The sequence below is a fragment of the Anser anser genome (assembly GCF_964211835.1).
Source record: "Anser anser genome assembly, chromosome: 1".
Lineage (NCBI taxonomy): Eukaryota > Metazoa > Chordata > Aves > Anseriformes > Anatidae > Anser > Anser anser.
In genome coordinates, this window is record NC_139720.1 from 136,931,264 (window position 1) to 137,075,442 (window position 144,179).

General features: G+C 37.4%; 2 protein-coding genes across 6 annotated transcripts; one reads left to right on the forward strand and one right to left on the reverse strand.

Moving 5' to 3' along the window:
* Window positions 1-30,270: 30,270 nt before the first annotated feature.
* On the reverse strand, window positions 30,271-47,900 carry LOC310903884 (uncharacterized protein; the record flags this gene model as incomplete). Of its 3 annotated transcripts, none has more annotated exons than XM_083847924.1 (3): window positions 30,271-33,241; window positions 40,147-40,309; window positions 47,487-47,900. In XM_083847924.1, 2 exons carry the CDS (start codon window positions 47,898-47,900, stop codon window positions 40,166-40,168), a joined length of 558 nt encoding a protein of 185 aa, XP_083704050.1. In that variant the 3' UTR covers window positions 30,271-33,241; window positions 40,147-40,165. The 3 variants fall into 3 exon arrangements, 1 of the variants encoding a protein (XP_083704050.1); XR_014587892.1 differs by lacking the exons at window positions 30,271-33,241; window positions 47,487-47,900 and adding exons at window positions 34,183-35,873; window positions 47,131-47,418; XR_014587893.1 differs by lacking the exons at window positions 30,271-33,241; window positions 47,487-47,900 and adding exons at window positions 34,183-35,873; window positions 46,688-47,418.
* On the forward strand, window positions 47,717-107,157 carry PRKX (protein kinase cAMP-dependent X-linked catalytic subunit). 3 transcript variants are annotated; one of them, XM_083847898.1, is made up of 9 exons: window positions 47,717-48,097; window positions 77,360-77,528; window positions 81,056-81,319; window positions 86,273-86,392; window positions 92,412-92,507; window positions 96,770-96,827; window positions 99,269-99,346; window positions 102,667-102,815; window positions 103,343-107,157. In XM_083847898.1, the coding sequence occupies exons 1-8, from the start codon at window positions 47,917-47,919 to the stop codon at window positions 102,790-102,792; spliced, it is 1,092 nt and encodes a 363-aa protein (XP_083704024.1). In that variant the 5' UTR covers window positions 47,717-47,916; the 3' UTR covers window positions 102,793-102,815; window positions 103,343-107,157. The 3 variants fall into 3 exon arrangements, with proteins under 3 accessions (XP_083704024.1, XP_083704023.1, XP_083704025.1); XM_083847897.1 differs by lacking the exon at window positions 47,717-48,097 and adding an exon at window positions 48,283-50,324; XM_083847899.1 differs by lacking the exon at window positions 47,717-48,097 and adding an exon at window positions 77,128-77,277.
* Window positions 107,158-144,179: the final 37,022 nt, after the last annotated feature.

Here is a 144,179-nt window from a genome sequence, read left to right on the forward strand (position 1 = left end):
AAAGTTAGTATTTTATGATATGCAGTATTATTGTAGCATGTACTCTAGTAATAATTTTTAACACAAATGGAATTAATCTCTTTTTTGCTTCATTACCAGATGATACCATGGTAATGAAGCAATGGTATAGGGCTAGTCTAAAACTAATTACAATGATACCTACCTGCATATAAAAATTCTGTATTTGTTTTGTGAACTGAAATATATTTCCTTTGTTTATAGATTTATAGTAGTATTTTATTATCACAAAAGAAATAATTATCATATAATCAAAAAGTGTTTCTGATTATCTGTTCCAATTTATTCCTCAAGAAAACTATTTCATTCCTTATCACCACTCTTATCTTTAACAACTCCTATGATTTAGTTGTGGCTTTAGTTTATCATGTAAGCAGGTGCCATGAGTCCAGTCCTTCGGTCTGCAAGAATTTATTTGCATTTTTATTTTGTTAAAAGACAATGAGAGCAATGAGTGAATTAGCAAATTTTTCTATCTTGTAGTTTAAAAGCTGCAATCCACTAATTTCTCCAGGTAGCCTGGCACACAAATTAATCAGGAGACTTTAACGATATAGTAAGTCAGTCATATAAGTCTGTATAAGTCATATCATACATCAGCTGTGTAAGTCATATACATAGCTTGTGACTCAACTTATCAACCTAGTCTATGAGTTTAACCAAGCTAGTAATACATCCTATTGATACATTGGTTGCATTATGCAAGGATATCTCTGAAAAGGAAAGTGGATGGTCTCTAAGCCTATGGGGGACTAGGAAAAATTAAGAACATTTATTAAATTTATTTATTTATTGCTGGTGGGTTTTTTTTTTTTTGTTTGTTTGTTTGTTTGTTTTCTATGCAGAAAATGATGTTTTCTTATTGCTCTCTCACCTTCATGTTCTCTCCTACTTGTGTGGTTAAGAAAATCATGGAAAGTCTGCCAGCAGCTGGAGCTGTAGGTTTGTGCAGTAGCTTACACAGTAAAAACCCAGATATTAAGGTTTTATTCCAGAATAACTTTTTCAAAACTATAGTCTTACGACTTTAAAAAGGAAATTAAGTGAAACATAATTAAGAGTAAATCTTAAAAGAATGACTTTAACAAGATTAGCTAACAATGATTTTCTCCTTGAATTTGCTTTGTTTGTAGACAGTGACTGTCTCTTCCATGGCAATATTTGTCCTAAGAGAATAGGGTTCTCAAAGGTTTATCAGGAGTGCTCCCTCTCTAGCGCAGGTGCTGACGTACATATGTTCTGAAGATAAAAGGGAAACACATTTACTGGCATCCAGAGACAACATCTGATTGTTTCAAGTTCCTCTTCTGAAAGAATGACCACCTCTTTGCTATTCTGAGAAACCACCTCTTACATAAGCAATATATGGGCTTCATCTTTTTGTGGTACTGTGCATGTCTTTAAAATGCTCAGTGCTCTCTAGTTCTGATGAAGTCAATGAGAACTGAAATGCACATTGCTCTCCAGTGTGATCAAAATCTTGCCAAAGGGAGGCCCAAATTGATGTTCAGAGTCATTATTAAGGATCAGACATGAATAATAGGCAAGTGCTTAAATTTAAGTAAGTGAATATTCGCACTCAAATCATGCTGAAATGAGTACAATTACTGACACTTATTTTTTTTAAGATTTATTTTCTTCTTTATCCTTTCATAGCTAAGTTCTTCTTCCTCTTCTCTGAGACCCAGAGAACAAGCTTTGAAAAAGTCCTTAGGAGGATTTCCAGACTGAGAACTCTCAGGAATGTTAGTCTCTGTTTCTAGCTGTATGCCTCCTGTAAACATTCTCATAAATAAAATCTTACTCACCTGATTAGAGTGTGTGTGTATGTTCAGGAATCTGACAAGCTACATTTCCCCTCCCCCCTTTTTTTTTTCCTTATTATCTTAAATCAAGTCTCCTACAATTATTCTATTCTATTTTTACCAGATTTTTTCAAGCTCTACTGCTTAATTCTGCTACAGACCATTAGGCTATTGTAATACTATTTTGATTTTCATGTAGCAATATAAATCAATAGCAAACTGGATATTTGACTCATGAGAGCATCTTAATTACTATCCTAGATTTTTTATTTACCATATATACAGATTATTTTTTACGTGGAGAAAAAATCTTTGTTTTGTCTCTAGGAGGATTCTATAGCTTTTCAGTTAATTTTCAATCTTAAAAAAGTTCAACTTCAAGCCCTTGGGGTGCTCTGATCCTGCACCACACAGAGCAGACTTTCCAAAATAAGCTTGCTAATGTCAGAACTTCTTGTTGCTAAGAGGAAAAGAGAGTGTAGCCTGCTAAAAGCATGCTGTTTCAACAAAACCATTTGAACTGGCAGCCAACCTGTCTAAGGACAATGGAAGTAGTTTTAAGTGATACGTACCAGATTGTTACAGCAGCCTGTTTTACTGGAGCAAGGAAAAAGTCCAAGGGTACTGAGGGTACTGAGGAAAATACCAGGTGGGGGAGGGAAAAGAACACATCCTTTACTTACAGAAATGGCAGAATTTAAATGTCTTCCATCAGTCACAAAACTAATGGAGGTGAGAATGACCTACCTCAGGCTAATAATGTACAGTACAGGAAAGTTCTTAAAAGAATTTCCAATTAAGCTTCTTTTTATTACCATCCTAACGAAAGACTCCACTACTGCATGGTACATTACTTTTAAGAATTGAACATTAATTTAGATTAGAGGCAGGTATTCACATCCTGACTAGGAGGAATGTGATGCAGTATTGGCCCTCGTACAATTCACAATCAGCAACTGATGACTTGGATGGGTCTCTGTACCGTGATCTTTTAATTCTCATCAATTACCAGCCTACTAAAAATCAAACACACTACAATCTTGCATTCTGACCTTCTTAAAGACACATATAAACATGCACATGCTCCTGAGAAGCTGAGGACAGACTAAAATACAGGACGATCCTCAGCTTTCACAGGTTATAAAATGACCCGTGTTATTGGTTGTATTAGTGAGAATTAAAAACTTGTCACTTTTCAGCAGGTTCAGAAGCTCTGCATATAAACTGTAGCTATCATGTGCTTAACAAATGGTAGTGGAATACAGCTTGTTAATCCATCCTTGATCATGGGAGAAAGCAGAACTGGCTCCCCAGAACAAAAACCTCCAGTGAGTTACAGCGTGAGGTATCTGTCTTAACAGCCAAAACACTACATAGGTATGTTTAATTCATTTATTGCCTATCCTATAGAAATCACTTACATTTCAGTGGGATTGCTTTGTTTTTCTCTGCAAAATTATTGTATCTTAAAAATATTGAATGTTCAAAAGGATGAGCAAAACTCGTTCTGATGGTCTGTATAGCGTACCTTTGCATCATTTTAACTTTTTGCATTTTAATTCCCTGTAAAATCACTGCAGTGTGAAATATCATGTTTTAAGGATGAATTTTCGCAGATTTTGTGGAAAAACATGTATCCAAAATTGTTCTGTTTTCAAACCCTAAAGTAAGAAGTTACTATTTGTGCTCAGAAGAGATGTTCCTGATTTTTGAAAATAGGTCTTGATTAAAAATCTTACACTTCAAAGATCTTTTTGTTGGCTTATGAGAGTTTTGAATCAAGTTGTTGATTAATGCCCCTGTCTCGAGAGTTGGAGAACACACAGCTGACCCTGGCTTCAGGGAAATTCTCTGAGTTCAGGGTAACTGTGCCTAGCTTATAAATATGATTGTATTCACTACTATGGAGAAAAGCCTTTTAAATAATGTATATTTGATCTAATTTTCCTGGGATTCAGTAGGAAGGCTTGGGAGTTCATGGTGGTCTTCCTTTTGACTGTAATAGAAATAGTACTTTCCGCTTCCTGGACTACATTTGTGTTCCTCCTCACTGTGTGGTTCTGCTGATTTTAACATTTGGCACCAAACTCTCCCTTGGTTTTCTGAATTATCATTAAGTTAATTAGCTGGCATTAACTCTCTGAGGTCCTGTGGTGGAAGACTCCATGTTAGCATGTACTGTTAATGTTATTATTTTGTCCTAGCAACTGGAAAATAATTAAATATGAGTTTCATTTGGCCATTATCTTTTAAGATCACTTGCAGAATATATCTGAATCAGACACTATATATATATGTTCCATAGATAAAATTTTCAGAGTTTATTTAAATTCCTCATATATAAGACCTTGAAGGTGAATTGAACACGTACTCAATCACAAGGCAAAGATTTAATGTCCCTCTAACTAGAAACATGACCAGCCCTGTTAAATTAACTGAAGGAGGAAAGGCTGTGCAATGGAGTGAGTATTAATCTGGGCCTCAGGAGCATGCCACTCACTTCCTTGTTTTTCTAGGTACCTCTTCTGTGACTTTGTATGAATCACATATACTCAGATCCTGAAAGTCATTACGTTATCTGTCATTAAAATTTCATTCATTCTCAGTCAGCTGCCTAACTAACAGAACTAAAAATAACCATATGAAAAGAACCAGGGACTTAAGATACCTCAAAATATTTCCTACTCCACTTAAACAGACCATCTATCTCTATTGCCAGATTCCACACCTGGGAAGGGGCAACCCTGGCTGTATGTACAGACTGGGGGACATGAGGCTGGAGAGCAGCCCTTTGGAAACGGGTCTGAGGGCTGATGGCAAGTTGAACGTGAGCCAGCAGTGTGCCCTAGCAGCCAGGAGGGCCAGCCGTCCCCGGGGTGCATCAGGCAGGCACTGCTAGCTGGTCAAGGTAAGGGATCGTCCTGCTCTGCGGCCTCACCTCAAGTACTGTGTGCAGTTCTGGGTGCCACAATATAAGGACATAAAACTATCAGAGAGTAACCAAAGGAGGACTATGAAGATGGTGAAGGGTCTAGAAGGCAAGATATATGAGGAGCAGGTGAGGCCATTTGGTTTGTTCAGCCCAGAGCAGAGGAGGCTGAGGGGAGACCTCATGGCAGCCTGCGGCTTCCTCAAGGAATAAGCTCTTCAGGGCAGTGGTCACAGCACCGGGCCTGCCAGAGTTCAAGAAGCATTTGGACAATGTTCTCAGACAGATGGTCTAATTTTTGGGTGGTCCTGTTTGAGTCAGGAGCTGGACTCGATGATCCTTGTGGGTCCCTTCCAACTTGTGATATTCTATGATTCTGTGATTCTCTTGGATTCCTTATAGATTTCTGCCTGGTATTACCACTTCTTTGACCTAATTTTATAAATATTTCATTAAGGAAAATTTTTGACTTCTCTCTGAAAATTATTCCAGTACCTGCTTTTCCTTAAAAGGATTTATTTTTATCAAAACTGAAAACCTTCCATGCCTCAGATCTTCACTTAGAAAACACGGTGACTTTTATTATTTAATGGAACTATTACAAAAATAAATATATTTTCATCTGAGTAATCAAGTTTAGTTTCTGAAAATAAAGCAGTACATATTTAAAAAATTTAATCAAATAACTAATAAATCTAAGCACAGCAATTTGGCAAATTTAAAAACAGTCTACACAAAATAGGCATCTGCAGCATTCAGATATAGGCAACTATATAGGTTTTTGAGTAAATCAAATTCTGTTGACAGCAGCAAATATATGTATATATTTTAACTATAACATTATATTTCTCCATAGTTACTCTAAGAAATGAAAAGGAGTAAATATACATTTATTTATTTCATTGTGTTATCTTCACCAAATGCTATTGGTGAAATTGAAAACTGAATGTCAAAATACTATGTGGAAAGTGTACATCCCAAAGGAATTACACTCTGCCTACTCATCAAAGCACACTGATGGTATTCCTTTCAAAATTGATCCCCATGTAAAAGTAAAACAGATTCTGCTGAGCATAAGGGTTCAAAAGAAGACTTAATGTTGTATTTCTACATTTTCTGAACTTTTTAGTTCAGAATTCATGTCTTCAATTTTATATCCTCAATTAAATATTTATATATATTGTAATGTTATTTTAAAGAGATTTTCTGATTTGCAATATGATTTTAAATGTTAACTTTATTTCTATTAAAATAGATATGAAAATTGGAATTCAATATTTTCAGATAATCAAAATTAAGTATTTAATTGGTCAATTACAATTTTCTGTTTGATTACTGGGTCATGAAAATGTTTAGAACTCCATTTTATTGTCTTGATGGAAACATTTTTCTCAGCCTTCAAAACTCAAATATGAGATTTCCTAATAATAGGTAAAGGTAACTACTTTTTTTTTTTTTCCACTTTTTTTACTTTTTTTTTTCTTTTTTTTTTAACTTTTTTTAACTTTTTTTTTTTTTCCCCAGGGAGTATTAGGTTGGATTTGTTGGGCACCTAGCATTCAAATGGCAATTTAATCTTAAACAATCTATTGCACAAATTTTTGAAAAATAATCTCTTTCTCTTCATCAACATTCCCTTTCCCACAACACATTTTAAAATTTGACAATTTTTTTCCTATGGGCAGGTTAACAACAAAGGCTTTTCTCTGATTCCAGTCTGGAAACCTTGTCAGAGTTTCATAGTAGAATAATGATTACTGATTTCTAAGACCTATAATTAAATGTGTTCTCTGGAGTCAATTTGTTCAGCTGTGACTGATTCATTTAAACGAGAAGAATCAGGACCCTTTTATCATTTTATGTTACAAAACATTGAATTGCACTGTGCCTTGGTTTCCAATCACCTCTGTAAGTACCATCTGTGCTCCTTATTTATGTTCACCTGCTTTCTAATTAACACCTTGCAAAACTGCACACCTGCAGCAGCTCTATTCTCACCTCACTGCACATTACCCATTAAGTCTCCTCAGCACAGCCTACACAAGAATAATTTTGTCACTACATCATTTTACCTCATCCTCTTCAAGGGAATACAGGCAAAAATCAACTGTTTATGTTATGTTTGGGGAGAAATAGCTATTCCCTTTCTTTCATATCTTTACACATTTCACATAAAGTAAAAATCTAGCACATCCAATGTCTGCATTGCATTGGCACTGTTGAGACCAAGGTGAGGAGTTGAAAACAGAAACAGAAAACCAGAGTTTTCCCTTTGATGTGGAGACTGGATCTCATTAATAAGTATGCCAATCCACAGCCAAATGTTTTCAAATGCGCTCACCAGTGAAGCATATACTTCTTCAATAGGTACATTTCTTGCAAAGTTAGACTATCCCATTTTTTTTTTGTTAGGAGTCTGTTGCACTGGTTGCACTTGATAGGGGTTGTTTCGTTTTTCTGTGTTGCATCACGTTCTGTGTAACTCGTGTATATGCAAACACAAACCACACCACACAAACCCAGTTGCTCATGAATAACTTAATTGTGAAGTTATTCAGCAAATCCTGGATACCGCAGGGACAAAAAGCACCACTTCATGGGACCCTGACTCTTGGTCAAATTTTAGAATGTAGCAAGAAATGTTTCCTTATGCACTCTCATACAGTAGAAGAATGATAATCCTCTGAGCCTCTTCTGTATGATCAATGCACTCTGACATAGCCTGTATTTTCCTCAGATTCTCAAACTGGTGTGCATGTGTACATTTGGAGTATATGTATACAAATAACGATATACAAGGAGTGATGATCTGGCCTAATAGTATTTAAATCATCATTGTACAATGGTGATTATTAATGATAAATTCCATGTACAATAGTTTTTTTAATGTTACAGCAACTTTATTTTTCCTGTCCACCTATTTGGCTCAAGTCTTATTTAAGTCCAAAAAAGATAATATTCTGTAATTTTTTAACCCCCTAGTGCCTTTTGGCCTGTTTCTATGTGACCAATTTTGCCTCTTTGTAGCAGGTGGAATAGGATGCTAAATGCTACCCAAGCAGAATTATGAATCACTCTCATTTTGCGGTCGTGTTGCAGAGTTATAAATGTCTTTACCAGAGCCAGTAAGCACCGCTCAGGCAATCACACAGTCTCTTAAACTCTGAAAGGATTGCAGACTTCACAAAACATAGAATTACAAAACACATTAAAGGAAAATAATAGCTGGAAATAAACTCTAATCCGCATTAATAAAACTGGTATGTTTACAAAAACAAGGAGTAGATGTGCGGTTATGACACTTTTGACATGAGCCATGTCCTCTGCTTATCTGGGTCTGTCTCTGCCTCCAATGTGGTAGATCACTCTTCTGTCAGCCAAGGACTGGCCTGACAGCTCTGTGCTGGTGACTTTCACATGCCTACTTCTGGCATACTTTGTTGACTGCAGTGCTGAGATGATTTTGGAGGATGTACAGCTAAGGATTTTAATATATATACGGGTAAAAACCTGAATGAGGGAGCATTAAGAGCTCTTTTCAGCTCTAGTACAAAATAAATAATAATAAAAAAAAACTATATAGGCAGATAGATGCAACACTTTTACTGCTTTATAGAAGTGATTATTGTTAAACTGATCTACTGAACCTTTTGTTTTCTGTTATTTTCAAGAAAAGGCTATGCAAGTGATTGAAGAAAACAGTCTTAATACATTGACTTCAACAGCAAAACAGAATTAGGACTAAGAACACATGCAAACAATTGAAGAACAAAAACATTTCAAGGAAATATCAGACAGTATTTGAGAACAGAATTTTCAACAATGAAAAATACTTCATAAAATTCAAAAAATATATTCAAGGATGGAAATACGCTCTACAATATAAATGCCATATAATTATACAGAAAAAAAAAAAAACAACACACAGACATTTGCAATGTAGAGATGTTGTTTCATGTATGCAGCTCAACAATAACCAAATGCTGGCTTCACAGTCTACCTTTTTTTTAATAATGCTCTATAGATTAGTTTAAAAGTATTTCTGCCAATGTATAGTTAATGTAAAGCTCAAGTTGGTCTTACAACACAAAAATGGCTAAGAAAATAATTTTAAATATATATATATATATTAAAAAAAAATGAAAATAAATATAGACTGGAAACATCTCATGAATCTGGAATTTACTTGTTGGAAAACCATTTCTCTGCCACGCCTTTGGAAGGGAAAAACCCCATCCCTTTTCCTGTCCTTATCTCTGTTCCAACTTGCCCAGCATATTTAGTTCCAATGATTGCACTATGTAGCAGACACATTCATGCCCAATAAACCTAGCCAAATGTTGAGATTATATCTTTATTTAAATTATGAGATAAAAATAGTATCACTTGCCTATTTTGGGTTATTTCCTGCTACCCCATAGTATTAAGGACTAGATATCAATCTCTGTAATAATGATTCAGTGAAACAAGCCATAACTCTAAAATCCAGCTGAGAAAACACACATCATAAAGTCACAGAATCAGAATTGTTGAGGTTGGAAGGGACCTCTGGAGGTCGCCTGGTCCAACCTCCTGCTCAGGCTGGCGCACATAGACCAGGTTGACCAGAAACACGTCCAGACAGCTTTTGAAGATCTTCAAACTCAACAGCCTCTCTGGGCAACCTGTTCCAGTGTTTCATCACCCACACAGTAAAGACACGTTTCCTGATGTTCAGACAGAACCTCCTGTGTTCCAGTTTGTGCCCATTGCCTCTTGTCCTGTCACTGGGCACCGCTGAAAAGAGCCTGGCTCCATTCCCTTGCACCTTCCCTTCAGGTGCAAACGTGGATACATGGATACATGCGTACATGCATACATGGCTAAGATGCCTCAAAAGTCCCAATTCAAATTCATACATCATAAAATTAGCTCAAACCTGTTTCAGCTTTGGGTCAAAGTCTGGATGGTTGTAATAGGCAGCAGACGATTACTGCAATATCTACTCATCAAGGTAAGTCTTGATACGGTTAAACATGCGGTTTTTATTTTTTATTTATTATTTACTATTTATTATTTATTATTTATTATTTATTATTTATTATTTATTTATTTATTTATTTATTTTAATTACAAGCCATCCTGAGAGTCTCGTGCTTGCTTTCTGAGTTTAGTCAGTAGAAAAGCTGGCTACTGGTCTAGACATGGGCCTGTCCTTGTGTGTGTTCTTACACTCCAGAGGGGGAACAAAGTAGCTTGACTATGTTTTAACCCACCCATGTAGTTAAGACTTCAAACTAGACACCTAATTAGTGGGAGGGAAGGAAGGAAGGAAGGAAGGAAGGAAGGAAGGAAGGAAGGAAGGAAGGAAGGAAGGAAGGAAGGAAGGAAGGAAGGAAGGAAGGAAGGAAGGAAGGAAGGAGGGAGGGAGGGAGGGAGGGAGGGAGGGAGGGAGGGAGGGAGGGAGGAAGGAAGGAAGGAAGGAAGGAAGGAAGGAAGGAAAAGAAAGAAAAGAAAAATAGACATTTCAGCACTCTAGAAAGGAAACTGCCTGAAGCTGCCTAGTAGGACACATTAAACCTTTTTGGGGATTCAAACCAGAATCATCACTTGGCCATCACCTCCAAATTAGCAGAGGTCCTGATTTGTAAAACAGAAGAAGGAAGATGTCATTTTGCCATGCATGTCACCATCCAGCTTTTATAATGCCCCAGTATTTAACATATTCAGTTGAGGTATGAGATTCTAGTCTTTTCTCAACAACACCTTCTTGTGGTAAAGTGTCTTGCTACCTTAGGATAGGATAGACTAGGAGGAACACACTTCACCTCTGCACTGTAGCCAGACCATTGTATAGCTGAGAGATAAATATAGAAACTATTCTACACAAATATATATCTTTCTTCTCAATTATTCAGTTATTATTCATAATAAAAATATATCAAGTTTTAAGTACATTAATCATGTTTAAATAACATTAAATCTACTAGTCGATCTGCCTCTGTTCTTTTGCCTCTAAATGCATTCTGAAATGTAGCACTACGCAGTCAGAGGAAAATTGCTTACCGTATGTCAACTAAATGAGTCCTATAAAAGATATAATTCAGAAAAAATATCTCTTACACACAAATACTGAAATGAATGTGCTTATTTTGCAGTACCAATGCAATTAAGTCCTGTCATTTTTGTATACAGCCTTGGGAATCACAGCATTAGTTAACATTAATCAGAAAAAAAGATAGAATAAATTCTAATCTGTATAAATTAAAATAATCTTTTCTCACCATTTCCAAAATAAAACTGTGGGAACACAAGTCATTTATAAGGCTTATATGCTTAGATATCCAAAGAATTTAGCATTTTTACTAGACATAGACTAATTAAACATAACGCCCCAGTGCTAGGCAAAGATCTATATTCTGAAAAATCATTCATGCCAGGGATATAAAATATTTTAGTATCACTACTGGGAGACCAACTCTTAATAAGCCATTTCTCCAAAGAATGCCGTTATTTATGAAATATGCATCAGATTCTGAAATATTTTTTTAATATTATTTTTCCCCATCATTCCAGTTGGTGTTGGAGGGATAGGAATTAGATCTTGCCAATTCTTGGAATTGACTGTGAAAACTTCAATGGAAGCAGTCACTATTCAATCTGCACAATATTTTGTAAGTTTATAAGTTGTGAATGGACTTCATGGACCTTTTTGCTTGAATTCTTACACCTTCAGAATTAAGAGTGTTGGAATATCAGTGCAATTTTAAATTTTTCAATCATCTCACCTGATTACCCAGGTATTCACACAAATAATAGAATTTTTCTGTCAAATACCCAGCAAACAGCTCTGCAGTACAGTAACACTTCTATCTATTAAGCAAGCTCATAACGTGAAGCTTCTTCCAAGTTTTCTCTGATATCTCTGAACAATTTGTGAAATAAAATATGTACAGAAACGGTGTTCTGTATAAAAATTGATAATTCTGATCTCTGAATGATCGCTTTCATATAATAGAGTATGCCCTACATGAGCTATGAATGACAAAAAAATTTAACAGACACTCTCCCTCATTGCCGCAAAGAAATGTCAATATGATTCCAGTTGGTCTCAAAGTATGGTAATATATCCAGACTTCTTTTAAAGAGAAATATGGTTATGGCTTTAATAACTTTTAAACCGGTGTTTTATAGTTTCCCCACGGAAAGTGTTGTAGAGTTTGCTTGATATTAGTTCTGCAGAGTCATGAACAGAGAAGGAAAAATCAACCTGTGAAAAAACAGGGATTATGAATATATTCCTATGAACTTTCTGCTGGTTGGTAGCCAAGCTGACCGTTACTGTTAGCAGAATATGGGAATAGTTCTCACTTGTCAACTACTCAAAATGGTGTATTTGCACTCTCTCTGTATAAATCTAGTTTTAAAACTGATAACTTGGCCAAAGTACAAGGAAATTTACTTCCATTAACTCAGAGTTTCACAAAGAAAAATAACTTACAAATGTCTACAACTAATGCTAAAATCTGCAAGATCATCTCCTAGCCTCCTAAAGGACTGTTGATGGGCAAATAAGTTATCCAAATATGAGAGATTCTTCTGTTTTACAATTTATCAGGCTGTCCCTTTAATTTCTCATGTTCTGCCATTGACAAAGTCTTAAGTTATTTGGATAAGAGGAACAGGAAAAAATTATCTTCCTTAAAGTATTTCCTCATCTATGGAACTGTTGTATGTAGCTGCTTATTCAAGAAAAGCACATTTTATCTCTCCCTGCTTAAATTCATGTTATTAGTAGTTGTCTGATCATCTAAATATATGATTGCATAATGCACACACTTACTCGAAGTTTTATAGCTTTGTACTTAAGGAAAATCAAATACACCTTCATTGGTAGTAGCAAACCAGTGTAGATTAATTTTCCGTACAAACCAGCCTGTTGAAGAGTTGTAAGTAAGCTGCATTGTCTTTGCACAAAAGTGCAAAGTATTTGCATATTTCAAATCTGTGAAGCTTCATTGATGATCAAAGAAAAATAATCACTGCTGCGCATATTTTGTGTCAGACAGCGGTATGGATATACATTTCTACTGCTGAAATCTTCATTTTTTATGTTCCCAATTATTAAAGCACACAGAATGTAAAGTATATGAATTCATATCCAGTAGATTAAAATAAAGGTACTCTAATTGTGATTTTTATTTCCACATAGAGGCTTGTTTGTGGGCTTTTTAGCTGCTTAAATACAGTTCTAACCACAAATATTTATGTGTGTAAAAGCTATTTTAAAGCAACTCTTACGGAAATGAATTTGCATATTAGCACAAGAACAGCTAAACAGATTTAGAAGGGGTTGCTTTTAGGAGTAGGTTAGTTGAAAACTATTTTGAAGTATGAAGACCACCATTTTGTTTGCATTAAAAACAAATAAGAAACACAGAAGGTTCCACTGAAGCATTGCAGAGGCTAAAATGAGATTTTTGACTCCAAAGCAAACAAATAAACAAATAGAAAACACAAACAGTTATTTGCATGTGTTCACAAGTGCCTCACAGCTGCATATATTCCTATGGGAGCATCTTAGACTTAAGTGGAATAATTAATCAATGTTTCATTTAGGTGTTTGTTTAGACTTTATGCTTTAAAACCCACTGTTTATTTATTTCCTTGTGCACTGTGCATTAGAACAAAACCCAATAAAATGGATTATAAAGTAAGCATGTATACTTCTATTGATGTTAAATATATTTCGTAGCCACTATTAAATCCATTAAGATTTAGTAAATATGTCTCAGTATGGGATAGTTTAAGAAACCTGTGCAATAGGATGCAGTTTCATATTAAATTCTTGAAAATTAACACAAGAAATATAGAGCCAGCAGACCAGAATGCAGAATTTTTCAGAATATGAATAAAAATCCAAAGTTTTTGTTTGTTTGTTTTTGAATTAAAAAAATAGGTTCAATGTGCAAAAAAAAAAACCATTTCATTAAAATGTTAGACATGTTTATGCCTACTGGACATGGATTAGAGGTGCTCTTTTGTTATGGTTAAGTAGATAAAATCCTATTGATTGAGGATTAAAAAAAAATGTCATGCATATAAGGCACAAATCATGGGTCTGTAGTAATATGCATTGCTGTGAAATATTGTAGCAGCTGTGAGGAGTCATGATGTTTATTGTGCCAATGAATTGAAAAGCAGAACCTATTTCAAAACACAGAAGACTGGAAAATAAAACAGGCTCTGGCATGTACTATGCATCATATGGTATACTTGGATTGGTCAAAGATTTTTGCCATTTCTTCATAGAGATTTCACTGAATGAACATTTCTGAAGTAGTAAAATGAAGAAACAGCAGTCAAGTAGAGGTGGGTTCACAAGTAAGAATATTCAATACAACATTAATTTCCTACAAAATAGTTAAAATATGTGTATGCCATTTCATTGCAGCAGGAAAGGTGCTGCCTTTTTACTATGCCTTTTCTTCTGAAAAGTTCTGTCAAACTAAGATGGAAAGGCGTAGTTCTACTTTGCCAATGACAACTTATTTAACACAGGGATCACAAGGCACCCCTGGGCCTCCCTTGCAAGGGCCAAGTTTGTAATTTCTCTCCATATTCGTGCAAATCAAACTCATTAAACTGATTTTGAATGTTGTTGCCAGAAGTCCAACAACCTGTCCCAATGGTAAGGGACAGGTAGTCAGACTGTTAGGCTCATTTTCTTTACACATGAGTCCGTGACTCACTCCATAACAGCTCCAAACACAATCTAATTTTGTTTTGCTTTGTTTTGTTTTTGTCTTTTAATGTTAGACAACAAGTGAGAATATCTCAATCTAGTAGGAACGTTGAACTGAAAATTGTTAACAAATTTTGCTGTGTTTCATGATAAAGAGGAACAGTATGGATTCTTTGTCTTAAATACTTTCAGAGGAATCTTAAGCAAGAGCAGGAGTATTATGGCATCAAATTGTCATTTTTTCACTAGCACTTGAATACCCAATTGGGCTTAATTGCCCTCTGGTGAATGCAACAGTATATACCATTTTAGCCTAAATTTAAAACATCATGAACATTTACCCCAAAATATTAGATTAAGACCATCTTTTTAAGGCAAGTAATGCAATGCCATTTATGCTTGTCCGTGGAGGACAGGATGAGACATCGAGACTCGTAATGAAAGACAATAAGCGCAACTACTTTCATTCACCTGTTAGACAGAACCGATTTCTTCCCCTCTGCCGGTGTTGGTGAGGCTGTACTTGGAGTAATTGTGTCCTGTGTGTACTGTGTCCATTTCTGGGCTCCCCAATACTACAGACATGCACATACTGGAGGGAGTCAAACAAAGGGACATGAAGAGGATGAAGGGACTGGAGCAATTCTCCTATAAGGAAAGTCTGAGAGAGCTGGGAGTGTTCAACCTGGAGAAGAGGAAGCTTGGGGAGATCTTATAAATGTGTCTAAATACCTGAAACGAGGGTGCAGGGAGGATAGAGCCAGTCTCTTTTCGGTGGTGCTCAGTGACAAGATGCAGTGGGCACAAACTGAAACACAGGAGGTTCCCTCCTAACACCAGGAAGCACTTCTGTGTTTTGCGGGTGATGGAGAACTGGCACCGGCTGCCCGGAAAGGCGGGTCTTCTTCCTTGGAGGTGCTCAAAAATTATCTGGACATGGTCCTGGGTAATCTGCTCTAGGTGTCCCTGTGCTTGAGCAAGGGGGTTGGACCAGACGGTCTCTGGAGATTCCCTCCAATCTCAACCATTCTGTGATTTGGCGATTCAGATATTAAATTTATCTTTGAAGTTTGATCATAAGACTTCTGATTTTGCCAAGAATATTTAAGTACACGCATATACACATACAGAAGCATATACTAAAAGAGACCTTTGGAGATCCCAGATAACAGCAAACGTCCAATCCAGATGAGGTTGCTCTGGCTTCATCAAGCCCAGATTAGAATAGCTACGCAAATGGACACTCCGCAGTCTAGGGAGCCTGGTCCAGTCTCATACTCTTGTCCACTCTCAATCCAGGTTCATTTGTTTATTATGCATCTGTTACTGAACTATAACACCCTCATGGCAAACAAACCTGGTCACACTTGCTGTTGCTATGCACTTTATTCTTTGTGTATTTACATACAGAGTACCTAACTCCCTGTGATATACAACTGAAGAAACTAAAAGATATTATGAAGGAAAATCATTCCTACTGCAATTAAGAGTGGAAGGACTCGGATGCATGTGGCTGAACTGATGTTTTCCCAGAGGTATTGACACATGAGTGAAAACTCATAATCAGCTCTTTTTATAAGCACTAGATAATATCACATTCATTGCAAGATTGGTCTCCAGTCTCACAAGGGCACCTTGAAATCCATGTATCTCTGCGTCAAACAAGTCACTATAGTTTTACTAGCTGTAATCTTTAACAATAGTTCATGTATGCATACATGCAAAAACTCTTGAAGAATCTAACTCTGATTCACATTCATAGTTTAAATGGAGGTACTCTTTGATCAAATTATCCATCTATCTACTTGTGTGCATATTAAAACAGAGCTAATTAAGGCAGAAAAAAGAGCAGTTTTCCAAAAGGTAATTTGGAGGATAAAATATAGTCTTGATCCAGGACAGAGAAGAAAACATAATTTTCTTTGCACAGTCATTTTGGAGGGGTGGGTGGAAATTATCTATAGATTGCTAGTGCGTAGGTGTCTGGAGATAATGATGAAAGTTTATTTTTAAAACAACATGTTGTCAAAACAGGCATATGCAATTTCATCATAGATTGTTTAACTACAAACCCTTATGACATGCACTAACAAAATAACTATTACAGTGATATTATCCCCTTCTTAATTCAACAGAGTGGCAATAGTTTTAGCCTAAATCATTCTGAATAGCTTCCACTACAAAGTTAATCATGTTTATCATGTAACTCTGAATTATTTGTATTTGTATTATACTGTAACATAAATGTTTTCAAAATATTTTGGAAAGTTTTTCAAAATATTTTTGAAAGTATTTCAAAAGACAAACTTAATCCAATTCTATCTGCCAGAGCATCCACCCACAGAAACCTGAAAAATCACATTACTTCTTGAGTCAAATTTCTCTCATCTTTTCACCTAATTTTGTTCTCTGATTTATACGCCAGAGATATAAAAGTAGAAGTATTTATAGTCATTGCAATGTTGGATTGAAAATAAGTTTTCTACTCTTGTAAAACCAGTAAGTTAAGTGTTTTCATTTATATGCATACAGAGTAATGTAAATTATTCACATAAACACACTAGTTCTGAAGCTATTTTTACCATGGTTAGTGCAAGATCTAATTAAAGGCTTGGATGCCTTAAACAGCCTAACTGTCCTATTGTTGTTTTTTGTTGGTGGTGGTGGTGCTTTTTTTTTAACATGTGAACAAGGTAAGTGTAAAGAGCAAATGGCTCGTTTTGCTTTTTCTCTCAAGCAGCATCAGAATTACATGAGAAGAGAAAGAAAATTGAGAGTGTTATATTGAGAAATGGGCATGTTCATGCATGAAGTTCAAACAAAATAAGCTGGCAACACAGAACAAAGTTCACTGGGTAATTCCAAATACATTCTTTGGGTAATTTTTCAGAGGGCAGTGATCACAGAGCTAGCATAATAAAGGCTTTTTCAATAAGTAAACTGCTACAGGAATTTAAAATGCCCTTTTTCTCACACACTTCCCTTGAAGTACAGACATATCACCAAGACCCTACCAGCATACTGACTTTCTGTATGCCTGCTATGTTCTGTACACCTGCTACTCAGCTCCATATGTTGTACTGTCCTGTGCTTTTTTTCTTTTTTTTTTTTTTTAATGTCTCCTATGTAATTTTGCTCTTCTCCAATTTAAAACATGGAAAAGAGCTCTAAGTCTACAGGTGTGGCCTGGGAAGTAAAGGCAGCTGAAGCTGCCAGGATCTAGATATGTAATTTAGGTTAACCTACATGAGGACCACAGTTAAAACTATAGTAATGCAGAATGCTAAAAAGGAAGCTTGGAGATTATCTCAAAGGTAAAGCACCGCTGTAAACATCAGGGAATGGGGCTGATACCGTTCAGTCCCCCTGGAAATGTTACTGTTACTAAGGAATCCTAGAGCTAGGCTGCAGTGAGGTATATCAGAATATCCCTGATGCTAACAGACCTTGTTCTGTACTAAACTGGAAGGAATGATACAAGGAAATACAAATGTAATTAACAGTCACCCTTGTATCTTAATAGCATGACCACAAATTGATCTCTTCTGTGTCTTTGGCATGAGTTAGTCTATACCCATGTGGGTATTTTCTAGACAGTAATCTATATAACTTCATGAAGTAATTTTTTCCTCTAGCTTGTGAATATGTAAGTATGTTTTGCATAATTATTTACATGATTTAAATACACGGTTTCATGGCCCTGCCTGTCTTAAGACTTGTAATGATAATCAGACCAAACAAAGAAGTATCTGATGGTATGGCAGATCCACTGTATACCGACAAAGAAAGCTTAAAGCCAAAACACATACACAAGAGATGGAGAATAGTTCTACAAAGTAGTTTTAAGTAATTCTCCACTGAATAGCCATGAAAAAGCATTAGGCATAGAGATGGGTGAGCACAGCTGTGGATTTCTATGTGATCCTGTATCAAGAGCTGGTCTGTGGATAATCCATTTAAAAATGCTCTTTGGCCTGAGCTAGCATGTGCCAAGTTTCAGCATCAATCATGGCATTCTGCCTTGCCCAGATAGAAGCCAGTCAAAAACTAATGCGATTACATGGCCATGATAGCTTTTAACAGGAAAATGGTTTACAAACTTGCAATTGGATTTGATCTGATAATCCCTTGAAAGCAAAGGTGGCTTTTCATGTGCTGATGCTGAATGACTGTTTCTAGAAAAGGCAACAGGAGGCAAAAATACAAAATAAAATTGTTTCTCCATTATCTTTAAGTCTTCAGTGTGTTAAAGTGCTCATCACTTACTTCAGAGGTTATAGCTCAAATATTTCCCTGAGAAGAATGAAAGATTCATTGGGACGCAGTGGGCATACCTTGATCGGTATAATATATACTGTAAATGGCTGTATTCTTTGCAATCAACAATGCAGACCGTTGCAGCTCTATTAGAAAGCAGCAATAGTCCAATATGTCAACAAGGACCATTAAATTCCCTTTGTGCAGCTGTGATATAGTGAGCTTTGTATTATTTACAGCTGAAAATTGCTTATTAGCTGTATATGAAAATCTGAAATATCTTAGCACCACTATTCTATGTCAGTTTAGCAGAACTAAGTTCTATTTTAGTTTATTAGAACTCATTTTATCTAACTAACCAAAATTCATTACCTTAGACTACAGCATGAACAAGACAGAATGAAAATCACTCTACTGATGCTAATTGTTCCATTTAAGTCAAGTGGGGTTTGCACTTTAAACAGCAAATTGTTGCACTGATTTTCCTGTCATGTTTTTTTTGTTTGTTTTGTTTTGTTTTGCTTTGCTTTTCCAAAGTTTACTATGGAAAGACAAAAAGGACGTAGAGCACAAAGCCTAAAAGTTTTGCCTTCACAACACGTAGGCCTATCGCAGCAGCAAATTTTAACCATTTCAATCACCCAGCATGAGGCTTAAGCTCACCTCTAGACAGAGAAATCAGAATGCGCTGCAAACCCAGAATAAGAGGCAGCATAATGATCTCCTGAGTAGATGCATACAGAGGCTACATTTGCCTGCTTCCATTCATCTATCACAAGCAGCACTTTTAATGGAAAAACTAGGAACATTTCATGGTTCATCGTATTATGATTTAGTAGTTTACAATTACTTGATAATTTCAATTAATTCATATTTAATTTTTTAATCCTTCTGGAACTAAACACTTGTATTTTCCCCACAATCCCACCTAGGAGAAGCTAATTTGAGGAGTTGTCTGTAATCTGAGGAGCTCTAGGCAAGTATAAGCATTGTGAATCCAGAAGTCCTTATTTGACCTTAGGCTGCCCCTTGCTTGACTCCCAGTAAATCTAGGCTATGGCATAACATTGTGGCTTCTCTGCAACCTGATACTTAGAGCACACCCCTCATTTTAGCTTCCATTCCTGTCTAAGGTTGCATCTGCCTGCCAGTCTTCCATAACTGGAGAAAACAAGAGCTCGTTTTGTACAGTGACTTTTCATCTGTCAGATGTCTCTGCACTCTTCACTCTGCTATTGATATTAATACTTCTTTACACCATGAGTTTGGGAGTGGGTTTTTTTCTTTCCCCATTTTTATGTTTGCTTGTTTGTTTGTTGGTTGTTTTTTTTTTCCTCTCCAGACTGCTTATATGAGTCTCTCTCTTTTTTTTTTTTTAAGGCTTTTAGATATTACAAAAAAGTTTATTGTTGGCAAAAGACACAGAACTTCTTGCATTAAAAACTGAAGCATACATCATCCTTTCTGTTGAATAATTTATTAGTCCAAACCCCAAGAATACCTTAGAAAAATCTGAAATCATACCTCCCATGTACATACTACACCCACACCCACAAATGCTGAGCAGCTGAAATCTCTCCCTACTAACTAATTAGTATATCTGAGCCATTTGTTTTTGTGCCAAAGTAATCTATGGTCAAAGACTCAGCCAAAGGTATGCCAACTCTGAGTGTTTTTGTTGCTTTGCATCTGGAATTAAATGAATTTTCAAACCTCAGACTATGTTCAAAAAAAAAGCCTGTTAAAAATACCTCTTCATATGGCAGGGAAGCTAGCAGGTCTGTGTAAGCTCTATTCTTCACAGAAAATCACTGGATCTTGCCTCAGTATAATGTGAGAAATGTGGGCACAAACTAAACAGGGTGGGTAGTGTTTATGGGCAGGATTCTTCAGATTGAAACCTCAGAAAAGGTTTCAAAGGGCTGGTTCATATCCAAAGACTTGACTGTCAGTTTTGAACTGTGCCAAAACAAACCAGTGACCTAAAAATAAGACTGCACTGTGTCTACCATTTCTGCCTTGTTCTATTTCTTTCCCGAAATAAAGAACAATTGCACACAATCCGTTAGGAAACAGAAAGAACATGAGGAAGAAATTTTCTGTCATTTCCCATTGAACAAAGAGGTGAACCAATTGAGAAAGGGTAAGCAGACAACTGGTTTGTAGCCCACACCAGGCAAATGAAGAAATAAAGTCAAGTCTATGTATCTTTCTGGTTTCTATAGCTCTTTCATTTAAAAGAAAACAAAAAAAATAGGTCAACAGACTAGTGAGGCTGCCTGTTTCCTATTTCACCTTAATTATTTTTAATTTCTTAATTAATTTTGAGAATATTTACATTAGCTTTAATGTTAAGGAGACTACTTCTTTGTAATCAGATTAAATGATTCCAAGGTCTTTCATGTGCTTTCTAGTTCTCCTTTCAAGGGCTTTCATAACTGCTTCCTCCTATTTATATTTCTCCAACCACAAAGCCAGTGTCACTAAGAGAGACTTCTGCTTTTGCTTGTAAGAAATGTAAAATCTGTTATTTTTGGAAAGGTGTTTGGCAGCACTTGTGCTGACTAATTACTTTAATTTCTTTCATCTTGTTTTCTGTTCTCCATCTCTTTTATTTTGCATTAACCCCTTACTGAACATTCTCTGGGCAGCAATCTTGAGGAAGCATGTTGTCGACAGCAACAGGCAGAGACACTGGAGTATTTCAGTGTGACAGGCTGCAAAAGCATCCCTACTTTCTTGATAGGGTCACATTGAGAGATAAGCCGTGATGGGTCACATGTTTTCCTTTTGCACTCTTTGTTTCTGCCCAGTTGAGCAATGGCAGCAGGAGACATTTTTCTCCTAGCACTCATCAAGATGTAATAACAGGGTTCCTATTGTCAGAGAGGCAAGCCTTGCTTTTGTTGGCACTGATAAGGGATTTAATGTAAACATCGGCCTTGAAAGACAACATACTTGTAGCTAAGAGAATACAAAAATGTCTAATAATAACATATCTTCATTCTGAATTCTGACACGTGGTTCCGAGATTGGCAGTCTTGCCTGTTTTGAATCATAAGCCTAACACCGTACTTTAAGCTACAACAATCTCATAAAAGACATAGAGGTTAGAAAACAAGGTGTTTTTCTTTTCAAGAAGCTTGTTTGAGGCTAAAACTGACAACAGCCGGAGCTTTCTCACAAAGAAAAGGATGAGAAAATAAAGGTCAGGATCCTGGCCCTACCTGCTTCTGCCTTGGCCAGAAGAACCAGCCAGGCAAAGATATGGAAGCAGCTCACCTTGCACTCCTTCAAAGGGCTAGCAAGGATGACACTGACAGGTGGTATGCATCAAAACACAGTGCCTCCTGTTCTTTGGCATTAGCTATCAGACTTTATTGTACTTTGCTCCAGGCCTGCAGGTGCACAAAACACTTCAGGAGCTGCTAGTCCAAAACACCTCCCAGCCTAGTACATGCTGTCCCTACTCTACTTGCGGACAACAGATCTCAAGACAAGATTTGGCATGCTCGCAATATTTTTTATCTAGCTATTAAAAATTGTTTAATATTCTAAGTCTATCTATTAATTCTTTCCACAAACCAGATAACTTCAGGCATTGTTGGAGGCAAAAATACACTTTGGTATACTAGCCAGCTCTCTCCTAGTTTCAGAAAAGGGATGGAGTGAAAAAGAAACCACCTGGTATTTGGCCACTGCTATAGTTCTTAGCCAGTGGAGCAAAATTAGATCACACTGAAATGCAAAGTCATGAAGAAAAAGAAAAAAAAGAAAAAAAGAAAAAAAAAAAAACAAGACCTAAGGTTTCAAGCTTGTTCATCTAACACTATGGATTTAAAATCCTGCTCAGGCAGGTAACAAAGCTGGTCACCTGTTACTGAGGTCACAGGATCTCCACCAAGCCAAGCACAAGCATTTGATTTTGCTGATTTGTTTTTTCTCTGTCAGAGCAATGTCCAAACATAAAGTATTTCGGAACATTATATAGTTTACTTTTAAGTCTCTGGTGGCCTGAGAGTAATTAGCCATAAGATCCATAATTTCACCATGGTCAAGGAGACCTGTCACAATGACATTCATTTTTCTGTTGCCTACATAAAGCCAAGGGTAATGACTGCCAGATATATCCCATCCACTTTGCCTAAGTCTTATTGCCAGGGAATGCGAATACTATGACTATGAAGCTGGGCACTTTGCTGTATTATGTCAGATTCATTTTTAAACTGCCATACAGTTATCTTCCAGATTCACAATTTATATTTAAAATGTCTCTAGTCACAGTGCTTTAAAACATAAAATGAGTGTGTAATCAATCCAGTGGTGTCTCTCTGAGTTTACAGTCTGGAACACGGGTTCAAAATGGCATAAATTGCCTCGTACTTCCCGGCAGGATGTTATTGCTGAAGTCTGGTGACAATTCTCTTAACATCAATTATTTCACTACTGATTTTTGTGTTATATCACGCACACTGGACAGACCTACAGCTTCTGGTAAACGGTAGTGTGCTGAGGTTAAAGATATTCACATCTTTTCTCTGCACATTTAAAGTAATTCTGTACCAGGTCAGCAAAGTCAGGGAATGAATAACTACATTCCTTCTGAATCAAACTGCTCCCTTGATACTGAAAACCAAACATTCTCTTATGCTGTTTTAGGTGCCTGAGGACCCAATTATCCCTCATCTAATTGCCAGCTTTCAGGTTTCTTTTAGCATCTCAAATGTCTTGTATTGCTGAATTTAATATAAATGATATCTAACAAATATAATACTAGAAGACATACCTTTTTTTAACAGGGCTGTGCAAGAAAGTGGAAAACAACAAAGAAAGGACATCAAGTAACATAGATGCATAATTGCATGGTGCCTACCACACATTTCAAATCTAATGTGTGTCAGAAGTCACTGTGTATCTACTGTATCAAAATTGTCAGTGACACCCATAGGCAGCTACTGCTCCAAGGAGAGGTTACTGCTTGGTCTACTGAGATGCATCTAAACCATCTTCACCTCTCCAGAAAACTTTCCAGCTTTCTAACAGGAAGTGAATACTGTAGCATGTCATGAATGTGCCATGGTCACCTTCCTGGCTTCTGACAAATTTATGAGCAAGTTTTTGTCAAGAACAGTTGAATAGGTTACTCCATAATATGCTAGTGTACTTGTGGGAGAAACAAGACAGAAACATTTTTATTTACTAAAAACATATGCTGCCTTTTCCAGATCATTTGGTTAATACAGGTGAAAGAGTGGGAAAACAGAGGAAGCAAGCAATATAGAATAAACTGTATTCTACTCTACCTGCAGCATTTGGCACACAGACAACTCACTAAACAGTTTCTTAGTAGTGATAATCAACAAGTCAGTTTGTCTGTCTGTCTCCATTTCAGTCATGTTTTGCTATCACAATAGTTCCAGTCATCTTCTTTTTTCCTACATTGCAAATCTACCAGTGGGAGAATTATTCTGGCACTGTTTAATAATTCATTTCTGCAGTGTCCACAGGGTTTGCATGTAGCTATTTTTATAGCATGAGTGAAATTGCATTACATTCTGATTATTTTTGAACATTTTCTCTGTCACATCCTTTGAAACTTTAATTTTTTGTGGAAGATGAGTTGAACAAAGTAGTTCATGAACTAGATATAGGCTATACTAAATGAAGGACTAGCTCATGATGGGAGCAAATTTCGTAGAATCAGAATCATAGAATACTTTGAGCTTGAAGGGACCTTTAAAGATCATCCAGTTTCAACCCCATTTTTTGTTTGCAGTGAGTCTCAGGGGCATCATTACAAGAGGACAAGGAGACATTCAGGTGAAGGAGGAGGACAATATGCCTTTATATATTAAGAAACCACTTTTTTTTTTTCTAGACTCTATTTCTGATTCACTGTGCTTTCATAATAACTCCAAGTACGTGTCATTGTGTCATGACAGCTCTTCACTAACTTTTATAGGGAAGAAACATTCAGGAAAAAGGAAAAGGTAAATTTGTATCTTGCAAATTTTGAGGCCTCCATACTCTTCAGTCAGAGTCCTCCAAACTTGTCTTTTCCCCTTTTTCTCCTTCTTCATGAGACACCTTTATCTTACCAGGTGTCTTTCATCTCTCTTTATTCATTTATATTCTCACATTCTACTTGGTCTTACAAATATTCTATGGAAATTTATATTCAATTACTGCTACTTCTTCCTTCAGTTACCTATATTTTTTTAATGGGGGGGGGGGGGGGGAAGGGAGGAGGAGGAGGGAGAATCATGAGGGACTTTTTTCCCTAAACGTCCAAACAGATCGTTTCTCACACTCATGATGTTAGGGGGAGGGCAGGTCAAAAAACCTGCTTTGCATTGATGAGCTGTTTATAAGAATAAAATCTTGCCATTGTTTCTCTAGATGTAATCAAGATGCATATCTCAAATGTGACTTGTAAAAACTCTATGACCACATTGATTAAGCAGCAAGCTCTATATAAACCAGGCAGCAAGGTAAAATGGTTCTGCCAGACAAAGTATTAATAGCTTTATTGAAAAGCTTTACTGTAGGTTGGTTTAGAATAGAAAGAAAGTAAATAACTAAAAATATCAAAAGAGAAATATTAAAACCTTTTGCATTTGGAGAAAAGTATTCTTATGTCACAATATCAGGAGATTATGTACTGCAAAAGAAATATGAGATCCTGAATGAAAATAAATGTGTGTATTATAAAAATGGAATTGTCTAGGACCATCATACTATCAAGCAGGGATGAACATAAATAGGAATAGAAATAATCAAAAGTGGATTAAATGTGTTAGTATGAAACTGCCTAGAAGCAAGGGTGAGTATAATAGTGAAACTTGGATTAGAAAGCTTCTTTTTAAAAGCAAAGATTCATATTCAGGATAAAAACAAACAAACAAAACCATATTGCATAGATATACTACCCATATAAGTAGTATCCATAGAGATACTACTTTTCAGGGGCAGTTTTAGAGTGCTGAATCTAAGGTCAAGGCAAAGAACAGCCCAAACTAACAGAACTCAATGGACAAAATCAAAGTCCCAGGAATCAACTGGACCACCTATGCCATCTTGCTTCAGGCTCCCACTACATTATCATGGATATTATTACATGTTCATGTATTCTTTTGCTACATTCAGTGAATAATGGCAGAACATAGAGTAAATAGTGTTTATTTAATAGGAAGTGAGACATTCATTTTTGAAAGTCTCCAGCTGCAATGAAAAATAGTCTTAAGGTACTATGATTACAATCACCTTCATTATAAGAGCAGGTCCATGGGAACAGGTCCTGTATGTGATCATGCAAATAAAGGTAATACCTTTTATATCACAGGATGCAAACCTCTGTCGTGCATGTCTTCATTTTGAGTGCTTGGAAACTGCATTTCCTTAATGGGACCTTTTCTGTATGCATTTTCTGAAATGCAAACTGAAGTAAAACAAAATAAAACAAAACTTGTTGTATCTTGTCAATAATCCATATAGATTGTCAGTATAATGGGGAACTACAACAGAGGGTTGTGACACTAAAGGAGTGTCTGCTTGAACTCTAACTGCTGAATAGGATCACATGACTGTGATCCCAGAGCATTTTGCAATCTCTGCCTATTCTTTTCCATTTTCTCCAATTTGTTCCACACCAGGCTTTTCCTCATGAGTTAACTGGTTTTCCCTTTCCCATTCTTCATGACTGCACAATGATTATTTTCCCGCTGTAATCTTCTCACTTCCACAGTGTTGTACATCTTGTCTCAATGCTTCACTAATAACTAGATTTGTCCCTGGTGATCCCAGCCTCCAGGCTTGGGTTCCTTCCTTTCCCTGTCCTGGTTCTGATGAATTGTACATCACAGCCGCCTCCTTCACTTCCAGCTGATAGTCCAGGATTTAACACATCTGTATTTGAGACTCAGAGAGATTTTCATCTCTCATCTGACCTGTGGCTTCAAACTTTTAAGCTAGATTTCTGACTTTTCCCATTTCATTGATACAGATTAGAGAAAAAATGATCCTCTGGTTTGGACAAGAAGCCTAATTTAGAAGCCTATCTCTCTTCATGGATTAAAATCTCTAACAGATTTTAAAGCAAAATAGTTTTGTAATTTTCAGGCATAATTTTAGGTGGTATGTGCATCATCTATACTGCCTGGACAGTCACAGCAATGATGCAAGCCACCTTATTTCTAGGGAGAAAAAATAATGAGATTTTTTTTTCATGATGAAATATAAGAAATCTACCCATTGTTTGTATACTATAGTTCTTTAAAAGATAGAATAACAGGATTGGGATTCAAAAGGGACAGGAAAAGATGACAGAAATTTAGTGTGGTGGGCCAACTCTATTTCCCTGAGCAAATAGTCAAAAAGAAGAAATATTCTGAATATTGATATCATGTCTGAACAACCCCTATATGTACAGATCGAGTTGCAATTCAGGGCTATGTGTCCTCTTATTCCTTTTGTACCCTGGTACTAATGAGTGTGTTGCTTTTGAAGAGACTCAGTTATGTTACCTTAAAGATGAATATCCCTAAATTTTGCTTCTACATAAAAGAAGCTAATGGGAAAGCTATGCTAGACAGTTATCTTAGTGTGATCATTCACAACATCTTACAGTATAAGAGCACGTAAGTGTATCTCTACTTGCAATAAAGGCTGCCACTGTGTAGTGTATACCTATCATTTTTCTATCTATTCAGAGCAAGTCAATTTGTATGGTGTTACATATTGCAGTTTTATTTTCCATTAGTAATGCAATGTTTACTGTTATCTTATGTATTTTTTGTCATAAGAACTGTTGTAATTAAAAATGTATTTGGGTGACACTTATTTTTTCTATTTCTAAAACATCTCCCAGTTAGACAACATTGCTGCATACTCAATCTCATAACTGATAAAAAACTGCTAATAGAAAATTCATGGATAGCAGCTCTGATCCCCTCTAAAAGCAGATGAATTAAAACATTATTAAATGGGCTATTAAAACAGGCTATTAAAACATTGTTTTAATTAGAACAATGGTTATGTTTTGGTGGCTTCCATTATACAAGGCTAGCCCTATAGATTCTCTATAATTCATGACTCACATTGACTTTATAGGGAGATGCAAGTAAATCTTCTCACACTTAAAAAAATTAAGGTAAGGAAAGCTCTAGTGCTCATTTTTTCCAAGCATTTTCGAGAAAGTCAATCCCTCTTCAATATTTAAGGTGGGTGGGGTTTTTAGTTTAGAACATTATCTGATAACCAAAGCTATAGTTTCTTTTGGATTTATTCGTTTATGTTAATTTCTGCATTTATTCACAATGATTGAAATAAGATTGATAATGTATCACACACCAGCTTATTAGAATCAGTCAATTATAATGAGAACTTATAATCTGAATGTGAAAGAAGACACTCAAGTGGAAATTATTTTAAATTGTTAGCATCAATCTGAATCCCTATAATTGCTTATAATGATAAAAATTTTCAAATACCATGATGTAGCTGAGCTATGCAATTTCATACTATACACTCAGAGTATTTTCTATTTAATTATGTAGTTTCTGGAGATCATTCATTAAATCTTGTGGTCGAGTGATCCAGCATAAAAGCTGGTCAGAGGTAAGAAGGCATACAGCTCAGTCGTATATTCCACCATTACATCTACCATGTATTGAACAAAATTCTTTGCTTCCTAGTCCCCATTACCCCAGCAGTAGTTTTATATCACTTTGTAGCTCCACTCCTAGCCACATCCAACTCATTCAGGGGGTAAAATGCTGGAAGTGTTCAGGCAGTAAGTCAAAGGTTCTACTGTCATTAATTTAAAAGTATGCTCGAAATGTCAGACCAGCATAAGAACAAAAAGTTACCTAGCCTATCTCTTGCTACTAAGACAGGCTAGACCATCCTTAACAGACGCTCACCTAGCCTTTCTTTCAAAGTCTCCAATAATTAAAAAAAAAAAAAAAAAAAAAAAAAAAAAAACAGGCAGCTTGTTTCAGTTATTAGTTATCCATGTATTTAGAATTAGTTATCCATGTATTTAGAAAATTATCTCTTTCAATTTAACTTACAGCCATTTTGTTGCAAATTCATCCAATTTTGTCCTCAAGTGGACATGGAAAATAATTGAATACCACTACGTACAACCTTTGGATACTGTGTCCATTAACGTTTATAAATGTGTCTATTAACAGTGTAGAAAAACGCCTAAGTTAACTCAGTTCTTTTAAACTTTACTCAGAAATCATAGTCTAAATCTTTTAGCATTTTAGCTCTTCTCTAAACTCATTCTAACTTGCCTACGTCTTTCATAGAGAGCAATTCCTAAAATTAGACACACCACTTTAGCTGAAGCCTCACTAGACATGGAAACCACAGAATAATTTCTATCTGTGTTATGTATAACACAGCTGCTAATACACCCCAGAAACAAATTTGCATTTTTTAACCACATCACACTGATGGTTTACATTTATTATATTGCTTTATGCTATATCCTGAAAATACTTTTCTGTAAGTCTTCTTAAACTAAGGAGTGATTCCTAATTTTGTATTTTTTCAATATTTTTGATCCCCAAATGCATTTATCTTTATTGGATTCAGCTAATTTCTCCAATTTGTTTTATTTGTTAAATTCTCAATTTTGTTTGTTTGTTTGTATTAGGATATTTTGCTGTTGAAGCTCTAATTTAATTTCTTTGAGTTATAGCTTTCTACCCTACTAGTTATCCTTCTTTCATTCTGTCTTCCCAGGAAAACCTACTTACTAGCTCTTTCAATGTGCTGATTCTCCTTTTTTGAAATATACATCTGACAGTCTTTTCTTCCTCTTCCATCCATGCATCCTCTTCCTAGAATCCCAGATACATCATGATTGCTTGCATGAACATGTCTTCTGGTTTTGGATTTTCAAGCGGTATTGTCTAGCTAGTTAGAATCACACCTAAACAAGCTAGAACTAATCATTTATTCAAATAAAAATATTGTGTCTGTCTGACAAGTCTCTATTCCTTGTATGAAAAGCAAAGTTAGTCTTACAGCAATACAAACTTAATTAAAACCACCTATTGCAACCCTGCTGTTTGTATGCATTGCGTAGCTACACAAAAATAGCCTCATCCACCTACTCGTTCTGTTTGGCAGTTTATAGTAAATCCCTAGCATTACATTAACCTTGTTCTTTTCCCCTTTCATCTTCACCCAAGTATCCAAGTACAGTGCCTCCTTCTGAACTTCAGAGCAGGTATGTATACATTCTTGATCCACAGAGCAACTGTTCCCTGTATTTTTCATTCAGCATGGGCAGAGTTTTACCCTATATTTAAACTAGACATGAGCATTGCAACTATTTCACATAAATGTTGACTTATATCCTTAAGCCTCAAAACTAGCTTGGGTACTTTTCCAAGAAAACAAAGGATGACCTATTGTAGTGACCTGCATGTGTAACAGCCCAAGAACAATGTAGATTCAAAGCGCATGCTGTAAGGAGAAATTGGCTGAGTAGGTAGCAAAATGTATTAACATAAAAAGGCAGAATTTTATTAACACAACAAAATATCACAAAACATAGCCAAGCAAGTAAACAAGAAAAATCTGTAACAGCCCTATAATTATCACGTACATTAAGATTAATAATAGCAGAAATACTCATCCCATGCTCTTCTAATCAACAAATAGTAGATTACAGGGTAATTAGTAGGGAATTTATATATGATTATTATGTTCTAGATTACACAGTGACTAATTATAGTAGCAATCTGAAGGCATGTTAATAACCATGGAATCATCTGACAAAAAGAACATAAATTAAAGGTGTAGCATGTTTCTGAATTGTATACATGATCAAACATGTATATAAATACATCAAAATGATTTTCATTATTTTATCCATTTCTCCAAAATAATGAAAAGTAATGCATCTAAGTAATATTTCTGAAAATCCTCAAGGGTGATTATCATCACAGAAGTATAAGATATTACTAGTGATTTATTGAATGACCATAAAAAGATCTGCATAAGCTTCCACTTTATTTGTTTTTTGGGGAAAAAAAAAAAAAAAAGGAAAGAAAGAAAAAAATAACAAAATAACAAAAAATAAGAAAAAAGACAATTCAGAAAGAATTTAAAAGACTAAGCATGGAAACATGGAGTTTTTGTGACTGTTAACCAATTCCAGTGTGCAATGTATAGGACAATCTCCATCCTTTAAAATGAGAGAACGTCCTTAAGAACTTAAAAACAATGTGCTATCTTCCTGAAAATATAAAAACAAAATTTATGATATTTTCTAATTAAATCATATATAAAACTGTGTTCCTATGTCCACAGAAGTTCAGCAATAGTATGATTGTCTGAAGTTGTAGGGTATGCAGCAATTGTCTCAGATAAAACTTTCAGATACTGAGCATTAATGAAACTTAGCCCTTAATTTAGGAGCCAAATGTGAACTTAGAGTCTTCAATTTAGAAAGCCTTAAAAACAGTCTTGAGAAGGAAAAAAAAAAAAAAAAAAAAACCATAAAGCACTACGTGATCACTAGTATGATTATATTTTTTTAAATGACAGTTTATTTCCTGGGGGGAAAAATAATAATAATTAAAAAAAGGCAGAAGAGTAGGTAATTCCTAGGCAATAGAAAAGATTTGTACAGTCCACTGCTATACCGCTCCTTCATTTATCAATGGCTGCTTTCTACTACTGTCCAAAACAAAAACAATTATCTTTAAAATTGATACAGACTGTGGAATGGGCATGAAAAGAAGGCATGAGAGGTAATGGAACAGAGCATATACCTAGCAAAATTTAAATAGAAGAATGGAAAAGTTAAACACAGTTTCCCATAGGATCCTACTGGACAAAATGTCCAGCATACAGACAGACAAAAACATCATACGATGGGTGAGCAATTGGCTGACGGGTAGGACTCAAAGGGTTGTAGTAAATGGGTCTGCATCAGGCTGGCAGCCAGTCACCAGGGGGGTCTCCCAGGGCTCCATTTTAGGGCCAGTTCTTTTCAATGTTTTTATAAACGACTTGGATGTAGGACTAGAAGGTGTTTTGAATAAATTTGCTGATGGTACTAAATTGGGAGGAGTCATTGACTCTGCTGAGGATGGAAAGACCTTGCAGAGAGATCTGGACAGATTGGAGAGCTGGGCAATCACCAACTGCATGAAGTTTAACAAAAGCAAGTGCCGGGTCCTGCATCTGGGACAGGGCTATACGTACAGACTGGGGGCAAGAGGCTGGAGAGCAGCCCTGCAGAGAGGGATCTGGGAGCTGTTGTTGATAGCAAGCTGAACATGAGCCAGCAGTATGCCCTGGCAGCCAGGAGGGCCGACTGTATCCTGGGGTGCATCAAGCACGGCATTGCTAGTCGGTCGAGGGAAGGGATTGTCCCGCTCTACTCTGCGCTGGTGCGGCCTCACCTCGAGTACTGTGTGCAGTTCTGGGCACCACAGTACAAGAAGGACTTGAAATTGTTGGAGAGTGTCCAGAGAAGGGCTACGAAGATGGTGAAGGGCCTAGAGGGGAAGACGTACGAGGAGTGACTGAGGTCACTTGGTTTGTTCAGCCTGGAAAAGAGGAGGCTGAGGGGAGACCTCATCACAGTCTACAGCTTCCTCACGAGGGCGAGTGGAGGGGCAGGCGCTGGTCTATTCTCTTTAGTGACCAGCAATAGGACCTGAGGGAATGGTGTCAAGATGCAGCAGGTGAGGTTCAGGCTAGATAGGTATCAGGAAGAGGTTCTTCGCTGAGAGGGTTGTCACGCACTGGAACAGGCTCCCCAGGGATGTAGTTATGGCACCAAGCCTGTCGGAGTTTAAGAAGTGTTTGGACTGTGCTTTTAGTAATATGGATTTAATTTTGGGATAGACCTGTGTGGTGCCAGGAGTTGGACTCGATGATTCTGGTGGGTCCCTTCCAACTCGGGATATTCTGTGATTCTATGTTTCTATGAAATGCTAGCAGAAAGAATAAACTATGAGAGAAAGAGAAATAATACAGGAGTGTGGACCATACTCTTGTAGCTACCTAAATGAGCTTAACTTCTAAATTCTAGTTAAAAATGCTTCACCAACAGGATCAAAAGATTTGTTCTCAGGTGAACAATTTGACAGAGCTTGCTTCATTCTCATATTAATAAGGACCTGGGAATGTGCTAAGAAGCATTAAACTATCTGTTTAGCCATATGGACGATGCTTCAGAAGGTCTTTCTTACACAAAGGCTGAATTCCATGAGCAATTCTCATTAACTGTGAAGAGCATTTAGAGAATCAGGACATGTATGATTTGATATGTGAATCTTCCATTGTTTGAGGCAGCAATTATTTCTGAAACCACAGAACTGAATGCGTTTTTTTTTGTTTTTTGGTTTTTTTTGAGAGCCAGCTTGGGAGGAGATCTGGCACGTATAGTTCTTCCCCCCGCAGCACAAAAGACTGTCTTGGTTGCCCCTCTGGAACCATCCAGCCTCCTTAAGCCAGTACAGAAATGTCGTAGGCCTAGAATTCAAAGAGAAGAAGAAATGGTTATTGAGTAGCCCATTTTCCAGAGCTAGTGATGTAGGGATCAAAACCCGAGGGTTGTTCTCAGAGTCATAAAGATTAGGGATCCTGAGGCTATTTCTTTTGATTTTGTGCTGGTATTTTACACCTTTTCTGTGGAGCTTTTCTCCAGGGCCTTTTGCCAGAGAAAGCTTAGCTGTGAAATGATTTCAGTATTTCTGTGAAGAGCACAGCAAGGCTAGAGGTGGAAACAGAAACCCTGGACTGCAAGACACAATTAAAACAGCAGACTCTATAATGACTAATATAGCTTATATGATTCTCAGTCAGCATGTTTTTCCTCTTCAGCTGAATTTTTATTTCTACTTAGTCCTCACTGTTATTTTCTTAAAAACGTTCCCACATTAAGGTTGCCACTGCAAGGCCCACCAGAGTTGATATATTCACCTGGTACAACCCAGAAGCAGCATTGCTGCATTAGCCATCTGTGCACCTGAGTTAAAAAGCCATGTGATCTGGGTACTTGCTTGAATTCACTGTCCCAAAATCCATAGTGAATATAACTACTGACTGTAATCTACCTTCCCCCCACCATGAAAACAAATTCTAAGTTTTTCCTTATTCATTTTTTTTTTAAAGTAAATCCAGCTGCTATATTTACCTTATTCCTTTTTATCAACAATTGCAGCAACAATTAATCAGCTAGTTAATCACTCACAGAGAAGTTTTGCCAGATTTTGAAAAAACAAACAAACAAACAAAAAACATACATATAATAATAAAGAAAGGTTCAGGTGATAAAATAAATATACGTGAAATGATGAAAAGGAAAGAAAAGAACAATGGCATAGAAAATCTGCTAAATATTTATGTTCTTGCAAAATAACTAAAAAAACTTGAATCACTAGGGATCAATACATTTTTAAAGACACATACTCAAGATTGAACTGCTGCTACCAAAGCTGAAATAAACTTAAAATAGCAGAAGGCAAGACAGTAGTGAGGCAGAATGAGCAAAATAGGCCAAAACCAGACACATTTTCTACAGAAATGAAAACTAGATAGGCCATAGGGTAAGTAAGTTTGTAGGCAACCAAAATACAAATAGTTGGAGAGAGATCCAAAGAAGACTGTTTGTATTCTAGAAGTATGAAGCCGATGAAATATAGGGAGAAATACTAAGAAGTAAAAATGTCCTAGGAAGAACAAAACCTAACACAGGCAAGTTCATATGTATTTTATAGCAGTGCAGGGTCTAGTCTTCAAATTAACAACCATGACAGATTTAACATATTTTACATTATAAATACTGAGATGCGATTACAGAAGAAAGGAAAGAGATTATTAAATGAAAGGAAAAAACGACATGTGAAACAATGGAAAAAGAATGAAAAAAAATCAAAAATCAGAAAAGATAATATCTCTATGATAATAACTGTTAAGAAAATCATACAGAGGCTAGTCTAATATTTGTGGGAATAAGTTTCAGAAGATGGTAAAGAACCATGAATGATAAAAGGAAGTCAAGATTGGCAAGATCTTAGGTTGAAATTGACTCTGATGAGAGATTGCAGTAATAACATTATAACAAAATAAATAGATATTGGAATGTTGGATTTTTTTTTCTTTTTTAAACTACATGAAGATGGGTTCTTTTTGTGAGGTTAAGGCCAAAAGAAGAATAGGGAAAAAAAAAACTAACAAACAATCAAAAAACATCTATGTTGTAAAAGGAAGATATCTCACTGCAGGAATACAAAAGAAATCACTTGGAATCAACTCATGGACTGTATTGTCATGGACTACAGTTTAAGAGTCAACTATGAATGTAGTCCAAAGAATGTAAAAAGTCACTCAAGACAAGTTTCACTGTCTTTGTATCTTTTCTAATTATTCTCATTAATTTTGATGAACCAAATTACATCTAGGTAAAATATCCAATTTCATAAGTAAAGATATATAAGTAAAGGTAATTTTTTTCTTAGAATAATGGTCTCAAAGGACAGCTTTAGATGATAACTAGATTTAGGAGGAGCCGTGTCTTGTGAATCCATTCTGTAGTGAGCCAATAGCAAGAAATAGTTTAACAAAAACATGTCTGCGAGTTCATCATTTTTTTGTGGGTTTCTTCAGCTGCAGCACCCTCATATATGGGCCACGCGCATTCTCTCTTCCTGACCACCTCTTCCACTTTTCTGGGAGAGCTATTTTTGCAGCTGTGTGTGACTCAAACCAAGGAAACAATTTGGCAGAAAAAAAACCTTTTACCTCAGTTTACAGCCTGATGACTTTGCCAGGACAGTTTACTGGGTAGTTGTACAACTAAGGTAGCAAATGGAAGAGGCTGAGGGAAAAAGAAACAACCAACTGAGGGTTGTTTAAGTTGGTCTGAATCCCATTTTAATCCAGTTGCTCTGGTGATAACACACCTTTATTTCCATCTTGATGTTGAATATTACTAATCTGCTCATCAAAGGTAAAGTTGTGGCTTTGCCTACACCCCATCTGCATTTGCTTCCTCTCCACTCACCCACAGGTGACTACCAGTTCCCCACAGTGGCCTCTGCAGCTCTGGTTTTGGTATTGCATTTGGTTCTTCTTATTCCTCTCATCACAGAAATAATCTAGTCTTTAAGGGAAAAAAAAATGCAGTGTGAAAATAAAACAAGTAACTTCCCTGATTTCACAGAAATGAAATTCTGTCCAAAAAGGCATGTGATAAGTTGAATAAATGTGCTTATATTGTTTTCAAAATTAAAACAGCGAAAAAACTCTCTTTTAGATGAGATTACTAAAAGAGAAACATAGATACTGTTCAGCATTTTACACTACATGTGTTTGAGAAAGCGCAAAGCATAACTCTCACAAAGGCACTCAAACAATTATTAAATGTCTCTAGAAGAAAAATGTTAGACCCTTAAGTGAAGCTTGGCTTAAATTTGAAATATTTTGTTTCAAACTGGAATATGGCAATATAAATTCTGATCCTAACACTTACGCAGTTTTAAAGTTCCCCATATCAGATAAATGAGCCACTCAAAAAACGTCTGATTATCATTAGCATAAACCTAGATTAAAAAAAAAAAAAAAGCTGAAATAGACTGAAATAAGTGCCAGACTACTTTATGTTCACGTTTACATATTACAAAAGCAAAAAATGAAGAATAGTGACTTATTATGAGAAGTTGGTTTTGGAAGCAACACATAAATCTTCACTGGGTAAGGACAAATAGACATCGACAGAAATCCTTTTCTGGTATTGCAAGAGGTCTCAAAGGGCTCTGAAGCTCATACAGTTTTCCTCATTTTAAAATAGTTCCCTACTTAAACCTTACCAAGCTCCACTCCAGAGGAGGTATTCTCCTATTCTGGAATGATTATCACAGCTTCAGCAGGAACACTTTTCAGAATAGGGACGAACATTTATGCAAGGAATAATCTTTTCAGGATAATTGTATCATTGCAATTTTATTTTCAGATATTAAATGCACAATCATTTCTCATGATAACTTATAGTATTTCTGCATTATGGGGGACCATTCTTTAGATACTATTAACACACGTGTAGATTATTAGAAGATATTTTAATCCTTTGGAATGCCTTAGCACAGGAATTTGCATGAGTCAATAACATCTCATTTGCTAGTCTTTTATTTGTGCAATACGTTGTAGGATTCATTTGGTAAGACATAATTTCATATTTTCAGCAAATGTATAAAAAATATATGTGTCTAATATATTTCCTTTGAATAAGTAGTTCCACTTTGATACTTTTACTTCTCTGTGAACCTAAAATTTAGTGTAACTTTGGAAAAGGAAAAAATGGGGTGCTAAAGACATACATGAAAGTGAATTTTCCAGCAAATCTACATCATGAGTGCACCTTTTCCCTCTGTCAAATCATTATCCGCTGTCAGCAAACATCAGTATAGTACTTCATTTTTATAAGGTGTTCTTTTCTGTGTGCTTATTTCATGCTTTTTGATTTGTAGAAAACAATTTCACACCCAGTGAAATCAGTGTTACCTGTAATAAGAACATGTAGTTTGAAGCTTCATTCTGCTGAATTGGCCTGATTTGTTAGAAATGTTTCTTACAGAACCCAGCCTATAATTTACATGGTTCAGTGAGATCAAAGGTAATTTTTTCTCTTCTTATTTCACTGTACTCTCACCTCAACTGGAGAAAACGTTTAAATTATAAGAGTTTCAGTCTAGTAAAGCACTTACTGTTTAGTATGTGCTTAGGTTTTTGTTAGTCAACAAAGCACTTACACTTTTTTTATTCCTACAGACTTCAAATTTTATATAAGCTTAAACTTAAACACACTCATATTTGCTTTCAAGAGAAAAAGCCAAACTAAGAAATATATTTTGAATGGACTTATCAAAAAAAAAAAAAATCAAACTGTCATCCAATTCCATTAAAATTCATTAAAGATTTTATCCTGCTCAAAATCCCTGAGAGTAGCTGGGGAGATTAAATTGTCAACCTTTGAAACCTTCTCTAAAGCTTAAATCTTCACATCAAAAAACTTTAAGTATCAGAGTTGTCATGTTATGTTCAGCCTATAACTACTGATTTTTAAGAAACAAACATAATCTATTCTGTAATTAGATTGATATGCAATATTTATAATATTGCCAAATATATATTAGTGGTGCTTTTCAAATTAGCTAGTGATAACCACTTCTCACTGAACTCAGAAATAATGTCACCAATTATTCTTGCATCTCTTCTCAAATGCCCAAATCATCCTTGTGCTTTTTTTTTTTTCCATCAAATATTAATAATGAAATAATTTAGACAGAACAGCAAATTATGCTGGTGAAGTTCTTGAATATTTATAGAGAAAGGGCTCTCTGTCAATGGTCAGGTAAAAGTTATTCCACCCCACATAGCAGAGTAGAACAGGATACTGAATTAACCTGAAGAGGCATTTGGTGTCTTCACTTTCCAACTTTGCTGTGCCTCTTAATTCTGTTGTCTGTAATATCATCACAATCTGATTTCCATATATTCAACTCTTGGTTTCCTAACTCTTGAAAACCTGCCTGCCTTGTCCTTTTGTTAAAATTCTGACTCATCCTATGTGACATCCACCAGGCTGGCACAGTCAGGGACTATCACTAACACAAAAAAAAAAAAAAAAAAAAAAAAAAAAAAAAAAAAAAGAGAGAGAGAGAAGGTCAGCAAATTGTCCAGCTGATTTTGACTCCAACCTAAAGAGCATGTGTTGATTCAGAAATAGGTGACTACAGTAATATCTCGTAAGGCATTAATGCCCTCAAATTTATATCTCTGTATTTTTAGGGAAGAATTTCAGTCTCTTCACCACTGTTTCTTTGTGAAATTCCCATACCCATTTACCTACATTTCTTTCTGAATGAAGGTAATTTTCTTTTTGATATTCCCCAAGTTCTAGCTGTTCAGATTCCGATTCTGAAAACAACTGATGAACCCAGGTAATTCATCCCAAAAGAATGTCATAATTCTCCAATTAATTTTAGAATCAGATTTATATCCGAAGTCTAAAGCAACCAAAGCTTAAATAAACTAGGCAGCACAGTGCCTTGATTTAAATAAATAAATAGATAGATAGATAGATAGATAAATAAATAAATAAATAAATTTGCATGCTACCACATGTGCACTTATTGCCCACTCCACCTATGAGATTTAAAATGGACAGAGCTGGCTAGGAAAGTGATGCAATTAACCATGGTATGTTCTGATCCAATTTCTCTCTTCAGCAGTTACTATAGGCTGTGCTTCTAAGTCCCCAGTGAAATTTCAATCTGTCGTTCCCCATTAGAAGGTCTGAAGGAAGCTGAAAAGGGAGCCCTGCCAACACTCTCCTTGGAGAGGCTGCCGCCAGGGCTCCGTAATCCCCTGCAGCCCCTCTCCTCCACAATCCTGCCTGAAAGTGTCGTCCTGATTCCCACCATGCTACCAACCTTTCATCTTGCTCCAGGTTTCAAGGAGGAACAGGACAATTCTTTATTATAGGCCAATAGGCCAATGTTTTATTATAGACCAATGTTTTATTATAGGCCAACGTTCTATTATTTATTATTTACATTTGTCATTTCTCACACACTACATTTTACTGGAATGAATTTGGGTATACTTTTCAGTGGAGTGGGTATTAAAAATAAATAAATAAATAAATAAATAAAAAGCCATCTGTCACAGTTTACTATTCATTTTATATAATAACCTTTTCAGCTGTGCATGTGTCATTGGGAGATATGAACCTTGTTCCATGCAAGGAGACTGCTTGGCTCTCTGATGAAAGGGTGTGTAAAAACAGAAGCAGATAAGAAAGCCACAGTATATAAACATGAGGAGACCAGCTTCTTAAAACATGAAAGCAGCACCACTGATAAAGTGGTCAAGGCAGTAAAGTATCTGAAGAGTAACAGTCACAAAAGAGGAGTAAGCAAAAAAGACTAAAAACGTATCCCCACACTGCAGGACCTACCAATTAGCTAAATGCAGCCCAGGTTAAAAACAGAGTTTTTATATATATATATATATATGTATGTACATGGGGTTTTAACAAAAAAAATATATATTTCATTAAAAAATATGTTTTTAATAAAATAGATTATATAAATTTGTGTGGATTCCATAACACATATAACATAGAGGGAAGAGAAAAAAGGAAATTGGAACTGGTCAAAATGAAAACAATTTAACTACATGCAAAACCACTTATTTCTGAAATCCGAGCAGAAAGAATGTTATTACTATTTTCATTCTTCCCAATCCAAATCCTAATTTTTTTTTTTCCTTTCAATTTCTAACTAATAGGTTGGAGAGACACTCAGGAACATCCAAGAGCAGAATAGCAAAAAGGTAAGGGTGCACAGATAAAAGAAATGTCATGCAGCCATCACCTTAATCTCCTGTATGCTTTCATGCATCACAGCCTGAGATCACAAGGAAGCGGTGCTCTGAGGGACTGCTGTGTCTCCTTCCCAAGGAAAGATAGACATGGACAAGCAGCACATTCAGTGGAGGCTGTGAGCACTTGTGAAGCTCTGCTGGGGTAGCTGCAGGCTGTGAAGAGACAAACCATGGCTGAAAACAAAACCTCATGGTTCATTCCCAATATAAATTAATGAGAGCTCTCTCTTGCTGTGTGGTGTACTGGTTAGTGGTCAGCTCCACACCCCAAACCGTGAAGCTAGTGAAATTGCTGACAAAACTCCTCTCATTTCCAACATGAGCAAGACTGCTCATCACATTTAAAAGGGATAGCAGCAGCTACAGTCCCAGCACATTCTCCAAGCATTTTTTCTGTCAGCATTTTCCTTTACCTGCAAATATACCAACACAGGAACGAAGTCAGAGACAGGCAGACCCTCCTGCACAAGAGCAATGTCCACAAGCATGTAAAGAGACATCTGCAGCATTTCAGACGAGCTTAACTTAAAAAGTGTTACAGGAATTGCCTGTAGTAATGGTGAGGAATAGACTTGGTACATTTAAATGGTAATGTTTCAAGTTGGGTTCCAAGTTAACACAGGCTAAGTGACTTCTAATGCAACTTAAAGTTGTTATAAATCATATATATACATATCATAGATAAAGCACATAATACCTTTTGAAAAATTTACTAAGAATTGAGAGAGGGAAACATCAGAACTAAGGACCTGTTTCCTGTAAGGGGAAACTCACAACAATAGTCTATTCTTTTACAAAATCATATTATCTATTCACGCTGGACATCAGTAAGTGCAAAATTCACGTTAATTTCCACTAGATTTGAATCAGTGTCTAAAGAGCCATCTTTTAATACTCAGAGTGTGTCCCTATTAGCTAATCCCAGCAAAAGGAAACAAAAACAAACAAACAAACAAGTGTATGTAGCTTATACCTGCTACAAAAACTCTGTCATCACAATATCCCTGTGCCTATGAGGAGGAGGCGAGTGGATGAAGTAAAATATCACAAAAGGAGACAAACATGTTGAGAAACTTTCCAGAACACTGGGTATAAGCCTTGACAAAGTGAATTTGTTAACAATTATAACATGATGCTTCTCTGCCTCATGTTGGATATGATCTGATTCCTAGACATGCAAAGCTCAAAGAGTATGCTTCTATTTATTTTTAGCAGAATAAATGATGTCTTCTTCCTAAATGACTTTTTCCTCTAATTCAAGCCACCATGCCCTTCATTCTTCTTGGACATGCAGGGAATTGCATTGAGAGTGCATCAGTTAAATGCAGTTAACTATGTCCTGAGAGGCTGGTAGCCTCAATCCCAGCTGTCAGATTTTACATTTAATTAAGTAATCCTAATTACATCTGTCTAAAGTTTGTAAAATTGCATCAGTCTCAAACCTGGATAGCAGAACGGCTGTGCACAACACCTTGGTTTTCTAAAAGTTTGTTTTTATCAGAGCTACGACCAAGTGATCCACTCCAGCTGTCCAGAGAAATGATACACTGCTTTCCAACAAACACAAAGACTGGAAACAAGATCAGCTAAAAGGCCATAAATCATCTGCTAAATATAGTAGGAGAGTTACGTAATTAGGTATTTTGCAAGATAAACTTCTGGTTGGCTTGTATGTTGCTGAACTCTCCTCTACATTCATATTTTCCTTTGCCCAACATTCACTGTATTATGCATTTGTCATGTTGAAAATTTAATACTATACAAAAGTAATATACAGGGGAAAATAAAATGCACCACAAAGCCCTGGATGGTTAATTGCCTTTCTTCAGGAGTGAATGTGACCAGCTATGTATAGTATGTATAGATTATGGTTGGACATAATCCAGGGTTTTCTCAGATTTGTAATGATCATATTAACTTGACTTTTCCAAAAAGCCACAATGTTTTGTTTGTTTGTTTGTTTTTTCGTTTTTTGTTTTGGTAAAGTTCATAGTTCAATGAAAAAGATGCCTGAGTAGAATATATTTCCATTTCGTATTTGAAAACAGTTCCTTTCTCAGTTCCATTGTTTGAACACTTCCATGCTTTTTGCTTGTTTCCATTCTTAAAAGCACCATCAAATCCCACCATTTCCAATTCCATTGGTTTTAACAGAATTTAGGCACTTGTTTAAAACTAATAGAAATTAGGTAGGCACTGGAATATTTTGCTTAATGAGTCTACAGTGACTAATGTAGTGAACAGTTCATAAACTGAACTGTAAACAGAAGGATGAATCACAGGTATATCACTCTACATTTGTTTGGCTAAGTATATATTTGACTAGCAGGAAAAAAAATAAAAATAGCACATTTTATTTTATACATAAGATTATAATAATGAATTCTGAGAAATCTAAAATCTGCTTCTTCACTTTTGGCAGTGATTAGATGGTAATAGTATCAGCAGAAATATTTTTGAAGGTTTTTCTATGTGTTTTAGCTCATGTTTCTGTAAGGAAATTAACTGGTAGTGTAGATAAATCAGTTTAGTTTGGAATGTTAAAGTGGTGCATCATTACAGAATGAATTTACAGAATTTAAATTATTTTAATTAAAATAAAGTAATGAATTACAGAATACAAGAGAACAGTTTAAGAAAATAATATATTATTTCATGGCAGAAGAGATCAGTTATGGATGATAATAAAGCCATAATTTTTGTTGCTGGATTCAACTGACAGAGTCCTCTCTTTTCACAGTTCCATCCCATTTTTAAAGATGCAACTTTCAAGCTTGCAAGTGTTTTGTTTTCAAAACATACATACTTATATTTACCCATGAATGAAAATACTTATAGCATCTTTATATAGCATTTGTAAGACTTTAGAGACTGTGGTGTCTCCTTCATTTTTCAGATACTGCATAGACTTATAGAGATTTGTCTAAGTGATTTGCTGAAACTTGCAGAAAGTAAGGGTCAGAGTTTGCTTAGCTGACTTAAGTACTACAGAACTGAGAGATAATGCTAGCCTCTTGCCTGGAGCTAGCCTGGGTTAAATCTGACTCTGTATTTCCTGATGGAGATGGGCAGATACCTCCAGAACACAAGAAATTTTGATAACAGAAATTAGGTGCCCACCTCTTTCCGCTGGCTCCATGGCCAGCTTCAATGCCACTGTGATTTATTTGTCCAGAAGACTGAATGAGTTATCTATCTAAAACCATTCATCAGAAACACTAACCTCAACTGCAGCTATGCATATTCAAAGTGCTGATTTCTCTTTAGAGGGGCAAAGGGGGGAGACATGACATGAAACAGAAGAAAGTGGAGGAAAAAAAACTAAGCAGCTTGATGGAAATGCAGCCTGTTTCAAATTCCCCACAGCTCACTGATTAAGGCACTGAGCACCCTAAAAGCCTGTGCATGACAATGATCTGGCTAAAAAACTAGTAACTTTATTTCATAAGTAAATCTCTGAACCAATTCCTGAACTGGCTCGCCAGGGAGCTGCCTAAATGTTGAATGCACAAGCAAGGGCGTGGGTGAGACTGCAGAGCTGAGAGAGGGAGGAGGAGAGAATCGTGGCAGCCTGCATTTGGATCAGCTCATTGTGCACCACGCCTTTCCAAGCCTGAAGCCTGTGTAAATTGTGACGGGGAGAATCTGACACTAAATCAATGATGATACAATGGACTCCCATACCTGGTATCTTTCTCACTTTGCTGCCTGTGACTACCGGGAGATTTTAGCTCTTTCTTTTTCCTCGAACAAGCCCTTAGTCTTGGATATGAAGATACCATCATGAAACCGAATACAATTTCAAAAAACACTGAATTAAAAGATTTACTCTGTTCATGCATTAGATGTATGTGCCTTAGTAAAGACAATTAAAATTTCACTTTAGAAGTGCTTTAACTATTACGTCTCATATCGAGGGGAAAAAAAATAGGTTTGGCACAGAAATTCTACATTTATTTACTTGAGGACTCCTTGAGGAGATGGCTTAGCTCCCTGAGGCTGGTACCAACAGGTGTGTTTTATTATTCTGTTTGACACCCCTGAGTTTCAAAAAGTTTATGTAATGTTTGTCTTGCTGAAGCGCATACTAATTAATCATTTTTGAAATTTATTAATTCTACAGTAATCTTTGCAGGACCTTGATAAAATTTGTAAAAACACACCACATTTATATACCATAAGTTGTATACATAAGTGCGACTCGTACTACATTTAATTTCTAAGACTTCTGCATCCTTCTACAGAGCAGTGAACTGACAGCTTCATCTCACGGGCACAGCAAAGAAAGGAACAGTTTTGAAGTTGGGATGCACAATGTGGGAAAACATATCTTGCAGTTGCCTTCGGTAATTTAAGGGAAGGAGGTTGGAACGAGAACCCTTTTCATACCACCAAGATCAAAACGACCAGGTATTCCATTTGCTGAGTGACTGCTATAGCCAGCATGCTATCCTGAGTATTCAAAATGAGATGTACTGGTATGAACGTGCATAACTAGTTCTCTGGGGAAACGAATGAACAAAAAGATGTCCTGGTGCGCTGCTATCCTATTCTGTCTTCCATCTGAAGAAAATATCACCGGCTGTCTCTAAGAGCTTGTCCAGCACACTGGTATTTCTATGCCTCTTATTACATAAAACTGCATTTTTTTCTAAAAAGTTGACCCCAGCTTCATTTGGAGAAGGGAGCAGTATTGCATATACGTGAGATATGCATTCAGAATGCTGAACACAACAGGTTCCTCAGCAAACTTAGGCAAAGCAATGTCTTGTTTCCAGATCTCAATCTAGTTCTGGCAGAAGCTAGGCACAAACTTGCTCAGACCAGGCAGAAGTCTAGACACCCCGGTAACAGCACTTCCACAAGTGGAAAAGTTGATGCACTTCTGAAGCTAGGCATCAGTTCAGAAAGGTGCTACAAAATCACAGTTTGGGATGAAGACATCTGCATGACTATTTTTATTTTCGGTGCTTAAATTCTCATTTGGACTTAGCCACTCTATATAATCATTTTAAACACTTAAAAATAAACATAATAGTATTAAAATACAAGTGTGACAGTTGCTTTACAAATCCATAGATACATTCTCATAATGTGTGATTGTTCATTATACAAATGGTCTGATTTCCATACATTGAAGGAACTACTTCAGATGGGTGGAACAATTTTCCCCTTTCTTTGTCCCAGGTAGGGATTTCTTGTATGAAATCCCTGCCTGTTTACTTCACAGAACTTGCCCGATCATGAGCTTCCTTAGCAAAACAAAACAAATGAAAAACACATAGCAGTACTAATTATCTTTACTAGTTATTCTTCTTCCTCAGATCAGTCCCTGGCTTTCAGGCACCGTACTTAATGTGACAAGAGGAGAAGATACAGAACTATTTATTAATAACAACCATCATTGAAGGACTTATTCACTTCCTCCCTACAGGTTTGGACAGGTTTTCTAACAAACTTGTAGTAGTTTTACTATGATTGTACAGATATGCTTTTAACAAGATTTGTGAGGAAAATTATATATTTGTGGGGAGGAAAAAAAACATGCTTTCAGGTAGACAAATGCAAGTCTGCTCAGACCACAGGAGAGACTCTTTTGTCAGCAGTCACAGAGACATTTAAATGACTGCTTCCCTTCACAAACCAAGAGTTGAGTGCCTAAATCATATCCATTTGTTTGATATGCACATCACAATGTTCCCTCTAAATGACAGAGCAATGATCTCTGGTATCAACTCATGGATAGTCAGGTAGAAAGTTTGGAATCCTTTCTATAGTTTAACCAAAGGTTTCCTGAAAATAAGAAATAAAATAAAATTAAAATAAAATAAAATAAAATAATGGGAAGTAGGTAACTTATCACCCAAGGAATCACTGTACTACCATTGTGTCTGTATGTGGTGCAAAATGAAGTTTGGCAAACATATGTACAAGAAACGAGAACAGGGCTGGAAACCTTCCTACAAAGTCTGGCCACATTGGGCAAGAAAGTAAGTATCATATCCACTACTGTAACCCAGCAGGCAGCTCTACTTCCAGGTGTAATTTGCAAAGTTACGACTTTTGATTCTCAATCTCTTTGTATTGGAAAGAACAGCATGTTATTCTCCTGAAATATTGTGAGTAATAATCATCATCAGCAAGATAAATTCTAAGTAGGTTACACAGAGGTGGTAAAGAACATTAATAATATGTTGATGCTCTAAATATAAACATTGCAATTATATTATTACAACTACAGCTAGCAAATGCTTTGGATACCAGGCTAGCAAGGCAGTAAGCACAAAGCTAACTTCCATCATAAGGAAAGGGACACTGAATTAAATGGAGTTAACCCTATGTTTGCCAACCTGGGTGAATCACAGACTTTTTAAATATATGCTGCCATACAAGCCACGTGACAGGCCACCAACTATTAAAGCTTATCAGTAGAAGATTTTAAAGGAAGTTTTAAGTTCTTGAATGCAAGCAATTTAGTCACCAAGTAAATTCATGGCATACATAGAAATATCAGTTGAAAGTAATCAATACCTTATAAAAGGTTTTTGTTTGTCCTCTTTAACATCTGAGCAGTGCATGATTTCCTAGGGGTTTTTTTAGGAAAAAAAAGTAGTTTTAAGATCATATATTGATCTTGGACACACTGAAGTTAAGGTACTCCTTCGTGAAAATGATCATAATTAGCTCACATCTTTTATTAAAAATCGTCTCAATTTGCAATGATCTGGCTAAAAAACAAAGTTATATTTGTATATAGACTCAGCTTGAAAAATAATCATTCATCTGTTGAAGAAATCTATCTTAAACAAGCTTCCTCCATTATCGTTAAGAGAGGTTTGTTGGCTTGTTCATCTTTTGACCAAGCTAAACTTATGGCCTGGCCTGCCAGAACATTTACAACTCACAATTTAAGGAATCTTTGAAACATTCAATTCAAGGCATGAATCACGAAGATTTTTGTATTAAAAACTTACAGAACATAATGTGAGTTGAAATAATAAAAACGGTAAAGCAAAAGAGAAGTCTGAAGCTTGCATTCTGGAGAGGGCACTACTGAAATTCCAAATTTTAGAGCAAAAGCCATGTCACCCTCCGTGAGCGGCGATTCCTCTCACAGGCTGACAGGAAGCAGAGATGACCTAGCGTTTTTCCAAATTAGTCACAACCCTTCGAGTCAACAAGCCAAAAGATAAAAAACACACGTCGCGTTCCCCGAGTACCGCGACTGCAGACGAGGCTGCGGGGGTCTCTCACGACCCCAGGTATAGACGATGTAACAGTTACAGGTTTGGGGGTACGCTGGGGCTCCCTGCCGTGCACAGCCGCTCACCGGGCTCTCGCAGCAGCCAGCAGGCCTCGCGCTGCCCCCACATCGGGCACCAGGGGAGCCCCGGGCACGGCTCACGTGCGGCCCCGCACCCGCCCTGCCCGCCTCCCCGCCGTCCCCCCGCGGGACCGTGCCGCAGCGCCGGGCGGGCAGACCCCGCCCCCGCCGCCCCGCCCGCAGCACGGCTCGGCTCGGCACGGCTCGGCACGGCCCGGGCTCTCCCTGCCTCGCCATTGTGTGCCCGCCCGGCGGCTCGCCGCGGGGCCGCGATGCTCCAGGGCTCCGCGCCCCCTCCCAGGCGGCAGCGGGCTGCAGCGCCGGCGGCGAGCGGCCGCGCCGCCTGCTGAGGGCTGAAACTTCGCCTCGCTCCCGCCCGGCTCGGATCGGCCCTGCCTGGCCCGGCTCGGCTCGCTCCATGCGCTGAGCGAGCCCCATGGACGCCTTCAGCGCCGCCAAGGCCAAAATGGGGGCGAAGAGCGGCGGCGAGGCGGCGGCGGCGGTGGGGCTGGCCGCGCCTCAGCCCGCCGCCCCGGCCCCCGGCCCCGCCGGCCCCGGCTCGCCCTGCGAGCCCGCCGCCTACAAGCTGGAGGACCTGGAGACCCTGGCCACCGTGGGTGAGTGAGGGCGGGCGGGCGGGCGGCGCGGCGGCGAACAAAGGAGCTGCCCAGGTGCCTGCCTGCCTACGGCCGTGCCGCCGGCACCGCTCCCCGCTGCCCCCCCGCCGGGCGCTCGGGGGCCGCTCCGGGGCGGCGGCGTTGGGGTTGCGGCCGTTTAATGGCCGGCAGGTGCCGTTGGGGGCACCCCCCTCACCCCCTTGAGGGACGCGGGGAGCCTCAGCTGCAGGCGCCCATGCCAGGGTGTGTGGTTGGTTGGTTGCCTGTCGTTGGGTTGGGGGGAAAGCGAGGCTACAGCCCGCATCTGCCACCCTTAATAAAGCTGCCTGGGATCAGCAGCACGGTAGAGTAAATGTGTGCTAAAATAAGTGGGCGTTCAGGCAGCCGTGGTGGTGCTCGGTGCGTTATCTCCTGCAGCATCTGCCCGGTGTGTCTGAGGGTTTGTACGGCTTTGCACCTGGTTTGAGGGACTGCCTGTTCAGAAGGGCTCCTTCCTCAGAGGACTGAGTTGAAGGGCTGTTCAGCCATACAGGAGGTTTCTTTCAGTCTCTTTCCGTAGAGGACCATGAAACAGTTTTGAATAGATTTATTCCAGCAAGTGCTCTAAACTTAAATGTCGCTTAAGCTCTCGAAAGCCAGCAAGCGTGGTTTAAGCCCTTTCTTAGTGAAGTTGACGGCTTAAAAGGGTCTTTAAAAATGGAGTTGGGAAGGCCTAGGAGTGTCATGGTTGGTGAAGACCACGTTATCTTCTCTTGAAGCGTGTTGTTTTGTGAGGTAATAGTTCCAAGTTGGAATGTCAACAGGCATTTTATTGAGCAGTTAATTGAGATTACTAAGAGACTGCCAGAAAGGTTTGCGATGCTTTTCCTCCACCAGAAGTGGTTAATCTTGTTTGTTACATCATGACCAGTTGCTGTGGATACAAGTTGTCATCACTGAGGATTATGTCTTGAAGCAAAACACAGGCTGCAGGAAAATAATAATTTTTAAGAACACATAACAGTCATGGAAATGTTCCTGGGGCCAATGAAGACATTTAGAAATAATCCTGGTGTTGATTTTTAACAGCATATATTCTTAGAGTGTTCTTTAAAGTGTTCCTTTGAGTTTGAGGAAGCAGAAAGGCATTGTTCCATGGAGAACATGGAGAAACTGCTTGCTGTAAAGATACAGAGAAAGAAAAAAACATTGAGTAAAAGAACCAGATAGCTGCTCACTGGACAGAACAGCCTCCCTTCCTGCTCTGGCTTCCCCAGCTTGATTTCTTCTTTTCCCCTCCATATTTTTGAAACTCTCTCTGTCTGAGAAGACGACCATTCCTTGTACCTCTTATGAACTGTGGCATTGGTTGCATGGTAGGTAGTAGGAAGACAAACCATACAACTTGAAGGATACAAAAGTGTCACAGGTACATACATAAGGCCTTATCTTGACAAAGAAGCTGAGCTGGTCTGTTTTGAGTTGGTTTTGAAACAGATTTAAGGCATGCCAGCTCTCCTCATTAGAAAGCTGCAAGGAGGGAAGGGTTCTAGCTCCTGACCAGGAAGCAACACGGCAGCCTCAAAGTGATACTGAAAGTGCACACATCTGTGCCTGCCTCTGAGTGGTAGAGTTTATAAATTTCAAAGACGAAGTGCCCTTCCCACGTGGCCATAGTGCCTCTGCGATATGAGCCATTAACTACTCTGTGAGGTTGGGCTGCTCTGTGTCCCTTAGTTAAACATGCTGCAGGCTAAAGCCGTGCAGAGTACTCTCTGGATTGGTATTTTAGCTTGAGAAGTTCATTTTTGCTTGGCTTAAACATCTTTCTAATTAAGTTAGTTAAGTACAGTTTAGGTTTATATCACATGTACTGAAAGAGTACATTTTTTTTTTTTAGCAGTGGTTTAACTTAGTATTACCCTATCCTCCTTTTTCTGATCTCCTTGCACAAGTAGGTGAAATTAATGTACTGTCATCAGTTTCACTGCAGCAGTTCAGAGTCTTGCGTGCAGCTTGACTGCTGTGATAAGAATAGCCGTTGTATTTCTGCTGATGCTCTCAAAAGCAGCGCGCACTCTGTCCAAGATACTTGGCACGTTTATGGAAGGGAGGGGGATACCCAGAAATGGCAGGACAGAAGTTCTGGTATCTTCTCTACTAGAATCGTTGTTGCTTATGGACATATCCAGGGTTAGAAACAGGACGGCCTTGGAAACCATCTGTGAGAAAGCAGCAAAAGAGGGAGGTAAGCTCTGTGCTTCTACATGCATGTGGTTAGTGTGTAAGCTAACTAAAGGATGTTAGTGTCCGTGAGGTTGTACTCTTCCTTGGGTTTAGGCAGCTTCTCTTGGAGGATGGAATGAATCTCAGAGGATTCTGAGCCAGGAACCAGGTTCTGTTTCTCAGAGGGTTCCTGGTTCAGAGGATTAAAGTCTCTGTTAACCTGACAACTGTAATGCAAGCTAGCTTGAAAGCGCTGCTGATTTCTATTGGAAGTTATGACTGATTTAGCAAAGAACTCACTATGAAGGAGGAAATGGAGCAAAAGAAGAGTACAGTTTAGTACAATGATTGTGAGGGCATTTTTCTCCCCCAAACATCCCAGTACTCAACCTTTGTTCCGATGTTTGTAGGCTCTTTGGTAAGAGACATTCAGAGCAGAGACTAGAGTTTGCTTTTTGTGGCAGCAACCTAGTATTGGTCCATGAAGTGAAGTTATGGGTTTGGGGCGGGCACAGGAGTGGGGGTGTATGCTGGTTTCTGGCACTCAGAGGACTTGAACAGGAAGAACATTTCTTTGAGGTTTCTTCCGGAGAGGTTGAAGAGGTGGCTTTGAACCTTTGAGGTACTTGGTGTTGTGTGTTTTTTAAACTAACCCTCTTATCTGCAAGGATAGATTTTCTCACTTTGGAGCTAGTGAAGGTGCCTTGTCCACTTCTGTTTTTTAATTAATTTTCCTTTCAAAGGAGGTCAAACTACGAGTGTTTGCTCAGCATGCTCAGAAAATCCTGCTCAGACAAGGCTGACGTATTTGTGAATCTCAGCTGAACTTAAGTAGTAAATACTCATCCATGCCAAGGCTGTGGTGGCACTGTGCTGCACAGAAGCAAAAATTTAGATGTCCTGGCCATGTTCAGTGAAACTTAACTGCTAAAAGTTCATGGCCCAGACATGACTAAGCTTTATCTGAGCACATTTCAAACCATTTGTTGGTCTGGGCTGTGAAAGAGAGATGTGAACGCTAGTGAATCATCCTTGGTTTTGACGGGCATTTAACAAGGGCATCCTTCCTAATTCAGTAGCCAATGTCTGCAGCTGGGCACCTTACATGTACCCTGGAGTGGAGATACTACATTTTTAGTTATGTCATAGTGAAGAAATGATTAAGGTAAACTAGAATAATAAGTACAAGTAAAATAAGTTCAGAAGATATTTGGGTAAGTGAAAGTGGGAGGAGAAATCCTATGTTCCCAAATAAAATGCAGGGTAAGGGGGCACCTCTGGGTTGGAGAAAGGTGACAAACTTATACTTGTCCTTTCTCCTGCGAGGTAGTTTCCTGCCTGTTTTTTGAAGTGCAGTAAATTCCATAGCGTACATTATAAATGTAAATCAGTTTCTATAAATCTATTAAATTGATTGAAATATTTTAATAACAACATTTTCATTTGAAAAGATTCTTTTAAACAGCTGTTCCCATGAAGTGCTTCAAACTAAACAAATGCGGAATAAAGAATTGGGCAAACCAGTATTTCAGTTTTTCTGAGCATGGGAAAAACTTAAAATGTACATGGGAAAAGTCAGAAGCAACATATTTTTAAATACTTAATTTCAATGTGTTCGCACACAAAATATGCTAGCCAAATGTATTTTATATGACATTATATCAGAGGGACAACAGGTACAGAGCAGAAGTCTAATGCTGTAAGAAGGAACCTGCTTGTTATTTTCCCTCTGTGTAGTCTAAGTAAAATATTATTCACCAGAATAACTAAGTTCTTTTGTAGCTAAGCTAAGAATATATTTATTTTTTTTTTCTGGAGGGGACTTACATCTCTTCTGTTTCTGACTAAGCCTTAGTTTTGGTTTCACTGCCGAGGGCACCTACTTAAAATACTGCGCTGTGGGATGTCTGAGCATTTTTTCCTGTTTTGTCACCTTTACTTGATACTGCCGTGATAAACAATGATCAATGATTTTACTTGGCATGTCCTTAAATACCACAAGTTTTGAAAGAAAACATGGTCTGAATGTTGTGACTGTAATGGTGACCCGAATTCACCATTACATCTGAACATCTTTGAGACTTTAGTCATCAAGCTAAATGACTTGGATTTTATTTTCGCTCTTCTGTGGAATGTGCTTCGTTTTCCCCTGCCACAAGATCATGCTTGTCCCAAAATAAATCTTTAGTATTGTTGTAGCTGATGCTCTAGAGGGAGAGCGAGCAGGTGTGACTCAGCTTCCTTCTGTCGCCTTTCCCAGTAGTGGGATGCTTATGTGGAGTGGGCAGCAGCGGGGTCCTTCCTCATAAGGTTCTTGTTCTCTTCTTAGGCTGGGAAAAGTGGATTGAAACAAATATCATTTTTTGTCTTTCACAAAGAAAGGTCAGAAAAGAGAGAGTATATAAAAGTGTGAGCATGTGAAATCTGAAAGTTCACATTTCTGCTTTTCTGTCTTCTGTGTTTAAAATCAAGGTGGAGGTAAATGGCTTAGTGTTTTCCTGTCTGTCACCTATTTCTTTTGCTGTAATCTACAAGTGCGTTTTGGTATGTAACTGATTGTAGATAGAAACTCAGAATTCTTTCTCTGATGTTGTGGACGTGGTATGTATTAGAATAAGCTTCGACACTCAAATAAAATTCTTAAAGATAAATAATCTAAGTCCTATAATTAGCCCAGAGGGACCCAAAAGTGCCTGCTGCAATGCAAATAATCTGAAATCAAACTAGTACTAGTATTTCAGGAATAAGAAGTATGCAAAACTCCTCTTCTACAAAATCAAGAGCACCTAATGCTCCCTCCCTACAAAAAGTTTATGCTTAAATAAAATTAACATTCCTGGCGAAGATCCTGTTGAAAAATTCCTTCATTAAAAGTGTTGTGCATCAGTCCAAGCTGGAAAAAGACAGAAAATGTAAACAGAAATAGAGAGTCCATTCCTCCTACCCTCCCCCTTCTTCAAAGGCAGGAAATATGAACTTAAAATGCTGGAGGTTGGCATCATAGGGTCTGTTGGGGCTTGACTCAGCTTTTCTCTGCTTAGGTTCCTGAGTTTGCATGTCTGGGCTCTTCGTAGTGGGCAGAGAGGATAACTATTTGGAGATGGACCTCTTGCTGTTCGGGCTACTACGCTGTGAAAAGTTAGGGAAGTGAATCCCAGGCTGAAACGCATTTAAGCCTGGTTTGGTCCACTTCAAAGGTGATACACAATATATAAGTATCTGAAGTAAGGAAAGGGTGTTGGAGATTATGTACTGCTTTTGTTTGTTATGAGGGGCGTAGACACGCAGACAAAATGACGAAGGGTGAATTTTCGTGAAGTGAGATGGGAACTTTGTGTTTACCTTGCAAGGACTTGTCTGGGCATAAGCTGTATTTAACTAAATTAGTTTAGGTTAAACAATACAGTTCCTTACTGTTGATGCTTATCAGCATAAAACATCTTTAGCATTAGCTTTTTCTACTCAGGAGTAATTTCATACAATGTCTTCTCTTGTTAAAGCATAATATGCATCTTCCCATGTCTACATGATTTTTGAGGTGTTTTTAGTGGCTTCAGGGGTGTTGGTAAGTAAAATTCTGCTGAGTGCTATGTGTTAGCATGCAACTGGGATATTCCAGTGACAGGGAATAGCACATTTCTTTCTAATTCTCAAAATTGCAACGTATTTCGTTTTTTCCCAAAGGAAAATTGTCTTTCAAATGAACGAACAAATGCATTCTTTAAAAAAAAAAAAAAATCACCATTGTTCACTGTTTGCACCTCACATTAGAGCAGTGGTTCAATTCTGAATTAAAATGCATACCGATGTATTATTATTCTTTTTTAATACTGAGGGCACATCAGAAATTTTCCTGGTTTTAATAGAGTTCTTCTTTTTTCTAAAGGCTGTAAATGTAGACTGCTAATGAAATTTACCTGGACATCAGGTAAATTGTGAAAGTAGTTAATAAAATAAAATACATTGGAAAGTGAGTGGAATGTTACAGGACAGGAGAAAATTCTCAAAACACTTAGGTCAGCTCCATTACTGCATTTCTGTGGATGTCTGTGGTTTTGCTTTGTTAATTCTGTTAATAGAAATGTTTAAGTTTTTGCCTATTTTTTACTATTTCTTTTTGGGTAAATAGTGTGTTTCAAGGGTTTTGAATTAATTTCCACTGTGGTGGTAGGATGGTAAGTTGGGAAATAGAAGGCTCCGTTCTTGAGAGATTTCAGGGAAGGGTGTTTGAAAGGACCTTATCTGCAACAATGGACGCTCCCAACCTTCTTCTTTCCATCTAAACATGGAAAAACTATTAAATATTGAGAAAAATATTGCAAAAGATAAAATAAAGAAAGGAAAGGAAACTTTGAAGTTTATGTACAGAGCAATGCCGGAGCTATTAAAACAAATGCTAGCCCTAGATTTCTTGTTAATTTTAAAATTAAAAAAAATAAATAAATAAAAATTGAAGTTTTATAAACCTGGGGGAAAAAGAATTTTCAGCACATTAAAAAATAATAAATAAATAAATATAAAGCACTCCTTTTGGCTGGGAGGGACAGGGTGTAAAACAGAGGCAGTGTTCCTGTGAGCAGTTTTGTCCAGCACCCACTGGTAACCTCAAAAGATAAAATTTCAGAGTCTAATACAGATTTATCATTCTGAATAGCTTATTTGAACAAGAAGAAAATGTCTTGTTCTATGCTGAAGAGCGCTCTGAAAATACTAAAATAGCAGTCTCATGAGGGTTAAGCTCCCTTTTTGTTTTTATGCAGTTTAAGGGCCCCAGTTTCAACGAACTCTAAGTTATTTGTGTTTGCAATTCAATTTAAGCAGTTTAACTGTATCTGTGTAAATACACAAGCTCGTTCTCTGAAAGGCCAACAGATGGCCTAAGCACGGAGAGTAGTGCTGAAGCTGTTAAGTCCTAACATGCTGGAATTATTCAAAGTATGCTCTTTTGGACATAGCTGCATTGTAGAATATATTATTGCAGTTCTCCTTTTTGGACATACCTAAACTAGATTTACACTGTTTACCTCATTGTGTTTGTGGTTTTGTATTAATAAAATAAGCTTACCTGACCTTCATCTCATGCTCAATGATCGGTATTAATATCTCTACTCGTTTTACAGGTAGTTTGAGGATGTTTGCAGAGTCACTCTTCAGATGTGCGTAGTCTAAAATTCTCTCTTGCTAAGTTCTGACAGCTGCCCTGCCCAGTTTTAAATTGTAGTGATCTGTGGCATTTCTTCCTGAAAACTTTCCACTCCGTTGCCTTCTTTCTGCACTCTAGCCCCAACCTGGAGCAGTTGATAGCTGGGCTGTTAATTGAGTGGCAGCAAATTTTGTGCAAACGAGTTGTGATTTTTTTCCCCAGGGGATCAATCGGTCTGCTTCGATACACTTCACCTCAGACAAATCGCTAGTGTGTGTGTTTCAGTAATATATTTATAACTGAAATACATTAAAAATAATGAAGGAAGCATTGTTTCCAGGTGACTAAACTACGAGCTCAAACATCTTTCTGCGTATGACCCACGGCAGTGGAATGTTAGGCCAGACTGCGGGGCTGAGTGTTGGTCTGATCCTTGGCGCCGTTCCGCGGGCTTTTCTGTGCGACCCTACGCTTTATTGGTGTGTTGAGGGAGCAGGGAGCATGTCTGCTTCCGTTTGGCCTACAATACAGTTAAGTAAACCTGAACTGCATCCCTCAAGCAATTCGAATGCTTTGAGAAGTATCCGGTTTTCTAATCTTAAGACTATTTATTGGGGACTGTTTATTTAACGCCAAAATCAAAGTAAATTGGTTACATGGTTTTGTTTGGTTTGCAGTGTATATCATAACCTTTATGCCAAAAAGCTGTAGTGTCTAAACAGACTAATTTTAATCTAAAATCTTCTTTGCTGTTGTTTCTTTTCTGGATAATCAGTTTGAACACCTACAGCTTTCTGTCAGATTAGAAATAAACTTCTACATTTATGTGCATATGTAGCTAAATTTATATAAAACTCATAAATTCTGTAATCCTACAGCTTGATATGGAAAGAATGAGAATATGGGAAAGTCGTCTGCTTGTTTTTTGTCACAGTATATACAGGGCTTCCTAATTGGCTACCTGTAACAGCAGTTCTTCACGAAGTATGAATATAATATCTGCATATAAGTACCTGTTCTTATTTAGGATACTTTTAGCTTCCTTAAAGGAAATTGAGTGACCTTTTAATGGAAGGTCACATCTACTGTCTTTTTTTTTTTAATTATTATTATTCCAGTATGCAGTTTGCAAGAATTGAGGAGGTGTAGTGATCTATATTATGTATTGAGTGCACTACTTGGGAAAAGCAATTCAAGACAGAAGAGCTATGTAACTCGAATAGTTGTAGCCTGTGACTTAAACTTGCGCTTGTTTTTCTTGTGTACGCCTGGCGTTGCCTTGTGTATATGTTTAAAAAGCACTAAAGCTTGCAATTTATTTTTACTTGGGAAATGTGAATATATAATCTCTTACATAGTCGAGTAACAGAGGAAAATATGGGTCTGCTGATTTTATTTACATGATGCTTCCAAAGGAGGTAGTGCTCTGTTGAAAAAAATCACCTAAAGTGTCCATTTAGGGTGCCCACTGTGCAGTATTTGAGCTTTGGAATGGTTCTTCATTAAGATGTGCCTTCTTACACAGAGTTCTTGGCATTTGCTTAAACGTTGTTCTGATTGTGCTGGGGACTCTGAGTAACCTGAAATATTTATGGTAATGACACCACCATTATTCGTAAAGGTTCAGGGAGCTCTGGATTAAAGCAAAATGTCTGGTTTGTGTTGCTTTTTATGCCTCTCAGGTAGTGTCCCAGTCAGTAAATTAAATGCTTCAGAACTGTTTAGGGAGATGTTGAGAGGGCTATGCCTCCATAGACTCTTCAAAAACAGGCTAAACTGGGTATAAGATTTTTACCTTGCTGATCCAGTAATTAGGATGAACTGTAATAGTTGTATAGATGGCGAATATAAAAATAAGAGGCTGGATGCTGACTGTATTTATGTAAAACTTGGCGGTGCTCTAATAGCAGACTCCTCTAGCCACCTGCCCCAAAACTGCTGACGCTTCCAGCCTCGGCCTCTTCTCTTCAGCTTGGTATTGGCTCCTAGAGCTCCGTGAGTGCAGGAGATGATAGCCTGTACAGCTTTAATTCTGCAGGGCCTGCCAGAAATAACTTCAGAGTATGCATTTTAAAATTTTAGCTTGTTTTCAGGAAGATTAATGGGTAACTCCTTCCCCATTCCCAGAGAACTAACAAACAATGAGGACAGGTGCTGGTCAGCTTGGATTCCAAACTGGGATTCTTGTCACTTCTTTCAGCAAAAGGTGTCAGGTTGCACTTCAGCGTCCTGAATTTTTGCTCTGATGCCACTAAACTCTCCCTGATTTTTGTGAATTTCAGAGGCTTCTGAAGACTTCTGCAGTGTATGTTCCAGGTGTTGCACTGGGAAGTGGTGGGTGTAAAAGTTGCACTGAATCAACAGCATCGCTCGTCCTTCATTTTTAATTACCAGCATATCCTAAGCCACGTAAATTAACGTCAGCAGCCATAACTGTAGAAATTGCTCATTTATTAATATCTTTTGAAATAATATAATTTGGTATATAATTTAAAAATATTTGTAAGAGTTTCCCAGTACCGCAACTTATTTGGAATAATTCTGTTTAAAAGCTTCCTGCATCTCTTCTAGTCATTTCACAGTGAGCAGCAGTGATGCCTTGGGCCTCTTTCTGGAAAGTTTTCCTTGCTTACTGTTGGATTTTGTTAAATTTTTTTGTCAGAAGATACGGCTAAGAGGCAGTGTGTCCCACAAGACACAACCATTAGAAGTAAAGCAAAATAAATGAGAATTAGGAAGAAGCTGAAAAAAACAGAAATAACACCAAGGTTAATGCAAAATATTTTAAATTTAATGGAAATATATTTCTGCTAGGAAAAAAAATGTATTTTTTTTAGTTAATTTTGTGGATGTCAGTTATATACATTCTATCCTTCATTAGTGGGAGAGCAGAAAAAACAGGGCGCATCCATTCTAGATGACTTAAAGCCTGTGAAAGCTTTCGCCATAAGTTTTGAATGTGTCTAAGTGGAGAAAGTTTCTAGAATTATCTCAGCTATTGGTGTCTGCAACGCTTCATGTGAGTTAAGAGATGATTTTGATGGAGGTGGGGATGATTGTTTGCCTTCGTTGCTGTTTTCTTTGTTGTTAGGTAGGCCTAAGTTTTTCCTTAGCTCCTACTGCTGTCAGTCGGGGTTTAGGCAGAGTACGGCACCATGACTTGTTTGGGGTAATCCTGGGCAAACAGTGCTCTGGAAATTCATGGTGGGACGATTTCAGTGGGTCACATGCACTATTTGACATCTGAATTCGAAAAGGTATTTTGAAACAACATCTTCCCTTGCACCCCCAAGAAGTGCAACATGCCATAATTTTGCAAGCAGGAGTTAAGCATGAGATACGCAAGTGTCTAGGCTGTAATTCCATAAACATTCAACCTGACCAACACTGGAGGCAAATTGAGACGTAGACTTCAAAATCCTGTTTTGAAGTTGTTTTTTTTAATATTCTTTTAAAATGAAATATGTATGAATTATACTGTAGGTGATGTTACTTATTAGTGAATTCTTTATCTGTTGAGAGGATCTTGCTTTAAACGGTAATAATAAGTAGAGAAACAAAATTATGAAATAGGAAGCTCGAAAGACAACTGGCTGAGTTGATAATTAGCCAGTCTCTCAGCAATCTTATGTTTTTCCTGACGTGTCTCCAGGTAAATGCATCTAATGTTAAAGGAGGAAATGCTTGCACAGTCCATGATTTAATAGTTTGGAGTGTGCCTATTTCATGTTGCTTTTAAGAATTTCCTAGGACACGTTCTGTGGTGATAAAGCCTGCGATACAAAGAGTTTTGACTTTGAGTCTTGATCTTAAATGTTTAATTGCAAATGAAATACTTTGAAATCATATATTTGGAGACAATGGTTTTCACCTGTATATAATTTTAAATATTCTTTTTGAGTGTTATTTTTTTCGTGGTTGCTATTTATATTCTAATAAAAAGGCCACTTGGTGAAAAGGGACTACGAAATTGGATGAAAAGTTAGAGCAGGCTGGCAGACAGTAACAGTGATGAATGCATAGGTAAGCCTTTATGTACAACTTTGGTTGAGAATGTTGGATTTACTAGTCTTTTTATTTTTTTAAGATGTTGGAACAAGCAAGTAGAATAAGGGGACTTACACTGTTTTGAGAAACTCTCATTTTGTTTAGGTAGGTTCCTGTTGCATCAATACTGTTTCTTTTCAAAGCAAAATAAGTAGAACAACAAAAACAACCACTGGCTAGGAGCACAGCTGGTTATTTTAAATGATTAAATGTGAAGAAACAGATTTTACAAGTGCTTGGTTTGGAATATCTGAACTTGTATTTGTTGTTAGTTAATAATGAGTGTGCAACATCAGCAACTTCACAGTAGTGCTTCATCTGGAAATGAGCCAGCTGTGGATTCACTGAAACCCTGAAGTTGGGCACTCTTGCCTAAAGTATTGCTAGTTTATCTGCTGTAATGAAATACGTTGATAAACCTCTCTCTAATCTTCACGTGTTTGGCATTTAAAGTATCTGTAGGAGGGGAAAATGTTCCTGCTTGCAATTGGATATAACACCTAGGGGAAGATACAGAACTCCAGATACTCCCAGTCTAGCTGTGATTTCTAGCTTAATTGGTTTTCATTTTTGATAGTGATACTGGCAGAAGCATTATCTGAGAACAAACACAACCTTGTTGCATGGCCTCCCCTGGTTCTTTGAAATATAGTTCTTGAAATAAGAAAATTAAATGGTGATTGTGGTAATAGGGAAGAAAAAAAAATAGAGATGCTGGAACATTTGGTGGGGGAGAAGAACAGAGATTTTTAATTAAAAAACCAAACTACTATTTGATTGTTTTGCTTTGGAGACCATTCAGTAGCACAGTCATTTAGTTTTATAAGCAAGCCAAGTCCTTTTCTGTGCAAACTTTTGAATAATTTACCATACAGTATAGTCATCTCTTAATATTTAAGCACATCAAATGCAGCTCTCATTTTAAATACTAAGCAACTTGGTAAACTTGACTAAAAACAGCAGCGTAGTTGTTTAGGACTTTTTAAACACTGATACTACTTAATAGGATTGCCACTGGTGGTACACAAATTACCAAGAACATTCAATTTTTATGTCAAGAATTTTCTCCAGGTACTTCATGAGCAGGTGTATTTTGGATACTGCAGTGCTAGTTTTCTCTTCCATCAGTGATGTGGGAGGACCTCTTGCGCATGAAATAATAATTTCATCAGTCTCTGTCCTGTCTTCTGAGACTGTTACTTGTTCCTAGGACACATGCAGGCATCTGAAACAAACTCCAGTTTACTTCGTAGGCCAGTAAATATCTAATATGCCTAATAGTGTTCCTTGTTTGGGGTATCTCATGTCTGTTCAGGGCAGAGGTATGCCATTTATCTTTGCTGTTGAAAACTTAACATGCTTCAGCTTCTGTAAGAAGTGTTAATAGATGATAAACTAATTAACCATCAGATACCAGTAACTCAATTACAACTGATTTGGGTTGTATTTGAACCAGTGACCCTTACTAGATAGATGGACTTGGTGTTCATTTCTGATCCCAGTAACTTCTGATTTTAGCACATGTATACTGTGCTTCGTGTCATTCCTGAATTGTAAATTTTATTAAAATGCTCATTTTTGCAGAATGAATAACTTAGCACACTTCTCAAAAGAAAATATTTATGTCAACTGTAATAGCAAATGAACCTCTTAGTAAGCAATGATGCTACAGTTTTTGAGAAGCAGTCTACAAGGGCATGTCAAGTACTCCTGCCCTGTGAACTACAGCTCATGAATTCAGTGACCTGCAATTTCATCCATCCCATGAAGGTGGTGCTGGATTTGCTATTTGTTGCTCTCTACTGCAGACTGATCCTAGTTTTAAGTCTGTCAAACTAGGTTCAATTAACTAATTATGAGATTTGATGGGACGAGAATGGGAACAAGAAGCGAGAAGCAGCCTTGGCAATAAGCAACAAAATAAATTTGTAAAAAGTTGCTAAGAAATTTGATGTGTGAAGAAGATGTTCATAGGACAGCAGAGTGAAATAACTGAAAATGTAAACGGAAATACTGATTCTTAATGGAAAAAAAAAAAAAGCAAGTTGGTTTTATTTTCAGCTGTTTGACTATTAATGAATGTAACTGCTCTTAGAGACTGGAAAGTGAGAGCACTGAAGAAGGGCTGTTTACAGAGGGCTAGATTAACACTGTAACTGATACAACTGGAAATTGTTTCTATTAATAAGATATATCTAACAGTCTTCACTATTATTACTGTTAGAAAGTATAGTTGATATTCTTTACAATCATACGGAGTATTGTGAGTTAAATTCTGGCAAATAACTTCTCATGGTCTGGGGCAGAGTCCAGTTGATAAATCTCAAGTGCTGATAATTGGTTTCCATGAAGTATTCTAAATACATTAAATGTAGACGTTACACTTCCGCGTCTAGAGTGGAGACTTGTGAGAAGGGCAACACCAGTCATGAACTGATCAGTTTTAGATTTCAGTGCCGGGCCCCGTGTCTGGTCTGATGTTTTTGGTTGTCACAGATAATGGAGAGGGGCTTTTCTGTTTGAGACATACTTTAGGTTAGACACTCCGCTTAGGATAGAGAGCTATCTGTGTGTACTGAGTCAGTGTATTTGTCCAAACAATTGTCATGAAATGAGGTTTTAACACCTCAGCTTTTCTTGTGTCCACATCAGTGATTTGCCTCTGCACTGCTTTGTGCGACTTTGTGCTTAAGTCACCATTGGGTTGGTGGCTGGATCCAATCTATCGTTAGGCTGAGATTCTGCAATTTGAGGTGGGTCTTGAACACTGGGTCATTGCATGTCACTGAAAGATGTAAGGATGAAATTTCATCAGCCCAAACTTGCTGCATGTGAAAGGAGATAAATAGTCTTTTCTTCCCAGTGCATTTAAAAGCTGAACTGAATTAGTTTGGCAGAACTCTGAAGTGCTTCATGGTTTATGGCAATTTGTCAATTTTATGGAAAGATCTGTGTCAGGGTACATGCTTATGTAGGGTTCCCCAATAATGTGATTTTCTGTTTTCCTTCTTCTGGATTTATGTGGAATTTTGTTTATGCTGTCTTTTAAAACCTACAACATGAATTTGAAGGCTACTTTTTCTTTTTTAACAGAGCCAAGCCTTGAATTGACAGATGATATTTAAGAAAGGCCTACTAGTTACCAATATAGAAATCATAGACAAATTTGAAAAAAATTGTCATTGGAAATTACACTTGAGATCTGTAGTTTCAAAAATTATATGCAATTTAAAGAAGCATGTACAATGCTGTTAACAGGATTTAGTAGTGTTCTATAACAGCTGCAATACAGGTTTTGATTTTCTTAAATGTAAGGCTTCTCATAATACTTGTGTTGTTATATATGGGGTAGGTTGGTCATTATATAGAACTAGCTATCAAACAGTATGAAGTGGGTCTGAAATCACTTTTATGATGTAAATATTACAGGAAGTAAAGAGCTTAGCTTTACTGAGCTTTTACTGAGGTGGTTATAGTAGCTTGGAAATTTAGGAGTGAATGTTGCCGCCTAGTAAGTGTAAATTGTGGTAAGCTAAATTGTGCGCATCTGTCCAAAAAAAGCTGCCTTTCATGAATCTTAAGAACATTTGCCTATATGTGATTGAGCTATATGCACCATAAGGTATTTTATTTACATGTATCACTGGTGTTTGATTTTGAACCTTATCCTGTCTCTTTTCTCCTTATGCGTCTGTTGGAACAATTCTGTTTCATATTGTGCTCATGAATAATTTCAAACCTAATAAATTCTATATTATACATAAGTATTTATTCTTTAAATGTTTTTGTTCTGGAGCTGCTAATAGTCATTACAAGTGACATTATTTCCATAACCTTCTATGTCAGTCTTACTTTTGGATGGGGAAAAATTTATTGTTGGGGTAGTTCATACATGTTTATGACATGTTGCATCTTCCCACCTTGTTTTTAAGATGTATGAAACTAGTGAACTGTGTTTAATGCTAATAGTATTAAAATGCATACTGTACCCTTAGAGGATTTATATTTGAAGAAAAAAAGGGGGGGGGGGGGGGAGGAAAAGCCGTACAGAAACAATGTCCAGCACGAAAACACAAACTGATTGGCAAACGAGCCAGAAAGTCTATTCTTAATATTGAAAAATTGATCACGTCATTATTCTTTAACCTCTAAAAGTTACTGTAGTAGCCCATTAACTTCTTGATTTCCATTTTCTTATACAGCTTGTTTTTTCAGAGTTGTTTTGAAGATCAAGATATTTTCATGAAAGGAATTGATTTGTGTGTGGTTTGGGTATATTCTTTAATAAATGCTCAGAGGAAAAATATGCATATAAAACTAAGGAGAGCAATTGGCTTTTGACTGTGAAAAGTTGGTAGAGTGGCTTTTCTTCCTATTTAGAAAATGTATAGTAAAAATAGAAAAAAAAAATCTATCCACTGTTGCAGTCACGTGGTAGGCTGCATGGATATCAGAAAACAACAGAATTTTTAATAAGGTTAGATTTATGTTTCCACATCAGGGAGGAAAAAAAAAGTGCATAGTGGTTCATACAATCCCAAATAGCATGATAAATTTAAGCCAACAGTCCTGTTCAGCCATGGCATCGAAGTGTTTACACTAAACATAGCTGTTACATTAATATTGGCATGTCTTCAGTATCGTTAGATACTAAGAATGTTTTCACTCTTTACCTGTATCAATAATAATGCTGTTCTTAGAGGCTTATTGAGATTTTCTTCTGAAATATTTAATTGCTATTTGAGAATGGATTTTGGAGACTGGTATTTTGAAACTTAATATTTGTATTAGTGCATTTGTTCCAGTTGCATATCAGATAGAACTTTATTTGGATATTCTAGGCTTATTTCCTCTTTCTTGCATAATAGGTCTTTATGTGGAGAATATTATGTCCATTCTAGTGCCAAACAACAGTGATTTCATCTCCTTCCCTTGGACAATGTTACATTATTTTCTGTATGGTATAGTATGAGTGAACGTGGAAAGGTAAGGTAATGACTATGTGAAACAAATTCTAGATACGTAATGGGTCTTTCTGTAGTCTCTTAGGAATATCGGTTGATACTGGCCTAGGAATATAAACAAAACCTTCCCTCTGAGGAAAGCTTTGTTCCATTTGTGAATTGTCAGTGATCTTATTAACCCTTACCTAAAATAAAATCCATTTGCAGTGAGTGTTCCAGACTGAAATAGTCTTTCAGGAGAAGATTATTTTTGGTTTGCTGCTTGGCTTGTTGTGTAAAACTTAATGTACAGAAGATAGAATACAAAGTCTCAGTTACCCAGCATGCTGATCATATTTCTGGATGCAAAGAAATTATTTAAGTCATTTTCAGAAGGGTATTCATTTTGCTGTAGTTGCAACATTGAGTCCTTTGTACATATTATAATAAAATCTTTCGTACATCGTACTATTCAAAACAAAGATCAAGCTAAATAAAATTCTCAGAAAAGAACTTAGTTGCATCAGAAATCCTTTTCTATTTTTGTCTGTGTAACAGTTCAAGAGTAAGGTAAACATTAAAAAAGTTTAAAGTACCTTCTAAGACTCTTCCGTGCTGCATAAACTTTAATAGCTTATGCAAAATTATAGATTATATCAGTGAATGCAAGCTTGAAAATTAGATGTGGTTTGAGCTGTGATTATTTGTAAAAACAGCATTTCTTTCTTACGTGTAATATCTACTTATTAACAACATTGTTATTAAAAAAAATTGTTAGGTGAATGAGTCATCTTTTTTTTCTTTTTAATAGCACATTCATGAGGTTGTACTAGTAAATTTTATTTTCTTGACACTGCTGAGGGTTATGGAGTCATAGGATGGTTTGGGTTGAAAGGGACCTTTAAAGATCATCTGGCCCAAAGCCCAGCCGTGGACAGGGGCATCTTTCACTAGGCCAGGTTGCCCAAAGCCTGATCCAGCCTGGCATTGAACACTTCTAGATAGGGCATCCACAGCTTCTCTGGCAACCTGTTCCAGGGGCTCACCACCCTCATCATGACAAATTTCGTACTTATGTCCGATGTAAATCTACCCTAGCTCAGTTTAAAACTGTTGCTCTTTTTCCTGTCACTAGAAATAAAAAGTCTTGCCCCATCTTTCTTGGAAGTCTCCTTTAGGTATTAGAAGGCCCCTATAAGGTCTCCCCGGAGCCTTCTCCTCTCCAGGCTGTACAACCCCAACTCCCTCATCCTTTCTTCATAGGAGAGGTGCTCCAGCCCCTTGATCATCTCTGGCCCTCCTCTGGACTCGCTGTAATAGGTCCATGTCCTTCTTGTGCTGGGGGCCCCAGAGCTGAGTGCAGTGCGCCATGGGTGTCTCACAAGAGCAGAGTAGAGGGTGGGAATCACCCCCCTTGCCTTGCTGGCTACACTGCTTTTGATGCAGCCCAAGATACAGTTGGCTTTTTGGGCTGCAGGAGCACATTGCTGGCTTATGTCCAATTTTTCATCCACTGATGTCCCCAAATTCTTCTCCATGTGGCTGAAAAAAAAGTTGTATAGGTATCATTTGGTGTAGTTTTGGTGACATGTATGAAGAATTCAGTGGGCTAGTAATGATTTTCTGTTAAACCTCACAGATGTGTACTTTCTTAAACAAAATAGCATATTCTGTGTCAGTAGTTTCCCTGTGATGAAATGCTGTATATACGTATCAGACCGTTTAACTCTGAAGCTGATAATGAAATGAGATTGTTTCATCTGAGTGTAACCTATGTAGTGTGACTGTCAAACCTACACATGTAGAATCATATTACAATCCACAGAGGAAAATTAAGTACTTCTGAGTCTGTAAAGTGCATGTGTAAAACTGCTTGACTCAATACAGAAGTGCTTATTTTCCCCCCTTGGAAAGGAGTCTGCCTGGCTGGTTCAAAGGTAGGTTCTATAATTGGGTGAGGTAGTTCCTGCCTAAGGTGTCTGGGAGACTGTTGATTGCCTAAAAGATCATAGGACTATAGAACATCCCGAGTTGGAAGGGACCCACAAGGATCATCGAGTCCAGCTCCTGGCACCACACAGGTCTACCCAAAAATTCAGACCATATGACTAAGAGCATAGTTCAAACGCTTCTTAAACTCTGACAGGCTTGGTGCTGTGACCACATCCCTGGGGAGCCTGTTCCAGTGTGCAACCACCCTCTTGGTGAAGAACCTCTTCCTGATATCCAGCCTGAACCTCCTCTGTCTCAGCTTGACACCATTCCCTCAGGTCCTATCACTGGTCACTAAAGAGAATAAAACAGTGCCTTCCCCTCCACTCGCCCTCGTGAGGAAGCTGTAGGACACAATGAGGTCTCCCTCAGCCTTTTCTTTTCCAGGCTGAACAAACCAAGTGACCTCAGTCGCTCCTCGTGTATCTTCCCCTTTAGGCCCTTCGCCATCCTAGTAGCCCTTCTCTGGACACTCTACAATATTTTCGTATCCTTTTTGTACTGTGGTGCCCAGAACTGCACACGGTACTCGAGGTGAGGCTGCAAGATGGAGAAAGTCTGTCTCAATTTGGGTTTGGGCTACAAAGAGGCTGGTCAGTTGCTGCTTGTACAAGGATAGCAGGCAACTTCGCTGCTTCTGTCTCTGTGTGTTGTAGAAAGACTTCCACTAAGATCCTACCGTGAGTTGCAATGGGACAAGAACTCTGGCAACCTTTGAGGACACGCATCCATTGTGTCTTGTGATGTCCAGCCATAAGAGATGATATGGGGCTACGTGTTCCATTGTGGTGATCTTTGAAAGGAGGGAAAAGTCCAGTTTGTCATTTTTGAAAACTATCAGTTGTAAGGTGAAGGTATAGCATGAAGAACGAACTTCCTGATGTTTCAAGGTCTTCAACTACTACTCAGTGGCCAGGCTTTGTCTTCGATGTGAATGCCTGTACTTCATCTATTTTATCATCATGAATTAGCTCCAGGTCAGGGAAATTTTACAAACGGAAGTAAAAAGGCCAAGTGAAAAAGGTTAAACTTATAAAGTGTGTTTAGGGTAGGTACTGGCTGCCACTAAACTTTATTTTCACCACTGATTTGATAGGATTTGCTTTCTAAATATTAGTGTATCTGGATTTCAACCTGGCCTTTTTAGTTAAGTCCAAGTTTTGCTGGTACACATGTTTAAATATCAGCAATTGTGTTTCTGGACTAGGACCATCTATACCTGACTAATGCTAACGCACAAAATAGCAGGGATTAGATAATTGAACATTCCTTGTCTATTTGCCTGTTCAGCTGTTTCCTGAAATACACAATGAGAGAACTAATAACTCAGAAGTACATTTAAATTAGGGCAGAGTCTCTGATCTGTCTACATGCAGATGTTCAACATAATTTGTGCTCCGATCTTATACTTTAAAAACATTCTAGAAATACCAGATTAAGTAATGAATAGATAACTTGTTTCATAAGTCTTTTAAAATACAATTTTTGTGTACTGTGCAAAATTTCCTCCTTGATTTCTTTCTCCTTTAGCACTACGTTAGATGAAGATGGAAGTAAAATGTAGTTGAAATGACTGTATTATAAGGGGTGCCAGTGCCTCAAAGGCTTCTGTCCAGTGCTGGTGAAGGAGGAAATCGGTCAAGTACAAACAATGTGGCTTTTATTACACTCAGCCAGCAATAATAAACCTTTGTACTTCAGCAAGATTTTTTCCGTTTGCTTTTTAAAAAGACACAGACAAGGAATATCCTGATCCTTTCCTTGCATTAATGTGCGACTGACTTGCATCAAGTAGTTCTTTCAGGGGAAAAAAAAAAACAGAAGAAGAAATCTGCAAGATGAGTTACAGGAGAGACCAAAATATGCTGCTAATGTAAAAATAGCCTAGAATGTTTTAGAGGCATATATTTCAGGGCTGAAAAGGAAAGTGGCTAAGCAGGTGTTAGATGAAACACCTGCGTATCTAACACCTGCTTAGCCACTTTCTTTTTCAATGGCTAAGTACCATTTAGCCTCATAGTTTGTAGGGGACTGCTGTTAAGTTTGGACATACGGTGCTTCACACATCTCTGATATTTATCAGACTCCGTGCAACTTTAACTTCTGTAGGATGAACTGACTCTTCAAATCTTTCCTGGATTATTGCATTTGTAAGCATTTTTTTATTCTTAGTCAGTCATCAGTTTTTATGAGGTGAAAACATGTTTTGAGGCACAACCATTCTCTGTAGTTTTATGGTTGGTCAGCTTTATTTGTTTTAAGGTTTCCTGCTTTCTGAGGGTAAAATTATACTTCTGTCCATACAGTAATTTGTCAGGAACATACAAGACCTAATATGTTCAACTGCAGTAATTGAAGGAACAAAAGCTACTGGAACAATCTGTTGTGTACCTGGCCCGTCGTGTATCTTCTACGGAGGTGCTATAGTAAACCTTCAAGACCTTTTTGAAAGTTCCCTTTAGTCAGAGGTGCTTGGAAAGGTCTAAATCTGCCCTTGACCTAGTGACATAGGAAATTGTTAAAACTCACTCCTGTGGGAAACTAGGCTAAATATCTCCATGCTGAATTTGAGTAAAGTAACTGGCCTGTAGTGGTTTTACCTGGGTTGGCAGCTAAGTACCACACAGCCATTCACTCGCCCTCCCTCTCTGGGATGGGGGAGAGAATTGGAAAAAAAAATAATGAAAGCCTGTGGGTTGAGGTAGAGACAGTTTATTAGGATAGAAAAGAAAGGGAAATAATAATAGTACTACTAATAATAACGTGTGCAAAACAAGTGGTGCACAGTGCAATTGCTCATCACCCTTGACCAAAGCCCAGCCTATCCCCGAGCAGCCGGCCTCCCCACGCCGGCCAGCCACCCCATATTAATTGCTCAGCATGACGCCATATGGTATGGGATATCCCCTTTGGCCAGTTGTCCTGGGTCTGTCGCCTCCCAGCTCCTGCTGCACCCCCAGCCTGCCCACTGGCAGGACAGAGAGAGAAGCCGAAAAGTCCTTGGCCTGGTGTAAACACTGCTCTGCAACAATTAAAACATCAGCATGTTATCAGCGCTCTTCTCATCCTAAATCCCAAACACAGCACCATACCAGCTACTTCAACTAACTCTATCCTAGCTGAAACCAGGACGTGGCCAAATTGGTTTTGTATATGCTTCCAGTTAAAGGAGAAAGTTAAAAGCTAAAAGGAGAAGATAGCTTTCTCTCATCATTTGTTTGTACTTCTTTAATGCCCTTTTAGATAAAGATTTGGTTATGTGAATTAGACTTAGCCATAAAGCTGTTTTTTTTTCCAATTCTGTTTGTTCCTGCTTAGTTTTATTCGCTATCTTTCCTTTTATCTTCATTGTGAGGGAAAAAAAATCACTGTGAAAAGCACTTTTAGTTCATCATCAGAGTAAGTGAAAAACAGTGTATTAATGATTTACCTGAACTCATTATTTATGTACTACTAGAGGCAAATTGCAACTGCTTTTTTTTTCATAACAAGTTAGGGGTCAAACCCTTTTGGTTTAGACTGTCTCAGACATCCAATTCAAAGTTTTAAATTTAGTACTGATCTCAGATCAGGGAGTAGGAGGCATGTATTCTCAACAGCAGACAAGAAATTAAACAATATCTGGAGAGAGATCAGGATTCATTATTTGGGGTTATAATATAAATATGGCTTGAAACTCTTTGCTGTTATGAAGATTCATAAAATCATAGTGAGCATCCAAAGGAGGGCAACAAAGATGGTGGAGGGTCTAGAGGAGAAGACTTGAGGAGTGGCTGAGGCCCCTTGGTTTGTTCAGCGCAGAGCAGGCGGAGGGGAGGCCTCATGGCGGCCTGCAGCTCCCTCACGAGGGGAGCGGAGGGGCAGGCGCTGAGCTCTGCTCTCTGGGGACAGCGACAGGACCCGAGGGAACGGCATGGAGCTGGGACAGGGGAGGGTCAGGCTGGGGGTTAGGGAAAGGTTCTGCACCCAGAGGGTGGTTGGGCACTGGGACAGGCTCCCAAAGGCAGTGGTCACAGCACCGAGCCTGCCGGAGCTCAAGGAACATTTGGACAATGTTCTCAGACATAGGGTCTGATTGCTGGGTGGTCCTGTGTGGAGCCATGGGTTGGACTTGATGATCCTTGTGGGTCCCTTCCAACTCGGGATATTCTGTGATTCTATTCTGAAATATCAGAGGCCCATAAAGTATAAAGAGAATCTGATAATTTTGTTTAATGGCACCCTGATATTTATAGTACTTTAACAGAGACCAAACAATTGTGAGCCAAAAACAATTTATCTGGAATTAGAAAGGAACTCCTGCCATGGGTGTTTTGTTGAATTGCTCTTTTTGGAAATCACGAACCTGTCTCTGAACTATGTGAAAAACAGGAAGTTTGACTGGCGTGTCTTAATTAGTGTGGTGATTCTGTGTTTTTAATTTTTAAGGGTTGTAATTCAAAAAGAATTAAGTGGGTGGTTCAACACCAGGACTTGACTTAAGTGCTTGGTATTCTTCTCTGGCGTATCAAATCTTAAGGGAAGTTGAACAAGGATTATATTCCAAATTGTTAAATTTTGTTTTAGTGGTGTATCTCTGTCAACTTCTGAATAATAAGTAGTTAAGTAAGAAAAAAGTAACACGTTTTCAGGATCTTTGAAATCTGGAAACTGCAAAGAGGTGGACATTTTTACAGAGCAAGTTGGAAATGAATCTTTGAGTCAAGGGCTAGACTGTACCTAGAACATGCAATGCTAGTTTCTTTCTAACTTCAGCTGAGCAATAAAGAATTGGTGATACTGATATTTCAGTTGTAAAATAGGTTGACAAGGGGCGAGACCAGAATCCAAAACAGAAGAAATAAAAGATCACTCTGGCATGCCACTGGCAATAGTATTTCTGGGGTGAGTAGCCTTATATCCCCCAGAAGTGATCATGTCACTTGGAGTGTAGCGGGTATATATATTTTTTGCTGTCTAGAGTCCTACATCTTTGCTAAATAGAAAGATATTTTCTCTATCCAAATGGTTCCTAGTGTAAACTAGGAAATAGCACAGCGGATGAATGAAAGTCATGGAAGCAAGATACTCTGGCAAAGCTGCATATGGTGAACACTGTAGGAGGCATTTTGGTCCCGTTTTCTATGCTGTTAAGCTCTCTTTATCAGACTGTGTCCTTGTCTACATGATCACTGAAGGATGTAAAAATGCTTTGCAAAAGAAATTGCATAATATTTACTTACTGCATTCACTAATACAAGATACACAATTTTAGAATAATGAGGCATCCTATGAAACCTCTAAATTTCTTTGTTTCTCTCTTGCGCTTTTTAGGTGTAGATCAGAACTCCCTAGGGTGATGGAGGTGGAAGCAGTGGTCTAAAGAGTTACGAGCAGCAGCCTACAGCTGGCTTGTGGGACAGTGTTGAAGACACTGGGAAGGTTGAGCGGTAGTCTGCAAGGCATTTGGAGCTGACACTGGTCTGTGGGTTGGAAAAACAAAAAACCTGAACAATGCCACTTTGATGTCCAAAACCTTCCTCCTCCTGTGTTGCCTTGCTCATCTGTTGTAGAAGCCCACAGCTGCTTGTGTCATCTCATTTCCCCTACTCTCTCTCAAATGTTAATCTTCTGGTTACTTGGGCAGGCTTCTTTCCTTTGATGTGTCCCTTCTTCCCTTTTTTCAAGAATTGTTGACGGCACCCTCCACCTTTTAAGACATGTATTGCTAGTCTGTTCAAGTTCTATCACAAGACAAGCCATAGATTAAAGAGCAGAGAAATCCGACATTCAGTAGCAAGATTGTAATCTGCTACAATTTACCTAAGATATCTTTAACACTCAGCAGAATTGCCTGTCCTGTTTGTGGCTACCAACAAAGACCATCCCATGGCCCAGTGGGAAACGTTTCTTCTGACTGTAAATAATAGCAAATACATCTGATGCTTTCTGTAGGCATCTGTGGAAATCAGGACCATCCCCTATGGGACTCAGAAAGCAGCCCTCAGGGTCATGGATCTCACTTGACCTAGTTTATTCTTTGTTAAAACAGATGGTATCTATCTGAGCAGGGCAAACTTAGTTTTAAGAAAGAACTGGGGATTAAAATGATGGGAAGTTGGAACAGCTGGGCCTAATTAATGGGAGCAAGCAAAGAGGCAAACTGAACATTGAGTTCAGTCACCTACATCAATGGCAAAATAGTCAGTACATGACTAGTCACTCAGTTATTTTAGCTGATTATTTTAGTGGCAGGATTGGTTTTCCTAGCATCTAAAGTATCTTAAATTGCATAAGAAATATTCCCACATTCGTTATTCTTTTCTACCAGGCTTCAAAGAGCAAAATCCTGGAAGCTGGATATGGTATTTTGGCATGGTGTAAGGGAATCCAGCTTGTTTTATATGACTGAGAATGCCCTTCTTGTGTTTGATACCCAGCCTAAGCTGGTCCTCCGCAGTATTTGTCCTCCTCCCTGTTGTGTGTTTAACACAAGAAGGTTACCTAATTGAGAAGATTGTTGGCATTCCTTCAAGTTCAGCAACCGCACTGAATTTGCAAAGGGATCCAAAAAAATTATTGTTTCTGTTGTAAACAGATTATGCTGGATTAGTGGTTAGCATTTTGCATGCTTGTTCTGTTTGCCCCCTTAGTCCTGAAAATCTTGGAATTGTGTTCATGTTGCAAATGGCACAAGCACTCTTCATTGCTTTTGTTACTGGTGGTGAGAAACCTTCATTTGCTAGATGCCTTTGAGGGGAGATGGGGACTCATCCAGAATGGTATGTAATTCCTGAAGTCTCTTGTTTTGAACTGAACATAAAATAAATGTCAGTAGAATATTGTGCAAATCTGCAAACACCATATTTCCTTTCATTACTATATGTAAGATGTGCAAGGGCAAAATATTTCTATTCTAAGGTTTGTTTGCCTGTGTCACAGAGGGGCAAATGTAGCCAGTTTCAAATAGATGAGTTTTGAGGAGACCGGGGCACAGAAATTGCGCGGGGATTAGCAGAAGTTGTTCCATGACCTTAGTGTCGTTTTCGTGGAGGACAAGAGGCAGCGGTGCTCTGACAGAAGACTAGTAACCCTGCCTCTTTCTGCTTCAAAGAGCCGTCTCTCAATTTTACGGGAGCGGTGCCTCTGTCTTACACGCAGCCACTTCGCTGCCTCAATTTGTTAGGCTTCTTGCCATGAACATGGGGGCAGAGTTCCAGCTAGTCTCAGTGGCAAGGCAGGCCTGTGTAAAGCAGCTAGATATTCCTGACTGTGCTACAGAACCGTAACAAGTCTCTCTTGTAGCCTGCCCACCCTTCCACCCTCCCCAGATGTCTGCAGGAAGGTGAACATGAGCAAGAGATCCAGAACAAAGTGAGATATTTGAATTGTACCCATTTTTGTGTCCAAACTTCATCTGGTTGTCCAAAGACTGGGTAAGCATTAAAACAAACAAATGCCACAGTTAGTCCTGCATGTGGCTGTGCGAAACCATAAATTAAACCACACTTGTGTGCATTTACACAGCTGCTGTTTTTAAGTTTCAGCAAGTTCCCTGCTGCCCAGTTCTTGTTAACAGCCCCACAATATTAAAGAGTTTTCTTTTTCTGTGTTGGAAAAATACCTTTTACTCCCGTGTTTGCTCTTTGGTTCTCTTAGCCACAGGAGGAGCTTGAATGACTTAAACAGTGCAAGCAAACCTCCTTGTAAATTGCAGAGCATCCCTATTTTTCTTTGGGACTTTGAGAGTGTGTATTGTTTGTCAAAAGAGCTGGAAGGGTGGTGGTTGTACGTCTGGGTACTGTCACTGCCAACAGATGTAGGCCTAATGGATTTTCTGAGATTTGAAAGGGAGACAATTCATATCGTGAGAAAGAGACATCTGCAAACAAATGTTGGAGGACTTCTTGGTCTGCTGAGTTAGAGGGATTCAGGATTGTCAGCTTGATTTCCGTAGCTGCTTGGAATTAGGCTGAAGATGTTTGAAGAAAATCTGCGTGCAACCAGGCAAACAATAAAACTGGTTCGGGAGGTTGTAGGTTCTCGTCGGTCTGTGTGGTCTCCGGCTTTTCCCCGAGGCTCCCTGGATGAGGTCTTGCCACCCTTCTGGAACAGCCTGCCAGGCGCTGCAGCTCCCGGCAGGAAGGTTTTTAAAGAGGCCATGTTTCCAAATTTAGAGCCATTGCTAAAGAAGTCCCTGACGGGTCCTGCTGTGAACGTGGTGGAATGTGGCATTACTATTACTATTTCCGAGCACCGCCGCTCGTACTGCTGGAAAAAATAAAACGTTCTAAAATAAGAATTTCTAGGACAAGTGGGATGCTTCATGAAACATGAGGGCATTAAAGACCCAGGAAACAATTAGTTATGTGTTCACCTCCTACTTTTCCTCATGAATGTGTCTGTGGGAGTATTTTATTCATGCAAGTATCAAAATGCGTATGAAAACGGCATTTACTTGCAGGGCTGGTACTGTTAATTTCCCTGAGTCAGCATTTGGAAGACTTACAGTTTTTAAGGTGCTTTTTAGTGTAGATGTATGATAAGACTAGTTATTCTGCATTCAAAATGTTTTTCCAGGTACTTGAACTTGCATTTCAGCTCCTAATTCTGAAATGACCAAAGTTATTTTTTTCATGTATGCATCCAGTAAAGATATAAATAATAAGTATTTTAGTCTGAACAGATGGCTGTGCTTGGATGTTCTGTTTTTAATGTATTTTTTTAAACTTCATAAGCTCATGTCCATGAAAACAAGATTGTTTACAGGTATAGTCATGTATTGTGACTGCATTGCTAAGGGATTTAATTGCATGATAAATTTTCCAGGGTAACCTGGTGGGTTACTTCAATACAACAGCAAGCTTTATCTGAGACCTGTTTACAGTTTTTGTGGTTAAAGAACTGTAATTCAGGACGGGTGGGAATAAGTGTTTTAAAAAACAAAACAAAAAACACTTTGATATAATCTTCTGGAAAACTGTAATCCTTGGTGGGTTTGTGGAGTGCGAAATTTTATCTCAAAAGCTGGTTTTGAAAACTTTATTGGTAGCGGAGCTGCAACTTCTATAGAACTGGATTGCTGAAGTTGTTAGTTCCTCGTTTGTAGTGTGAATATTTTGTTCTGTTTTTAGTAAATGCCATGCTCTTAAACAATATTACAAGTAATTTGAAAGAATAACTGTTAAATAAAGTGTAAATGTTTTAAGTGTAAATACATATAGTGAGGGGGAAAAAAATTGGGGGGGGGGGGATGAAGACCCAAAACTTAAGTTTCCTGAATCTGTTAGAGGCGAAATCTTCATATATTTATTTATTTATTTATTGCCACTTTAATGCAGTTTTGGAAGATCTTTTATTTTTTTTTCCTCCTCCCACCCTTCCCCTTTCCATGTACTTATTCATCCCCTTCACTGGCTATACATCTTAGAAAGTTGTCTTGGGGAGTTGGTTGATCATAACCAATCAACCCACCCTGAAATCAGCTAACACGCTTGCTAATAATACTGCATCAGGTCAATGGGCTGCCTTCCTACAGTACGTGCAAGGCAGTACTAGTGAGCGTGAGTATAAAACTTTGACTTTTTTTTTTGGAAGGCACTTCTGAGCAAGAGAGTGGCCTTTTACAACAAGCAATTGGTTTGAATGCCGCTTTATAGTGAGACATGTTTCTGTCAGAGAATAGGATTAAAAATCTCTTCTGTACTGTTCAGTGGAACCTACATAACATTGTTTAAAGAGCAAAAAAAAGAATGAGCAACCACCCAGAGAGCTGAAGTAGTTCATCTTGAAATGTGTAATAGTGTGCTGCTCACAAATGGACCTGTGGCTAAACATAATAGTTTTAATTTTCCTTTCAAACTCAAAAATAATTCTCAGTTCAGTTATGTATAATTGTCTTGAGTGCAAGGCATTTAAAAGGAAGTTTAATGATTACTGTATTGAATGAAGAGAAATGCATAATACATTATTCAAAAGACAATGTTTTTTGAATGTTTTTTATTTGCCTTTTATATTTTTAGGAGTGAATTGAAAAAGGAATGCATTAACTACAAAAAAGTGCCTGAAATGTACTCTTACCATGCAATATAACAAATCAGCACTACAAGGAGATATTTTTTGTTGTTTATATACCAATAAGCACTTTTAAGCGTTTTTTTTCCAATCACTCCCTTCCCCTACTGAATCACTTCATTGCTCTGTACACATTTAAGGGAATGATCTCCTCACCTGATTATTTGCAGACAGTTGTTTTCAGTCACTGAAGTCTTGGTAGATTAATACTGTTTTCTTTTTTTGTTGTTCTTTTTTTTACATTCTGTACTCTTGTTATGAGTTCCTATTATTTCAAACACTACTGGATTTAGCTACATTGTTGTAATAAATAATATATGGAAAGTTAATATTTACTCAGTAAACAATAACTTAAATCTGTTACAATTGAACGTTAATTTCTTGGTCAGTAATGATTTTTTTTCCCTTTATGCCACGTGCTGTGTGTATATAGGATAAGCTGAATGCTATTTCTGAGTCTCTGAGATTACATGCCTTGCTACTACCTAAATTAAAACTGATCTTTGAAATTTAAGATTTTTCCAAGCCTTTCTTCTATACTTGAGAACAGTGTTGCATGTTTCATTTATTTGGGTTACATTTGAGTCTTCTCTGTTACTGACTTGTTTTTTTAGATCTTCCTTACGCTTTCTGAGGACCACTTCTCTTGGCAAGAAGTGCTTCCAGTATCTATCCAAAGAATGGCAGTATCACAGTATCGTTATTGTTATTACACCATTATCACTAAAACTTGACAAATTCCAAAGGAAAACAGTGTGGGAGCAACTAAAAAAATGTAATATTGATTATGAAAAAATGTGAGTGAGGTCCTGTAGGTTTTTAATTAGCAAATCGCTTTTTTTTTAATAATACACTGATGTTTTTTCTTCAACTTTTCAGGCACAGGTACATTTGGGCGTGTTCATCTTGTGAAGGAAAAAATGGCCAAACGTTACTTTGCACTGAAAGTAATGAGCATTCCAGATGTCATTCGACTGAAGCAAGAGCAACATGTGCACAATGAAAAGTCAGTCTTGAAAGAGGTCAATCACCCATTTTTGATCAGATTGTAAGTTGCTGGTTTTTTTTATTAAAGTAGTATATGAAATGCAGTTAAAACTAAGCATTCCAGACTCTATTGCAAGTTCTTATGTACGTAACCAACAACAAATGCTTAATTTCTGTTAAGTAATCTAAAGTAGACTTCAAAGTAAAATATTTATTACGGAAGAACTAAAAATATAAATACAAAAATCACAATTTAAGCATTTAAGCAATAATTTATTACAAGCTTTTTATGCTCTCTAGTTTTTCTTTTTTTTTTTCAGACAGCAATAGAGATTTTCTCAAGTGAGGGAAAAACAAAAGAAATGTTAACATCAGCTTATCAGAATGAGCTCTAGAATAATTCTTGAGGAGGAGGAGGCTTTTTCCCTTGCGTGCTGTTGCTTTTTCCAGCATAATGATGCTATTAGTTTCCAGCTAGCATTCATAAATCCTGCATGTGGCTTAATATCAGTAAGATGAGTTCTCAGGGATGTGGAGTTTGTGATGCATGCAGAAAAGCAAGATGAGAGTACATCTGGTTAGACTGGTTAAAATATGGGCAGAACAGGAGGAACAGGATTTTATTTGTATACTTATGTACGTAAATTCTATTTTAAGAAAAGAGAGAGGAAAAAATGTACATCCATGCATCTAGAGCAGTGCAAGTGTGGGAACAGAGAAACTTGTGTGAGAAGTGAGAAAGGGTCATGAGGATTGGTGTCCATACAGAAGCAGTGGTCAAAAAATCCAAACTGATTGTTTTCTTGTTTTTGTTTTTTTTTTTTGTTCTTGCTTTGTTTCCAAAATGCTGGATTTTAAAGTTGGCAACAGAAAGACACAATTCAAATGCAGGTTCATTTGTGTGCAAAGGAACTGTTCTTGCCTTCTAGCTCTCTTCCCTTTCTGACATGCTTCATGTGATGCTGCATCAGCTGTGCTCTTATAATTGTCTGTGTCGCTTGGCAAAGGAGACTCAAAGCAACCTAGCTGGAATGAGCTATTTAAATTTTAAGTCATGTTCATATTTGTGTGCTTTATGTTAAACAAACGTTCATGGACAGTTACCACTGACTTGATGACAAATGAGGGTTTTTCCAGCCTGCTCCTCTCCTACTCAATACATGTGTTTTTATCATTAAATTTTTGTCTGTAGTTGATCAGCAAAGAGACAAAAATGTTTTTTCTGCTTCAGTGCCTTTAAACCATGCTATTTACAGTCTGTTTTTTGTGTTCTCATCACCACCTGAAACATGGATAGTATCTTCCTCTGGCTGCAAATTCAAGGAATGTGGGCCAGTGCAGCATAATACTGTATTTTGTAGCACTTTATGATGGGAATTTTTTAAGTAGTGCTGTCCATCATCTAGTTCTGACCTTCACCATTCCCGTACCTTAACTTTACATTGTTAGGTTTTTGTTGGTTTTTTTTTCCTTTTCCTGTTACATTTAAGAAGTATTGTATAGGGAGGTTCTGAATCAGTTTTTCTGTAAACAGAGAAGTTATTTATCTACTTCTCTCTTAAAATGTTTCTTAGAAATGTTTTGTGCTCTTGTAACAGCTGGTCATTGGAGACTCCTGTACAACCATTACTGACAAGTTTGAATGAAGTATCATAACTCTGAGTGCAGCAGTTCACATGGCACTGTAATTTCAACATGTATCTTTAATTTTTCAAGAAAATCAGAATTAATAAAAATCATGTTTTATAGCTCTGTAAGCTAAAATAAGTTATTAGACTGTTAGAGTTCACAATAGCTTCCACAGTTCATATAGAGAAGCCAGATTTTAAAATTACATGAAACCAAGTATGCTATTCTAATCTCAGCTTCTGTAGTATTTTCCTTTTATATATATTAAAATACAACACAAAGCAATCTGTATTACAAATAATAGTTATTTTTCCATTTTTCATACATAATAAATAACACATCAGTTTTTGTGTATAGACAATCCCTTAAGAGTCAGTGCTTGAAGATGTGACTTCCAGTACAAGTACTGTGATATAATGCCTGGGTCTTCCCTTTTTTCTTGTATTCTTTTTCAGATTTTGCCCTTTCTCTCCCCTGTACATCATTTTTTTACATACATAGTTTGCTTCATTTTACCTGCTCCTGTGCCTCTTTCTTCATTTCTTGTAGCTGTAACTTTGCCTAACTCCTTAAAAACATCTAAAGAGAGTTTTTACGTAGTCCAGAAACATACTGTGAACATGATCAGTAGCCAGTTAGTGATGTTGAAGACTGTAACAGGAGATACAAAAGCCTGTGCCTCACTCTGTTTCGCTTCGAACCCATGGAGGAGCTGTAGCTGGTGTCTAATAGTCTGTCTTGTTTGGTTGCCCTTAGTGATAGCATCAAGAAAGAAAATCTTACTGAGCAAAACTCACTCTTGGGTTTGGAAGCTGAGTTTGCCCTGCTTATCTTTCTTGAGACTCACTATCTTGATTAGGAACTAGCTAATGACGGAAAAAAATATATATATTTGATCTGTACATTTTTGTGATACTACAGGAACATTTATTAGAAGCTGAAGTAACTTCCATTCTTCTATAAAGAAAGTAGATGAAGATACTTTTTTTGACTGTCATAATAATAATTAGCTGTTTGTTTTAAAATAGTAAAATATTCTTCCAAGCTTTATCAAATACTGGTTTTCTTCTGAATTGTGAAGTTACATTTGGTTGTGTGGTGTATGACTTGGTTAATGTGGGTAGAAAGAAGAATAGCTTAGTTCTAGGAACGTGGGAGAGAAGGTTCCCGTATTCTGTAATAAAACATTTGAAAGCCACGTGGAGTGATTTTCTTTTTCCTTGGATGTTCTTTACTGCACTTTAGGAAAGAAGGTACCATAGTATTTCTTAAAAGAAAGGCAATAGTCTGAGCAACAGAAGGTAATTTTCATTAGGTTAGATCTGAGGTAAAGAAATGATCCTGCTTTGTTTTTCTATTGATTTGTTAAAGATATCGGAGAAGAGCAAGCATTGTGATCTGACACTTGTAGTTTACTAGTTTACAAGTGAGTAAACTACTCACTTCAGTTGGGGTAGTATACTACTACGTAGGAAGGGTACAAGAAGGGAAGGAGAGCTCTCTGGTGTCCTCTTCGTGAACATACTGTCATAAACATCTTTCCAAATGCAGATTCTGCTCATCCTCCCCATTACTTTGGCAATATTTCATTAAATAAAATGTAAGGTATGTGAGAATCATCTGGTCCTAGCAGACTAGCAGTATACAAAGTCAGTTACTAGGTGCCTAGCAGATACCTGTTTGGTACAAAGGAAAGGAGTCTGTCAGTTGAATTTTCTTTATAAGCCAGTGCAGTGCACGTTCTTAACTCTGTGTTTTTACTTTTCAAGTTAAGTTAGCTACTTGAACAGCTCTTACATAATCTTGCTAGATTCTTGGGGTTTTAATATTTGCACAATAGGAACCATAAACGTATTATGTACATACTTGGGGTAATAGAGATTAGTTTACAGAAACTTGCTTCTGAAGCAAATCACAGAGATAATTTGTTTATTCAATAAAACAATACTTTTATTACAGATTCTGGACCTACCACGATGAGCGTTTCTTATACATGTTAATGGAATATGTGCCAGGGGGAGAACTTTTTAGTTACCTGCGCAACATGGGGCGTTTCAACAACAGCACAGGACTGTTTTACTCTACAGAAATTATTTGTGCAATAGAATACCTGCACTCCAAAGAAATAGTTTACAGAGACTTAAAACCTGAAAATATATTACTAGACAAAGAAGGACATATCAAGCTTACTGATTTTGGATTTGCTAAAAAACTGGTGGATAGGTAAGTACGTTTTTATTATGGCTTAATACAGAAAACATAATTATAGTTGAAAGAAAAAAAAATATTTCAGAGCTCCGATTTTCGTCTAATTCCCAGTGTGGTTCATACATGTCAAATCCTGTAATATAAAGGAGATGGGTTTTATTGAAATCAGTATGAGACCTTAGGTATAATTAGGAGCAGTATTACAGACAAGCTACTGTAGAAAAATGTTTTTATGTGAGTAGAGTTGTGCCTTTAGGTTTACAGCAGTCCTTTTGTTTAAAAAAAAAAAAAAAGAATTTGTTAAAGTAAAATGAGAAAAAAATGAGATGTGTATATCGATACATTAAATGGGACATAATCTTCTATACAAGTTGAATTTCTATATATTTTGTAACTGCTCTGTCCTTGAGATTTCCTTTTAGAGAGATTTTGGAAATGCAGTAATAACATTTTACAACTGGATACTGTTTTTTCACCGACATGTTGCTAAAATGAAATTGCAATATCTAGATTGAAACAAATAAGGCCTGCTTCAACACCTCCACACACACACACCAAAAAAATGCTGAGAGTATTCTAGAAATCGGTTTATGTCCATTTTATTGTATGTAAGCTTTTCGGTAATGCAGAGCTTTTTCTCCTTCATTTCTTTCTCTGTTCTCGCCATTTGAACTACTCTACCAGGATTGTTGTGTTATTAAAAGGAAGCAAGAAGTTCCCTTACATTGAAAATAAGGGAAAATAAACTGGTCTGGCATGTTAGAAAAGTGCCGTGACGAGGTATGGTGCTATGCCCCAGCACCCTCTCATGAGAGAGACCAAATCCAATTGTTCTAGTTGAGATAAATGGGTGACTGTTTGAATCAAATAGATGCTCGTCCTCTTTGCTTGCCTGTTTCACCTATTTGATGCTGCTTTTGCTACAGTTCAGCATATGGGGGAAATCGACAGGCTCAAATTGAAATTAAGGTGGATCCGAGAGACCTATTCTTACTGGATCCCTTATGAAGCAAAAATCAGGACAGATCAAATCATTGTACGGTGGTCATAAAAGTTGCATCCCTGTGTTACACACTCACAGTACTGCATTGCCTCAGCATAGAAGAATGCCAGGCACTAATAAATATGCTGGTTCTGTTTACCATTGAAGTCTAACATTCTCTTTTAAATCCATGATGTTTTACTATCTGTACATTTGCTTGAATTCAGTTCCTACTGGGCAAGCAGATTGGTTTATAAATTTTAGCTTTCCTTCTTTTTTTTAATAGTTTTTAAATCAAAATGACTTTTTGCAGGAAGAGGGTGAGGCAGCTCTGATGTAAGAAAGTAGCAGGCTCTCTTTATAAGACATTTTCGTACTAATTTTTATAACTTCCTACTTCTACTAGATGTAGATGCTGCCACTTAGTGGTTATTCTTAATTTGGATTTCTGTGAATTTAAGGCACAGCAGGAGTAACCATTTATACAGGGTGATAGTTCACATTAAAGTATATTTTTCAATCTGAAAGATAAATCCGTGTAAGAGTTAATTTGTTCAAACAAATTTCAGGACATCAAATCAATGGTAGTTATCACTACCATTTCTTTATTCTTTTGCATCCCATCTTTGTGTGTGTGTCAGGTAGGGGTGTTAGTCATTTTGTGTTGAATTGAAACGTAGAATGCTACAGTAGTTTTATATTTGTAGCTGCTTTACCTCTAAATGTACAACAGATAATATAAAATGCAGAATACAGAGTTGGAAGGAACAAGGACTTTATCAGTCAGAGCATTGATAACTCAAGTAACTCAAGAGTATAGTATAACTCAAATGATCTTTCAGAGGAAAGCACAAAAGTAAAGTTCACAGAATTTTACATTTTTCATGCACAGATTACTTAAAACTTACAAAACACTCAGTGCAAAGTTATGATTTTCCCATTTTTGGTTTTTTTTCTTTTTTGGGGGGTGGGGTGGGGTGGGTAATGTTGTTCACTGTTAATTTTAGATTGCTTAAATTCCATCCCCACCTGCCCCCTCCAAAACAAACAAACAAAATAAAAAAACGAATAACTTGAGACATGATTAAGCTTAAAGATTTTTGGGACACTTGTTCACTCCTTAAACTGAATGTGCCTCGTGACAATTCTGCACAAAAGACTTGAATATAGAAAACAAAACAAGACACAGCAAGTCTTGTTTTTATGTAACCGCCTTGTGTGTCACTGTAGAAGCAAGAATGTCTTGCAGAACAAACTTTTGAGGGCTGGAAACAAAGGAATTTCCATTGAATATAATTATGAAGAAACCTCCAGAAGAGAACACCAAAAAGGACAGTGTTAATTATCTCTGGATTGTGTGTGAGAAGCTTGGTAGGACTACAGAGGAGGAGGCTAAATAGCCTGCAACAGTAGAACACAGTAACCATCCAGATTTTTAACTTTATCAGGTAATGCTATTAACAAGTCCAACAAATGTTATTTGATAGCTTATATTTGTGACCAGAATAGATTCTTTTGTTTCATTTCCTTGTTTTAAAATTACACGCTCAACCTTATCAATTATTGCTTACCTGGATTTCAGCTCTTATGTTGAAAACCCAGAGCAGTGGAATTTTTGTAGCAGCTCAAGCAACTGCAAAGGAAACAGTCTATTTTTCTGCTTCATGATTTATCTGCAAAAGGATGGTCTGCAAAAAGATGAATATGCAACAGTCATGAAATGCTGCTAATAAAAGTAATACTTAAGACAATTTGATCTTTTCTGCAGAATTTACTTCATGCATTTTTCAAAATGCTAAGTAGCTTGTTTCTTGAGCGACAAAAGAGGAAATAAAAGCTGTGATCAAACGGTACAAATACAGAGCTTGACAAAGAATGTGGTCTTCCTCCAAGTTTTCGTGTATTTAGTAAGCATATTTTTTTGATTAAATTTAAGGGAAGTAGGTGACCTGCTGGTGGTAATAACTTTGTTTTCCTGGTGCAGCTAGGGACTTCAGGTTATATTGTCTTTTTCCTTAATTTGTAGTTTTCCTTTTCCTTTAATAAAAAGATCTCATATACCTGTAACAGAGGCTCATTTTAGTTACATTGTCACCAGCCAGTTATATGGGTCCTAGGAGTCATAGTCAAGTATTAGGTAAGATTTCTGTATCTAAATGACCTTGATAAAAGGATGAAACTCACCACACACTTCACTTTTGCTGAATTTATGAATTTATGCCTTCATACTAATTTTGGAGAAGGCAAGGATGACTGTTGTGGGGCATTGTCCTGCCAAGTGCCTGGCTTATTTACTAAAATAAATGTGCCTGCTTTATCTGCTGTATTTGTAAAGCCTTGCTTCCCAAATACAAGAGTAAAGCTGACAGCTGTTTTGTTTGCAGGGCGGGTTATGGCATCATGAATAACAGTTTGTATCATGGATTGTAATACGATGTCTTAAATTGGGGAGAGGGAGTGTTTGTCACAGTTTTGTTCTAAAAGGTACCAAAGTTTTGCTGGTTTTCTTAATTATCTAGTCATGATCTAAGCAACTGCTAGATGGCAGTAGTGTGTAAAGCAGCACTGTACATAAGAATTTTATTGAATATGCTCCATTTGAAAAATGAGTTTGTTTTCTAGCAATATAAATTATGCCACCCTTTCATGAGAAAAATTGAAGATTCATTCAATACACCAGTGAGTGTAGTTTAAAGAGCTATGGAGCATTGGAATGCACAGTATGTCAGTAACAGAGACAGTATAGCTGGAGTAATTTTGCTTTTGCCATGTTAAAACCATGCCTAAATAAATTCAACTCCATGCATCATAAGTTTTTAAGTTTTGACTGACTATACAGATCCTCTTCTCTAAACTTTTGTACATGAATCAAGGCTGAGGGGGAAAAAAAAAAAAGCTCTGATTAAACCTTTTTAAAAAATAGTTCATAGTTTGATATGCCACAAATATGGATCTTGAATATGAACTTATGGTTGGGAAGTAGGTGGTTTAAGTTGAGCAGAACAGTAGAAGGAAAAACTGGAAGATGAAAGGCATGCGTATTACTTGTTAAAGGTGATTGCCATTCATGTTAATGCATTTGTTCAGGACCATGTTATCAGTTTGATGCCTTGGATATATTTGCATTGCACTCACAAATAAAACAATCAGTTTCTCATTTTTCTCTGTAGCCTGTATTTAAAAATAAGTCAAGATCATGAAGCCAGGCAAATCCCCCACAGGTATTCTTACAAAGACAAGTTCACATTTCTGAAAAAAATAGTCTCAGAATATTCTATTTCAGTTTTTAATTTATTTTTTTGTAAACATTAACTGCTTAGTTTCAATTTGTTTCATTAATTTGTAGGATATGAAATAAACATTTCAATTAAGTACCAATAAAACTTTTTTTTTATTCTGGTCTTTTAATAAGAAACCTATGAGTAAAAACAAGACATTAAACAATATAAAAAAAAAAAAAAGGTAATGTAACATTTCACACTTGCTTATCAACACTTTGTAAATCCTTTAAATAATTGAAAATATAAAACATTTACCTTATAATGGTTATTGTGAAAGTGATAATAGGTTATATCTCAATACTATGTGAAAAACATCTTACTTAATAAGAGACTGTAAAAGGAATCTTATTATTTACTGATTTAAGCTACTACTTTTTTATTCCGCCCTTCTCCCTTTACTTTTCTGAACAAAAATCTTTCCTGGTGGCCTATAATCTTGCAGCTTTCTGGGCCTGTCAGAAGTAGTCCCAGGGGTCTGTTGCTTCCAGGGTAAAAACTACTGTTGTTAATAATTTCAAAGCTATGTATAACCTAATGTATAGAGGTTATAGCACTCAGGAAACTTCAGCGCACTGATGTCTCCTGCAGCCAAGAAGTTCTTAATTTCCGTATTTCACCTTCTGTACCAGGAGAACTGGACAGCATCACAACAGTCTTCTCAGATCTTGTTAGAGATTGTTTCATTTATTTTTTTTCCTCCCCCAGGACATGGACACTTTGTGGCACTCCTGAGTACCTTGCACCAGAAGTCATCCAAAGCAAAGGTCACGGAAGAGCTGTGGATTGGTGGGCCCTGGGAATTCTTATATTTGAGATGTTGTCAGGGTAAGTGGTAACAATTGCTATATGACAAGAATACTGTGTCGAAGTGTATGTGTACTGGTTCTGATTCTTTACTAGTTCTATTTGTGATACTCCGAAGAGCAAATTTTGGTGAAATTTATTATTAATGTCATCAGTTTCATTTCTGTCTCTTATGAAAGGAATCAGGAAGCTGTGTTTAAAAACAAAAAACAAACCACCACATATCAGCATTACTACTGGGATAACTGGTGGGGAGAATGTTGTTTCTGGTGTTTTGAAATTTGTTTCATAGCAGTATTCACAGAAGATACAAAATAAAACTAAAGAGAGATTTTTCTGTCATTAATATACGTAACTGTTTTGGACTTGAAGTGCAGCTGAAAGCAAGGTTTTCACAGCTTCCAAAGAAACGGTATATTTTCAATTTGTTTTATAGTTTCTACAACTTCTTTTCAGTGTCAGGGTACTGATTCTTGTGTGCTTGGTGTCTTCGCGCATGCTGGCTGTGTGCCAGTTTGTCATTATAACCTTTCATTCTGGAACACAAGTCCTACGAGGAGCGACTGAGGGAACTGGGGTTATTTAGTCTGGAGAACAGAAGGCTCAAGAAGACCTTATTGCTCTCTACAACTACCTGAAAGGAAGGTGTGGGGAGCTGGGGGTCAAGCCTCTTCTCACAGGTAACTAGGGATAAGACTAGAGAGAACGGCCTCAAGTTGTGCCAGGGGAAGTTTAGGTTAGAAATTAGGAGACATTTTTTCTCAGAAAGAGCAGTCAGGCATTGGAATGGGTTGCCCAGGGAAGCGGTGGAGTCACCGTCCCTGGAGGTGTTCAGTGGGTGATATTGGTGGTAGGGTGATGGTTGGACCAGATGATCTTGAACGTCTTTTCCAACCTTAGTGATTCTATGACTCTATGATCTCCAGCCGCATAGAGCGAAGTCGGAACAAAAACATCCTCCATGGACTTGTTCTTCCTTTTCTATATGCAGTGGCATCAGCTCAGGGTTGTGGTGTTTGGACAAGCAAGTCCTGATGGATGATTGCCTCAGAGCTCCAATCTACAGTGCAGGTTTGATGTGAAGGAGCCCACCTAACACCATCAAAACTGTATCCCATGGCAGCACTGCTGCCTGATGCTTGCTTTCTTAAAGTCCTAAAGGTTTTGCACATATGTTTGCTTAGAATCTCAAGGCAATTTCTGTGCAGAAAAAGCATAGAAAGGTACTAATAGGTTAATACTGACCCAGGCAGGGTTGTCTGACTGATCTAATAAGAAGTTGGTACTTTGTGTAGGCTGATCTGTGCAGAGGCCAGGCTTCTTCTTTCTTCCACAGCAACCTGTAAGGGTGGGAGTCTCTTGTTCCCTTCTCAGCAGGATGAAGGGAACATGAGATTCCCAGCAGCCTTTTTGCCACTAATCTTAGTACTAGCCAGCAGGAAGACAAAAGCGTCTGGGGCTGTAACATTAGCGCAGGAGTTAGTCTGCCACCTGAAGTCACCGATTTCGCTTCCTGCTACAGGATTTGGTGGGACCCCTGAATATCAGCTTTCTGTTCTGTCTGTGCAGTCCCAGTGTAAGTGCAAATTGGGTGTTTTTCCTTTACGTGCCTTACTGAGGCTGGTAGGATTCTACTACAGTAGTAATAGAAACATATTTTCCAAAGTTAACATACAGAATACAGTTGATATTCAAACAAGTTCTCATCTCTGGAGTCAGTGAGACCTCAAAACTGCATGGCACTGAAGTATGATGGTCATATACTTAACCTAAAAAAAAAAAGGGGGGGGGGGGAGCAGCTGCAGACATTTCAAAGTGTAGAATCTTCTGTCCTGACATGGTATGATGAGATCTTAGTTCTCCCAGCTTAATGCAAACACTTTGGCTATTGAGATTCTTAACTGATAGAGGTAAATTACGCATTTCTAAAAGGCAACTGAGATCTTATGTTGGCTGATTGACAGAGCAGCTGTCTGCTGCAAGTGGTTTTGTAACGGCCTGCGTATCACTACAGTATTTCTGCTTTAATAAAGGTGTGTGTGTATATATGCTCTCCATAATGATGTATATATGCTTCACTGCTTCACTTTTTTAGTGTTTGGGTGGGGCCTCTGTCAAAATCTGGTTGTTCTTAAGATTTTGGGGTTTCATGGACTGGGGCTGGGGGGAGCAGAGACTGTATTATCCATCTTTTCTTTAAGAGGGCAGGATATCATACAAGGGTTTTGCTTTTAGCATTTTACAAGCTTTTCACGGCTATTGTCAGCAGCAATGTTTTAACGCACTTTTACTTAACAACTCAAGATGTGGCTGGATATTTACTATCAAGACTTTTAATGCAAAAACAGTCATAAGTATTTCTTTGTGTTTTTTCTTCTGTTTGTTTGGGGTTTTTTAGTTGTTTTAGTATTTTTTAATCCCTTCAAACTAAGGAAAGATTTAAGAAATGGGTGTCTTGGTTTCAGCTGGGATAGAGTTAATTTTCTTCCTAGTAGCTGGTACAGTACTGCATTTTGGATTTAGGGTGGCAATAACGCTGATAACACACTGATGTAGTTGCAGAGCAGTGCTTACACAGAGGCAAGGACTTTTCAGCTTCGCATGCTGCCCTGCCAGTGAGGAGGCTGGGGTGCACCAGGAGCTTGGAGGGGACACAACTGGGACAGCTGACCCAGACTGGCCAGAGGGGTATCCCATACCATGTGGGGTCATGCTGGACAATAGAACTGGGGGGAGTTGGCTGTGGGTGGCAACTTCTCAGGGACTGCCTGGGCATCAGTTAGTGGGTGGCAAGCAATTGCAGTGTGCCTCACTTGTTTTGTGTATTCCTTTATCATAATTATTTTCCTTTCCAGTTCTGTCTTAAGTTCTTCTCAAGCTATGAGTTTTTGTTTTGTTTATTTCCTCAATTCTCTCCCCCATTCCACCGGGCGGGGGCAGGAGGAGTGAGCATATGACTGTGTGGCATTTAGCTGCCTGCCAGGTTAAACCTCAACAACAGGAAAATTATTTGAAGGTGAACAAAACCTGACTTCAAGACTAAGTTACTGACTGTAAATAAATAACTTAAAACATTTGGTAGTTATTTCCTTAAGCTACTCTCTGAACCCCAAAAGCAATTGAAAAGAATAGGGAGATGTGTGTGTAAGGAAATAGTCTATTTAAAAACAAACAAACAAAATAAAACCGCACTTTCCTGTTCTGCAGTGTATTATTTCTCTAACTTAATCCCTAGAGACCCATGGAATTCAAGTTCTGCACATTCTAGATTTAGGGCAAGGTCCCATTTAGGTTTAAGATAGCAAATATGGGAAGGGGAAAGAACAGGGAAAACTCAGGGTGAGAAGAAATCTTTCCAAAACAGATTATAACATCAGTCCTTTATTGAGTTAATCTAAGCAAACTAAACAAACTGTCAATAGAAAGAGTTGAAAAATCTGTATATCTTGAGTGATCGTGTGCTGTTACAATCTGCCATAGATTAAAATATACTTGTTAACATGCTAAATGTGTTGGATCCTGATTGTACTGTTATCAGAAACATAGCTAACTGAATTTTCTTATTTAATGAGGACTTTGTTCTGATTTCACTTCAGTAGTTATATATGTGATCTGCTGGTCTATTGTTTATGGGTAGATAATGATTTGTGTCTACAGTTTCATAGTCTCAGACCTGTATGGTTTTCCCTTGGGGTTTTGCAGCATCTCTTCTTCAGTGCTAAAAGTATCTATTAACTTTGAGACCCATGTCAATGCCATTGTTATGCATCAGTTAGCAAAAGGAATGGTTTGCAGCTGTTGTCCCATATATAGAGAATTCTTAGCTTCTTTCCAGTTTGTGGAAAAAAGGCAGCTGTTTGTATTTGCCTTGTGGTGTGAAGACAGTCTGAAACTCAAGGGGTTTTTAGTTGATTTATAGGGTAGCTTTCAGCACAATATTTGCACTGTTTTGTCAGAAATCTGTGCAATGTGTTGCAGATTGATCATTTGCACGTATTATCAAAGTCAAGTTGGTTGGTTTTTGAGTTTGAAAACCACCTAATCTTACTAAGCTAATCTTATTTTGCATACAGGTCAAATACACTTTAAGCAGTATTGACATTAAATTTTTGCATATTTAAGTGTGATTTGCTTTCTTTAAAGAATTCATTACATAGTAATTTAGGATTTTCAATGAGCAATTTTAACATATATAAATATATAAAAGCATACGTAAGTTCCTTATTCTTCTTGATTATACATCTCAATAGTATATAAAATATGCGGAGATGGGAGGAAAAAAAATCTGCATTGCACATCAGTCTGCTTACTGAAACTGTCACCTTCATGCTACGTAGTTCTGAGATCTCATTCTAATTGACTTATGCAATTAGATTTGCTAATATGCGTACCAGATACAAAACTGGAAATTGAGTCTACTATTTTTCACTGCTTTGGAGAATGTGAAGGACATAGATGTTGCACGACTAACAAAGAAATTTCACATGATAGTCTCTGGTGTGCAAAAATTTTACCCATTTTAAAAATCTATCACGTTTTCCATGTTCTTTTCTGTCAAAGCAAGAATTTATAAACACACATTTTTCCTGAGACTCTTATATTATCCAGTTTCCTTCCAGCTGAGACTATTCAGTTTTTCTTAATGAAACTCAGCTTTCTGAACAAGAGAAAAATTTGTTCAGTCTTTTCTTAACCAGATAGTTTGGTAGTTATGATTTTCTGTGCTTTGAAGTATGACCTTCTGTCTGTGAGTATATAAAAGGAAATGCTAATCCACTTGACCATCAGCTAAACAAAGAAGCACTTGGTACTTCTGAAAACATTTACATGGTAGGAATAAAGTATAGTACTTGTTGAGGAATAAGCTACTTTGAGCAACATAAAATCAAGGAAAGAATATGAAATGAAGAAATGTGTTCACCTTTGTTTGTGCTACCAGTGATTCTAAAGCACTGTACTTGTGCATTTGCACACAGTTTAGTTGTCTTAGAAAGTATTTATAAAATGTTTTCACATCTCCCTGACATTTTAAGTGTTGGACCATAGTAGTGTTTGGACCTAGTTAATATAGATGATATTCAAAATCCCATTTTCTACTTTGTAAAAGTTTTGAGACAGAAGCATACAAGGGATACTTTGGTCATGTTATGGAAGTCAAGGTGGGATTGAGATTAGTGAATGAATGGTTAGTTATTCCATTCCCCTAAAATATTTTCTATGGTAACTTCTAAAATGGTGATTCTGAAAACCTCTTGGCACTTGGTCTAAGCTGAGCATGTACTGATGTACACTCCAAGACTCTTGCAGGAATCAGAAATTTATCTCAATTCTTACTGTAGGTGTGAGACAAGAAGCAGTGTATTTGTTACCTTGTAACTTTACAGAGAACTCTTTAGAAAATAAGAAGTGTAGAATTCTAATTGCATCTTGATGTGATGATCATTCTGGAGAGCTTATGAAATAAGTATTTTATCTGGCCCAACACAAAAAAGGTAGCTACACTTTGATAGACTTTCAGGTTCTGAACAGTTTGTCTCCTTTAAACCTTCTCTAACAAAACCTGTACTTGAATTAAAGAAGCACAATAAATAACTGCATTGGACAGTCCATTCATATGTGGGGTCTTTGACACTTTGGATGGAGGCTAGTTAATATGGGTATGTCTGTGATTACAGTACAAGATAAAAAATGGTGGTGCTGTTTTGGAAAGTATAGCCTTGGATTTTATAGGTAAATGCAGACACATTTTTTAATTAAACACTGAAAGTTTCTTTTTTTTTGGAGTGTATTAATGTAACAAATAGCTCTCTTGTAACTCTTCATTCTTAATTCTATTTTGAATGTGTACAAAAATGTTTTCTATTTTGCAATAACAGCCTCAGTATGGTTTGATAATTTGTCAAGTTAGTATATGATTGAAGCCTTACAAAAAAAAACTGTGATCAATTATTTCTGAGGAGAATTACTATAACATCATAATGTTTGTAGGATTCTTGCAAATTCTTTTTCTAACCTCTAAAAATTTGTTGTATTAAAATAGGTTTCCTCCATTTTTTGATGACAATCCATTTGGTATATATCAGAAGATTCTTGCTGGCAAAATAGATTTCCCGAGGCATTTGGATTTATATGTAAAGTAAGTCTGCGACTCCCAACACTGTCTTTTATGTTTTGAATACTTCCTGAGCATTATTTCTGAAGGATCTTCATAGATCAGATACCAGATTCTGATTTTCTGGAACACCATGTTAGAAAATGTTTTACTTCAACTGCAAAAGCAAATGTGATCTAAAATTATGTCTGATAGATTTCAGGCTGGAGATAAAATTCAGGCTGGTTGTATCTGTCTCATACTTTTCTGTTTGAATATTAAATACTTTTCCACCTTGCACAAAGCTCTTTGATGCTAGGTTTATGTGTGGGAGGAAAAAATGAGGAGGTAATTTAGCATGAATAAAAATTAAATGGGCAGGTGGAGGACACTAAACTATTCCTTTGTATGTATAAGTACCAGTTAAATCACTTCTGACACAACTATTTGAAGTCTTTGATACTTCTAAATTTCAATGTAAAACTGCACTTTCAATAGCAGGGCCCCAGTTTGATATGAAGTTTTAAAAATGAATAAAAAATAGACAAGCATCATATTTTTCAATCATTACAAGTACGTTGCAGATAAAATGCTTTTTTCCCCTGTTTAAAAATTCCCTAATTGAAGGTTCCATAATAGAAGTAATCACTAGTAAATATTAGAGGCTCTGAAGTGCAGTGAAGCACTTCATGAAGTTTCTACTCAGAAGCAGAGATGACTTGAATGAGTGAAGGCTGGAAGTTATTCTTACATACCCAGCTTAATCTTTTTGAAGTGGCCTGTAGAGATGGCACTTGCTTAATGTTACCACTAGGTTGATAAATAAAATGTTGTATGGCAAATCTAATAAAATCTGTCCTATATATTCTGAACTTTCAGGAATTCTCTTGCAAACCTAATAGTCTGGGGAAGATTATTTAAGCCTCCACTGAATCATCAGGTTCACTGAATCAAGCCTATCTACATCAGATTATGATTAGCATCTGTCATCCGTGTCTGTTCTTAAAAGAGTTTTTCCTTACTATCTCTATCCTTTTTCCAATGAGGATAGTCTTGTCTGGTCTTCATAACCCAGTCTGACTTAGGAAAAAGACTGCATCTCCAGTCATATTGTGTGCATTAAAGTACAAGAGCGTGACCAGAAGGTGAACAGCTCAAATTAGGGTCTTACCACTATCAGCTTGTGAAAGCATTTAAAAGTAGAGATGTGTTAGTTTCTGCTTGGACTCAGCATTCACAGACCAACACTTAGCTCTACTATCCAGAGGACACCTTGATGCTGTAAAGATTCCTAGTTATGATAGTAGGCATGTATATGCAGGCTTTGCTCTTCAGACTAGACACGACCATCAATGAATTGTAGGATACATTAATCAACGTAATTGTTGATATACCTCTTTGCTAGTTTTTCTTATCCAGATGTTCTTTCAACTTGTGCTTGGCAGTTCATTCCCATTACACTCTTGCCTTTAAGGGGTCTCGTGGGATTCTGGCTTGGACTTTCTTCTTTTAACACTTCAGTTTTGGGTGATCTCATCCTTTGGCTTCACCTGCTTTCCTGCTGTGAGTTGTGAGCACAATTTGTCTCTCTTGTTCCAGCAACCGTTCTTCAACCGTTTTTGTGATTTAAAAGTTCTTTTAAATCACAATATGCAGAACTGAATAGTCTAACATCTTTGCATTGTTAGCTTAAAGCACTTGCTAAGATTATTTTCTCCTAATAAGGCAGTCTACTTTTTCCTTACAACCCTTTTGCTTTCATTCTCTTCTTCCTAACAGTTGGTATCTCAGCAAGTATGAGGACTGTCTTGTGTCCCATCTGTCACATCCATGCTGTGTTCAAAGTATTAATGCTATACAGTGTTTATAACAATTGAACTTAAACTCTCTGCTTTTAGGCAGCAAAACTGTCTGTCTTGTTGTTGAACCCTGGGAAACTTCCCTACCTCGATGTACTACAGAAATTTACTTGTTAACATTTTTCTATCCCCCCTTTTCTTCCCCATTGCCCCTCCACATGCATATTTTACATTTCAAATTTGTACCACTTCTGCTTTCCCTCTTGCTGTGTGATCACTGTCTCTTGCAGTGTTGTAAGATCTGCTGTTTCTTCTGGCCTGAGCTAGTCTCTTTTCAAATTGCTTTCTACTGTGTCTCTTTTGCTAACTTTCCTGCTATTTGATCAGATGTTTTATATAAGTCCTTTGCCCCATATACAAGTCCTTAACACACTGGACCACTAGTGCAGATCTCTGCTGAGAGCAGTTTCTGTTATGAAGATGATGATAAATTAATGAACTAGAAATTCTGAAATTAGCGTCGTCAGCAGAGTTTTGCATTACTTCACTTCCGATAAAGCTTAAGTATTAATTATGTTCCACCTATTTCTTTGTCTATTAGTGAGTTTGTGAATTATTTCTTTATATTTTTTCTTTTCTGCTTTTGTAAGCTTCTCTTTGCAAAGACAGATTTTAAAAATGCCAAATGAAACATCAGTGCTACAGCAGTTTAATGATTGCTAGCCTGGAATGGCCTTGATGTAGAATCATTCCCCACAAATATACAGCAACATATTTATTCAACTGATTTTAATGTGACAGTTCCAAAATTGTTCCAGAGAAACTACAAAGTAAAGAAGCACTCAACTATCTCTTTATTCAAGTTAATGGATATTTGTTCTATTGAATGCAGCAGATGTGTGTTTATCTTTAGTGAGAACACATATCACTGAGTTTAGCTTTGCTTTTCCAAGATGAATTTCTGATGAATGTTTTCTAGTTATACTGGAAAAGCTCCACGATTTAGCTTTGGCCATATAGGCTGTGAATCTAGTTTTGGGTTTCTGGATCCATTTTCAGCCCTACTTCAGTTGAAAAGACTGTTTATAGCCATTTTTATAGCCTTTCCAATAAGCAATAGTCTTCTTAATGAAGAGCTAGAAGGAGGTATTTCCCAGAAGGTCAATATAAAAGAAGTTAGTCACATGATTTAACCTAATCCAAACATGGATTGTCTGAAATAATCATGAAGGTTTAAAAAAATGCTTTCTGCCTTGATTTCTTTATCCTCCTTGTATCTGTCAATTGAATTTTTCTCTAGTTGAGTTTTAGAACTATATCCCTGCCAAATACAACAGCTTTTGAAACAGTTCAACACATTTTCTGTGAGCTCATATGTTCGTCATGCATACAACTTGAGCGATTTCTAGGATACAAGACATAATACTGTTTTTGTTTGGGGATAGTAGGTATTATAACCAAGGGTGGAGAGGGAAAGGTGTGCCATTAATGCTTGCCTTTTTTTTTTCTTGCAAATATGCTTGTTTAACCTTCTGCAGAGTTAAAAACCAGAATTAGACATACTTTCTAGATCTGCAGCATGTCATGCAGTATTTCATCTTTCAGGTCTATTTGAGGCTGTAGAAACAATGGTAGCAGCTAAACTTTTTTTTATCACATTGTTAGCTTAAGAAAGCAGAATGATACTGTGCTAAAATATATAGCAAAATAATAATTGATATAGAAGATAAATATTTGAGAAATACGAAAACGCATTTTCTCCCAACTCTAAGTAATCAAGCTCACTCAGAAAATTGTGATGCTCATTTTGATTTGTGTTGGAGTTATTTGGCGCTTAAAGTGCTTTGCTCTTAAAATGGAAGTCTTTGTGTTTCTAAACTTACTTTCATCTTTTTTAAAAGGTTGACTTAGGTTAATGTAGAATTGTTCAATAAACTAGATTCTCAGAGGAAGCTTCTTATTTTCAGTGAAATGAAAACTTACAGATCTTACTAGTTTTAGACAGATGACCAGCTCTTCCATGTTCTCTCTGAATATTTAACTGTTGCAGAATTTAGATTTGAATGTATAAAGTTGAGGGTGTGACTTTATTTATTTCATATATATTTATATATATTTATATATATATATATATATATATAAAAATATATGTATATATTAGAGTTGTGTTCTGCCAAATAGGTTTGAGATCCATTTTGAGATTTGGAATGCCCAGCAAAATACAAAAATACAAAGAAAGATATGGTACTACTTGGGGAGGAGGAAATAGAAAAATGTGTTATTTGTTTGAAAAAAAAACTTGAGATAATGTTGCAAGTTCCTTTTAGAACACTTTACTCCTTTTTATGATTGACTCTTAACTGTTCTGAAATACAAAATAAATGAATGCGTAAATTATACACAGTATTAACTAGCCAAAGTGAAGCATGCTTATGTTCTGTAACATCCATATGACATTCAAATACACATTACTTATATTTAACAGAGGACATGTTTTCTTTACTACAGAGACCTTATTAAGAAGCTGCTTGTGGTTGATAGGACAAGACGGTTAGGAAATATGAAGGTAAGCATAAAACGTTAGGTGTAATGCACAAGGTTGAAAGTATTCTATAGGAAAGATTTAGAATAGCTTTTGTTTTTATAAGCATGAAATTGAGATACATTTTCCCATACATGACTTCATTTGTGCAATCCTAAATGCAAACTTTAACTCCTCATTTCTGGAATTTGTACTCATAATGTTGGATTAATTCTATTTTTCATGATAGTCTTCTCTGCCTTCCCTCCTCCCTCCCCCCCTCCCCCAACCAATTCTATTTGTTTTTGTACATTTGAAGACTTGCATTAGACTAGACACACAGTGCTATGTCCTGTTAGTCCTCCAGAGAGCCAGATAACTTCATTCTTTTTTTGGAGTTGTTTAATCCCAGAAGGAACGCTAAACAAATTAGAGGCTTGATTATTTTAAGAATATAGAAATTGTTTCTGTACCGTGATGTATAGTCGTTGTCTTGACAGTTTGTTTGTGGGGCTGCACTGGGGCAAATAACTTCCTGTTACAATTTGACTTCTGGAGGAAATAGCTTAAAAGACACAGCTATGCCCACAGGTCTCAGGTAGCATCCCAACGTACCTCAGAAATACATCTCTACCTGTGATATGCCAAGGCGACACAAAAAGCAATCTTGTGAATTCTGTGAGGTGACCTGTTGTAATACTGCTTCTAATGTCAAGAAGACAATGAGCTTACTTGATTTTGAGGCTATGTGGCAGCGGTGGTTGGTTGTGCTGTGAGAAATTAGCTGTATGTGAACTAGCTTGGGTACATTAACAGACTAGACAAAGCACCTTAAAAATTACTGTAGGTTAATACACCCTTCTAGCAGAATACATTAGTCCTGTGTTTGTTGGTTGCTGTGGTCACAATGTTGTGGATACCTAAATTAGCTGTTGTAATCTTCTAGTTGTTTAGAGACAGCTAAAATTTCCATTCCTCTGGCCAGGATTGGTCAGAAGTTTGATTTTTGTTGCAAAGCATGATTTAGGTTGCACATAGCTGAAGAAGGTAAAAGATGTAGTCACCCAGGTTCCTTGAACATGCAAGTGCAGACCCTAGAACCCACTTTCCAAAGTTCCTTTTCAGAACCTTTTTTACAGCACAAACTTACACTAATTAATAAGAAAAGCTGGAAAATAAGTATTTTCCTTACATTTCCAAACTTTTTGCAGTATTTTTCTACTGGGAGGAGGGAGATTAACATCAGACCTTCACAAACTCAAAATTTAGGAAGTTACTGGCCGATGAAAATTCTTATCTTTTGATAGTTTCAAAGGAAAACAAACCTTGGTTTAATCAAACATGTTTGGGGGCAGGTGAGGGGGGGCTGACAGGGGATGAATGCGGCTGGTTGCCTTTGTGTTTTTTAGTCTGTGGTTATTTAAGGTATTTTTAGCTTGTTTACTATAAATGGCTAAAACGTCAAAATCAAAAATTGTTTTAATTTGAAGTGGGGTTTTGGGGCTGGGTGGCAGTGGGCCAGTATTAAGTCTGATCCTGTTCTGTAACCAAAGTTGGTTTAGAAAAAATTATATCTGGTTGGACATTTTCTGATGAAACATTCAATGAGAGAGAAATTACTCTCCGTATTGCCTTTTTGGATAGGTGCACGGATAGTCCCAACCCATGTAAAACTGAAAAACAAAATAAAAATAAACAACAACAAGAAAAAGTACAATATTTTTTGTTCCATGGGGTTGGATGTGGTGGTAGCTTGAATGCTGTGCATTAAAATTGTGACAAGGCCTGAGACAGAGAACCTGCAGTTTTTCCCTAGTGCTTAGATCCTTGAGAATGAGTATGTGCTTGAACAATGTTTTATCTTGAAAAACAGATGATGTTTTTGCTCTTTTTGTACAAAATCAAGTTAGCCAAGAGAAAGTAATCATTACAAGACAATAAGGCCTTTAACTGTTTATCTAAAATGAAAACAAATGGCTTTATATGTGTACTTTTACAGCAGTATTTAGAATCTCTTGTTTTCAGCACTAAACATCTGTAATATTTGATAGAAGTATTTCCTGGCCTTGACGTTTACTTTGCACACCATCAACCCACGGTTATTTTCTTGATTAATGTAAAAAATAATTCTTACTCTAGAAAATGTGTCTGACTAAAAGACATTCTCTAAAACACATGAGAAAACAAGTAAATAGAACTGCAGTGAATGGTTTTGTAGGTATTTAATGGCTAATCTTCATCCCCCTTGTGTCAGAAAAATGCTGAAAGAAAAAAAAAAGACTATTGCTGGAACTCAGGATCTGTTAGGGAAGTAACACTAAATTTATCCTGTAGACTCTTTTTATTGATTATCACCTGAGAAAAAAAGAGATAAAGTTAAATGAGCCATTAGCCTGTTTTGATGCCGCAGTTCTTAGGATGAAATGCATGTCTTGGCATACATATAACTTATTAAATGGTTGGGTTGTTTGTTTTTTTTCTTAAAGAATGGAGCAGATGATGTGAAGAGACATCGATGGTTCAGGTCTATAGACTGGGATGCTGTACCTCAAAGGAGACTAAAGGTACATTCTGCAAAATACTGGACAGGACATGACAACAAGAAATTGTTCATTTAAACTATTCTGTTGAGGATTTGTTGCTCTGTGTGTTCACATGCATGCGTGAGCAGTATATGCCCACATCAATAATTATATGCGTTTTTGTCCTTTTACAGTACAGAATGATATTATTTGATTGTCTATTTGCAATTTGTCTATGATACTCTTACAGGTAGCAAGGTAGAAAAACCCTAGTTTGTTCTGCTCAAGTAAGTTGATTAGCATTACATACAATGAGCTTTAATCTTCAGTTGTAGGGTTTTGTATGTAATTGCTGTTGTAGGGAATGAGGGGTTGTTGTTGTTTCTTTTTCTTCAGTGTATATATGTGGAAATATTTTACTCTGAGTTTTATTTTTTTCTGCCAAGTTCAACTCAGGTAAATGCTTTAATAAAATGTAAAGCATATGGGAGTAGGAGGAAGAGAGAAGGTGAGAGAGAAGGATTTATGAATGTAATTCTAACATACTTTTTAACAGCACTGAATTCTAGTGTTATATGAGGGCAGATGTTTGCAAAAGCTATCAACACTGTAAAAATGCTTTTTAAAGATCTTTGGAAGTAAAACTGCCTTCCTTCTTTCCTTCCTCAAATTTCTGACTAGTACGGTTTCTTATAGCAGTGATTTTTAGTAATATAGGTTGCCATATACAGTCAGTGCAGTACTGATTACATGTTTGGTTTTACTTTTCTTTGCATGAGTTTCTTAGAATGAATTTCTGGGTAGCTATTTTAAATTGTGTTTGTGGACAACAGTTTAGAGGTGAAAATGTTCTTGATGTATTCTTGTAGACAACATCCTAAAGTAACACTGTAGCTGATTTTTTCTTTTCTTTTTTATGTTGGGATTGCTATATCCAGTTGATGTTTTACCTAGTGGCATTGTAATTAAGACACAATTTTCAAATTATTTACTGTAAATTCTGGTCATGAAAAACTGCAAAGAACACAAATCGTGAGATCATATGTTTATAAGTATTTCAACTCTGAAGTTTACGACAATCTACTCTATTACTAAATAGATAGCAAACAAATAGTATTAAAAACCAGAATGTTATTCTTGGATACAAACACCCGTTGTGCAAAATTTTTATTTTAAAAAAGTCACTGTAGCATTCAGATTATGAATTCAAAATGTTGTTTCTTATTCTTTGTGATGATTGAATTAAACTGTTAGAAGTTGAGATGCTGTTGAATTATACTTCAGATCAAAGACATAAATTGGCTCAGAAATTTACTTTGTTATTGTTAGAGGCAGAGTCAGTTTTCAAAATCTTAGTCTATTACATACTGATGAAAAGATGGAAAATATGAAATAATGGATACGGTGCTCCACTTTCTCTCTTAAAAAGTCTGAATTGTCCTATTGTACAGATGAAACATTGATTCACAGTCCTGATAAGATCTCAAACGTCAGTATTAGGCAAATAACATTGAAGGCTAGGAGAGAGGAGAGAAAATAATTCTGTCAGTCTTAATTTCTCTCTCTCTTTTTCTGTACCACTTCACAAAACTTGTTTTCTTGTCAGTATGCTTACAGAGAGGCAGGAATATCAGGCATCCTCTGTGGTGAAGCAGATATCTCTGAGTTTTCTTGAAGATCCATTCTCTATAGGCCTTGAGGTTCTTTGGCTTTTTGGAAAGCAAGAATCAGACTGAAGTGGATTTAGGCCAGGCTACATCTTCCCGTTACTTTAGAAATAGCATTTCTGAAGTCTTCTGTCAGTTTGGGTAGTTGTCCCAGCGTAGGAACCTTTGAAAATACATTTTCAAGTTGTTTTTGCAGTTGCCCGTATCAAAAATGTTTGGGTACGCTGGAGGATTGTGGTTATGAAGGATTAGGATCTGGAGCACTGTCCTGAGTACCCCTGGTTCATATCGTCTCTCTGGAACTGCTTAAACACGAGTAGAAGCTGAGCTTCTGGAACAGAGCAGATTCTGCCCATCTTCTTAAGTATCTGTGCAGTATGTTGTGGCTGCCATGTTGCCAAAACAGGGCTTTGCTTTTGGTTGAAGCTTGGTCATTACTGTCTGTAAGGACCCTTTCTTTCCATTTGGAAACCTGCTAATGGCATTGTTTCAAACTAAGAAGCCAAAAAAATCAGATTAGATCTTAGAGACGGAAGACTGGAAGACAGGCTTTTGAGAAAATGTAGAATATTGTTTTGCTTTGTTTTGTAGTTTTTCCTGTCATGTAACTTTTCTTGGCCAGTTTGGTGGTTGTCCTTAAGGTGTTCTCAACCTAGAGTGGTTTGTTTGGCTTATGATGATATTTAAGCTTTCCATGTCACTGAGAAGGGGATAGAAAGCTGAAGGTCTCTTGAAAGAAGAAAAGTTTTTTATCCTACGGTAAATCCTCTAATTGATTAAGTGTCCTGGAGAGGCGGTTTATCTCCTTCCTGTGGCCAGAGAGTCAGAGTAGTCTTGATGCTAGATAGAAGACAAGGCACTAGAGGTACAGTGAACCTGGTGGGCAATACTACAGCTGAAGCTGAAGCGAGCAATGCTAGAAGTCCAAAGGATCCTCTGAGGAAAGAGATAGAAACAGTTATTTCCCTTGGCACTTCCAGTTTTCTTAAAAAGATCCATTTGAATTAAGATGCTTTTACAGACATCCTTGTGAAATAACTTTTTTTTACAGTGCAGCACTTTCTTTACATGCTTTGATTTACTGCTAGGCTAGGAAAAAGCACATTAGGTAGTGTGAGGCAAGCACAAGTGAGTCATTTCAGCCTCTTTCAAAGCAATCAGCCTGTTTGAAAGCAATGAAGAGAAGAGGAGGCTTTCTCTTTCAATTACAAAGCAATTACCCTCACTGCTATCATGACCCTTCTTTAGTTGAGAAGGATCTGATGGTGATTAAGCTCCTTGCCAGCTGATCAGAGAGGTAAGGAGTGAGGAAAGAAAGTGGCAGATTATGCTGTAAGAGAATGTGCCTGGAAGCTTAATTGCAATAATATTTTGAAGTAGTCAATTTCCATTTCCAAAGCAGCTAGAGCTTGAGTGCTAAATAAATAAATAAGTATCTGCATTATAAGTGTCCTTTAACCACAGTATTTAACTGCAGATAAAGCTTTGGAACCTGACTGTGTTGCTGTAAGCTTTTCTCTCTCACACCAATCAATATTGGTGAAAGAGAAGAACTTCTATCAGTATGTACACCACCCCTACCACCACCACCACCCATTCTTTTTCTTAGTTCTTTACAGAACATCTGCTTTAATGTGATGGAGTGTGGCTGATTGAGAAACCGTACTAAATTCTTTTTGCGCTTTTTCTGACTAGCCTCCTATAGTGCCGAAAGTATCTAATGATGGAGATACTTCCAATTTTGAAGCTTATCCTGAAGATGACTGGAATAAAATGCCTCCAGTACCCCCTAAAGATCTAGAAATTTTCAAGAACTTCTGAATGCTACATATGCACTGGACGAGGTATGTCCAAATGTCAGGAGCTCGCTTCAAAACGTTGCAAGTCTGTGAGTGAGAGCCTTGTACAGGAATTACATCTTCTGATTAATAATAGTGATTAATGCTTTCATACAGCTCTTAAAACCAATATGAATTGGCCATAGTAATAGACGATATAAAGTAAACTTGAAATAATATGTTGTAAAGCAAGCCTGCCCAATGATAGAGATAATTTATATCATAGGCTTTGCTGTTTCTATAGTGATAGTGATCCACTTAGAGATATTTTTTGAAGTCCTTTCATCCTTAAAATTTTTTCAATAGCTTGTTAAAAGCAGATATCTAGATTGATTTGGCACATAACAGTCACGTTCATTTCTTGATTGCGAGATTTTTGTATTAAGAGTGAAGACTTTAATCTGACAACCTTGTTCCTCAGAATAATTTTATACCCTGGATTCTGTCTTACAGCAATGAAAGACTGATAATTTACATTCAATTCACATGCACTGTGTTGTGTTTTATATTTTTTTCACCTCTTTTTCTCTTAGAAACTGGAAGGAAACTGAAGCGAAGAGTAAGTCTGAAGAAAAATGGATTTCATATTTCAATGAAGACCACCTTTGTGAATGAGAACGATACTGCATTCAGATGTGAATATGAGAATATCTTAAATATCTAAGGAATTGGAGGCAGGCAAGAATAATTTTTAGCTGTAAACATTCGGCATTAGTTTAGTAAATTGTAATATTGATAGTCTACTCTGAAGTAGACTGACTAAAATGGTATATTAGGATTTTTTTTTTTTAAGTTATGGTTTAGTTAAGTTTCCTGCTATTCCCAGATCCTTTTTGCATAGTTAACTCATAGACTTAATTTTATAAGTTTATACTAAACTTATGTAATTAAAAGCACAAATTAGTGTATATGTATATAATGAATACAATACAACTAAAGCACAGGAACTGTGCAAAGATGTAAATTTTTGTATTTTTCAGAGTCTACAATTTTTATTTTTCAAATAATGTTTTTCAAGAAGTTCTCTAGGGATAAAAATCTTAAAAGGAAAAATGAGTTTTTCATCATCTTATATACATTTTATAATTCTTTGTAAAAAATAAAATAAAAATAATTAAGTTTTAAATAAGATTTGTACCTAAAAATTCCAATGCCTCACACTTGCAACCATAGTACTTGAAAGCAGAAAGACAAGGGCATGTTTTATTGTTGATTAAGATACATCTTAATGGCTAATCAATGAAGTTCTGTTACAGTGATGTCTCTATAAACCAGGATATTGAGTGAAGTAGACTGTCTGGAAAAGTAATTCCTCACATAACAACTATCTGTAAACATGCAATTCAGTGCATATTCATAAAAGGGCTCTCACTGGCTTTTAAGGGGTTGTGTTCTCTCAGGCTTGTTGTCTTCTTCACATGTAAAGCATGAGCCATAACAGACCTTTTCCATTATTGACATGCTTGTTGAATGCTTGGGACTTCTGAATATAAGAGGTAACACTAAATATATATTAGAGCCTGAATTTTCTGCTTCTGCTTTTGGAAATGTCCTAAAGTCTCCACTGCCAGGAATTCCACATGTACAGAGTTCAAACCTTAGACATAAGGAATCTTTTTTTTATACTTTACTAACAGCTTTCTAGCAGATTAAATACACTGTATTTAGGAAGTATTTGCAAGACTGCTTCATTTTAAGTAGCACCAAGTAACAGTATGTGCATCTGTATGTATCTGTGTATATGAATACGCGTAAACATGAAGGTAAATTGTATACAATTCAAGATTTTTTCATATTTCATATCATGATTCTTGTTTTAATGCAGGGAAATTGATTTTGAAGTGCTTTGATTTCAAAAAGTAAATGCATTAGATGTTGTATTTTTATCTGACTTTTAGGAAAGCTACAATGCTTAGATCTTTCTTTTTTTCCCCCAGAGCTCATCAGCTCACTGGAGTTTTACAACTGTGACTAAGAGCTCTACATAAAACTACTTAATTAGATGACACAGACAGTTTCTCCTATAAACAGTTTTCTATATTTATCCAAAATGCCATAAGAAATGTAGGCCAAAGATTAATTTTTCTGAGCTAAATTCTGAATGCTTATAAAGAAGGCATTTTACTAATAGCTGATAAAATTAACGTGTTTATAACTTTACGACAGATATACAGCTGGGGTCTCATGATGGAAAAGTTACCTCCAGTTTCTTTTGTTTAAGAAAGTCTTTCTTTAAACAGTGCAGAGGTGTAGTAAAATAGTAGATGTACTTTGAGAGCTTACAACTTCTAGCTTATTAGATCTATTTCTTTATCAAATTTAACCTTTTAAAGAGACTGTATAACTGGCAAAAATGTACAATATGTAACAAAATTGTGCTACTTCAGAGCAGTAGCTCTGGAACATTACAGAGTCATCCTGATGTTATGAAGTGTCACAAGTTGATGTCCCCAGCTGACGATCAGTGAAAGCTGTGTAGTTATATATAATAAAATACAGGAAAATCCATAGAAAATTATACTTATAACATGGTAAAATTACCTTGTTCTCCCGAGAAATGAATCTGGTCTACTTTATTTGTATCTGTGGAGTTAGTTATTCCAAACCAGTTGGAGGAACTGAAGTATGTAAAAACAGCTTACATTGTCTAAGAGAAGAAAGCACAATTTTGTGGGTTTTTTTGTTTGTTTGTTTTTAAGTGTAAGCTTTCAGTATTTTATGGAATTTGAGTACTACAAAAGCAGCTTTTTATTTAAAAACATATGTACTGCAACAACCAAGTGTCCTAAATATGAGGGTTTTGCTTTGTTTTGTTTTTCAAATTTAAAAACTGCACTGAGTTTAGGTCTTCAAAGCTGAGGAAATGAAGTTGCCTTTGATTAATGTGCTACATTGGTGGTCAGAAGTTTTGAGTGTTTGAACAACAGAAAATAGTACATCTTCTTTCTACAACTCTTATCCATTGCTGGCAGTGGATGCACTCGCTATGATAGAGACTAAAGAATCAAGTAAAATCTTCTTAATAATGCTAATCTGTTGACTTCACATTATTTTCAGAGCCATGTGTACATATGCCTAACTACTGACCTCGTCAACATGCTTTCTAGTACAAAACTCCTTTCAATTTTTTTAAATTAAAATAATAAGAAACCTTGTTTTTGAAATGTTATCTTAAATGATCAGTTTTCTCTATAATCTTGAAATTAATGAGCTGTTATTACCTTCCCATTTTATTTATTTGCACAAGTGAGTTGGTTTTATTTTTAAGTCTTTGCTGGGACTTCATGGACCACTAACATAGTTCTGTCTGAGTGCTCAAGTAGAAGTTCCCAAATACACACTGCACTAAGGACTCTGGTTTTATTTTTTTTTTAAGCAAGCTAGAACACTTTTTATTTTCCATTGAAGTTTCTGTTCTCTGAAATTCATTTTATTATGTTTGCTTCTGTTAACATGTGTTTTTGCATATAGACTTTTGCGTAAGGACTTTTTTTTTTTTGCAAGAGCCCATAGGCCTTTCATATTCTGCTTTGGTGAACGAGAATGTTAAACATTAAAAAAGCAATCTTTATTTTTGAGTTTTTTATATAAATATATTTTTAATTGCCCAATTCGAGGTTTTAAGTGATAAATGTGCATTGTAAACTTAATTGCCTTGTAACCAAATGATGAAAATGCTTCATGATTTAAATGGAGAACATGCTGTAGATTTTCCTGTATATTAGCTTGATCAATGAATATGTGTGCTACTGAGCTTTAACTAATGTGATCTTCCACTGTAGAAAAGTCATTGTTAATTGATCAAAATATAGGTACTGAACTATGTTTAAATGGATCAACAGGGATTTCGCAGGTTTGATAGCAATTAAGATATGGCTGTTCCTCAGCCCATCTGCTTACCATTCAGAAGAGGTGTGATGCAGTGCTTCCTATGCTATAGAGTTATTTTTCAGCTTTCAATGACTGTAGCATGATTTCTTTTTGTACTGTACTGTGTACAGACTTCCCATGTTTTGCACTTTTCTATGGCAAACCTGACTGCTTTATAAATACTCTGTTGTGGTAGAAAGTAGTGGTAATGATAGCAGGCATTTGTGTACTACATAACCAGTTTGAAACGCTAGACTTGCGAGGTTAACTTGGACTAATGTTGTATGTTGCTGGTTGCTTGTTGTAGCTCACATGTATAAGTACTGTTCAAAGTTACAAAGTCAGCCCTCATTGCACAATGAAAATCACTGTGATCTGTACATAAACCCTAGTAAAATTTTATTGCTGTTTAATTTATGTAATATCTGTCAAATCTGGATTCATTTAATAAACCTTTATAACTTTTTAAATGTTTAAACCTAGTTTGCTTCCATTTATGGTGGGAGGAGGTACAGGTTCTTCATCCAAAAATTGATGAAAGGGAGAGGAGTAGAAAAACAATTGTTCCTTCTTCTCAGGAGTTAAGTCTTTCCAGAGCAAGACACAAGTGGTGGAAAATACTTCAGTTGGCATAGAAGTAGTACCAAGAAGTACATTTTCCAGTTAATTTCAGGTAGTGATCTGATACTGAAAAGCGTTGACTTGGACTTCTCATTAAACTGTGATTAAATGACCCTAGCTGCTTTGACATTTTCACAACTTAATGACCTGAACGCTGTCCGGAACACTCATTTCAATCTTTGCAATCATTTCTTAACACCAAAAATATTCTTATGATGTCAGGCACACTAAACTAAATCTTTTTTTCCATCTTTATCAAGAACTTCAAAAGTCTGCTTTTACCAAAAAATATTTAGCTGTTGGTTTTAAATTACTTCTGCTGGTCCAGTTGTATTTTATTTCTTACCCACTAGATAGGTTAATCTTGCAGAGGTAAATATGTAGGTATAGAACTGACTGGATACAGTAGGGACGAGTTTAAGGGGTTTTTAACAGTTTTGTGCTTTATTTCTGCCTGGCTTAAATCTATATTGTGTGCATTGGCATTTTTCTCTCATTAAGCACTGTCACGTGCTTTTAAAAACTGGTAATGGAAAGCGAAGAACACCGCAATAAGCCCTGGCAAGCTTTTAGTCATGTCTTAGACATGAATCAAAAAACTGCTCAGTTAAAACATACCCAGGACACTTGCTAACATTCAAGAATTTGGTATTTGTAAAGAATTTGGTTTGGCATCTATTTCTTACCCCAGCCGTTTGTCATGTTGTAGAGTTTTTGTTCGTTTACTTTAAGCTGAGTACTGTATGTTTTTTGGATTTACCTGTGACTCAGAATCTTCTCCAACAAAGGTCATTTTAAATATGTTTTTTCACTAATGAAGGGCAGGTAAGTTTTGCTGGTCTATTTTTGTTTCCCTGGATCATATTCTTGTAGTATTACTCGCTGACCCCAAATCCATCTCATTTGCATGATTCATTAACCTTTTTTTTTACTGTAAAAAGAAATGCTGAAACAGTCTGACAAGAATCCTCTATTCTATGACGTGCTAAATAATTCAGTGTTAGCCCCACATCTTAGCTCTCGATTTCACTGTTAAGTAGTAACAGTATAATAAGAAGTGGTTGAAAGCAACTGTCACTTTTGCAGCTCTGAATCTTGCCCAGTGGTTTGTGAATCTGTATATATTCAGATATCAAACTCTTCCATCTGTGAACTCTTGCCTTCAGACTTTCAAGCTGCTTTTCACAGGGATAGTAAAAAGCATGTCTCAGTAGAAATCTATAGCTTTCACTTCTCTCTTCTACTTCTTTCTACCTACTCTCCAAAATATACTGCATGTGAATCCATGTCAATCTTCATATTTATCCTGTAAACCAGGAATATTGTAAAGCTTCATCAAGCTGAATTGTGTTTTTTTTTTTTTTCAGCTTACCCAAATATTTTTCTACTTCTCTCCAGGAAAATTCTAAACTGTGACAACAGGAAACTTCAGTAGTAAGTAGGGTGGAAAATCAGCGTGAGGGGCACTTCACTAACAAATGTTTATGTGATTGGACTGGAAAGGGAGGAGTCTATACTGGAAAGTTGCATTCTTAGTAGTACGTGGAATCTCTAGTATGAGCAATAGAATCATAGAGTATCCTGAGTTGGAAGGGACCTACAAGGATCATTGAGTCCAACTCCTGGCACCACACAGGTCTACCCCAAAATTCAGACCATATGACTAAGAGCACAGTCCAAACACTACTTAAGCTCTGGCAGGCTTGGTGCCGTGACTGCGTCCCTGGGGAACCTGTTCCAGTGTGTGACAACCCTCTCAGTGAAAAACCTCTTCCTGATATCCAGCCGGAACCTCCCCTGTCACAGCTTGACACCATTCCCTTGGGTCCTAGACTTACCTCAAATCTTAGTCCTGAATTTTACTGTTGTTTAGCTGGATAGGTCAGGAGTAAAAACAGGTGCTGTGATTCTTGAGTTTTTTGTTTTCCCAATTAATAACTATTATGTGCATGGCTTTTTTTTTTCTTACCATCTTTCAGATTTATGAAAAAAAAAATCACAAAGACATTACCAACTGTAACAATAGTTAAAGCTGGCCAAGAGTGACGTTTGAGAACCCTGTCCACCATCACTCCCCACATCCTCCTTGGAGTGTGAAACCTGTTTACTGCAAGTTGCAGTTAGGGTTTGGCATGCAGAATAGGAATGCACAATAAGATTAAGCTTCAGTATCGTAGTTCTAGAGAATCTCTCCAACTTCTTGCAAATTTTCCTTAAAGCAAAGGTGTACTTGCTAAAGCATGCATTTTTAGAAATGTTAATTATATCTAGCGACAAGGTATGGAAAGTATTGCTTTCTTTTATTTGAATTTTGCATCACAGAATCACAGTTTGGTTGAGGTTATAAGACACCACTGGAGACTGTCTGGTCCCTCCCCTGCTCAGTCAGGGACTCCTAGGGCTGATGGCCCAGGACCATGTCCAGGTGGCTTTGGAAGATTTTCAAGGAGGCTCTACACCCTCTCTGGGCAACCAGTGCTCCGTCATCTGCACAGTAAAGAAGTGCTTCCCGATCTTCTGGTTTGTGCCCCTTGCCTTTTGTCCTGTCACTGGGCACCACTGAAAAGATCCTGGCTCCATCTTCTTTGCAACCTCCCTTCACATATTTATACATATTGATAAGATCCCTCTGGGCCTCCTCTTCTTCAGACTGAACAGTCCCAGCTCTCAGCCTTTCCCTGTCCTTTGATCGTCTTTGTGGCCCTTAGCTTGACTCTCTCTGGTATGTCCATATCTCTCTTGTACTGGAGAGTCTAGAGCTGGGCACAGTGCTCCAGGAGTGGCTTCACCGGTGCTGAGGTAAGGGGAAGGATCACCTCCTTTGTTCTCCTGGCAATGCTTTCCTTAATGCAGCCCAGGACACTGTTAGCCTGCTTTGTGTCCACCAGGAATGTGCACTTCTCAACAACCTCTATCCTGAAGTCTCTGAGAAACTCACCAGCTCTTTTCTTCAGCAGCTCACAAACCATAGGACTGTTTCCCACCCTGTTCCGCTCATCATATTACATACATCTAGCTCATCTGCTTCTTCTCTTCCCCTCAGTAGGAGTCCCAAAAGCCCCCAGAGCAACCTTCCTCACACCCTTCAGTCAACCTAGACACCTTGAGCGCCACCCCTCTCACCAAGGGCGCTCTTTTACTGATGAGTCTCAAGCACTACAGAGATCCTCCAAACGTTACTTCCGTAGGATCCCAAAACCTTGCATTCCCCTAGCCCACCGCAAGGCAGCCCCAGCCCAACTCAAGCCATCCTTAGAGTCCCAAGTCTTCCTCATTCCCTCCCCCTACAATCCTCCAGTGGTCCACGAAACTCCCAAATCTTACTTCCCTCCCAAGGGATCCCAAATACATGAAGCCCCAGCTCATCCCCCACCTTTAGAGCTCCTTAGCTCCCTCACCTTCCACTCAACACCCTCCAGCACTCCAAGAGACCCCCAAACCTTACTTCCATCCCACAGGCTCCCCTGATCAGCCAAGGCATCCCCCAGCCAGCTGCAAATCCCTCTGCCCCCCCCATGTCCCTCGGGCATTCCAAGAACCCCCCCCAAACCATACATCTGTGCCACAGCACCTCCCCTGTTCATCCCTCAGCATACCCCCACATCCATCAGGGTCCCACCTTACCCCCATCTCTCCCTGCACAGTCCTCAACCACCACAGACATTCATGTCAGTGCCCAGCCCTGCCACCCCTATCCACAGGCACCCAGCACAGGATGGAGGAGGAGGAAGAGAAGCGCCCTGAGTCCCCTCACTGCTGCTAATATGTAGTCGTGCCAACATGGCCTGCCTGCTGTAATGACACTCTCACTATTGTGAGTGTCAAAAAGAAAAAATCCTCTCCCCTCTTTATGGTACAACCATGTCAGCTGCTGTCTTAAAAACATGATGTAGCAGTCTCATTGGTTAGAAGTGGTAACTGTAATTTTTAAATTTTAAAACCTGAATATAATTATACTTTGTGTGAAGTGGGTAATCAAAAAAAAAAAAAAAAAAGAAAAGTCTTAGATTGACATGGAGCAATTATACCAGTTTGGGCTGCTTCTGTGTGATTTGCTGTGCTTTTTTCAGTGAGAGAGAGTTGTGGCTGTTGAGAGCAAGCACCTTTTGCTGAACCTGTAACTTAGGACCACAGGCCGCTGCAGTTTCCGAGGGAAATCCCAAAACTGCTGTGTAACCTGCTGCTGTAAGTACCAAAAATGCAGAGATCTTTTATTTCTATTGTGTGAAGCTCTAAGGCACTGTAGAAATGCTCTGTCTCTACTGCACTGATTCACTTAGCTTATCAGGGTATATCACAGGAATTTTTGTAAAGCGTAGTCTGTTTCAGCTTAAACAACTAACCAAGCAGATCTTTGATTTGTTCCTTCTTGTCTCCAGCACATTGTCCATACTGTGTTTTTTGATAATGAAGAAAAAATGGAAGAGAGAGCTATTTTGGAAAACCAAGAAAGCTTGAATCGGATTTACATTCAAGAAATAATTGTGCCTGAATAGTCTTTGTTTGTACATGTGCTATTTGCTCTATCATTAAAGGCTGTAGAGAAAATAATGCCTGCTCTAGCCTCTTTGCTGCTCTTTGTGGTGGCTGCCAAGCTGTAAAATCTGCCCTCCTTCCCAATACTGTGTAAAATGAGAGAGCTTCAGAAGCCAGAGTTTATTTCAGTTCTAGCCATTAATTAGTCTAGATTAGAAAATACTTGAGACTAAAACCCCTGAGTCGGAGAAGGAGAAAAATGCTTTACAGCCATCATCCTCTTCACTTCTGTGCAAGCACAAGCTGTGCATAGGAGAGCGCTATGCTTCAAATGCTGCTCCTCGTGTCAATCACTTGAAGAAAACAGCACCTTGCTCAAGTGTGCAGTGTGTCAGCCTTGAGATCCTTGTCCTGCTCAGACTCTTATCATAAGCCTTCTCATTGTGCAGGACCAAATCTGTTCTCTTTCAGCAGCTTTAAGTGTGTGACCAAACAGTATAGCAAATATTAAGATTGGACTTTAGAACGACTCAGCTTTTCCACGGCAGCTTTCAAGTCCACTTTTCTTAGGAATTTAAGCATTAACTCAGTTTTTGAGTTAGGTTTGGTAAGACAAGATTCTCAGCCATTTAATGCTTCTTAAGTTTGGTGAAGTGTTATAAATAAGCGTTTCAAATTGTGTGTGTAATACATAATACTTTCTCTGACCTGATTTTAATTTCTCAATTAAAAAGAAATTTCAATTTTATCTAGGAGCATCTTGTAATTGATAAATTTGTAAAAATATTTAACTGAAATAGGGGTGCTAGACTTTATTAATAGAGTAAAACCTTCATAAGTGGCACCTTTCATTTCTACTGATTAATAGGGTTTGTTTGTTTTTGAGATGTGCTGATTAAATTACTCAATTTTCCATTCTTATTCTTTGGTCAAGCTTTTACCCAACTTAGTCACACATTTTGGAGGGAAAAGAAAAAAAAAGATGGTAAATATTTACTGGTAAATAAATAGGAGCATGTAAATTGTTTTGTCCTTTGTGTTAATAAAATTTAGCTGGCTGTATATAGTTAAATGCATTATTGAGGAACCACAACGTTTGTTCCACATTAATGCATTTGTGGTTTGCTGTGTATGATGGTTATATATATGTGTGTGTGCGTGTGTTTTGTTTTTGTTTTGTTTGTTTTTTTGTTTTTTTTTAATTAGCCTCTCTTTTGAAACAGTGCTGCACTCCTGTGCCATGACACTCGCTTCTTCCTGCCAGTCTGTCATCATGCATGTAGCAGTAATAAGTCAGCCAATTAACACAAGTGATCTATGAGAAATATTTCCCTGCTGTGAGCTGAACAGTGGATGAAAAACACTAGGTCTGCTTATTTGAGCTAAAAATGAATTACAACAACTGAGAGTAACTGTCCTTTTTCTTTTCTCTGCAAGTATTTGCCACTAGAAAGCAAGACTTGCAAAATGCTGTGAAGTAACACAAAATTCAAATAGCACACTCTGAACCCATTTTAATATCTTGACATGAAGGGCCTGTGACTCATGTAATCCCCAGCAAAACTTTGGTGATGCAGGAAGGAAAGTTTGGTGATGGATCACTTGAGTAAGCATTGTTAGGGTACAGGTCTTTTTAATTTCACTTCCTGGCTGCTGAGGAAGGGAGATTTTTTTTTTTTCTTTCAAGGTAGGCCATCCATACATGAGTGGCCATTACTCTTTAGTCAGGTTTTCTTGTTGACCCCTGATTTTGAGATAATGTATTCTTGGATTGTGAACATGTGTGTGAAGTCTGGAGACTCTGTAGATTGTCCCTGTAATTAACTATTTTAGATTTTATTTATACAGCTGGTGATGATTAACATGCAAAATATGACAGGTTTGAAATTAATGTGTTAATTTTTTAAAATTTTAGTGCTTTACTACATTGACTTGGCAATTGAATAAAGAAATTCTGTGAATTCAGTTTAAGAATAAGATATTTTAAAATAACAAATCTTTTGACGTAAAATATTTTAATTTTGAAAATAGGGTAATACTATCCGAACAAATAAATATCAGGAAGGTGGGCTGTTTTAAATTCTTCATCTGGGGATTAAAACTGGCAAGTACTGAATAAGAATAAAAAGAGAGGAAGTTGGAAACTATTCCTCTCTTCCACCCACCCGTCAAAACTTATGTAATAGAGAAAAAGTAGCTAGAGCACCAGCTGTATGTCTGTCTGACAGTGAAGATGAGATATCTATAAGGCATTTCTCGAAACTTCAGTCCAGGTCATAGTGAGTGATCCTTAAGTTTTCCTTCCTCTGTTGCTGTACTAGACAGATCTTACTGGTGTGCTCTCAAAAAAAAAAAAAAAAAAAAGTGACATGTTGGAGTTTTCATTTTTCCTATGCCACAATTTGGGGGTCAGTTATTTCTGAAAAGGAATTGTGAGTTGTTGTCATTCATCAGTACTCTTAACTCTACCTTTCATATCACATTGAAGTGCAAGTCTTTGACAGAAGTCTAAAAACCTGGTTTATTCCCCCCAAAAGAAGTGTTTAACTAGGCGGAAAAGGAACAGCTGAGTTAATAGTGTATCTTTTTTATCTACATTCAAAATTAGTAAGTATTTTTATGAAATATATTAACTTGCATGAAGTTTGAAATGTCACATTTTTTAAGCAACAGATGTGTTAAAGTTATAAAATAGTGGGCTTTTTTTGGTGCTTTTGTTCCTGGATGTGTATTAAGCAAGAAAGATGTCAAAGAGTAAATCTTCCAGTATAAGCAAATTTTCAGCAGAGTAGATGTCTTTGCATGGGTAACGAGTTCAGCAGCTGAACCCAGGGATGCACAGAGTAAAATGGCTTCACACAAATGATAACCTATCATCCTGGGAAACAAACTTCCATTGGGCTTGTGGTGGTAGGCAACAGTTACAAATTTCTTACTTTATTTCCGACTATAAAATATGAACTTCAGTTATCAAACCATGGAGTGATAATTTTTGTCAGCCATTCAAATATATTTCTTTAAAAAAAGACTTTTTTATTATTCTAGTGTTAAAATCTTGAGCTCTACAGAAACATACTCTCTTTATAGTTATTTAACTTGCCATGAGTCTGTGTCTATTTTTTTCTGTTTTCAAATTGTCAACAATAGTAGTGAATACAATAAAAAAGTAAAAGAGGATAAATTTACCTTGTAATATCTTTAAGCTTCTAGTGTCTTCTATACATTGAATGAAGGACATTTCATGGTACTTGAAATAATTCAGTCCATAAATTCTTTCTCTCTAAATCTCTTTGGTTGATCTTAGATTGGCATAGGTTCAAGCAGCTAAAAAGAGAGAAGCTGCAAGAAGATTACAGAAACAGTCATTGACTTTTAGAACATATGTTGACCAAAAGTGTGGAGTTTTTTTTTTGTTGTTGTTGTTTTGTTGTTTGTTTTTGTTTTTGTTTTTCTCTGTATAGGGCCATAGCATATGATGTATTGGAAGGAAAAATAAAAGCCACCTTGAAAATCAGGTTTGAGTTACAGCACAGTTTCATTTATTGCCAAAAAGTTGTTACACTTACTGGCTTCTTTTAGCTAGTTCACTTTAAAGACATCCATAGCTGTATTTTCCTGTATTGTTTTGGAAGCGCTTGCTTCACATTCAAGCCTTGTTTCCCTACTGCCCTGAGGGTGACATGCAGAGGAGTTCACTTCTGTTTATTCTATCAGAAAAATCTAAGATCCTGGTTCTTGTCAAGGTGCTATGGGAGATAGCAGCAATGAATTGCAGACTGAAACAACGCACTACTATGAGTCATATGAAAGGCTATGAGTGAGAAATAGACCAAAGCATTAAAAAAAAAAAAAAGAAAGCCTGATCATGCTGGTGTCTTTAAAAGGATTTCCACTAGTATGTTTTAATTAAAACTCTTTCAGACAAGGTCTTAAGATACAATGCTTAAGAATAAAAACAAATTTTCGTATTAATGTAATTGGTTTCATCTATCCAATCTATCTAATTTTGCATATTTGGAATTGGGGGAAGTAAGTAAGTGGTTTCATGTGTAATTGGCTGGGAAAAAAAAAAAAGGAGTGTCTCTAGGTAAGAGGATAAGTGAAAAAATATATAACCTCTAAACTTTTCTAACAGAAATGTAACAGTACATAACAAATGTTTATCTGTTTATCTATGGCAAGGAGGGAAAACAAAAACAAAGCTAAACAAAAGCTGCATTGCATTTTTTCATGGTATCACCATAGCATTTTTTTTTAACTTAAAAATGGAGTATGCAACATAAAAGATCTTCAATGCTCCGTTCCTTTGACACTATCTCTCCTCTTACTTCTATAAAAATAAAGCAAAACCAACTGAAAAACCCCACCACCCATAAAGTAGTTGATTAAAGGCAGATACATGCTTTTAGGGGTAGAGAGAGTATTTGAAACTAAAGAATAGTAGCATCTCAGAAATGGAAGAGGAAACATTTCCTTGGTTTGAAAGTTCTCTACATGAATCTTGTAGCTGGAGTCTTATATGACACTAGAAGGACTCAAGGTTTCATTTGAATTATTTTGTGGAGGAGACCAAAAAGGAAGGGGAAAGTTTTGTCTTTTGCTTAAACATTTCAAATCAACGTTTTGCATGCATCCCAAATGACATTTTTGGAACTGTTCCCAGAAGTTAAGAAAATAAAATATGCAAAATTTACTTTATTTTAAAGAATAAATAATTTATTCTAGATTTAAATTAGTTCAGTTTTAAAGTTTTCCAAACAACCAACAAACTAATAAATTCATTATTCTCACAGCTTTAGCTTCAAAACCTCAGCAGAGTTGAAACGAGAAAAGGAATTAGTTCAGTTCCTTGTGTTAAATATTTTTGAGGGCTGTTTAGCCTCTCTAGACTTCATGGAGGCCTGTAGTCATGAAATTAACTACACTGTAACATCAACCGCAGCATGCTCGTAGCTCATGACAAGCAAGTTCTTCTGCTAAAGGTGGTGCTAATTTGTGGTCTCTATAGACAGCTTTGGATTTTCAGTTGGAAGAAACCTGATCTTCTGTGTCAAACAGCTCATGGTAGGAAGAGTGTTACTTCATCCAGTTCCATGTGTTGAACCAAGTTTCCAGTAGTTCACAAACTCTTTTTTTTTCACCTCGGAGTGTTTCAAATGGCCATGCCATTCAGCCTTGTTTCTCTCGGGTCTAGAAGGGTAGCATGGCCTTGGGCCTGGGGAGGGGGCAGTAACCAGTGTAGGACCCAGCTCTTCGCAAACTGAGTGGCAGAAAATGGGTGTGCTTAAGTGTTGCTGGATATGTGCTGTATCCAAAGAGTACTGGATGCTGCTCAAAATATGCCTCTGTCAGTTGAAGAAGTTTCACCAGAAACATTTCCACCCGGTCCTTGCTATGGTGATGCGACAAGCTGGCAGATAGCGAAGTCATGTAACATTGTGCTTGCATTTCCACCAGCTGTGACTGTCTGGATGATTCATAAGCGCTAAGAAGCTCCTGTACAGCTAACTGGAGTGTAGACAGAGAGTGCATCACCACCAAAAAGCCCTTCCAGGAACCATGAGTGCAAGGAGGATTGTGGTCAGCTTGCCAGCCAACTCTTTCATCATGGCAGGCAGGAATGGAGCACAGCAAGACCTCTTGGAAGAGAAAAAGTTACCTCAGGCAGGAAGAGCGTTCAAGGCAAAGGCTGCAGCAGCCATGCATTTGTTTGTTCCCTGGGCTGTGTGACAGACCCTTGCAATCTGTCTGAAGATGTACAGCTGTCCGCACCCACCCCACTTTGTTCAAGCACCCCAGCTGTATAACTACCATAATGCTCTTGCAGGGCTCCTCATGTCAACAGAGTAATTCCTTTTGATACTTTGGCTTTTAGTAATACAGAGAGTGCGTCTTTCTTCCTCAACTGAAAAACATGCCATGGGAATTGGCCTGGAATATATTTAATGGAAAACAGAAGATGACTGATGCCCTTTCCAAGTAATGACTTATATATATACATATTTATATATATATATACACACACCTTGTTTATTTAGCAATCTGTTTATGTACATACAGTAATAACACCATTTTTTTTAATACCCCTCTTCTGAAATATCATGTAATGCAAAAAAAAAAAAAAAAAAAAAAAAGCCAACAACATTCCAGACAGAGTCAAGAAGTATTTGGCTAATGTTAATTAACAGAACCGAACTGAATTGTTCTTGGCCTTTTGGTGACTGGAGGAAAAAGCTAAGGAATAAAATAACCACAGAAGTACTATGATATTATATTCCAGAATTGTTGTATTTATTTTTAAACAATAGAAAATTGTTCAATTGTTTCAACCAGGCTTAGTTCCAAACCCTACTAAATTTGGAGTTAAAGAATTGATCTTAAAACACAGGAAAACAAAACAGACCTCCTCTCTCATTTCCTGTTTGAACTGATGAAAAGCTGGGCTCTTCTTTAGTTACCTTGGCAAGCATTAATCCCCTATGAACTGTCTTTTTACTCATAGATCACAGAATGCCCTCTTCTCATATGAAAAACATGAATTTATAATCCATTGTGTCTTGTAAAAAAAAGATTTTTTTCTTTAAAAATGAGCTACAGCACTATTAAAAACACTTTAATAGTTTTATACTACTGTACATAGAAGTGATCTCCGCTTTCAGCTTGTGGTGTTTTGAATAAAGTATGCATTCTAATGCTATTAATCAAAATCTTAGAAGTATAATACATAGCAATAAAAGCACAGTAAGGCACAGTGAGATAGCAAGTACATCTGTAATGCACCAAGAGCTCTGATTCCTTCTGATGGTCCTGATTCTAAAAGAGTAATATAAATGAATCAGGAGATGGAGACTGCACTGAAAATTTAAGTAAATGGCCAAGAAGCTTCAAAATTTCCTTACAAGAAAGACATTTGCACTGCCATCTCGAGAAGCTGTGTCTCTACTTACAAAGGGTATCAACCATTCCTTTGAGGTGCTAAGTATGGATTTAAGAGCATAAGGAGGCTCAAGAGTTTTGAGACTTTGGTCACAGGACTTTTTTTCTCTTATCTGTGTGAGTCTGCTGAAGTTTATATTTTAAAATTGAAATATATATTCTGTAATGTTTATGTTTGCAAACACTAGTGATTCTAGAAGTAAGTGATAGCATCATTACCGTTAGTGAGTATGGTACATCTTGCTCGCAAAATATAGTCCATGTAACGGGGAGTCATCCAGTGGGACCGTTTTCCAAAAACAAGGTAAATTTGTTTTTCTGATATTTTCTAAGAAGTTCTAACCTAGGGTAGCAATCATAGTTTTATTCAGATGAGAACTCTGTAGCTGTTTAACTGAGTAATCATTAAAGACTCACTCTTGTATATTGAGGTCATACAAGTAGCTATGACATCTGATTTAGGAAGACTGTGATGCTGATATGCATTGCTATCCTTTTAGGTTGTCCTTGCTCATTGAAAAATAGACTTATCATTAAACTAATGGACCTATAAGCTTAGCTTGTACTTGAACATGATTGGAAGCATTGGTTTTTTTCTGTAATACTTCAGGTCTTTCAAAGCACTTCACAAAAGCAAGATAATAGATTTCTTCTCATGTCTGCCGGTCCATCTTCATTAAGCCAGTCATAGTGGGGCAACATCATAATATTTCAATTTTAACTGAATGAAACAATGACTGTTAGCTCTGTGTGTAAATCAGTCATTTTGAAGGGAAAAATAGCACCAAGGGGGTGGACTAACACCAAGGTGCAGTGAAGAAAAAGCAAAATCCACCCCCTTAAAAAACACCACCACCACCACCAACAACAACAAAAAAAGCAAAATACAAACCTGAATGAAATTTTCTATTTTTCACTTTCAATAGTCTCCCAGAGAAGTTGCTAAGAGATTTTAGTGATGAAGGATGAGGTATTTATTGCATTTTTGCATCAGTCTTTATTAGTAAGGCCAATTTTTCTCAGGGTACCTAGACCCCTGGGTGAAGAAGATGATGACAGGGAGAGATGAAGCCCCTATGGAAAGCCCCCAGTGGAAAACTGTAAGTGACCTCCTACATGTTTTGAATGTTCATAAGTCTATGGGACCAGATGAGATTCACCAAAGGGTACTGAAGGAGCTGGTGGAAATTTTCGACCAGACACTTTCAATTACCAATATTTCTGGCTAACTGAGGAGGTCCTAATTGACTGGAGGCTAGCAAATGTGACTCCAATCTACAAGAAGGGCAGGAAAGAAGATCTTGGGAATTACAGGCCTGTCAGTCTGACGTCAGTATCAGAGAAGGGTATGGAGCAGATCATCCTGAATGTTGTCCCATAGCACATGTGGGACAATCAAGTGATCAGAAAAAGGCAACATGGATTTAAGAAGGGCAGGTTCTGCCTGACTAACCCGATCTCCTTCTATTACAAGACGACCTGCTAAGTGGGTGAGGAAAAGGCTGTGGGTTTTGTCTGCACTGATTTTAGTAAAGCATTTAACACCATCTCCCACAGTATTCTCCCGGTGAAACTGTCTGCTCTTGGTTTGGACAGTTGTACAGTTTGCTGATGAAGAACTGTCTGGATGGTTGGGCTGAAATAGAGCAAATAGAGCTCAATCCAGCTGGCAGCTGGTCACCAGTAGTATTCCTCAGGGCTCAGTACTGGGGCCAGTTTGTTGAACATTTTAATCAGTGACCTAGGTGAGGGGATTGAGTGCACCTTCAGTAAGTTTGCTGACAACACCAAGTTAGGCACGGGTGTCAATCTGCTTGAGGGTGGGAAGGCTCTGCAGAGGGCTCTGGTTGGGCTGGACTGATGGGCTGAGGCCAACAGTATGAGGTTCAACAAGGCCAAGTGCTGGGTCCTGCACCTGGGGCACAATGACCCCATGCAGCGCTACAGGGTGGAGGAAGAGTGGATGAAAAGCTGTCTGGCAGAATGGAGTATTGGAGTATGGGTCATATGGGAGTATTGGTCAATTACCAGCTGAATAAGAGCCAGAAGTGTACTCAGGTGGCCAAGAAGGCCAACAGCATCCTGGTATGTATCAGGAATAGCATGGCCAGCAGGACCAGGGAGGTGATTGTCCTCCTGTACTCTGCTCTGGTGAGGCCACACCTCAAGTACTGTGTTCAGTTTTGGGCCCCTCACTACAGGAAGGATACTGAGTCTCCTGGGCAGGTGCAGAGAAGAGTAACAAAGCTGGTGAAGGGACAAGAAAACAAGAGTTATGAAGAGCGGCTAAGCAAATTGGGGCTGATTAATTTCGAGAAGAGAAGCCTGAGGGGAGACCTCCTCGGTCTCTACAATTACATGAAAGGAGGTTGCAGGGTGTTGGTCTCTTTTCTCAGGTGACGAATGATAGGACATGAGGCAATGGTCTTAAGTTGTGCTAGGGGAGGTTTATATCGGTCATTAGGAAGAACTTTCATGGAGAGGGTGGTCAAGCAGTGGAACAGGCTGCCCAGATATGTGGACATGGCACGAAGAGGTTTGGTTCAGTGATGTGACTCAGTAGATCGGGGTGATGGTTGGACTTGATGATCTTGAAGGTCTTTTCCAAACTAGAAGGAAAGTAAATCTTCTCCTGCAATGCAGTGCCTTAAGGTGCAAATGCACAGGGAAGGCAGAGGGCTGTTAGGCCACTAGATGACACAGATCAGCTACCCCACTAGGAGACTGCCAACCACCTGTGCACAGCCTGGGAGGATAGTTTTAAGAGTGCTTCTGTAGTGAAATGCTGCTGCTCAGCACCGCGGGGGCAAGAACCCAACACCAGGGTGTCTCTGCTGTCTTTCAGCAGACCGTTTCTATAACAGTAGCAGAAATATGGGAGCCAAAGTAAGGAGTGGCCTTTTTCCATTTTCTTTCTGTAAGATGAGAGTCTGTAAGCATGGTCCAAGGGAAAAAAAATAAAAGAAAAAGACTTGTGGTGTAGAGCTTGTGGTCTGGGGTTTGCACTGAGATGTTAAATAGCAGCCAGAGAGAGAAAGCAGAGCTCTGACAGCTAGCTGGGGGAAGAGACCAGATCTAAAAGAGCACCAGGGTAGGAAAGGGAAGTTGTCACAAAGCCAGAATGAATTAAAAAGGAATGAGGCTGAAAGGACTTGAATGGAGAGATTTAGTTTGCCTCTTCTTGGATGGAAAAGCAACCTCCTTAAGAAGGAAAAATGTTTTAAAATTGTTTTTTAGCATGTTGCTCCCCAGGAGCAGGCCTTTTGAATGGCACAGATTGGTCTCCAGAGGAGTCCCTGCATCTGGAGGGAGCTGGGGCTGGGGGAGAGGTGCTGCTCACCCTGCCCATGTCTGCAGGCAGCAAAGCTCACTGCTCTGCCAGGAACCCTGCATTTCCCTGGCTCTGGAGGATGCAAGTGCACAGTTGTGTGTTCTCTCCTTGCAGCCCTCTCTCAGTTGGTTGCTTTTAATTGACTTGTGGATAAATTAAATAAACACATGCATTACTGTGTAAAAATTGACTCCGCTTCTTAGCTATCAGTTATCCATTGTGCAGCATCAGAGTTGTAAGTTGGAATTTACTTCCAAACACAAATAGATAGCTTAATGTCATTAACTGTAGTAACTTTTTATAGTATGAACCTGCATTATTTCTACCTGTGCTGTGTTTCCTCTGGGTAAATGTACCCGGTACCTTTGCGTCTCAGTATGTTCATGTACTTAAAGCTTTGATTGCTGTGTGAGATTTTATGTTTTCCAGTACTCTTGGGATAAAATTATGTAGAAATACTGTAGGGGGGGAAGAAATAAAAAATTATTAGAGTCTGAGGTACTAAATCTTTTTCCATACCCAGGCACAGAGAAAACAACAGAAAAATTATGCAGAGGGTAAGCAAGCAACTGGTTTTGCAGGCTAATAACTAATAACTAGTTTTTGCTGGTAATTGAACAAAACTCCTCTGGGAGCCCTAAGATAGTTTCTGCTCTGTTTCTTACCTGCTCCATCTCTCTTTTCTTCCTGTAGGTGAAATGCTGTGCCCACATGTTTGCAGAATGAAAGTCTGTTGATAGCAGTAAAGGTCAGAAGCGAAGCATAGGTCAGCATAAATTATAGGACAATTATTTGAAAAATTTTGAAATGGGATTTGAATACCCAAAGGGATACGCTTAAAAAAAAAAAAAAAAGTGATCTAGATTCTTACTCAGTAAATGAATCTAGGACTTGTACTTGCTCTACATAAAGATATATTTTTTTTTTCCAAGTATAAAATGTCAGATCTTACCTTGAGATATATCTAGATCCTATCTAATCCTGGGAAAATAGAAAGAAAGATCCATGTTTTCTAGGAACTTACAAAGTGAAGATATGAGTGTGATTCCTGAGAGGAGAACACTGATAGAAGCCTCAGCCTGCAGACATGCAGTTATGAATTTCCTAGAGATTTCTGCAAATGAAGAACTGATCCTGATTCTCCAAAATGCCACTCTGCTCACACGGCTAGCACAGTTAGAAGATGGTTTCTTGGCCTGAGGAGAATTGCCAAAAGGAGGTACTCAGTTAGCCATATAGTAATAATTGCTGGATGATTGGCAAACTGTCAAAAATTAGATGTGGATCTGTGGAAAAGAAAGAAAGTGCTACTGTTAGAAATAATGGGCACTCTGCTGTCACGGGACTGAATTTCCTCTCCTTCCTTAGGCTTTGGCAGATGGACATGCACATTGAAAGTCTCCCTCTGATTGAGAATAAAAGCCTCAAGTCCTCTCTTACAGGTTGGTAGAGTTAACTATGAAAGCACAGTCTCCCAAGAAAATTGTGTTATTGTCATTTTTTGTAAGAGAAAGTGATTACTTACCCAAGAAATGAAAATAGAATTCCAGAGAGCATCATTTTCTTTCTCAGCTTTCATTTCACAGTGTGTCTTCTTGAAGCTGGGTGACATTGTAGGAGCAAGGATCTAGCGTGACTGGATGAGAAGGCTAGCAAAAGCCCAGGGGATTAGAGCCTCATAGAGAGACTTGGGCTCCGTCCCTGAACTGGAGATTATTTCTATACAATGCAATGGTCTAATTAGGAAACACATATCCTTGCTTTCTCAGAACCCTAACTGCAGCTGTGAGTTCGTACTCTCAGTAACTTAACCTCTTTCTAATCCAGAGCCTATAGGACAGAAGACTTTAGACGTACTTCAGGTTCCTTTCTTTTTTTTATTAAATTCCTTCTGTTCCTCTCTTTCTAAGGAAATTGGGAGGATAAGGAATAAACCATTAAAAATAAATCTCTTCTATAATCATATAACAATCAAGAAAATAAGCAAAACACAAACAGCTTGAATAATTAAAGCTGTGTAGCCAAGCCTTAGCTGCAGGGCTTCCTGAGTCTCCCAGTCCCCCACCCACCCACAATCCCTCCGAGCCTGCCAAGAGTCAATGCTCTCGAGCAGGGAGCTTACCTGTCCCTCTGCTCTCCTACAGTTAGAGATTCCTGGCAGAAAGGCCCCCATGAGTGGGATGTACCAGCACAAGCCTCTCTCCCTGCTCCCCAAGCACTTTTAATCCTGTTCCAAACTATAGGCAGACAGCTGTGAGGTTGGTGTGAGCCACTGACTCCAGGTTGTATGTCGAACGGTCCCTGTGACCTTTCATGACAGAGGTGATCTATTAGCATTTACATGCAATTCAGTCATGGCACAGCTGCAGGACATAGCAATGCTGCAAGTGACATAAACGAGGCTGGCCCAAACTCCTTCTATCGTGTTATGCTCTCTAGCCCTGGGGTTTGCACTTGAGTTGTGTTACAAAGTCTTTGGCCAGGCTCCCTTCTTCACCGAGGAAGCTAAAGCGCAATTCCCTTACCCTTAACAAAGTCCAAATCAGAATCACATTTCTGGACTGTGAGCTGGACTGCTGGCCCCCAGCCCAGCTGCTCTATGGGGAAGCATATCACAGCCTTGGAAACCACCCTGAACATACCGTGGAGAAAGAAAGAGAAAAATGGTTTTCGCCTGTCCTGAATGCTCACAGCACTAAGGGGAGAGGGAAGTGCCAGAGCTGGCCTGGGCTCCTCCTGGTGCCTAGATGAAAGGCAACACGTCTGTCCTCCCACTTCTCAAATATCTGCTCCACTGATTTGGGCTGATTTTCCCCTAGAAGGAGAAATTTAGAGGGTGGAAGCTGAGATCATTTTCTGATAAAGCAAAAACATCTGTTAACCTCGAGTGCTGTCATGTCTGTATCCAGCAGCCAAGAAACCTCTGTTTCTGCTCCACATTGTCACTGGGCGATACTTTGATCAGCAGGAAAGGTCTAGGGAAATCAGATTTATGGAGAACAGAGCTTTGCTGGTGTGAATAAGAAGGGCGGCTGCTCTCGCTCAGCCCTGAGGTCCCCTGAAAAGCAGGTCCTCTGCTTTGACTGGTTAGTGAATTAGTTGTGCATGGTGAGTCTTGCAGGGAGGACTCAGAGAGGGAAGGAGTTTCTGGGAAGTCACTAGCCAGGAAACGGACCAGCAGAGGATGCAGATGGAAAACTAATGTCTTCTCGCAGTTACTTTAAATTATGATATCTGTGGCTTTTTTTGGTGTGTATTGTGATGCTGGCTGTCACTACGTGGAAGTTCCGCTTTGTGAAAGAGGGCTTTTGAGTAAAGAAAAAATGATTTTATATATATATATTTTCACTATGGAATTGTCCATGAAATCCTATATATAGGGATTCAAACTGAGGCTTATTTATCTTAAATTAACACTAAAAGGGAAAAATGTTCATTTGGATTGTCTATAATTCAAATATCATCAGGTGGCACTATCTCATACGTAAGTGGTGGACTCTCAGGACTCAGACAATTGACACCCTGACTTCCCTTTCTTGTTTATGAGAAGGATGGGCAGCCTTAAAGCTTGTTTTGATATTTAATTTTACATATCTCTGTTCCTGAATCTTACCTCTGAATGGCATGAGGTGGTATTCATTTTTCATGGTCTAGGACATTGATACTTCCCTGAATATTGCTTATCAGAAACATTTGTAATTGATATCTGTTTGTATACATATGGTTATTGAGGCCAGAGAGAAAACATTTAATAATTCATTTTTATTAAATCATAGATAATGTGTTCTGAATGGAAAATTGAAATACTTTGCAGTGAGATATCTGCTATCTAACAAACCTACAATGATGTCAGTAGGATTTTCTACTGAATATTGCTGTGATTATACAGTTATTACTCTTTCAAGGTCTTTTAAATATATCTCGACAGCAATGCTAACAGCTGTGGTTTCGCAAATACAGAATGCAGTTATTATTCAAGAGATTTGACCGACTTTGGAAGCTTTCCTTGCAATTTGCTGTAATTATGTGACTGCAAGAGGTGCTGTTAAACATTTTAAGGGTCAATGAGAGAGAATTTAATTATATCATGCTGACAGTTCTTTGCTTTCCACACATAAAGTATTAAGTGTTAAAATCCTTGAACTGATTAGTAGAAAATCAAGATTAATGTTTTACCATACTGTAAAGAGAAGGAAATGTGGGCACTGTTAGGGAAAAAAAAAAAAAAAAAGAACCCTGATAAACTTGACAGCTATAATCCTTTTGTGGGAAGGACTATGGTAACAGAGTATGACATTTTGGCTTTGTTAATGAAAAAAAGCCTTATGAAATAAACCAAAACTCAGATGTTTGATCGCTCAGGAGTGATTTCATACAGGCATTAGCTGCCTCCACGTATCCTAGCCTTACATATGCAGGACTTGCTGTGGAGGAGGGTAGCTGAAAACAGCTGCTTTGCCTCAAGCACTCCAGATAGCAGCTTCTCAAAACAATCTGCTGGTGAGCAGGGAACTTGTTGTGACTAAGTCATTTTTAGTGGATGTTTCATCTATTTGTCTAATTGTGAAAGCTCTTATTTCTTTGGGATTTTCTAGTGCAAGAGTCATGAAAGACAGATAATATTAATGTTGTTTGCATTATGAATTGTTGTTGCTTTGTCTTTAACACATGATTTTACAATTTGTATGTGTGTGTTTATCTGTTTTGTACTGTGTTCAACACAGATGGGTTGACTTTGTGGCCAGAGCTCTTGGATATGTCATGCAAATAATTAACAATAGTGCCACCCACCAAGAAACTTCAGTGTCCTATATATTGCAAATCACTGTCATGAGGGCAGTGGGATGGGCAGAAGGATAAAATGACTTGTTGAGGGTCACTCAATTAAATGTTAAGTTAAGCCTGCACTCCTAGACTCCTGACCTCCAAACCCTTTTTCTTCTCTAATGGACCTTTTGGTAATACCACATGACTCATGAGCACAGTAGGGGAAAAAAAAAAAAAAAAAAAAAAAAAAGACACTGTGTAGCTTCCATTCCTATACATCTTTGTTAAAATGAAAAATAAGAAATATGATGGAGCTGAGTCACCAAAGACTTCTGCACATTTGAGAGAATTCTTGACAATCACTTAGGAATGCATTCTATAATGGTTAAGAGTATCCCGTTTTGACATCCTTTCACGTATGTGAAAAATATGAAAATGGAAAATAGATGAGATGTTTCAGATCACATAGTAGTTAGTGAAGACAAATTTGTTACACTTACAAACTCACTGAAAACATAACTCAAAATCATGAGGTAAAAACGGTGGTCTTCTCTGTCACTTGCAGAAGAGCTAACCAAAACTTCTGCTATTTCCTGATTTTCTTTTTCTCTTTTCACTTATGATCTTTTTCCAAAGCTTTTTAGCGTGCACCTGCCATTGTGTCTTGGACATATTGATTAACTACTTTTTCACGTCCCCATGGTATTTTACTTACAATATTTTCTACAATCACACAATGAAAATGTATATAATTTGGGGGAAATAATGAAGCTGACCTTCCTTGATTTCCTTATGTACTGCTGCCAAAGACCATAAAAATTATGATGATAAATACAAACTCAGAATTTCTTAGCCAAGATTTTATTATGAAAATGCATCAAATTCCACTGAGATTATATTCAGCTGTGTAATTCCTTTGTTGAAAGTATGAGATCGAGCAGGTGGCTGGGAACAGAAATGGTTCCATTTGCCTCATTTGTATGTGTGTTTACACAGGAAAATACTCTTGATTTGTATACAAAAATTGTACAAAAGGTCAGACACCCCCAGAGTCCATATACAAGGGTAGAAAAATGCAACAACATAAAATAGAGTTACATATATATATATTTTAAACGTAAATATCTAGTCCTAAAACCAGAAAACCTTTTAAAAATACAGAATTTCAGCAATAGATTTAGGCATTTCCATGTTTACCTCCTAAAAAGCATTATTCAGTCATTAAAATCAATATGGCTATTAATATTTTCCCACAAACTTCTGCTGTTTTCTGGTATTTGCCTGCCAGACATTTAAACCTGATTTAGCCACCACATTTGATACTGCAGAGGAAGAAAACAGGAGTTGTAGGAAGCAACCCACCAGTGACCTATCAGGTTTCACTGAAACTGCTGTGTGGGATTAAGCAGGGAGATTGCAAAAAGGAGAGTGGAAAAATCTATGCATCTTTGTGTCGTGAGGCAATGTCTGATAGTTAATTCAAGCCTCCATAGACCTATATATGCCTTGTCGCACCAATTGAGAATTGAGATTTCTCTGTCTAGGTGAATCACACAGCTTTTGAGGGGATGAGAGGATTTCTGATATTTATAGCTGACTTGATAACAACAGCCTCAGTGTGTTCTGCTATTGCCTTGGTTTCACAATAAATATGTAGGTGGTGGGTGGGTATTTCCAGTCAGTGGTGTCTATGCTGTGTTTAGTAATAGCCACGTAGCTGTAAAAATAACCAAACCACACTTTCGTGACAGCTCTCTTCCCTTTATGCTGAAAGCAAGGCTAAACATATTCATTGTACTTCCTACACCCTAGGCATAGTTTTAGTGACCTTCTTTTTTAATATCACACACCTTGGTTTCCTTTCACACACAATCCCCTATCCAGAAAAGACTAGATGCATAATAAAATCATTAGACAAAACCACTGGTGATGGCAAGTCTGGAAATAAGTATGACACTCCTGGTAAGGTGATCTTTGGCTTTTGTTATTGCAAAAAAAGACAGTCTCATCTCCCTTGTTTTTCTTCATCTTCATGACTTGCAGGTCTGCCTTCACTCACATGGACTCACACTTCCCAGTGTTCTCTCTTCATCTTTTAGATGATTCTGGCAAGTTGTCATTTTGAATCAGAACCAAATGTCTGTCTCAAGGGAATTACAGATGCTCTTGAATGGGCTTTGATTGTTAACCTCTGGATTACACTCCTAGGTTTTGTCTGACTTTGAAATAAACAGAAATACAACAGTACACACCCTCTCCAAAATTCACCATTGCTTTGACATTGCCAGTTGGACTGGAAAGGGCACAAGAAACCAAACCAAATTTATGGCAGTTGTAACTTCAGTCTGCAACAAAATGTCCAGTAGCAAGTAACGTGTACTAAAGAGATAAAATTTTTATGCTGATGATATCAAAGATGGCATGAAGTCTCACTATTCAGGGTCTGTGTCTGTTGTGATTCAACCTATTTTCAGATTGGGGAATGGTAGGTGCAGAGAGAAGAGATTTACTAGATCAGTTGGCACATCTCTGTGCCAGCACAGGCATGCTCCCCACAGCACATTTTCTGGTGTTAAGTCTAATTTTAAATGTGTTTTCTACCAATTCCTTATGCTACCCTTCCTTACTTAGAGTTGATCTTATTGTCAGGTGGTTTTTCCATATGTTCAAGTGTTTGCTTTTTCAATTCCATCCTATTACTCCTAATAAACTCCCTCATACCATGTTTAATAACCTCTCTTCTTACTACCTCCAAGTACACAGACAGTTATGTTTCCCTGTAGTCAGAACTTAATCAACTTCCACATACTGAAGACATTACTACCTTTCAGGGTCTTGCATGCAGAACAACTGGCCCCATGTCTATGTTTTTTTCTGGAAGAAGCCAGTCCTTGCACACAGACCTGGCAACATTAATCAGAGCTGCTGAAGGGTGCTACAGGCAGAAGAGTGGGCCAGGGGACATCCATCCTACTAGAAGGGAGGCATGGAGAAAGAAAAAGAGGGAATTTGTCCCCTTCTAGCATCCAGAGAAGAGCTTGGGTAGGCGTAGCAGGGAAGGGGGACAGAGCTTTGCATTTATCAGATATCCGTTTCTAGCAGTACCAGGGCTGAGAACAGTTTGAAGAAACCACTCTGAGCATCCCTCCTTCCTAACAGCGTGGAGAGAAATGGAGGGGATCAATTCTCAGCTCACTGCAGACATCGTCCCTCTCTCCCACTGTCCCTTTGCCTAATCATTTATTTATTTATTTATTTATTTAACATTGTCCATAGGTTTTAGGCTTCTGGCACCTCAAAGACGTGTGCAGCTCAAATTTGGATGAGGGACACTGGTTGAATATGATATGACCCAAGGAACAGTACTGTGGGAACAAACGATGTTTCTCCCAGCTTTATAGAAGAAACAGGCAATGGGGAAGGAACGGGTGAGAGGGAAGAGTGTTTTTGGATAAGGTAATTATTAGTCCACCAAATAAAAACAATAAGGATCCACCATATTAATTTAGGTGGAGATAGAGAATGTTTTGCTATTTTATTCTTTTGGGAGGGATTAAAATAGCAGATTTTTTTCATCTTATTTGGTACAGATTTTCTAAGCCAATTTACATCTCCTTACCATCAAGGAATTCCCATCAGCATCATGCACTCATGAAACTTTCAGAACTCTCCTTCAGCTGCCACCGTACCTCATAGGCATGTAACTTCCACTGTCAAGCCAGAATAGGTACATTTAGTCCATGACTGTCCCAGCAGAACTCAATATGTTTCTGCTAATGTTGTCCAAGGGACTGGTCTTATAGATATGTTCTCAAGGCTGTGGCTGAAACAGTGGGTCCTGGCTTTTCCAGTATTATAGTAGAGGGAAAATTCATCCAAATTGTGCAGTATCCAGTTCAATTTCTTCTTTGCTTGTCAAGATTTGAACTAACATCACCTCCTGTCTGGTGGATGTACCACTGAGGAAAGAACTCGCCTGCTCACTAGTCAATGCTACTTACATTATGCATAAAATGCTTTAATACTTGAGCAAATGGGGAATGGAACTCTGCTTTTATAGAAAAAAAAAGAAAAAAAAAAGAAAAAAAAAAAGAGACGTTGGTCCTCAAGGTTGTTCTTCCTTATGACTTCCCATCTAGATACTGAAGCACTGGGCCATTAGATATGAAGGATGCTAACTCCTCGATTTTGCCAATAAAGGGCAAAATTAATTTTAGGCAGATCATACCAAAAAAAGAGGTCCCAGAGATATCTGTGACAGGTTCTCTATTCGTCAGAACAAACATTCTGATGTTTTGGGACAAGAGTATGTCCCAGTGACATAGGACAACTCCTTAGTGTTGGGATTTCCTACTAGATACCTCAAGTAGCTCAGCCTCCAGGGCTGTATGTATCTCCTGCTTGGGTGCCTGTGCATTTCACAGAAATGCTTATTGCTGCAGCTGTTTGACTTTGCAGGATTCGACTCTGCAGCCTTGATAGCAAAAATAAATTCATAACTGCCCTTGTGCCTCCCAGCTGAAAGTCCTAATAATTATGTTACGAAGTGACACTGTCACTGTGTCTCTTCATGCTTCCTCTTGTAGTGTGCTTTAAGGGATTTTTATGCACAGCTTGAGTGCAGAGCCTGATGATTTCTCCCTCCTCAGGCTTCGTGGCCATTTTGGGTCTGAATCCCTCCAGGTTAGGAGACTTTCAGTGCTCCCACACTCAGGGATTATTTCTGTCCAGGAATGTGCTCAACAGAAACTTTCTGTCTGTATGTCCTCCATGGGCTGTACTTAATGAAAAAATGCTTTGCGTTTACCTTTAGCAGAGGCTTCTGGTTTTTAAGGAGTTTTTCCTCATAATAAAGGCACTTAAACACCAGAATGCAGGACTGAAGACTCAGCATTTTCCTGTAAATGCCTCCCTACTCACAAGATTGGGTTTTTCATAATTGTGCTTGAATCTACCTAGTTTTTCCCTGTGTTATGGAGGAAGGTCTCAGTGTTTTGCTCTCTGTTGTCACTTCCACAGGGGCACAAAACACTAAAGTACACTTGAATGTTGATATTGGGCATTTCTGTCAAGTGGCTTGGTTCACTGCAGAGAAAACAGTTTTATTTGATTTTAAATGTATCAAGTCTACATTTGTATCAGGGAATATAATTAATCTAAGTGCTACATCCCTATTTTTCTTTTGCTAATACAAAAATGTCAAAAAAATGAAAGCAGGTGAAATAAAATACATTATTATTATTATTATTATTATTATTATTATTATTAAATTAGACAGATTTTTTAGTTCCCCAATTTAACTGTCCAGTTACCCTGTACTTCAGGTTGTTGTGTTTCCCAGGTAACAACCATGCCCTCTTTTTTTTTTTTTTTCTAGCACACTGGAAGATGATAGTATATTTTTAGGCAGTAACTATAGCAAAAGGATAAATTAAGAAACATATTCAAGAAATAGGAGAAAAGGCCTAACTAGATGTCATTGTGTTAAAAACACTTCCATTCATGACATCTTCCTGGAGCTGACTGTTCTTCTAGTATAACACTAAGTAAAATGAAAATAAATTGTAACCACTTGCATTGTTTTGTAGCCCAGAATGTAACTTAGAAAAACAATGTGGGATCACAATGAAAATTACCAAAGAGGCTGAAGTGTCACCAGACCTAATCCATCACCTATTCATCTAGCAGTAAAATTATGCCTTGTGTGTATTTACTACTATGTCTTTCAAATCCTGTGTATTAATACAGAATATGTTTCTTTTAAATGATTAAAGAAATATTGTGCTGGGTTTCATTGGAGAGGTTTTGTTGTATTGGAGAGAATAATAACAACCATACCCGTTTCTATCCTTATGATAGAACTGAAATATTCTGAGGGTGGAGGAAATGTCTGGAAGCTGTTTAATGTAGCCTGGACTTCTTTTTTTTCATTTAAACTGAAGGTTGAGCTGTTCAGTCATGAATGAGAACAATTGTGGCTTTAAAAAGAATGCAGTTGGGAAGGTTGGCTTTTACTGGCAGTTTGTGCAAGGTCTGTGCTTCCAGCATGCTGTCAGAAGCAAGTCTGGAGTGACTGAGGAGCTGGACCAGCTCCTTGGTGTTGCGTAAATGCAGATTTGGTCTTCCAGTGCACAGACTGTGATAATGGCACTAGCCCAGCAATAATCGAAGACAGACAGGAAAGAAAGAGAAGGGAGTCTCCTCTAAAAAGGGCACTATAAAAATTGAATTATAAACCAGAATGCACAGATTCCACTTGGCTTCATGGAAAAGCCCACTGTTTCTCTGTTGTTGTAGTCAGGTTTTAATTAAATGTAGGTGCTGGTTATAAATTTTATGGCAACCACATCTGGATGGTTTCTTAACACGTAGGTAAATGACTAGAGGTATGGCTTTCCCAAGGTTGCAGAAAGAAAGTTTTGTATAGTATTTTCTCTTGGCTGATTTGAAGCTTCTGTAAAACCAGGAATTAAAAAGAAATCTTCAGCAATTTACTGACTCTTGCTGACCAAAACTAAGATTAAATATATTCAATCATTTAATGTCTCTCTTAATGGAAAGTCACAAATGTGTAGGAAATAGTTCCCATAATAGGGAAGCAAAAAATATTGGCCCAGTCAAAGAACATTCAGATGCACTACAGTACTATCCTGAAGAAGAAAGCCTGGTAGGCAGAATTGTTAGCATTTTATTATTATTTACATTACCATCGCCTCCCAGTGAGACCCCATTTTGCTAGACTTGCTTAAGCCTGTCCCTGAGTAATGGTGACCTGCTCTCCACCAGCCTCTTTTCCAAAATAGTGTTCTGTAAGAAGGGCAACATAAAAAATACGAAATGTAAATTAAACAAATCTTTACCAGACTCCTCCATGTCTTTTTTTTTTTTCTTTTTTCTTTAACAGAAATGACCACCTGTGATGAATATATATTGAAAGGGAATAAAGGCAGTCATTGTAGGCAAATCAAGTCTACACAAAAGGTGTTATTTCTGAACAGAAGGGATGTCTACGTAATCTAAATATGTTACAAGGTTTTGTGAATTTCCTTTCTCTTCTTGACCTTTTATTTGGTGTCTTACACTCAGTATTCAGTAAACTATTCTTTCTTGGTGATGCTCTTCTCCCAAAGTATACTTTAATGCTATAGAGTTTTTCACACAGTCACTACAGAAATCAATAGTTATGATACTTCAGGTTGTCATAAGCATGAGGCCATTGTCTAGAGTGTGCAGTGAACAATCTTTCTCTCCTAACAAGACAGCTTTATCTCAGAACAAGATACTGAAACTCCCACTTACCTTGTAAATTCCTTAAATGCTGTTATATGATGTTTAGGTTTCTGTAATGAACCAGTCATATATTGCAGGCCTTAAAAAATCCTTTTGTACTGTGGGTTGAACTCATTAAATAACATGAAAAGATCTGAAATACCTGCATTTTATTGTGGGATTTCCAGAATCTTAACATATGGAGGAGTACACTTGTCAGAGAAGAAACAACAAAATCTGTGATTATACTACATTAAGTAAATAGAATAGCTTAGTCAATCATTTTATTAGTTCTTAAGATGTAAATGTTCAATGCAATTAAATCCTGTTATTAGTCATGTTTGTTTTCCTTGCAATGCAGCTACAAAACCTGGTTGGACCCTATTCTGCTATGTTTCCTACAGAGATGGACTCACCCTAGAGAGCTCGCAGCCTCTATGAATAATGCACAGATGAGCAAGCCGCATAAAGGGAATAAATAAATATGGAAAAACGAATGGAGAAAACAAATGGACTACATAGAGAAGGCCAATTCTTTACAGGCATTAACTTTGAATCCCTGCCTGTCATTATCTATTACTGATAGACTCAGTCATGGGTTACAGAGAAGTAATTTGTTTTGACGTTTTTATAATTTGATTCCTGATGTTTGTCTGATCTTGGCTGAGTGGTAGACAAGTATGTAATGCATAAAGTTTCTAAAAGCTTGGTCAAGAAATTAGGAATGAGTTACACAGGGCACATATCTTATGGTAAGAAGATTTTTGTAATTGACTTCACTAGATCCCTTGCAGCTGTGGTCCAGTGACCAAATAGGATTATTTAACTCATTCCATCTTTCATCTATGGGACAGAAGCAAGCAGTACAAGTGTCCTTGATCTTAGGGCTTGCCTAGGTACTTGCACTCTGTTCAGAAAATGTGGCCTCTGGCCCTGACAGAGGGCTGCCAATTGTAGCATATTGAAAAGCAGTAATTGTAGCTTAGTCAAATCTATGACATCACTATGCAGATTACCTGGCACTTATAGTCATAGTACTTCACCAGGCATCTATAAACATGGCCACTAAATATTCAGAAGAAGCTGTAATGCTATCTTACAGACTTTCCTCTCTTTATAAACACTTCTGAATTAAAGAAAACTTTGAATATTTGAATTTTAGAGCACACAAAGACATCTGCATCTCACAGTTCCACCCACTCCAAAATAGTTATTAATTAATTGAAGCACTGTGTAGTGTTTTTCCACAAATTTTGTGCCAAGCTCCCTTTTGATCTATTTAGTGTTTCTCATGTACATTGCTGACAGTGATTTAAAAAAAAAAAAAGAAAAGAAAAGGGGGGGGCAGTGTAAATGACAGAAGTTGAAGTGGAAAAAGCTTTAAAAGGTTTCTATCTTTTAGTAAAACTAATGATAAGCAGATAACTACATTTATTGTGCCGCAACTCAAGGATATCAATACCTTTGGTTTAATTCCCTTCTGAAATACTGTGCAATTCTTTGAAGAAAATTCCCTTGCCTTGCCTTGCCATGCATTGCTGTGCTTCACCTTTGCCATTGCCTTTTATAAAGGAGATATCATTAACATCTGTTAAGTACCAGCTCTAAGTCAGTAGAGCAAATGTAAAAGGGAGAAAAATCAGAGGAGGAAGAAAGAGTCAGAAAGAAGGGCTGAAGCCTTCCAACACCAGCATATACTTTTTACAAGAGCTATGCTTGGATTGAGGCTATGACCTCATCAGCATCCTTCATAGGCTTAGTCCCCTGATCCTTCGGATCTCTTGGACATTTTGTAGTACCTGCCTATACAAATCAGGCTCCTGGGAAATGGTACATACCGATTTTTTTTCCAGGATGGAGCTAAGGTCCCTGTCTATATCCAGGAACTGAAGAGGACTGTCAAATACCTATGAACTGATTAAGAAATTTAAACTGCTTTGGTTATTAAATGAACGTTTTTGCTCTTTATTGAGCCCAGAAGATGCGGACAATTCAACAGTTTTGCTAGTTTTTTATAAAAACCGAAGAGAAACTCTCTTTTCATTTGCAAAATACAAATAAATTAAAATAATGTAAACTGCAACCTCTGCCACTAAATTTAGGAATGTTATGTAATGCATTAAAAATGTAAAACTTTTTTCCAACAGAGATCGATATTTTATATGAACATTAAAATAGGTGTGGTTTTACTGCTTTTCTCTGTTTTAACAGTACAATAGACCCCCAAGCATAACAGAGAAGGGTAAGTCAGAGTGATGTCTGCTTTATGTTGCTGAAATAGTTACCAAGAATAGTAACGAATGTGATCTCAGCAGATTCATTATAAAGGATATTCTAACGAATTTTCTCTCTTGAATAGCTGGCTGGCAGATGAACATGGCTACATAAAAAGGAAAGCTAGAGGAATGAACATATAATGGTGTCCATTGTTTGGATATTGTTGCTAACAGTATGTTCATGCCTGTTTTGTATGAAGCCTCCCAGAAAGCAGTATTTTAGTAGAATGCAATGTATTTCTTTACTTTGTGATGTTTCTTCCTTGAAAGTTGGGAAATGGGTAAGAGAAAAAACAATACCTTCAAAAGAATAACAAATGGAGTGAGAATCTTTATAATCTTCAATATCCAGGTATATTCATACAGTTACCTTTAAGTGTTTTTTTTTTTTTAATTATTTTTTATTTTGTTTTCTGAGAGGGTTCCTTGGAAAGTTGCTCTAAGCCCTTCCACTCAAAATTTCTGAACTTCCATGCTGCAGTAATTCTCTTCTTTTACTTATGACCATCTTCCTGGAAAAGGAATCTTCATTTTCTATCTGTCTCAGCTTTCTTAGTTTTAAAGAAAAAACTAATAGCTCTCTTTCTTTTGAATTCAGTTAGTAAAGCAATTACAATTTCTCAGAAATCATGTAGGCAAGCTACATGAATAAGAGAAGGAGAATGCTGCTTTAAATAAAATTTATATGTTAGTGAAGACTGTTTTCCGTTTGCACAAGAGCTTTTTTTATCTGTGTTCACTGACCAAGTTCCCTGCTATTGTAAATGTTCTGCACCTCACTGAAGACAGTGAGGTGCTCCCAGCTGAGTTCACTCAAAATTAACCCTTCCTGAAACCTTCATTTGTAAGGATGGAATTAAGAGACATGTCAAGGCTGTTTGTACTTTAAAGCTTTCTTAGGCCTTCTTGACATAGTTGGAAGGAAGTTCATCATTAAGCCCATGATTATTGGCAAGATCATAGTCAAGTCTTCATTACCTAGGCTTGGTTAATATGGGTTTTGAATTATACATGCAGACACCCTTCACATCATATGTCTACACAAAGCAACACAGCTTCCAAAGAGTTCCTGTGATATGTGGATTCCCAGGCTCAGGCCAGCTTCAACTCAGAGCTTCATGCCACCACTGATGCAAACACTCATTCCCTGTTTCTTTCCCTGTTCTTCTAGACCAGTTTACACTTGTTTTATGTTACTTCTTGTTTTGTATTATTCAGGTTGCCTGTGGCAATTGGATATTAGGACACTTAAGAAGATAGGATCTAGCAATCCCATGTCTACTTTAGTTTCTCCTGAAAGCACATCATATTCCTACAGCACAGGCAGAACATTTTTTCTCCCAAACTTGTTTGTCCACGGCCAGACCCGTAGACCTACCTCAGGGCAGATGTTCATAGAAGCACCAAAACAATAGTGTTTTTCTATGTAAAGCTGTATGACAGTTTCAGCTGCTTTTATGTGTGTGGTTAAGGATCAACAGCATTTATACTGAAATCAGATTAAATAAAATTTTGCTGATTTTTTTATTCTTCAGGAAAAACTAAAGTTTTGTATTCCAGGTTAAAAAGGTTTGTGGATAGACAGACTTTATGACAGTTTTGCTATTTGGAACTGACTTAGATTAAAATTGGTTTTTGTGCTTTGTTTTACAGACCATTTCTTGAAATTTTTGCATATTGGCTTTCTTCAGCAACACATTTTATACCCTGAAGAAGTTTTTGCATTCAAATAATTTATTACAACGGACTGGAGATGGTTTGTTGATCCTCAAAATTTTAAACCAAGATTTTTATTTTCTCTCTGTTTTTAGAAGGATCAATATCTCAGAAAGTATATGGGGGAAAGGATAAAGGATACAGATGTTGGAGTTTTTGCCTAACTCATTGCTAAGAGCAGGGAAGTAGGCCAAAATAAAATGAGAACATAACTTACCATTTTTCTGTTCCAGCCTAGGACCACCATGGCAGTGTGAGAAACCAGGTATGATTCAGAGGTAGTATTTTTGAGGGAAAATAAATGGTAGACTAGATTAAAGCATACAAGTGATATCACTTGGTTTCCTACTAACTTTTCACAGACTAAATTCAAAGCCCTAGAAGTCCAAGGAGAAGATAAGAGACAGAGCCACTAGTTGGCATTCATCCCAGGGACACAGCCATACATAACTGGATTTCAGTAGTCTTCCTTTTTTGAAAATTGAGGAAATAAAAACAAAAAGCCTTTTCCCATACTAGAACCTTCCTTGAACATTTTAGCAGTCTAAAGTTATCTGTTTTCATCTCTTCTGAGCATAGCTATATGAAGTATTAGATATACAGCAGCTAAAATCTTGAAGACACAATTAAACCCTATGTGAGGTATTTTATTAAAAAGAACTTTGGACACAATAATTTCATTAAGGTTGCATAAGCAAACTTCCTATAGATGCACATGTCTAAATGTTGTTGGTTTCAATGCAATTGCATTGCTCTTTTTTTAACCCTTCAAACAATTAACTCTTCCATTGCCAAATTAAAAATAAAATAAAATAAAATAAAATAAAATAAAATAAAATAAAATAAAATAAAATAAACTTCTTTTAATATGGCATTGCCTTCTCCTGACAGATACCTGGCCCGTCTTTTGTTATATCCTGTAAATACATGACTATTGTTAATTGTTTATATAACCACTTTTCAGTGTTTTGTTTGTTTGTTTGGTTGGTTAGTGGGATTGTCTGTGTGAATTCACATTAAAAATAACTGAATGCTGATATTCAGATAATTCAGAATGATCAACTGAAGGCTGATGATATTTATTGTTAACTCACTGACACCAGTTAATGTTTAAAAGACAAACTTTATAAACTCAGTGCAGGAATTACTAGATGAAGTATATTGCCTGGCCTATGATGATAGATAGCCAAGACTATCATATGTGTTTTGCCTTTTTTTTAGTGTAAGAAACTGCATTATCAGTTTCCAGTGTACGTCTGCGCTTTTGTGCTCTGCTATGTCTTTTATGAATAAATTATAAACTCAGGCAGAAAAGAAAATTAAAAGGAAAAAAGAATGTTCATACACAGATGTTGAAAAATAGCCCTAGGTATGTGCTGCAGGACAGTTTATGGGCTGTCATTGTGCATTAAGTTTTCTATGACAATGTTAGTGGTTTCCAGGCCTATTGCAAAGATGAGAACTACAACAGAAAAACTTTGACACACAAAAGCATCCAAATGTGCTATCAACCAAGCAATCCTCTTTCTGTAATCTTTTCAAAAGAAATCTCACAACCTTTTTCACTGGGTTATGTCTCAGTTGATTATCAATGCTGCTGAAATGTAAATGCATCAGAATTCTTTTTGTAAAAGACATCCCTTTTCAGGATTAAGAATTCATGAAGAATTGTATTTTGTAACAGATTAATTAAATAGATATCATAGAAGTGTCCCCAGAATACTAAAAGGTATCAAACTAGATATAGACATTATTTATCAGAAATCATAATAGCAGAAAACAGATTTTTAATTATTTTTTTAGAGATTATTTCTAATTAATTTGCTACATAGGAGAAAACTTAAAAAGAAAGCTTATAAATTCATGAAAGAACATAGGAAGACCAAGTACCAAAAAAAAAAAAAAAAATTTGAAAGACTAAATAGATGAAGAGGGCAGCTGTTACAAACTTCCACATTATTTAGCAAGTGGTCATGGGCTCTGTGGTCAGTTAATTGACAGAGCAAGATTGATGTAGGCAACAAAAGAACAAAATATATAAACATCAAAAGACTTAGTTAAATTCAGGATTCAGGTACATATAACATAGATTTTCTACATTTGTTGAAATTTGTTCAGTTTCTTGAAAAATACATTGAATGTAGTGAAAGTAGATGATGTGTTCTCTCTTGAAAAGGTGTTAAAAAAAAAAAAGCTTCTGGAAAAACAGAAAGCATCTGGTTTGATCTTAAACTGGACAGTATAAATTTTCCTGGAAAGTTTAGGTATGTTGATGAATTATCTGTCTGGAAAAGATATCACCACTGATTCTTGTAAATAATCAGTCTTTGCTTTTACAGTTTTGGATGTTTTCACATGAAAAGGTTTATTATGTATGGAGAAATGGCAACACCCACAAAGCCAGTGATTTGCCAAGTGGATTGAGCCTTCAAACTATGGGAACCATATTCATATACATAGCTGATAAATGAAAATCATGTGCCTATACTGAATCCTCTTACAAAAACAGGGAGAACTCATATGGACCATTTTTCTTAGTGATTTTGTGTTGTTCCAGCAGTTCTATGTGTTGAGTCAGTGACACTCTACTACACCTTAAGGGATCTGGAATTTGTCTGGGAAGAGAAAGCTGCTTAGTAAGAAACTGATTGCCTTGTTGAGCCACGAGTACTGAGGATAAAGTATTATTAGTTGCATCATATCTTTCTAGCAATTTTTCACCCACAAATTCTAAACCACCAAAAAGATTATTCTCTGATATTTGCTTGCATTTTTTTTTTCTCTACTAAATCCTACTTCCTCTCTTTCTAATTAATAGTGGTACTGGGTGTTTTTGATTTTTACTGAAAAGATATAAAAGGGAAAAATTTTTAACTTCCAAATTTATATGTCTATATCTGCAGATGTAAAACTGTGATCTGCAAGTGTAAGATGGTATATTAAAGTGACATTTGCATATTTTTACTTGACTAAGATTTGAGCTTAGGATTCTTGAGTTCACTTACAGTAAATGAAGACATCATTAACATCCAAAACACAGCAAGGAACTCAATGACTTAGCTTAGCATTTGGAGAGGTTAACCTCTGGAAAGGTTTCCATATGGATTTGGTATCTATATGAAAACAAAACGGATGAAAAAAAAAAATCAGCAAAAATACACTTTTATATATTTTGGATCTATAATTATGTTTGCAGCTCAGACTTAATTCTATGACAAGGTGATATCATGAACTTGACTTGTAAAAAAAAAAAGCAAACTATTTTTAGGACAGTAAACATATTTCAGGTTTTACTTAGAAAAAAAAATGGTAAGATTACAGAACCACGAGACAATATTTTTGTGCTCTAATAAATTACTGCTGATGGAGACAATCCTTTGATTTCTGTATTAAGAAAAAAAAAAAAAAAGACATACCAGAAAATGGATTTTTCAGGCAAATCCTGTCCTGTTACTAAATTTCTGAATTGAACGATCTTAGACGTAAACAGGAGAAATATGGAAACTCAGAAAATCTTCAACACATTGCAAAAGAAAGAAATAGAAGAAAAGAAACAGAAAACACCAGAAGCCAGCAGTCACACTGTCTTTTCCAATACTCTTCTCCTTCAGCCTCAGAACTGAACACAAATCTGCAAAAGAAATCATTCAGTAAACGGCCTTTGCAGAGTTGGTTTGTGAAGATCTCCACCAGCAAACAACAGGGTTACTTTCACTGTCTAACTCAGACTATATATTGCATGACTAAGAAACAGTTAAAGTAAATTTCTAATGAACAGCATGAATTTAAGGTATGTCCCTTCTCTTTTAATGACAAGTTGGCTTACTGATTTCTTTTCCAATCTGTATTCAGGTTTGGACTCAGTGCCTGGACTGAGGAAAACTGCAGCAGCAGCAGTTGTTCATTTATTTATGTTGTATTTCTTGCTTCTCCTTTTTATTTGTGATCATGCTTGTCCCTTTCTCTTCCAACTTTGGCTGCAAGTGCACAGTTAACTAGTTCAAAGGGGAGAACAGATTACCTGACTTAATTAATCCATTTGTTGTTCTAAGTCTTGCTTTATTTATGAGCATTCTACTTTTTGGTTTTACTTTTTATGTCAGAAACCTCAAACTATTTTCACCTCAGCCTCAGGAATTTAATTAAAATTAATTAATTAATATTCAGGAATAAATTTAAAAAGTGTTTACTTCCTGCAAACTTCAGCTTTCTCTGAAACCTGTTACTTGGTGATGACTTGGAACAAGAGCACCTAGCAGAGGTCTGCCTTTCTGGCAGAAGTCTGACAGATCACTATTTTGTAAGATGATCTTCTGCACAAAATTGCAAGATGTTCCAGCTGGCTTTTTTTGTGTCTATACAGAAAGGCAAAGGGGAGGGTCTGAGAACAGGCATACAATTTCCAAACCTTACACGTATTAATGGCAAGCATTTGGCTGTGCCTGCATGTCAGTTTCCCTGTTACTTTTCATACATGCCAATGATTATTTTAAATCATTCCCTTGTCTCTACAAGCCTCGTGAATATTACAGAGAGCTTTTAGAGCACTGGGGTAGATCACCAAGGAAGGCTGAGGAGTTTCTAGATTTAAGAAGTTATGCAGAAACAATAAAGGTGTAGGAGGTTGATAATGTTGCTGAAGGAGGCAGAGGGTACTCAGGATGACCTGAAGGTCTCTCCAGAACAGCTTGCTATTGTTTCATGATATGTCTGGCTAGCTGGCGGCATGCTAAATGTATTGGAGTCTGTCTTCTGGAAAGAGGACAAAGCGTTCTTTTAGTGCAGTCTGTGAATTCACAAAGTGGATCTTGATGAACCTGGATTAAACTTAACACAAAACTGTAAACAGACGCTAGGCATTTCAATTCCCTACAGATAAGGGTATCTGTAAGGAAAGTCAGAGCTGCACATTGTGCAAATTAATGAGTTAGGCTAGAGTAAGCCTAGGCAGTGCTTGGATGAGAATTAACCTAGAAAAATGCTTAGAAAGGTGATTTCACTTCTTCATCATAGGTTTCTGCTTTCAGCAATCTTCTGGGCTGCTATAAGGTTGTCTGACATATCTGGCACTTTACATCATAGAGGCTGTGCAATAAAAATTGACTAAACAGGAATAATGAGATTACCTTCAAAAAAACGGATGTTGAATTGTATTTTGTTATTGAAGTATATTTTTAACAAAAAATATTTCAGAAATATTTTGTGAAGAATAAAGTGATCTTCATTGTTCTCCTTCATCCTCTCAGACAGTGACAGAACGAGGTTGTCACTACTGTGTGGAGGTGTTGTATACCACCAGTTGTGGCATATCAATGCGCAAAGCTCATAAAATCTTTTGCAGTTTTCAAATGCCAATATGTCAGGAGGGATTTGGTTTTCCTTTTGAATTGACAAAACAAACAAACAAACAAACAAAAAAATATACTTCTAAGAGTTAGACAAGAGAATAGATAAGAGGATAAGAGAGGGACTAAATGTCATTAAAAAAAAAAAAGAGAGAGAGAGAGAAGAAATCAGTATGATGTCAATACCAACACTCAAAAACGTCATACATAAAGGAAGCATACCGTTGTTTAGGTTGCATAACACTGAACACAGTGTAAAAACAGTTGTATTTTGAACAATCGAACTACACAGTAAAACAGGTTTGCCTTATCTATCAGCATACTTGAAACCCCAGCTGTATGCATTCCTTATAGTAGAGGTAGATACTAGATTAATGTAATTATATATGTATACAAATATAAACACATGCACATATATATCCTATCTAAATATGGAACCTATGTGCATTCTTCCCAAACTGGATCCTGCCAAACTTAAATTAAATAATAATAAATCAAAAGTTTTCCTTAAGTTAAATTCTAAAATTACGTTTCCATTCTAAGCTTGCTGGAGTGTCAGCAGCACAACCCTCCCAAGTCTGCACCAGCAACTCTGCAAGTGTTTTCCCTAAAATATGATAATTGTGAAGTTCACTGTTTATGAATTTTGGTCTTTATATGACAAGTATGCTAATATACAAGAATTGCTTGGCATAAGCTGTTGCTTCCCTGTGGCAGCTACCACTGTGATCTCAACAACCATGTGATTTTCAGAACCAGTGAA

Excerpts from the sequence above, each read along its gene's own strand:
- PRKX (XM_083847897.1), top strand. The coding sequence starts at position 50,132 with ATGCTCTCAAAAGCAGCGCGCACTCTGTCCAAGATACTTGGCACGTTT. Across the intron at positions 50,325-77,359 it reads GAAAGCAGCAAAAGAGGGAG|GCACAGGTACATTTGGGCGT; the intron begins GTAAGCTCTGTG and ends TCAACTTTTCAG. Across the intron at positions 92,508-96,769 it reads CATTTGGATTTATATGTAAA|AGACCTTATTAAGAAGCTGC; the intron begins GTAAGTCTGCGA and ends TCTTTACTACAG.